Source organism: Sorex araneus, chromosome 1 (assembly GCF_027595985.1).
Source record: "Sorex araneus isolate mSorAra2 chromosome 1, mSorAra2.pri, whole genome shotgun sequence".
In the NCBI taxonomy this organism is placed as follows: domain Eukaryota; kingdom Metazoa; phylum Chordata; class Mammalia; order Eulipotyphla; family Soricidae; genus Sorex; species Sorex araneus.
In genome coordinates, this window is record NC_073302.1 from 328,600,326 (window position 1) to 328,737,688 (window position 137,363).

The 137,363-nt window shown below is 44.5% G+C and overlaps 1 protein-coding gene and 1 non-coding gene across 10 annotated transcripts; one reads left to right on the plus strand and one right to left on the minus strand.

Moving 5' to 3' along the window:
- Positions 1-23,993: 23,993 nt before the first annotated feature.
- Positions 23,994-24,101, plus strand: LOC129401295 (U6 spliceosomal RNA). Its single transcript, XR_008628226.1, has one exon. It is a non-coding gene; the product is annotated as a U6 spliceosomal RNA (small nuclear RNA).
- Positions 24,102-48,459: 24,358 nt separating this feature from the next.
- TRMT9B (tRNA methyltransferase 9B (putative)) lies at positions 48,460-120,765 on the minus strand. 9 transcript variants are annotated; one of them, XM_055132108.1, is made up of 6 exons: positions 120,675-120,752; positions 120,142-120,282; positions 77,709-77,909; positions 70,546-70,700; positions 63,047-63,220; positions 48,460-58,745 (listed from the first exon to the last, which is right to left on the minus strand). In XM_055132108.1, the coding sequence occupies exons 4-6, from the start codon at positions 70,697-70,699 to the stop codon at positions 57,748-57,750; spliced, it is 1,326 nt and encodes a 441-aa protein (XP_054988083.1). In that variant the 5' UTR covers position 70,700; positions 77,709-77,909; positions 120,142-120,282; positions 120,675-120,752; the 3' UTR covers positions 48,460-57,747. The 9 variants fall into 9 exon arrangements, with proteins under 9 accessions (XP_054988083.1, XP_054988096.1, XP_054988086.1 ...); XM_055132121.1 differs by lacking the exon at positions 120,675-120,752 and adding an exon at positions 119,724-119,837 and having other exon boundaries at positions 77,709-77,808; positions 120,142-120,477; XM_055132111.1 differs by lacking the exon at positions 120,675-120,752 and adding an exon at positions 119,724-119,837 and having other exon boundaries at positions 120,142-120,477.
- Between the last annotated feature and the right edge of the window lie 16,598 nt (positions 120,766-137,363).

Sequence of the window (137,363 nt, forward strand, 5' to 3'; positions counted from 1 at the left end):
AGCACAGAGCCATGAGTGAGTCCAGAGCACCAAACACTGACATTTAAAAACTCGAAACAAATGAACAGTCGTCATTACTAGATTACCTGGCTTCCTCCCGCCTCCTGTTCTGCTGTAACAGTCATACCCGGGGGGTATGGCACTGGGCTCGCACACTGCCAACCCTGAAGCTTTGGTGCAGCCCTTGAAGCTTCTGAGCAGCACTGAGTGACCCAGGCAATCCCTGACGCCACAGCAGCACCACATCCTTGGACTTCCTGAGCACTGCTTGGGAGCACCTGCCTCTGCCACTCCACACACTCCACACACACACACACACACATACACACACACACGGGATAGTGTCTCCTCCAAATTAAAACAAAACCCTAATTTAAGCCAACTTCCCAAGAGAGAAAAGCAACGTAGGAGGAAGCAAAGAGAAGGGGTTTGGCAGGGCTTCTGTTACTGAAAGATTCTCAGAAAGTCCTGCAGTCTAGACAGGCCTCCCACAGAGAACTCCGAGTTTGGCTGCACACCGAGATTCTTATTCCCTGTGGAACAAGTCGTTGGGTGACACTTTCAGTTTCACACTGATATCCTGACCTCTTCCTTTCCTCCTCCTGGCCTTTGAGTGTGTCTCATTTTGCCCACTATCCCCTCACACCAGCACCTCTGGCTCTATGACTGTTCACTCCTGATCCTTCAAACCACCTCTACTCCCGAGCCCTCCCAGGCTTCCTGTCCTGCCCCTTCCTCTGTCCCTTCAGCATCTCTTTCATCTCTCTTCCAGCCTCCCCTCCAAACAGGAACCCACTCTCAAAACAAAAGATTTTCAGACTGCTGCTTAGGCTTCCTTTAATTGCTGAATATCCGCTCACTCTGCAAGCTGGGCCTCGGAATTCACCCTTGCTGCCTGCTTCGGGCAAGGAGAGCTGTGCCAAATGGATACTGAGGTGGAAACGCACGGGAGCCGGCTAAGGATCTCTCTGTATGTTAGACCAGGAGGCAGGAGGGCCAAAGAGAGGCTGGAGTGATGAGAGGAAGCAGATGTGCAGATGTGTGTGAGATAGCCTTCTTTTGATTTAGCTGTTGAACCACAACTGGTAGTGCTCAGGACTTTCTCCTGGCAGAGTGTGGAGGATTGTAAGTGGTGCTTAGGATTGAACCCAGGTTGGGTGCATGCAAGAAAAGGGCCCCATCCACTTTATCCTCTCTCTGGCTCTGAGATGGAGTCTGGGATATTGTTTGGGGGCCACACTCAGCAGTGCTCAAGGCTTGCTCCTGGCTCTGTGCTCAGGAATCACTCCTGGCAGGTTTTGGGGAATCATGTGGGGGTGCCAAGGATCGAAATTGTGTCAGCTGCATGCAAGGCAATTCCCTTATTATTGCACTTTCTAGCCCCATGAGAGATGGTCTTAAATTCAGGCCACACGCCATGAGTCTCCGTAAGTAAGGGTTGAAGAGAAAGGAAAATGGCCAATGAGAAGGAAAAAGGGGCACAGAGCTTCAAACCCTACTGTAAGGAGAAAAGGCAGGGAACGGACTGGAGAGGCAGAGCAGCAGAGACTGGCTTCCTTGCACACAGCTCACTTTGACAGAAACCCTAGCAGCACATCTGCCCCAGGAGTGGTACCTGAACGCAGAGCCAGGAGTAAGCCCTGAGCAGAGCCACTTGTGACCACAAAACAGAGCAGAAAGAAACGATGGAGGAAGGGGGGCTTCAGACAAAGGGGTCCACATGGGCAATCGGCTCAGACATCTCCTGTGGCAGTCATGGACCAGTGAGGTCAAGAACACTGATCTGGACAGAACTTTGGAGACATCTAAATCCATGAAGCTCATTTTCCCCAAATGGATGCAGAAACGGGACTGAAAGAATGGCTCCAAGGACTCCCAGCAGGATGAAGCTTGGCTTTGGGTCAAACCTTCAAGAGCGTGTGTCTCTGAGCTGGCATTCCTGCAGGGGCCAGGGTCTCTCGGACACCCCCTGGGCACTGCCAGCCAAGCCCCTGCTCGCCTCACCTGGGCACCCTCAGCCAAGTTGCCACTGGGCGTCTGGAAGAATTGTCCAATTATGGTTTTTTCGTGGATGGTTGGATTGACTCCTCAGCCCTCACCTCCAGCCACCGAGGTCGGGAAGCATTATCGTGCCCTTTCAGAGGGGAACAACGCACTGCTGGAGGACATGGCCCAGATTCGCATCAGGTCTGGCACATTCTGGACAGAATCCCAGGTGGCTCTGTTCCAGCTGTTCTTTGTAGACTGAGTGATCACACTGCAGGGCCAGCAGGAGCTCGGACCTCAGTCTTGAAAACGCGCAGACACTAGTTCACGGACTCCGCGATCTCAGGGAAACTGTTGCTTAACCCCCTTTCCAGATGAGCAAAATTAGAGATAATAATAGCCAAGGAATGCCAGGCACAGAGTCAGGCCTGTGGATCCTTACTGTAAGAAAAAAAAAATTTTTTTTAATTTATTTTGAGTTTGCATGCAGCTCTCACTCCAGGAAACTGTGTGTGCGCAGTGTGGGAGATGAAACTGGGATTGAATAGACACAAAACAAGTCCTTTTTTCCCTGTACTATCTCTCCAGGCCCTGTGCTTACTTTTGAATTCTTATTCCTTTCTGGCTTAAGCGTAGGCCTAAAATAACTGCAGACTCAGGTTATATTCATAACCATACTGCTGTTGGGAGAGAAGGGTGAGAGCTCACCTTGCTCTCCACCACTGAACTACATCTCTGGCCCCAGCTTGATACTAATCAGGCAAAAACCATCCAAACTGAGGTTATCAGATGCCGCAAGGAAAGGGGCCAAGGCCTGGAAGCTTCATTTCCAGGGGTCTGATAGTAGTGGCTCTTGACTTTCATTTTAAAGTGAGGGCCACTTCCAAGCAGTGCTCAGGAGGTCTGGGGACCCCACCAACAATTCTCAGCCAGGATGGCAGTTCAGTGGGAGGATCCAAAGATGCAATGCTGCCAAGGATTACTGGACCATCATGGCGGTGCTTGGGGGTCTCCGGATGCTCCTGGGAGTGCTTTGGGTACTGTGGGGTGGTGTGGTTTATATCCTTGAGTCAGGCGCATACCAGCCATGTGCCTTAACTGCCATACTATCTGTCTCCCTGCCCCTAGCTCTCAACTTTTATCACCTCTCAGCAAACATCTGATGAGAGCATTTGATACACCAACAGAGAAACGAGCAAGAGAAGCAATTTCTGTTGATGAGGAGACGCCGTGCTCTTCTCAGGGACAGACAGGAAATCCCTCCCATTGCACACAGCCCAGGAGTAAGGACCCCTGAGGAGATGACATCAGAGCTGGGTGTTGAAAGACGAAGGGGGAAGGGAAGGGCCAGAAGCGGTCAGGAAGAGACAACCTTGGGTGGCTAAGAGGGGTCAGACTTGATGGCAAGCAGGGAGGACCCTGCTGGGCTGGAGAAAGATATTGGAGACGGGGGTGGGGAAGGGCAGCAAAGGTGGTCCAGAGAAGGGTCTGGATAAACAGGCCCCTATGAGATCAAGAAGGGTGGTGTGAGGGGCTGGAGTGATAGCACAGTGGGTTAGAGCATTTGCCTTGCATGCAGCCGACCCAGGTTCGATTCCCAGCATCCTATATGGTCCCCCGAGCACCGCCAGGAGTGATTCCTGAGTGCATGAGCCAGGAGTAACCCCTGTGCATCACCAGGTATGACCCAAAAAGAAAAACAAAAGGGTGGTGTGAATGTCTCTAAAGAATTTGAGATTCATCTTATAGGCAAGAGACAATTTGGTAACATTTTAAGGAGAGCAATAGATTGGAATCCATGTTATTGGGTCTTTTTGGTTTGTTTTTTTGTTTTGTTTTTGGAGGGGGGGCACACCCAGCTGTGCTCAGGGCTTACTCCTGGCTCTGTGCTCAGATACTATACTTAGAGGAGCTCAGGGAACCACACGCATTACCAGGGATAAAATGGGGGTTGGCTGCATGCAAGACAAGTCCTTACCCCTTCACGTCTCTCTGGCCCCTAGGTCAGATGTTTTAGGAAAACAAGCGTCTGCAGGTGGTGCGGCAGGGCTGCTTTGGATGGCTGAGCGAGCCGAACTGATCCAAGCGGAGAGACAGGAGGCCCGGAAACCAGAGACTCAGGACTCAGGGCAGTCCTTTGGGAAGGAGGGAGAGGCTGGAGATAAGGCTGAACTCGGCATCCTTCACCAGCCCTGCCTGCCTTGGTGGGGCTGGAATTAGAGATAAATCCCTCCCAGCAGAGAGTCTCAGAGATAGAGCTGGGAATGCAAGCACTGTGGGTTAGACTGAGGGGTCCTAAGGCAGCCTGCGAGTGGCAAGGGAATGTGGAAATTCAGAACCGAAGCTCCTGAGACTGACCTGGCCTAAGGCCTGGGCGTGGGAAGGAAGAGAGAAATAGGACATCCTGGAGAATGGAGGAGAAAGCAGGGGGAGACTGCACTGGCAGCCAGGAGCCCAGAGGTCACCTTAGAAACAGTCCCCGGGAGATTGGAGAGCCTGACCTAGAACGTCCTTATCAGGAACCTAAGGGGAGGTTTTCTCTTCCTCCCCAGAGCTGATGTTTAGGTTTCTGAATTCCCTAGCTTACTACCAGCAATGAATGTTATGGACCTCTTCTAAAGGCTGGGGGCTTGGGCGGCCCAGGGGGTTCCTATGGACCAGGGTAGAATGAACCAGAATTGTGTTTCATAGAATAAGTATACACATCAGGGTTTTTTTTGTTTTTTTTTTCTTTTTAAGGCAGAAATTACTCTAAATTCTAAGAGTCAAACACAATAGAGGATTGACAAAGTCCTGTTTTCCAGAGTCCAGAATGGTTCAGAGAGATAGTACAGTGGATAAGACACTTGCTTTCCAAGTTGATCTGGGTTTGATCCCTGCCCCTATTTCTTGCCAGGAGTGATCCTTGAGCACAGACAGAGCCACAACCCTAAAAACACCCTTGGTATGGCCCCAAAAACAAATGAACAAAAAGTAAGCCTGCAATTTCAGCGCCATTCCTGCAGCAAATTGCATCTTAGCACAATATGTGCCAACTAACGAAGTCCTTGGCTGACTTTATAAGGAATTAGGCCCTTGTCAGGGCCTTGCCATTTGCTATCCTGTGATCACCAGAAGTGTCAGCGGTCAGTTATATGGTGTGGGTTTTTTTTTTGTCAATTATAATTTAAAAAGTAACCAAGTTTGCTTAATAAAATACACCGTGTTTGACTGTGCAGTCTCTAAGGAGCATAAAGCAAATAAAACAAAATGAGGTGACTCCAGGGTGCTCCCTCCCAGGCCTGGCTAGGGGTTGGATGCTGAGATGAAGGCCAGAGGGGTCCTGGCCCCTCCCGTTTCCACACACTGTGTGAGAGATGATGGAAGTTTGTGTTGTGGTGTGCTGCTACGATGTAACGTGGGACTCTCTTGCCCACAGTGCTCTGTGCTGAGCTGCCTCCCTGCTCCCCACGTGGGAGCATTTCCAGTCCTGCCCACCTAAGTGCCACGAGGCTGTCCACACTCAGAGAGGCGCTGAGAGCTGGCCAAGCACCTTTGTGGTTCTAACTGGCCATGTTCCTTGTTCACTGTTTGGGTTCATCTGTTGTTGTTCTGATTTGTTCTGGTTTGGATCTGAGTTTGCGATTGGTAGGCAGTTTGCAGTGTGGAGACAAACAGGGCCTTAATCTTCTGTGTTCGCCACACAGAACGCAACTCTGCGTGCCGAAAAAGTATAGAGCAGTGGCAGACAACCTGAGTCACAGGGAGCCTAGTGGTCGAAAAACAGGGACCAGAATGTGACTCTCCCACTGGGAAATCTCCAGATCAGCTGCAGCTCCAGGCCGGGGGTTATGTGGGGGACAGAGCCATCTCCTGAGCACCTTTTCTGCTCAACCATGCCCACAGCACCCTGGGAATATTTGCAGACCCACTGTAGGCAAGTTCTGGGTGACACAGCGGACACTCGTGGGGTTCACAGGCCGGGCGTGGAGCTGGGGAAGCAGAAACAGAAGCATCCTGAGGCGGGGCTGAGCCTGGTAAAGGTCCCTTCAACAGATGCCTCGGGGCCAGTGGAGGAGTTCCTGCCTGGTATATATGCAAGGCCCTGCGGCCCCTTTAGGCACCGCACTGACCCATTACCCGTGGCTGGTCCCTATAGCCAGGGAAAACACACAGCATTTGGGGAAGTGAAAGGGAACTGGATTAAACTGGATTACTCTTGCACTGTTCCTCTTCTGTGATCCATTTGGACTCTGAACCAATTGATCCAGTAAGCATTTATCCTCATGTGAGGACTAGTGGAGCCTGGGGGGATTTTAATCAGGGATTATATGGACAGAAGGACTTGCAGTGACCACTTGTTCTTCCTTTCCTTCCAGGCAAACAGCAAGAGTAAGATTCAATTCCAAAAGATCATGAGGTATGTTTTTCCCATTGTAGTTAAGACCTCGGTTGTCTATGGCTTCACTGGGAGGTGTTGGTAATTGCATTCCAAGTCTCAAATGTTCATCGGGACAGTTTTATCTGCATCCTAGCAGCTGTGATTATATCTGAGCTGACTTCTCCAAGTGCATCTGACCAGATTTTCCTTGTTCACTTACCCAAGACACCTCCTTTAAATAATACAACCTATTTGTGGGAGTTTCTTCTAGATCTCCTTCAAGATAAAAATACTTGTCCCTGGTAGATTAAGTGGACTCAGAGAGAAAAGGGTATATTCAAGCTTGTGGACTTGAAGGCTGCCTCGAAGCTTTGGGGAAAGCATAAGAACAAGCCTAACAGGAACTATGAAACAACGGTATTGGCTTTGAGATACCAAAGGGGCATTCTGGCAAAGGTAGAGGGACACCGGCTTGTATATCAGTTCAAGGACATACCCAGAAACATCGTGGTCATCAAGGACAACAAGAGTGAAGCCTGCAGTGAAGAGTTGGCAGCGGCTCCTGACAAGTCCCTTTAAATAATAACAAGCAATAAAACCTTGAGGTATTTATTACTCTCAACACAAAACTGCTCACAAGTAGAAAATCTAAACTTAAAAAAAAAAAAAAAGCATTCAGGGGGCCGGAGCAATAGCACAGCGGGTAGGGCGTTTGCCTTGCACGCAGCCGACCTAGGTTCAATCCCCGGCATCCCATATGGTCCCCCAAGCACTGCCAGGAGTAACCCCTGAGCATTGCTGGGTGTGACCCAAAAACAAAACAAAACAAAACAAAAAGCATTCAGGGTGAGGGCAGGGGAAGAAGCTTTAATATCTTTGAATTATCTGAATTATCGGGCATCATCTTTGTTGGAAGGAAACTTACTGTATGCGATTTAATTACTACCTGCTGTTTTCCATCCACCCTACCTCTCCTCCAAGATAAAGGACCTCTCCTCATCTCTGAGAGAAGGAACTGGAAGCCATGGAAAAAGTTCATTGCATTACCATGGGGGAGGGGACATAAAGGGAGAGAGATGTAAATGAGGTTGAAAGGCAGAGGGATTTAATAATTCTTTTGTTTTTTTAAAACAACATCTGGTGGTGCTTGGGGGCTGCTAAACTCAGTTGGGGGTGGGAATATTTCTTCCTGGCTGTGCTCCAGGGACCTTGTAGGTGCCTGGGATCCAGGGCTTTTGCATACAAAGAAAGCCAATTGCTTATCCAACTATCTCTCTGGCTAGAGGCAGAGGTTTTTAATTCTGACTAGTTATTACTCAGGCCTCAGTACTTGGGGCTGGCGGTAAAGAGGGAGGTGCTTTGGGCCACAACAGGAGCTGCTAGAGGAATTTGTCTTGTGCTTGGAGTCCACATGGTTCTGAACCCCCCAGTCCCTCCCCACACCTTTTACATACTGCCAAATGTCAGCAGCGGGGATATTTTCAGCATCCAGGCTCCTGGGTGATTGAGCCCAGTGCACAAGGGCCTTTGGAATTCCACCAATCCCAAACAAGACCTGGCACTGGCCTGCAAATGCCACCTGCTAAGGCTGGCAGTCTCCTACCAGCCTGCTAAGTTGCATCTGGGCTCCTGCATAGGGGCGTGGACTCAGCTGCTTGGAAGAGTGTAAGGGACTTCCATCCCGAGGAGTAGGGAAGAGGGGAGGAAGAGAGGAGGAAGGACTTCAGCCATCCTGTAAAATCCACAAGCTCAGGGCAAAGTAGGTGGCCCACTGGCACCTCTGGTCCCGGAAGGATGCATGATGAGCATTTGGGAAGGCTGTCCAGCCTTCTCTCTGCTGCTTGAGAATCGCATCAGTTACAGTTCAAGCTGAACAGCGAGTTCTGCAAGCACGTGTCTGTAGGGTGGAACACGAGAAGATTGTGCCATGGCACTCAGCCTGTGGCTGTGTATCTCTCACGTGGCTGCGCCTCTGGTATCACTAAGCTCCGAGAGTCGAAACGGGAGGAAGAGAACACGTGTAATGGAAACATGAAAGTGGGTCAGTCTTCCAGGATTCTAGCTCTTTGTCTAGTTCCTTGTCTCTAAGTGAATAAAGGGGAGAAAGAAATAGGCTGCCGCCCCAAGGGCCAAGGTTAGCAGAAAAAGACTTCAGGTATAGCAGTCTCAAGAGACGTAGGAGAAGTGTGGTTTTTCTGTCTGTACAAATAGGAGCATTGCTGGGATTTTTGCACAGGGTGTTGCACTTGAAAAATCTTCGAGGATGAAATCACCTCTAGGCTTCTGTGTAAAATAAAGCTGTGACTTGTTCCTAACTAGGGAGGACCCTGAACCGTGTCCTGAAAAGAATGCTTGTCTTTGCCAGTTAGTCTTTCATCTCTTCACCATCGAATATTTCTAAATTTCCCTCAATGATGGCAACGTTCCTCATTAACCACCCAAAAAATGGAAGCTCTCAGCCCTTGTGCCGACGCCTCTCAATTCTTTACCAAAGGCTTCCTGAGAAGAGTTCTCTGTGTCAAAATTCTTCTGTCAATCACTCTTGGCATTCTGGACCTTCTTTAGGAGATACAATCAGACATAAGGAAACTAAATGGGGTGGGTCACTTACTGGCTAGGTTCCAGAGGAAATGCAGGGCTGCCCCTGGCCTGAAGGGTGCCCGAGAGCCAAGGTAGGAAGCAGGGACTCAGTTGATCTGCACCTACTGAGATGGTGGAGTTTGGTTTCCTCCACCAATGGCGTGAGTTCAGAGTGTGGGCACTCAGGACGCAAGTGTTCAGTGGCCAAGAACCATTCCACTAACCAGCCCATGGCGATGATTAGAGGAAGGACGGAGGAATGGGGGAATAGAGGAACAGGGCCCCAGGCTGGTTGGTAGTCAGGGACCATTTATGTCATTCTCATCCTCATCCTCTCAGCCTCATTATCCTACAGCATAGTCATTTCTTCCCCCTTTACAGTGTAGTAATTTCCCTTCCCCTGTGTGGTTACTTTCTCCCCCCCCCCTTCACTCTTACAGCATAGTTATATAGAAATTGTTAAGGGTTGGGGTACACACTGTTGAGGCTGAACATAGTCCTAACAACAAACAGATGTAGAGCCCCTCCTTCAGGGGAAGTTCTCTGAGGAGATTAACTGAAGGACAAAAATCTCATCTGGGGGTTCAACACTCCAGATTACTACGAGATCCACTCAAGGGCAGGATTCCATATAGGGTATATTGCTTTTTCCTTTCCTCAGCTAGTAATCTATTTAACAATCATCACTGTATCACTGTCATTGTCATCCCGTTGCTCATCAATTTGCTCGAGCAGGCACTAGTAACGTCTTCATTGTGAGATTGGTTGTTACTGTTTTTGGCATATCAAATACGCCATGGGTAGCTTGCCAGGCTCTCCAAGAGGGATGGAGGAATCGAACCCTGGTCAGCCACGTGCAAGGTAAATGCCCTACCTGCCGTGCTATTCTCACTAATATTTCTTGTCATTTTGTATAAAAGCAGTAAGAGCTATATTAAGCTTTAAGAGTGACTCTTTCTGGAAACATCTCACTACATATCCCAGACTATAGTCTTCAGGCCAGGTTAGTCTTTCCTAACCCCAGCAAGGTCCTTATTCAGTTACTTCTCTTTGGGTCATAACAGAGTTTGTCCATGATCGTGTTTTTAGCTTATTATACTTCTTATGGAATTTAGCTTGTCCTTTATCAATGCCAACGTAGCTTACAGCTTGCCTTGGGTGCATCTTTGTCCTATGTTGGGACCCTCCTTTTTGGGGGTGTTAGGAAGTAAGGGCAACTGAGACTTAAGTCAGGTAAATATGATGGATGCTCAGGAGTAAATATTATTTGGAGTCAATTAACTCCCAGGTTACAAAAGCATAGCATCAACTGTCTTCCTGTGTCTATACAAAAAGGCCATTACTAAACCATGCACAGAACATCAAGGAAAGAGAAATAGCAATATAGGATGATTAGTGTCTGATGGGATTGGGTGTGCCTCAGGGGCACTGTTGTAGAAGTAACACAATGACCCTAAGATCCCTGGGGGAGGAGCAAAGACAAACCAATGTCACACAACAAGTGGGGGATGCTCTAGACCTTACTCAGAGATTCATCATTCCTAAGGGATGCAGAGAGCTTTCTCCTCAGAACTTGTTCTAAAAACCTTCTCTGTCTCTTTTTCCCCTGCCCTCATACTTGGAATTTTCAGTATGAATCTCCGTGTCCCAATTCCCGGTGGCTGCCTGCTAGCGTGGCTTTGCTGCTCAGACACTCCATCTCTCCACTCTTCTCCCTTGTCCTGATGTGACCTGGCTACATCCCCAGTACTATTTGGGGTCCCACAAGCACTGCCAGGACTGACCCTGAGCACAGAATGAGGAGTAAGCCCTGAGCACTGTTGGGTGTGGCCCCTAAACCCAAACAAACCAGTGGAATCTGAGGTGCTGCCTGTGTTCCTGTGTGAAAAAAGGCTGGGTGTGATTTACTAGGGGAAAATTCATGTGCTAGATAAGTTTGGCTCACTCTTGACTTATAGTGCAGTTACCTAGGAGTTCAACGTTTATGTGAAAACAAGGCATCTAGGGCCTATGCATATGCCTCGGCCCCCAAACACCTTAGGGACAACACCTATAAAGAATAAAAAGTGAATAAACAAATAGGAACATAGGAAATAAGCTCCCGTGTGGACCAAAGTCATTCTGGTCAGAGAGTGCGGGCGCTGAGCCTGTGTCTCCTTAGGATTGGTAGCTACTAAGAATTCCCAGTGGCTTTCTGGTTGGAATCACCGCATAGTAGCAGCGGAGTTCAAACTGCTGTGATGGAAAAGATGCCATACAGAATATGTAAACAATGAGCACAGCTGTGTCCCATAAAGCACTTATTTATGGATGTGAAAACATGAAATTCACATAATTTTTATATGTCACAAAAGTCTCGATTTCCTCATAATTATTTAGAAACAAAACCCAGCCTGAGCTGGAGAGATCATGGAGATGTGAAGGATCTGGCCTCGCCTGCGGCTGACCCTTATTTAATCCCTAGCACCACATATGGTACCTGAGCACTGCCAGGAGTAAGCCCTGAGCACTGCCAGGTATGGCCTCAACCCCCGCCCCCCCCAAAAAAAAGGAACCAAAGCAAACAAAACCCAGTCTTACTGGCCACACAAAAAAAATAGGTGATGGGCTAGATTTGGATTTAGTTCACCAACTTTTGCAGTAGAGCCTGCGGTTTTCAGTGAATCCCATTGCTTTGGAACCAGATTATGGTGGATTAGAGAGATCCACAATCTCTTTCCCTCTAAAGCCCCCTCCATCCCACTCTGATAGGGTTGGAGAACATTCCTGCTTCCTGTGTTTATGGAACAAGACTCGGTCCTGAAATCTAAATTCAAATAGCTGCTTTAAAAAAAAATTTTTTTTTTTAAATAGAATCACCTTGAAATACACAGTTACAAAGCTGTTCAGGGTTGGGTTTTAGTCATACAATGTTCCAATACCCATCCCTTCGACAGTGTACATTTCCCACTACCAATGTGTCCAGTTTCCCTTCAGCAACACTCTCTCCCCAACCCCCAACCCGCCCCAGTCTCTCTCTCTCTCTCTCTCTCTCTCTCTCTCTCACACACACACACACACACACACACACACACATTCTGCCTGTCTCTAGGGCTTTAAAAGTCTGTTGTATGGCTTCTTAGCTGTTTTACTGGCAACCACTTTTCAGAGCCTCACACATGAGACAGAGAGAACTCTACATCAGACAGACAGAATCATGCCAATATCAACTCTTGGGGTCCCTCGGATGTCATCAGGTCTCACACAAAGGACAAGCACAGTCACTCCCTCTCAGCCACTGGATGATACATTTCAGCATTTCTAGCGGAGGCCCAAAACCCAAAATCTTACCAATCCCATGTTTACGATGTTTTTCCCCTTTACCTGCATGCCTACAATAGTGTTTGTTTTTTAAAAGAGGCCCAGGAAAAGGTTAACAATAATAAAACAGAAGTTATGACAATAGACTGTAAAAAAGGCTATGTTGTGAATTCTCCCAATACCTTATTGGTGGTAAGATGTTTAGAACCCCAGCTAAGCTCAGATAAGAAGATGGTTGTGGACAGGGGGGTGGTTATTACAGATGGGACCAATTTCATTTTTTGCTGTTTCCTCTTCATTTTCAGGGGCCTGGGAGGCCAGGCAACAACCAAATGGTTAAGAAGTTATTTTCTTGAGAGCTGTCTGCACACATTATTCCAGTTAGAGAGGCAGGGAAGGTGCCCCCAGTGCCCCCGCCCTCCAGTTCGGCATTTTCTGGCTCCAACAGAAACCTGCTGATGAGAAACTGCTCAAATGTCAGTGCTTGCAGAAGAGGGAGGGAGGAAAAAAACCCATCTCTGTTTATTTTCCTGACCGGAAAGATAACAAGGCTTTGCCCTTTCCTTTTGTTGAAGCTCTGATCAGAACATTCCTTGAAAGTGGCTCCAGAGGAAGGTTTCACTCACAACTTTTTAAAAGCATTTTGTTTTTCCTTCAAAATAGAGTACTAAGAAAAAAAAACATGGAACACTTTTTTGGTATTATTGACCACACCCATTAGTACTCAGAGACTGCTCCAGGTTTAGTGCTCAGGGAAAGGGTGAGGTGCTGGGAGTGGCCCCCAGCTGTGCTCTAGCTCTTTGAGCTACCTCTAGGGCCCTGATTTTCAATATCAATGACAATACAAGAGATGAGACTAATTTCCTTATTTAGAAAACTGAAGCAATAATAAACCCAAACTGATGTTTAAAGTGGACAACTAGCTTTTTGGCTTTTGAGGTGGGGTGGGGGAGTCAGACTCGGCCATGCTCAGGGGTTCCTTCTGGCTCTGCACTTAGGAATCACTCCTGGAAGTGCTCAGGGGAGCTTATTGGTGCCGAGCCAGGGAGCCTGGGTGGCAAGGCAAAAACCCTCCCTGCTATACCCTCCTTCCGCGGCCCTCCTAAAGTGATCAGCTGGAACGTGATGGTGGTTGTTGTTATTAAAATGTTGGGGCGATAGTCCAGTGGGTAGGGTGCTTGCCTTGCATGAGGCCCACTGCGCTGGGATCTGGAGCACCCAACATATTCCTTCTGGCCAGCCGCCCGGCCCGTGATCCTTAAGTACAGAGTTTACTGTGTGCCCCGCCGCAGGGTGTGGTCCCCAAATTCCCAAAAGTGTCACTAGAAACGGGTTTCTAAAGCCCTGCACGGGAGTGATGGAAGTAGCCCAGCAAGTGGGGCGCGGGGAGCACCAGCCTGCAGCCTGGGCCCCTGGCCTCAGAGCTAGGCGCCGGCGTCCGAGCACGCCAGGCACGGGGAAAGGGGGGCAGTGCGGGCGGCGGCTGGGAGGGGGGTGGGGGCAGCCCTGTCGCCGGCCGTCGGGGGCGCGGGAGGGCGCGGCGAGCCGGCAGTCACGTAGCCCCAGCCCTGCGCTCCGGCCCGCTGGGGCAGAGATTTGGTAGCGGCTTTGCAGAAAGGGACAGAAAAGGGCAAGCCGGCACACTTGCTCCCCCCCACCACCCCCCCCCGCCCCGGGGTCTCCTGGAAAAAAAACGTGCAGCAGAATACGCAGGAGGAGGGGGCGCGGGCCTCTCCCCTGGAGCACGTTTCTCTTGCAGATGAAGGAACGCTTTTGGCCAAGATCAAACGGGCCGGGGTGCCAGAGCCCGCAGCCTTCCCAGACCGGCCGCGCGCCTCCCCCCTCGCCCGCCCTTCACCTGCTTCTCTGCCCTTGTCTAACACAATCCTGCAGCTCCACTATTTTTATCTGCTGGTTAGGACTTTAAAGAATGCATTGAAAAGGCCAGAATCGCGAGCGCTAAGCCCTCCTCTGCCACGGCCGAGCCTGTCTTTGGCGGGTCGCGCTATCTTGCGGGGAAACAGGAGCTGCGACGGGACTAACCCCAGGTGTGCTGGGGACGCGTGGCAGCTTCTCAGCTGGAGGCAGGCGGCTGGCTCGGCCTGCACGTCCGCGGGAGGTGGGGCCCAGCCCCGAGCCTGGCTTCTGTCTCCCACTGCAGCTCACGCTGCTTCCAGAAGCCCCGCGGGGCGCCTCCGGGCCTGGCCCGCGCCCCTGGGAGGTACCGGCTGCCCCTGCCTGCGCTCGGAGGGGCGACTTCCGTGGACGGAGACGGTTTGCAAATCTCCAGCCATCGGGCTCAGTCTTCAAAAGAAGGATCAAGCCCGGCGCACCGTCAGTGCCGGCTTTGCTTGCGGGGGTCCGGGTTCTCTACCCGCTTCCACGGGATCCACAGGGAGGAGGGGGGAGCCCAGCACGACGCGGGTAGGAGGGTTGAGGTGGGGCAGTGTCCTGAGCACCCCTGGGTGTGGCCCCCAAACAAGCAAGTCAGACGCAGAACGGAGGAAACATTGCCTAGCGGCTGTGAGCCGGTAGGGCCAGGATGGTGATGAGACTCCTGACCCCGCCGGCTCACTGGAGGACCCCGCTCCCTGCCCGGCCACCGTGAAGCGACCGGGGCGCCAGGAAGCCTTGGGAAAGCCTTGTCCTCTCCAGGGGACAGTTTGCAAATCATCCCTATGGGTTAAGGTTAAGGTTTTTCAGCATGCGGTGGAAAGGGCAGTGGTAAGAGGAGAGTGGGCCCCTCCAAGGACTCTGGAGTTACCTAAGGGCTCCGAGGGAGATAAAGTCTAGAAGTTACTTCTACTAAGGACACAGTGACTTCCCAGCCGGTGCTTGCCTTGAGGTACAGCTGGCCCTGGATTTAATTCCTAGCACATCATATGACCCCCCCTGAGCCCCTCCAGAAGGGGTCGCTGAGCACAGAGCCAGGAGTAAGTCCTGAACACCACTGGATGTGGCCTCCAAATTACTGTATCATTGTCATCCTGTTGCTCATAGATTTGCTCGAGCAGGCATCAGTAAAGTCTCCATGTAAGATTTGTTGTTACTGTTTTTTGCATATAGAATACGCCACAGGTAGAGGCGCGTGGGTGACATAATCTCTGTAGCTTGCCGGTCTCTCCGAGGGGGGGTGGAGGAATCGAACCCCGGTCGGCTGCTTGCAAGGCAAACGCCCTACCCTACCAGCTGTGCTATCTCCAGTCCTTGGCCCCCAAATAGTTAAAGAAAAAAAATCAAAGAAACCACGCAGTAGTATCGGTCACCAGACCTACACCAAGCTCAGAGAAACATGCAATGCAAGGGATCAAATTCAGGGTCTCACACAAGGTTAATTTAATTTAATTTAATTTAATTTAATTTAATTTTTGTTTGTTTATATGTATATATTTTTGCTTTTAGGGTAACACCTGGCAATGCACAGGGGTTACTCCTGGCTCTGCACTCAGGAATTACTCCTGGAGATACCCAGGGGACCATGTAGGATGCTGGGAATCGAACCCCGGTCGGCTGCTTGCAAGGCAAACGCCCTACCCTACCAGCTGTGCTATCTCCAGTCCTTGGCCCCCAAATAGTTAAAGAAAAAAAATCAAAGAAACCACGCAGTAGTATTTGGGTGGGGGGACACTAGAATCTCAGTGATGTTTGATCCAGTGATTTGAGCCTAGTGGCTTGGTTCTGGGTGAGTGTGTGTGTGTGTGTGTGTGTGTGTGTGTGTGTGTGTGTGTGTGTGTGTGTGTGGCGGGGGGGGGGGGGTGGAGGGGGGTGTGTGGAGAGGTGAAGAGTGGGAGGCATCGGTCACCAGACCTACACCAAGCTCAGAGAAACATGCAATGCAAGGGATCAAATTCAGGGTCTCACACAAGGTTAATTTAATTTAATTTAATTTAATTTAATTTTTGTTTGTTTATATGTATATATTTTTGCTTTTAGGGTAACACCCGGCAATGCACAGGGGTTACTCCTGGCTCTGCACTCAGGAATTACTCCTGGAGATGCCCAGGGGACCATGTAGGATGCTGGGAATCGAACCCAGGTCGGCTGCGTGCAAGGCAAACGCCCTACCCGCTGTGCTATCACTCCAGCCCTGGTTTATTTTATTTTTTATTATTTTTGAATTTGTTTGTTTGGGGGCTACATACGGTGATGCTCAGGGGTTACTCTTGACTTGTGGCGGTGCTCAGGGGACCATATGGGATGGCGAGAATTGAAGCCAGGTTGCCCGCAAGCAAGACAAGCGCCCGCCCTGCCTGCTGTACTATCTCTCCAGCCCTGATTTTAAATTGTTCTTATTGTCCCTTTCCCTTTGTTGCCACAATTGGGAGTTGAGTATACGCTTGGTTGTGCTCCATATTGCCCTCCGCGCTTGTTCTGGAGCTTGCCTCTGTGCTCAGTTCACAGGGGCAGGGGGTGGTGTTCATTTAGTTGTGGTGTTCAAGAACATTCTGGCTGGAGCACTTGCAGGGAGTCACAGGGGTGTTTACACATGTGCTCACGTGGCTGGAGTGTGGGGGAGTCACACTCCTGACCTCGGTGCCGACCTGGGGTGTCTGCTTTAGTTGCAGTCCTTGCACACATCTAACTGTGGGCTGGAGATCACACAGCCTCATGTTGCCAGAGTCCCAAGCACTAGAGCCACGGAACTGTGGCTGGTTCATGTGGGTGGTGACAAGGATCAAACTCTCCGCTTCACGCTACTAGCAGGTACAGTTTTGCTGCTGAACTATCTCCCTGGCCACTTTCCTCTTTGTTTGGAAATGCTTTCCTTAACTTCCGTTACTCCATATTCTCCTTTTCTTTCCCATGTCAGTATCATTCTTTTTTTAAAAAATTAATTTATTCTTTTATTGAATCACCATGTGGAAAGTTACAAAGCTTTCAGGTTTAAGTCTCAGTTATACAATGCTCGATCATTCTTTCTTGTCTATGATTTTCTGGTTACTCCCAAATAATTTCTTATGCCTTGGGCCAAACCCTCTCCGCTGTCAGTACCCCCAGTCCCTGAGTGTTGCCAGGCATAGCCCCTAACTACAGGCAATACATATTTGTGCTGGGACTTGCATCCATTTGGAATGGAGGACCCACTTCGAAGGTAGCATTTCACATTTCTGGTCAATAAGATTTTACCTGGCTGGAGGCCTCAGCTACTCTTCACGTGGAATGCTCCTCATGAAACAATTGGGATGCCTGTGGTTTGGGGGCCACACTGGGAGGTGCTCAGGGGCCACTCTGCATGACTTGACCACTGGCTTCCTCCTGAACAAGCAATGCAAGAGGGCAAGAAGGAATGTGTAATGTGTTTTATAACTTGGCTTTGGTTTCCCCACATGTTCTCTCCACCCTGGTTCTGAGTGAGAGGAGTTTAGCTCACCCATGCAGGAGTTCCAGGAGTTGAGGATCTTCGGGGGGTGTCTTGGAGGTTGGCTCCCCTGTGCAGAGATTCACCTTCTTAGTTTAAGTATCTTGTCCTGAAAACTCAGCTCCCAGGCTGGAGATAATGCAGCAGGGTAGGTCTCTTGCCTTGCACATGGCCAACCCGATTCAATCCCCAACACTCCAGTCCCTTGAGCCCTGCCAGGAGTGAGTCAGGAGTAAGTTTGAGTAAGTACCTCTGGGTGTGACCCCCAAACAAACCAAAATAACCCCTGCAAAATTCAGGACAGAGTCCAGGGTCCCCTAATTTGAGAACTTCTTCTGCTGTCATATCTTGTTCATATCTTGTCCCTTGGACCTTGGGCATATCTTGTTCCTTCTCACTGCACAGAAATTGTTCCAGTCTTTTTTAATTCCATGGGGGATGAGAGAACATTTGACATCTTAGAATATTTGACATCCATGTCTAGATCTGCAGCGAGCAGCGGAGTCTTATTAATAAGAGTGTAGGTTACTAAAGGGGAAAAGCGAATACTAAATAACATTTCCTTTCTGCAACTAGAAATATTTTGTACAGCCAGCCTCTAATTTCTATTGCTCCTTACCTTCCTTGCTGATAAGTTTCTGAATTTCCTACCCTGCCCCTCCCTGGTCAGCCACACTCTCCTTTGACCCAACATTTCCATTCTGGGAAGTTTTTCTAAGGAAATAATTGCATGTTTGACAAATATGTAGCTACGGTGAAGTTCATTGTAGTTCTTTCACAATATTTAACTTGTAGAAAACCCAAAATTTCCAAAAATAGCAATTTGATTAAATAAATAGGGCAACAATAATATAATAGACTATTGTGTAGTCACTAAAATAATTTGGAATCATGTTCATTGATATAAAAAAAGTCCACTTGGTATTGTAGAATAAAGCAAAACAAATAAATGAAATATTAATTTTTATTTTTAATTTTGGTAAAATGCATACAACAATACCTACCATATTAACTATTTTTAAACGTAAGTTTGACAATGTTGGGTACATTTGCACTATTGTACAACCCACCTCCAGAGCATTTTTAATCTATCACAAGCTAAAAACTCTCTACTAACCAATGTTCCTCACTCTTCTTGCAATAGCTATTTTGTCTCTCAATTTGACTATCCTAAGTTCTTCATGTAAGAGGAATCATAGCAGTATTTAATTTTTGGTGGTGGTTTTATTTCACTTCTTAATGATGGCCCTAAGGCTCATGTATGAGGTGGCATGTATCAGAATGGTATTCCTTTTAAATCTGAATACTATTTCATTGTAATGCAGCAATCACATTTTGTTATCTGTTTACCCATCCGCTGACACTTGAATTGCTTTTGTCTTTTGGCTATTGTGATTATTGCTGCAATGAACATGTCTGTAAGAATAACTTTTGAGAGTTTGCTTCCTATTCTTTAGGATATATATTGAGAAGTAGAATTGCTGGATCATATGATGATTGTTTTCTGTTTTTTTTTTCTTTTTTTAACAATTACCATCCTGTTTCCCATAGAATATATAGTATGCCATTTTGCATTTCTACCAACTGTGCTCTAGAGTTCTAATTTCTCCACGTGCTCATCAACACTTGCTTTTATTTTATTTATTTTTTATCTTTTATTTTTTTTGCTTTTTGGGTCACACCCAGCGATGCTCAGGGATTACTCCTGGCTTTGCACTCAGGAATTACTCCTGGCGGTGCTTGGAGGACCATATGGGATGCCGAGGATGGAACCCGGGTCGGCCGCGTGCAAGGCAAACGTGCTATCGCTCCGGCCCCATCAACACTTGCTTTTATCTTTATGTAAAAAACTTTATTTAGGGGCTGGAGCGATAGCACAGCGGGTAGGGCGTTTGCCTTGCACGCAGCCGACCTGAGTTCTAATCCCAGCATCCCATATGGTCCCCTGAGTACCGCCAGGGGTAATTCTTGAGTGAAGAGCCAGGAGTAACCCCTGTGCATCGCTGGGTGTGACCCAAAAACCAAAAAAAACCCAAAAAAACAAAAAACAAAAAAACAACTTTATTTAGACACTATAATTTACAGTTGTTCTAATACATTTGTTTCAGGCATTCAGTGTTTCAGCACCAATCACCAATTCCACTACCCATCTGACCTTTGCCCCACCAATATTTGTGATTTTATGAGGGTGTTGTGTGTGTATGTTCGTTCGTGTGTGTGTGTGTGTGTGTGTGTGTGTGTGTGTGTGTGTGTGTGGTGAGTAGAAGAAGCTGAACTACACCAGTGGTGCTCAGAGCTTATTCCTAGCTCTGTGCTCAATTATAACTCCTGGTAATGCTCTGGGGATTATGGTCTTCTGGGGATCTCAACCTGCAAGGCAGCTTGGCTTACCCCTGTGCTAGCTCTCTGACCCTTGTTTGTTTTTGGTTTGGGGCTTTTCTCCCAGCCTGCTTTGTTTGCTTGTTTGTTTGTTTGGGAGCCACCACCCAGTGGTGCTCAGGGCTGAATCCTGTGCTCAGGGCTTATTTCTGGTTCAGTGCTCAGGAATCACACCTTGCAGAGTTTGCTGGACCATATAGGGCTGTGGGGATTGAACCCAGGTTGGCTGCGTACAAGGCAGGCAAGTACCTTAGTTGCTGTACTATTTTTTTCATCTTACCAGCTCCCCCCCTTTAATTTTTTAACATAGTAACCATTCTGTAGTGTATGGTGTAGTGTTTTTTTCTTTTTTTTTTTTTTTGCATTTCCCTATTGATTAGTGATGATGAGCAACTTTTCAAGTGCTTATTGGTGCTTTGCATATCATCTTTGAAGAAATGACCATTCAAGTCCTTTGTTCATTTTTTTTTTTATTTGCTTGGGAGATACTTGTGACTCTGTGATGAGGGATTGTTTCCATGGGTGCCAGGGGACTGTGAGGTGCTGGTAATTGAACCCATGCTTCCCTTATGTCAAGCGTGTGCCTCAGACCTTTGAGCCTTTCTCCCAGCCTGCTTTGTTTGCTTGTTTGTTTGGGGGCCACCACGCAGTGGTGCTCAGGGTTGAATCCTGTGCTCAGGGAACACTCTTGGTGAACTCAGGGGACCACATGAGATGCTGGGGAATCTACCCAGATCAGTTTCACGAAAGCAAACACCCTACCTGCTGTACTCTTACTCTGGCCCCAGCCTGCTCATTAATAATCGGGCTGTTTAACCAGGCCTGAGCGCTGGTCTACAGAATGGAGCTTGGCAGGGTCAGGACTGGGGGAGGTTGCAATGGAGGGCACTCTGGCACTCTGGTGGAGGTTGTACTGTTGGAACATTGCAAGCATGAATCCATGTCACGAATGGTTTTGTCACTGTGCCTATAACTAAAAATAAATAAATTTTAGCTTTATCCTCTGAAGCCTACTCCAAAAGGGCAGTAATCAAGAGAGAATCCAGATCACTAATGTGATTCTTTGGACAAGTCAGGGAGTTCCAAGTTATTTCATTTTTCTAAATTTCGTTTTCTTGTCTTTAAGATGGAAGGCTTCCTGGCAGTCCTAAGTCTTTTATTCTAAGATGATAGAACTGATTGTTCTTTGGAAACCTTGTCCCATACCTTTTGTGTTTGCGGAGGACTCTCATTTCTATTAGGGTCCCAGCAGCCGCTCCCAGCATGGTGGCTGCTTCCCCATCCTGACTGGGATCCCCTCGAACCCTCAGGGCTTACTCATCTCTGCATGACGCTGGGTGGAGTTGGTTGTCAAATGAAAAAGCCACATTCGTCTTAATCAGCTTCTCAGGAGCATTTGGCCCAAGAGAATCAACTCCCCAGTCTTCCCACTGAATCCTCCTGCTGTGTGTCTGTAGTAATGAATTGTCTTGTTCATTTCTCCTAGGTCTCTAGCTCTCTAGCTACTCAAACTTTTTGGGGGATCTGGGGGAGGACATGGAGGAGTCCTCAGGGCTTACACATGGCTCTGTGCTCAGGGTTCATTCTTGCAGGCTCAAGGACCATATGTGGTACTGGGGATTGAACCCAGGTCAGCTGCATGCAAGGCAAGCACCCTACCTGCTCTATTACTGCTTTGGTCCCAGCTACTCCTTTTTTTTTTTTTTCTTTTTCTTTTTTGGTCACACCTGGCGATGCACAGGGGTTACTCCTGGCTTAAGCACTCAGGAATTACTACCAGCGGTGCTCAGGGGACCATATGGGATGCTGGGAATCGAACCCAGGTCAGCCGCATGCAAGGCAAACGCCCTACCTGCTGTGCTATTGCTCCAGCCCTAGCTACTCCTTTTTGATCTCTGAAAAGTTTTCTTCTTCCTCTACCTAAATAGCACCATTGGCGTTCTTCAGGACTCAGTTCTTCCCTTCCTTCCCATCCCTTTCCTGACCTCATCTAATTTTTTTCCCCCTGGGCTACACCCAGCAGTGCTCAGGAATGACTCCTGGTGGGCTCAGGGGACCATATGGAATGCCAGGGATCAAACCCACATTGGTCACATGCCAAACAAACACCTTACCTGCTATATTATCTCTCTGGCCCAGACCTCATCTACTTTAAACACTTTAAATTCCACAATATGCCAAGTGTGTGTATGGGGTGAGGGCTGTCATACTAATTTCTAGCTAGTCCCTATGTGTCATGAGAGCTTTAGACTTGTAAGCCAATGGTCCTGTCCTGTGTACGCTGAGGTTGCCTCCCAGAGCAACTGTCTGTCATAGTACTTTGATATTTTTCCTGTGATTTTTCAGTCCACACCTGGTGGTGCTCAGGTTTGACTCCTAAATGTATGCTCAGGAATCACTCCTGAGTGCTTGGGAGACCATATATGGTACTGGTAATTGAACTGGGGCTGGCAGCCTGCAGGGTCAGTGCAGAAATAGAACCCCTAGTTCTATTTATTCAGCCTCTGTCTGGTACTTTGACCTTTATGAATCATCGCAGCAGATTCTCTAACTTCCACCTATGTTTTGCAGATAGAATTTTTCAGCAGAAGCGTTTTTTTGTTTGTTTTGTTTTTGTTGGGGGGAGGGCACACCTGGCTGTGCTTAGGGCTTGCTTCTGTCTGTGCCTGGAAGACAATATTTGATGCTGGGGACTGACCTGGAGTCAGCTTGGAGCCAGGTAAGAGCAGGGGGAAAGGCAGAAGAAGGTCAGTAGAGGTGTGACACGCCATGCTCCCTCTCCCTGCCACGCATTCTCTGTCTCTCAGTTTCTCTTCTGTCTCCTTTTCTGCCGCCGTCCTTTCCTTTGCTCCTTCAGGCCTAGACATGGCACCGGTTCCCGCAGTCACTAGCTGCAGGGTACTGCACCCTCTCGCTTTGATTTCCCTGAACTCTGTTCACACCTCTGTAAATAGTCCCCTTATTAAACACTCCTCACATTCCCCTGGTTCCCTGCCAGGACCCTGATTCATGCATATCTGTATCTTCTTGACATCTCCCCTTGGAATTCTCACAGTCATCACAAACACCCCCGTCGCCCCACGATCTATGTCTGCTCTTCCTGTGACTATAGCCACCATTGAACTGGGTGGACATGGCAGACCCCTGGGCGTACGCATGCTTTTCCAGTTCCCTCAGCCCACTCATTTCATCCATCACTAAGTCTGTAAATGCATCTTCACACTGCTGGCTCCACTCTCTTTAGATTTCAGCTGGAATGTTACTTTCTTCTTTTTGGTTTTTGGACCACACTCAGCTGTACTCAGTGCTTAGCCCTGGCTCTGTGCTCAGGAGTGACTTCTATGGGTGCTCAGGGAACAGTATCAGGCACTAAGCTGTGTGCAGGGCAAGTATCTTACCCACTGTCCTATCTCTCTGGTCCAAATGTGACATTTGCAGGGGAGGGGCAGAGAGATAGTATAGCAACCCCAGGTGTGATCCCTGGCACTCCAAATAGCCCCTGAACCCCTCCAGGAATGACTTTTGGGTGCAGATGGTCTTCCTTCCTTCCTTCCTTCCTTCCTTCCTTCCTTCCTTCCTTCCTTCCTTCCTTCCTTCCTTCCTTCCTTCCTTCCTTCCTTCCTTCCTTCCTTCCTTCCTTCCTTCCATTTTTTTTTTGGGGGGGGGCATACTCAGAGATGCTCAGGGGTTTCACCTGGCTCTACACTCAGGATTTACTCCTGGCAGTACTCAGGGGACCATATAGGATGCTGAGGCTCAAACCAGGTCAGCTGCATGCAAGGCAAATGTCCTGCTTGCTATACACTATTGCTCTGACCCTAAAAGTTACTTACTTTAAGGAAAATCTATGCATATGTGTGTGGGGGAAGGAGGGAGGGTGCTGAGGGGATAGGCGGGGACTGCTTTATCTCTAGCAGCGCCAAGTAGTTCCCTGAGCACTGCCAGGGATGATTTTTAACACTCTGCCTGAGAGTTAATTCTCTTTGATAGAAAAGGATAACTTTGAGATATTAAAGATCATTTAACTTCATGCTCGCTTCTGCAGCACATATACTAAAAATTGGAATGATACAGAGAAGATTAGCATGGCCCCTGCGCAAGGATGACATGCAAATTCGTGAAGTGTTCCATATTTTTGAGTGAAATGCAAATACAAAAGTTCATGAGTTTGTAACAGTACATCACAGTGATTCTCTAATAAAAAATTTAAAAAAAAAGATCATTTAACTTCAACTTTAACTTGGTTTTAAAGTGTGGGGGCTGGATATATCCAGCAGTGTTTGAGGGCTACTTTGGCTCATTGTTTGAAGAACCATGTGGTTCGAGGGATCAAACCTGGGCCTCCTGCATGTAAGGCACGTGTGCCAGTCCTCTGAGCTATCTGCAGAGGGCTTGAATATAACGATTAAGGTCACCCAACTTGAGACCAAAGTTTTTCCTGGGTTTTATCCAACATGACAGAATTAATCATGCAAGTTCCAGACTTGTATCCATGCTAAACTCTTCAAGCTATAATATCCTTTAAATCCTCATGGAAAATAAGTCACTGGCTTTATCCATATCTTTTATACGGGTAGAAATAAATTACACAAGGTCTAGGATTTCATAAGAACTCACTTTCATTGGCTACAAGTTCAAGGATTTTTCCCTTGACTTTACATTTGTTTCAAATAAACTCCACGTATAAAATCAACTTTAAGAAGATGCCAAAAATACCAGGTTGATGATTTAATTATTTGGCTTAGTCCATGAGCTACATGCTCAGAAAACAAAACAAACAAACTGAAACACAAATGAAAAGAAGTATTTCTAAAATTAATTGACTTCTTTGTGTTGAAAGATTCCTCATATACATGGAGTCAGACAGAAAACATAAATAGATGTGTGTTATAAAAAAATAAAATAGTATACTTTTTTCCCCCTGTACAGCACTGCCGATTTACCTATTACCTTTGATGTGTGAATTTAGAGCGGAGGGACTGCCAGGCTGTTGAGAGTTTTCTATGTATTGGTTTTATATGCTTGAAGCCTTGGGGTTGACTAAGCAAAGGGAATCAATACTTTGGATACTACCTTTGGAGAGGAGCTGAGGAAAATATAAACTACTGAGGAATGTATAAAATGTGAGAATAATTTGTTCATCCCATGAAGATTTATGGAGTGCTATGGTCAAGACACTATCTTAGGGTAATAAGTTTGGTTCTTTCTCTCTGGGGGCTTGTCATCTGGATGTGAAACAGCCTTAAGAAGCATAAGAGCTCTAGAAGTGCCAGATCCTTGTGATGTTGAAGCTACAGTGAAGCGAAATGGGTGGCCATATGTGGAGAACAAATGCTTGTCATGGGTTGAATTGTGTTTCCTTAAATTGACGTTAAACCTCAGTAACTCAGAACATGTTTGTATTTGAAAATGGGATCTTGACCAAGGTGATCCAGTTAAGGGGAGGTCCTTAGGAGAAGCTGCTAATTTGACTGGTGTCCTGAGAAGGGGAAATTTGGAAACAATAAGCACAGAGTGAAGACCAGGAGAACATACAGCCAAGGAGAGAGTGGACAGGACCCTTTCCTCACTGTCCTCAAAAGGAAACAGCCCTGCTAATCTCTTTGCTCTCAGATGTCCTTACATTTTCTGCCACTCTGTGGTAGTTTGTTATAAACTACCAAATAAATGAACACAGCCAACTAGGGTAAAAAGAATTTAATAGCAGCATGCTGGGACATCATATGGAGAAAAAAAAAATGTATGACTGTGGTTTGACTCTCATGCCTCCCCAGTGACCCTTTTCAGCTAATCTTCCAGAGACACTGCCTGTTCTTTCCTTCCTGGGCTGGTTAAAACAACAACAACAAAAATGGAGGAGTAAAGGATGGAACGATGGCCTATTTTTCTGGAAGCCTCTCAGCTTGTTCCTGGCTATTTCAGAGGCGTTTCCCTCTTTGTTTCTGGATTCTAAATTCCTCTGGAGATAGAGCAGGAGCCCTTCTGAGGAGGGCTGTGCTTTGAACACCACAAGCAGTTTGAGTCCTGCCCTGTTCTGTGTGATGAGAAGAGAGATAATCAGACATCAGGAAGACCCTCTGTTGGATGGAGAAACTTTATTTGGTATTGATTCTGTTGCTACTGGCATTGGTAACTGCAGCTACAAAGGGGATAGCATCTGATGTAAAACTCTTCAACTTATCTGAGAAGACCAGAGCAGTCCCTCACCCATCTCTATATTCTCAAGACTAATTTTTGGGGGTCCCATGAACAACTAGAATTGGCAGAATGGAGTATTGTCCCTACTTTGTTTAGCTATAGAAATAGTGATTCTGAGATGTTCTATCTAATGTATACACACATCTATATACATGTATATATTTATATATAATATTGAGCGATAGCACAGTGGGTAGGGCATTTGCCTTGCACATGGCCGACCCAGGTTTATTTCCTCCATCCCTCTCGGGGAGCCTGGCAAGCTACTGAGAGTATTCCTCCTGCATGGCAGAGCCTGGCAAGCTACCCAAGGTGTATTTGATATGCCATAAACAGTAACAACAAGTCTTAAAATGGAGATGTTAATGGTGCCTGCTCAAGCAAATTGATTATATACAAACACACACATCATATATACATTTTATATGATTTTTATATATTATATATAATATATACAGGCACATGTATATATTATATATATGATAAAATCAATCTGTTAACCATTATTGTGTGTGATGGTTAATTTTATGTGTTAGCTTGGATAACTTATGGTACCCAGTTGATTGACCAGTATCAGTCTCTATACTGCTGTAAAGAATTTTGCTTTTGCCTTTGGACCATTCCTGTCAATGCTCAGGGGACCATATGTAATTCTAAGGATTGAACTAGAGTCAGCAACATAAGTGGTTTAACCTCTGTGCTATCTCTCTGTCCCCTAAAGATTATGCTCCCTGACATGATTGGGCCTCATCCAATCAATGGAAGGTTTAAGGAGGAATAAAAGACCAAGTTCCCCAAAGAGGAAGGGATTCTACATTAGCAATATCAACCTAATGAAAATTCCCAGCAGGTCTACAGAGTTTGAACTTACTCGTTTCCACCGCTCTATATGCAAATTCCTCAGAATATGAAGGAGGGAGAGGCAGATTACCAGCCCTTGCCTTTCAGGTATCTTGCTTGATACCTTGATTCCGATTTGGAGACCTCTTTACTAGTGGACAAGAACAGTTATTTTTATGACTGTGAAATTCATACCACTTGGCGGGTGGGGGGGGCATAGCAAGTAAATGTTTTCCCTTAAACATTTAATTCTTGCAATGGGACTTTTCAAATGCCAAAACCAAAGTGAAATCCATCAATAGCTATGCCACCTTGTTTTCAGCTGAAAACACCCCTGCCAGAAGTAGGCAGTTTATTGCTGAGGCCGCGTATCTGTGCCTCACAGTGTGACTGCCATGTGTTTGTCAAGTCCACTTGGTCCCTCCCACTCAAACCCTCTGTTCTGGGAATGAAGCTGAGGGAAGTTTCCTTTTCCTTAACAGCAACTTCTGGCTTCAGTAAACAGAAATGCAAACTGGGTGTTCTCAAGGAAGCTCTTTCAACGCTTTATTCTTTGTGCAGAGCCAAAGGAAAAAAAAATAAACCAAAATGTAGAAGATGATTATTTTTTTGCTTTTTAAAATTGGGGCCAGAGAGATAGTACAGTGGTGAAAGCAACCTGGGTTTAATCCCCGAGACTTCATATGGTCCTGGGGCACCACCAGCAGTGATCCTTGAGCACAAGAATCCAGGAGTAAGTTCTAAGTACTGCTGGCATGGCCTTAAAACAAACAAACAAACAAAAAATCTCAAGCAAACCATAAGAAGAAAAGAACTGATATGACCTGGTGGAAATGATACACTGGTTAGTATTTCAGCTCCTTTATTTCTCTTTCTTATCAGCTTCATTATATTAAAAAAGTTCACTGTATCACTGTCACTGTTATCCAGTTGCTCATCAATTTGCTCAAGTGGGCACCAGTAATATCTCTATCATGAAATTTGTTACTGATTTTGGCATATTGAATACACCACCGGCAGCTTGCCAGGCTCTGCTGTATGGGCGAGATACTCTCGGTAGCTTGCCGGGCTCTCCCAGAGGGGTGAGAAGGGTAGAGGAATCAGGAATCCAACCCGGGTTGGTTTGTCTGCAAGGCAAACGCCTTACCTGCTGTGCTATCACTCCTGGAAAAATTAAAGGGAAACTACTTCAGTAATTAAGATTGGGGCCACAAATCCACTTTTCACCGAGTTCGCTGAATCCCAAGCCTTCTCATCCCGACTTTAGCCTTCTTTTCCTCTTTCCTGCTTTCTCTCCCCTTCAAATCAGAGCTGGGGGTAGGGAGGGTCTCATGGCCACTGTTCTCAAAGGATCAAAGGAGACACTGTAAGGGATTGAGGAAATTCAATGAGGATAGAAAGCTCCACCCACAAGCTAAGATGTTGGCAGAGACCAGGGTGCTGGATGTGAGGATTGAAGCTGGATATAAAGCTAAGAGTCTGGAATGAAAAGGGATAAAGTAAGCGACTGGAATGCACCTCAGCTTTCCTAGCTTGGCTTTCAGATTGTTCACATAAATGGGCATGTCTTGCATGGGGGATGTGGCCCTGTGGTAAAGCAACTGCCTTGCATGCGAAGACCCTGGGTTCAATCCTTGGCACCACCAAACCAAAGTGAGGAGCCAAACAAACCAGCAAAGCAAAATGCTTTCGGGAGAATACTCTAAGGAAAACTAAGCAAGCCTTATGCCTCCCTTCAGATCCCCATGATTTCTGGCTAGCTCACCCCACCTTGGCGACCACCCATCACAACCTCAGCCAGTCCACCCACCAGTGGGCAGGGCAATGGCTCAGGCAGGATGCAGGATGCATCAGGCAGTGCTGGGTGGGCAGCTGTGAAAGTCCAGGGGTTTCCCGGAGACTCGGATGTGCCTTTTCCTCCTAATAAGTGTCATTCCCTTGCAATAGTCCAGAGGGAAAGGTTTGCTTTGATTCATGTGACATTTAAATGTGAAGAGTGTCCCAGTGCTAAGAACTCAAGACCAACTTGTCAGATTGATTTGAGATCTATTTGAGGAGACAATAAAGAGCCAAGACTACATGTCAAAGTTTAAAAAAGAAGATGGGACATACCTGACAGTGATGTGGGAGTTGGGACAAAAGGACAATGAAGTGGGAAGCATAAGGTGCAGCCTTTCATGTGGTCCCTTCTGAAGAGGACGGTGAGAAGATCCCAGAGACTTGCTAAAAGGGGAGCAAACATTTGTCTCAGCCATTTGAGACATGGGAAAGGGGACCCTGGAATCACTTCCCTGATTGGGGTAGGGATGTTGACAGTAGGAATACTGGGGCTCTTGGGATAGAGATTAGAGAAAATCCCACGTTCTGGACACCCTGAGCCAGGCCACCCCAACCAGACACCTTGGGGACATCTGGGTGGTAGGATGAATCCCATTTTCTAACATTCCCATTGTCAAGAATCTCCAGGGCTATGGGGCGATACTAACACGTAGTCCATCCTTCCAGCTTTAAGTTTAGGGCCCGGGAAGTAACTCAAAGGCTAGTGCTCTGCGTGAAGGTCCAAGCTTGTTCCCCAGCACTGCTGGGAGCAACCTTTTGAGTATTGCCCCAGGAGTAGCTCCTGAGCACTGCTGGGTGTAGCCCCCCAAAAGCAAAACTTTTATAATTTATTAAGATAATTTTTTTTCTCTTTTACTGGGTAGAAGTGATTGAATGAATAGTCTCTGATGAATATTTTTATTTTTATTTATTTAGTGGTGCTCAGGGCTTGCTTCTAGCTCTATACTGCAGGATCACTTCTAGTGGGCTCGGTGGGACCATATGGGATGCTTGGGATCAGACTTGGGCTAGCCAAAAGCAAGGCAAGCACCCAATCTGGTGTGCTATCACTCTGGCCCCAGATGAGTGTTTTTCTTTCTTTCTTTAGTTTTTTTTTTAATTGAATCACTGTGAGATACAGTCACAAAGCTGCTCATTGTTGGGTTTCAGTCATACAATGTTCACACACCCATCCCTCCAACAGTGTACATTTCCCACTACCAGTGTCCTCAGTTTCCCTCCTCTAGCCCATCACCTCCGCCCTCAGCCTGCCTTTATGGCAGGCACTTTTCTTCTTCCTCTCCCAGATGAGTACTTTCAAAGTAGGGGAATTTTCACCTTTCAAGTGGAGTGAGTCTGTGAGTCTACATGGGGCTAAGGGATGGTTCGGTGGTCCAAGTCACAACTCAAAATGTGATGCTTTGAGTTTCCCATTCTTGCAAACGTGATGCTGGAGCTGCCCACATGTGCTAGGTGTGGGCCCAGTAGAGCTTCTGCCGTGTGTGTGATCTCTGGCACACAGAGCCGGCTCTGTGCCTGTGCCCTGACCCAGTGTGTGCAAATCCTCCGTCATTGCAGCACCAGTGGCAAGAGAAGGGGAAAATGCAAAATGGAGCATACAAGATTGGACCGTGTGCCACAGGCAGGAGACCTGGGGTCACCCCTGTTTTCCCTTCTGAAATCATGAATGCCTCATGACAGAGCACATAAACCGAGGTGAGGGTGACAGTCATTCACCCTGATGGGAAAGTGTGAAATCCACAGAACAGATTGGTGGCACTTCGGCGGGGTATGTCAGAGAGAGCATTGACTCAAAGGAATCAGATGACAGGGGCAGGAGTGAAAGTGGAACCCGGGGACCTGACCCCTCTGCAGGCCCCAGCAAGCTGCTTCGTCATAGAAGAAGATACAAGCACAGTCCCCTTGACAGACCACACATCCCCTCCACGGGAACTGCAGTACAAGGGAGAGGAAGCCAGGGCCAGCTGAACTGCAAGGGGCTGGAGCCTGGCTGCCAGGCCCCTGTGAGCTCCTGTTAGAAGCTTTATCCGTGGCTGCTGTTTCCTCTGCGGCAAGGCCCTCTTTCAGTTGACCTCCAACCCACTCTTTCCAGTTAACAGGGATTTCTTTGCTATATATATATATATATATATATATATATATATATATATATATATATATATATATTTGCTTTTCAGGTCATTCCCAGCGATGCACAGGGGTTACTCCTGGCTCTACACTCAGAATTACTCCTGGCGGTGCTGGGGGACCATATGGGATGCTGGGAATCGGACTCCGGTTGGCCTCATGCAAGGCAAACGCCCTACCCACTGTGCTATTGCTCCAGCCCCCATTTTTGTTTGTTTTGTTTATTTGTTTTAGATTTGGGTCACAGCCGGTGAGGCTCAGGCATTACTCCTGGCTCTGCACTCTACTCCTGGAGGTGCTCTGGATATCAAAAGGGATGAGAGAGATGGAACCTGGCATCCTGCATAGCTTCACATGGAACATACCGTGTTAAGTGCTTTCTTGCAATCAGATTGAACCCGGTTTGGTCACTGATATACCATATGTGGTCCCCGCCCCCCTTCCCCCTCACCCCCGCACAGCCAGAAGTGACTCCAGAGCATAGAGCCAGGAGAAGCCCCTGAATACTGCAGATGGGACTTCAAAACTAAATGTAAAGATAAATTGGAGTGGGAGAGATCATGCAGAGGATAAGGCATTTGCCTAGCACGCAGTGACCTAGCTTTGATCCCAGCATGGCACATTGTCCCCTGAACCTGCCAGCAGTGATCCACGAGCACAGCTAGGAGTAACCCCCAAGCAATACTGGTGTGGTCCCAAACTAAAAACCAGACAACAATTATTCACTATTAACTGTTGACAGCAGTTCTATTTAATAGTCTATTACAGTGGGCCTGAGTGATAGCACAGCGGGTAGGGCATTCGCCTTGCATGCGGCCGACCTGGATTCCATCCCCGGCATCCCATATGGTCCCCCAAGCACTGCCAGGAGTAATTCCTGAGTGCAAAGCCAGGAGTAACCCCTGAGCATCGCTGGGTGTGACCCAAAAAGCAAAATAAAAAAAAAATAATAATAGTCTATTACAGTGAGAAAGCCAGAAAGCTCCTGATTTGTGAACAGGTAAGCTGCACTATGCCTTTCCCCGCCACTCTCTCTTTGTATTTTTGCACACCCAGTAGTGCTCAGGGCTACATGCCAGGCAAGCGCCTACCGGCTGTGCCACCTCTCCTGCCTTCCCCACCTTGCCTTTCTAAAGACAGTGGGGACCGGAGTGGTGGTACACAGGTAAGGCACTGGCCTTGCAGGCTGCCCACCCGGGGTCCATCCCAGGCCCCACCATGGCTCCCCAGGATGGCCGAGAGTGATTCCTGAATGCAGAGCTTGGAGTAACCCCTGAGCATTGCTGGTTGTGGCCCCAGGCCCCCTGTAAAATAGAAAAAGACATTATGGCCCGTAGTTGCTCAGGGGAAAGAAATCCAAAGAGTTTACCACCGAAGCACAGGATCGTTGGTGGCAGCGGCCCAGGACTGCGGCCATGTTTCTGGAAGGCCTCTCTCCAGCTCAACCTGTGCCCGAGTGTGCTGGCGAGCATCTGTATGCTACGGTGTCAGAAAAGTATGATTTTTTTTTTCCGGTTTTGAGGCTGCCCCTGGTGATGCTCAGGGGTTATGCCTGACTCTGCACTCAGGAATTTTTCTGGTGTTGCACAGGGGGACAGTATGTATGAGAAGCTGGCAATGGAGCCTGGTTTGGCCGCATGCAAGGCAGTTTGTCTGGCTCCCCCGAAACGTGTTTTATTTTAGGAGGGGGACCTCCCCAGCTTTGACCGGGGACCCTGTGTGGTGTTGGGTCTGACCCCGCTGGGCAGGGGGTGGGCATTGGGAATGTGTGTTGTGGGGGATGAAGCCATCTGTGGGTGCTTGGAGCACTTCGAACCCTGCAAAGTAGACCTCCGATTTTGTTTCTTGGGACATCCTTGGTGGAGCTCAGGGGGCTACCCCTGACTTAGGTGGTGGGCTATGTGCTGTAGATGTTCCAACCAGGGTCTCCTACAAGCAAAGCCAGTGCCCTACCACTCTACGATTCTGACCCTGCATTTATTTTTAAAATTAAAAACAGCAACAACTCCTTTTGTGAAGGGGGTAGGGGGGTACACCCATCGGTGCTCGGGGCTTATTCCTGTCTCTGCTTTCAGGGAGCTCTGGCCTGTGGAAGGGGCAGATCGTTTAAGTGCTGCTGGGCAGGACACTGTCAGTGGCCATGAGGATCCTATGGCGGGAGAAGGTGTGAGGCTCAGCCATCAGGCATGACCCCAAATCACCCTCCTCATGGCGGCAGCAGGGGATGCCCTTGACTTAGTGACCTGCCTGTCCTGTGGATTCCGAAGATGACCTTTGATGCAATGACCTTCTTTCTCCTTCCTCCACCAGGGTCTCCTACACGGCGCCTCATTTCCTGGATCTGGTAAGTGTGACTCCCCCTGGCTGCAACACGGTTTCTCCGATGTCCTGGCATTCTCCTGGCCCTGTGGCATTTCCTGCCAGCGCCAAAGACATCTGAGGCTTATTTTACGTTTGACGTGTTACTTGGTGTCTTTGGGTGGGTAATTCTGGGGCTTGGGCATATCAGTAAATCTGCAGTGATTGTGTCTGCGCTGCATGCCGTGTCAGTCACAGGATTTCATAGGTTTGAGATAGGGTAACTTTGGGGAGCAGGGAAACATTTATGCTGGGCAGTGAAGTATTTTGCTTTTCTTTAGGAAAAACACTTGGCAGATGAGTTGTGAGCTAAACTAGCCTTAGCATACAACAAAGCCCCCTTTTTATTTCAAAGAAGGAAAGACAGGCCTGAGAGACAGCCCAGTGGGTAGGGCCCTTGACTTGTCTGCAGCCTGCCCAGGTTCCATCCCAGCATCCTTTATGGTCCCTAGAGCAGGCCAGGAGTGATTTCTGAGTGCAGAGCTAGGAGAAAACACTGAGGGTGCTCCCTCCCCACAAACACAAACAAAAACAAAGAAGGAAAGACAGATTCATTATTTTGACAGTTTTTGAAAATATTTTCTCCAGAATGAGTTAATGAGCTTGTCATCTCAAGCAAAACAACTGACACTGTCATTTGCCCACGCTGAAATTCTAACTTTGAGCTCACAGAGATAGTGCGACTGGTAAGGAAACTTACCTTGCATGCTGCTGACCTGGGCTCTATCCCTGGTACCCCGTATGATCCCTAAGGTAGTGAACCCAGAGAACAGAGCCAGGAGTGAATGTCAAGCACCACAGTGCCCCACCACCACCAAAAAAAGAGAAAGACATTCTTTCACAATAAAATTAGAGTTATAGGAAATATGTCCATCTTAACGATCTTGACAGCTTCTTCTTTTTTATTTCTTTTCGGGTCGCACCCAGCATTGCACAGGGGTTACTCCTGGCAGTGCTCAGGGGACCGTATGGGATGCTGGGAATAGAACCGTGGTCGGCCGCGTGCAAGGCAAATGCCCTACCTGCTGTGCTATTGCTCCTGCTCCTGATCTTGACAGCTTCTCTAGATGATTCTGATAAACTTGATGCTGATTTATTTTTAATGAGGTTTTTTTGGTATTGTTTTATAAAATAGGCCAGAATTTAGAAGATCTATATATGATCCAGTGAACTGTTATTTTCCAAAGGGGAACAATGCATGGGTGAGTTTTGTTCAAATTGTAAATAAATAAAGTTGATATAGAGAGTTCTAAAAAATTCATTGATAAAGTTTCAGATTACTTGTTGAGACAAACTTTTTTTTTTTTACTTATTATTATTATTATTTTTTGCTTCTTTGGGTCACACTCGGTGATGCACATGGATTACTCCTGGTTCTGCACTCAGGAATTACTCCTGGCGGTGCTCAGGGGACCATACGGGATGCCGGGAATTGAACCCGGGTTGGCTGCATGCTAGGCAAATGCCCTACCTGCTGTGCTATTGCTCCAGCCCCAAGACAGACTTAAAAAAATTTTTTTTTAATTTATTTAATTTATTTTTTTAAATTTTATTTTATTGAATCACTGTGACAAAAGTTACAAAGCTTTAAGGTTTAAGTCTCAGTCTTATAATGATCAAACCCCCATCCCTTCAACAGTGCCCCTGTTCCCCCACCAAGAACCACAATATACCCCCCTCCCACTCATTCCTCGCACCTGAGTAGCCAATGATCTTCACTTTATTCCTCTATAATTTGGATACATTCAACATTTCAACAGAAAACTGACTATTATTATTTGGAATTTTACCCAACAATAAAACCTGCTGAAAAGGCATCATTTGATAGTTTGTTTTCCATTGCTGAGAATGAAGATTATAGGAGCTTGCGCGGCTGCAATAGCGGCCGTGCGGTTTTGGATTTCTGTTTTTTTAGCTCAGTTTACAGTCTAGATGCATTTCTATAAGTCTGTGAGTGCCAAAATGTGTTAGTAGGCCTCCCGGATCATAGTCTTTAAGGAGCAGAGGGGTCGTGTCATGCGCGGCTGCTCCGAATCTCATCTGTGCCGAGGGCGTGCCGGTAACACCCCCATCCCATGATCTCTTGTGCACCACGTCACAAGCAGGTACCTCTGGGTTGTGAGTCCTAGAAAATGGCAGACACCACATGGGCGCTGGTGCTGCTGCTGCTACCATCTTTCCCGTAGAAAGAAAGCGCTGGGAGAGAGAATCCTTCCCCCTCCCCAGGCGGCATGGGGTCATAGCTCAGCTCACAGTCTAGATATATTCCTATAAGTCTCTGGGTGCCAAAATGGGTTAGTAGCCCTCCTGGGTCATAGTCTTTAAGGAGCAGAGGGGCCGTGTTGTGTGCGGCCTCTCCGGATCTCATGTGGGCCCCCAAGACAGACTTTTTAAGAAACAAAAGACTATTGAGTTTGGATGAAGAATCAAAATAGATGCACACTTATTTTGAAAGATTATTAAAATGCTCTTCACATACACAGAGATTGAGTTTTCTTCATAAACTTCAGTCAAAACAGGATTGTATAACAAACTGAATGCAGAAGCAGATATGAAAATCCAGCTGCTTTCTATTAAGCCAGGCATTAAAGAGATTTATAAAATGTAAATTATGTTACTCTACTGATGAAACATTTTTTCTTTGAAAATCATTATCTGCCATCATTTTTACATTTAAAGCAATATGATTTATTTTAAATACATAAAAATATTTTTTAAAATCTCCTAATTTCTACTATGGTGGTAAGCTTTGATAACCAACATTTTAAAAAGAATATTTGGAAGCCTGATTTTTAATTCTTTCTTGGAGGGGGGAAGTTTGGACCCCACCCCATGTGCTTAGGTACCACTTTTTGGCTGTCCTTAAGGGACTATATGTATTCTCAGGGATTGAACCTGGACAAGTGCCTTAATCCTGGTTGGGTCCACACTCACTTTTAAAGGGTATGTGTTCTGACACCAAAATGTTTAGAAAACTTTTGCCCTAGGTCAGGCTTGAGAGAACTCAGTGGTGGTTCCAAAGAAAATAAAGCATTTTTTTCTTTCATGTTTGTCCTTACCTGAGGCTACACTGATAAAGTGAATTAAAACACTTAATCGAAGAAAGGAAGCTGAGAATTGTGGATGCTTCTTGGTGCCAGGGGCCCCTGGCTTTTGCTTCTTACTGTCCTACAGGGAAACGGTTAATCTCATTTTGACAAAAGGCTAAAAAAAAAAAGGCACAGAAGAGTTAGATTTCTCGTTCAAAATCACACAGCCACTACTTGGGTGGTCGGAACTATGGCCAGACCGGTAGATCAAAATGTGTTCAATAGTTCGACATGGCAAGATGACTGTCACTTAATATCCAATTTCTGCACTTTTGCCTTTGATGATAAAAGAATGTGTAACATCTAAGTAATTCCTATGATTATAACAAAATCAGAATTCCCAGAGTGAACTTCCGCCGAGAAATTCTGGCTGATGTTGAAGCAGGCAGCTGTGATATGAGACTTCCCAGTCATGCCCTGCGAATTCTTTGTTCTCCAGTTATTTAGAATAATGATGAGTGGTTTTAGTCATTTGACGCTGCATCTGTATACAAATTGCTTACAGTTCATAAAAAGGACCTCTAACCCCCCCACCCTCTCAAATTGCATTCAATAATTGTCAGCAATGTTTAGGCCCCAAATACTCTTACCTGCAATATAGGCACAATTGAGGTAAACTAAGACTTTGAAGTAATTGAATGATGTTGGTAATTGCCTTGGCTGAGCAAAGACAATAGTGTCTGAAGAGTTATCCATTTCCTTCAAAACTTCCTAAAAACAGTTGGGCCTCTCCTTAAATTTCTAGGAATGACTCTTCTTCCTAAGGAAAACGGGTGTGTGGGGGTTGTGGGGGTGGGGGGGTGTCTGTGTGTGCATGTGTGTTCCTTCTGTTCTCGTCTGGCATTCTTTGGGAGCATGGAACTGATTACTAAGTAGGCTCAAACAGCTGGCGTCGGGCTTCCTGTGCGAACGTGAGTGGCGCTGCTCTCCAGGCTGGCGGTGGAAACTGTCTGTGGCCACCGAGCCTGCTGGTGGCGTTTCAGATGGCTTCCTTCGTTTCCTGGATGACTGCGGTGGTGGCTGTGCTGCGCGCGGGGGGGATGCTCAGAGACAGAGCGGCTGGCACAGAGCTCCTGCTCTCCACGTGCGTTTCCCTGGGGTGCGTGAAAGAATTTAATGAGAAGTGAAGGGGGCCACGTGGCTCGCGGAAGAGGCTCTGCTGAACACCACCAATGCGGGCCCAAGGATTGTCTGTCAGTAATTATCTGTGTCATTTCCCAGCAAATTATTTATTTCTCAGGCCCAAATCCTGCTTCCTTAAAAGGCTCCTTCCAGCGCTGGAAGGATGGAGTGCGGCTTCCCAGCAGAACCCCTCTTTCCAGCAACTCACACTTGGTGCCTCCAAACATTTGTTTTTCCTCTTTCTGAGTTTTTGTTCCATGTGTTTTTGGTTCTCTTGCAGCTCCCTTTATTAGAGTTGCTAATCTAAACCCACATTAGAGTTTCTTATATTTAAGTTCTTTTCCCAATCCCCAAAATTGCCCTCCCCCACCAGGTCTTACTATTCAGCTCCTAGTGTCTGTAAAATATTGTTACAAGGGGTTAACTTTATCTTAGGAGGCACTGAAAGGGTATCTGTGTTGGACAATGGGTTCAATCAAAAGACGCATTTAGTCCATGATATAGCTGGGGGTGGGGGAGAGGAAAAGAGGGAGAGAGGGGGCGAGGGGGCAATCACTATTCCAGCGCTGTTCTATTTTTATTAAATTCAATTAGACTTAAGTATGTTGGATAATGGCATATTTAATTCATCGGTTTTCTTATCGAGAACGAATATGGGAACCAGGACATTCAGTCCTTTCGTGAGCTTTTGGGGCTCTACCCCCTCCACTGGCTCCCCCGGACCTTCAGGAGTGGGTGTAGTGCCATCTAGTGGTGGGGTGGGGTACCGCTTTTCTGACAATGGGGAGGAAACCCTGTTGAAATACGGACGAACAGGGATTTAACAAAGTGCAGAAAACATTTGCAGCAGATTACTTACTAGATCCAAAGTTCAAATTTGTTATTAACCAAGAGAATTTGTGTTAAGTTGCAGAATCCCTGGGATAATACAAAGTGGAGATTTATGGATTTATGAGTCACTTTAGATATGAGTCACGTCCAGTTTTACACTTTTCAGAGTGGTTTTTGTGTTCTTGGTGGAGGAACAAATGTCGGGTCTTGGTGATTTATGTTCCCATAGGAAACATAGTTGCTTAATTTTTCCTAGGTCAGCTTCTTCTTTTCCCGGGTATGAATGATCATTTATTTCTGGGTCAGAGAGATACCCTGATGGGCTGAGAACATACTTTGTACGTGAGAGACCTGTGTTTGATCTCCCACACTATATGGTCCCTGATTATTTCTGGAAGTGACCCCCAAGCACCAGAGTATCTTGTCCACTAGGATTGCCAGATGTGGTCCCTCCCTCAGAAAAGTAACTTTTTTTTTCCTGTTATTTGTTTTTTTGCTTTTTGGGTCACACCTGGCGATGCTCAGGGGTTACTCCTGGCTCTGTACTCAGGATACTCCTAGTGGTGACTGGGGTACCATATGAGATGCAGGTTACCGGCTATGTGCAAGGCAAACATTCTGTGTGCTGTACTATTGTTTCAGCTCCCAGAAAAGTAACTTTTAAGAAACCTTCAATTCTTCATAATTTTCAACCAACTGCAAGCAAACACTGCCACCGTGTGATTTACTTTAGTGATTGTGCGTTTGGATCTTTGATTTTTCCCAGTCTCCGAGGGTGGAATGCTCAAGGCTACGTAGAGTAGTACCGTCATTGGAAAGTACAGGTACTGATCTGTAATACTGGTGTTTCGGAAACATATCACACACACACACACACAAACACACACACACACACATTTTTGGGGGAGGGTTTCGGCCACCCTAGGCGTGCTCAGGGCTTACTCTTGGCACTGTGCTGGGGGATCACTGCTGGCAGGGTTGGAGAAGCCAAATGTGGTGCCCAGGACAGAGCCCGGGTGCAGGGAGAGTGCTGTACCCACTCTACTATTGCTCTGTCCACACATTTTTGTAAAAGAAAAAGAGATCTTAAAAAATTCTAATGTAACTGCATGGGGAATATTACATTCATTTTAGAGATAAAGTGTAAGGTGACTACCCTATTTTCCATATTTACACAATAGTAAGAAGAGAAACATCCTGTCATTATAATATATACCGTCATTAAATGTATAGTGTCATGAAACATCCTGTCATTATAATTCACTCCATTTACAGAAGCGTGCACAGTGCCCTCTGCCATCTCCCCACAATCCCAGATGGAAAGACTGAGGCCACGTCGCAGGAGAGATGGAGCTTTCAGAGCTGCCATTCCCCCAGGGATTTGGGACACTCACCGCACTTGGCTCCATCCAGGTGTGTGGACCAGGCTGGATGTTCCCAGACCTCTTCCCTCGGAGCTGAGCAGAGAGGGCAGCCACCGAGGCAGACCTTGGGCATGATAGCCGCGTGCCAGAGGCGGGTACAGAGGGGCAGCTGGAGAGGTCCCTGGGCATGTTGCAAGAACACCAGCACCACTCGGGTGCCCTGGGCATGCGTGATGGCAGAGTTCCGGGGTTGTTGGTTGCTTTATTTGGAGCTTCCTTGGGAAGCCGAGTAGCCTTGTCCCAAGTGTGCTAAGTGTATTTCCATGGAAAACAAAGCTCCCACACCTCACAGCAGTTTGGGAATCACTGTGATAAATGGAGCGACATGCATTCCCAAGCTCAAGTGCAGGTTTCTTTAAATGTTTTATATGTCAATGTATACCTTTTGGGGGGCTGTCTTTTTGGGGGCCACACCGGCAGTGATCGGGGCTTGCGCCTGGCTTGGTGCTCAGTGGTCACTCCCGGTGTGCTCGGGGGACCATATGTGGTGCTGGGGACTGACCTCAGGTCGACTACTTGCAAGTCAAGTGCTCTATCTACTATACTGTTTCTCTGGTCCTGTGAATATATACTTTTAATTTACAAATTAAACCTTTTAATATATAAACCAAATAGCAGCCAACAGTTGGGAATAAGCACAGTTCTAATTCCCTGTTATTCTAATTCTAATAACCTGTGGTGATTGAGTTGAGTGTATGTAAGTTTTCAGAACATTATCCTAGTAACATTACTTAAGAATATGGGATCATTTGTTAATAATGACAAATGTTGAAAATATCTGCTGGCACGCCACTGCAGTCACAGTAAGCCAGTGGCGGCTGCCCTCTAGAGGTATGATCCAGAACTACAGGTTACGTGCCTCTCCCAGGATCCCAAACTCATGTCATTCACCAGATTCCTGGGTTTTTGTTTAGGGTTTTGTAATGGTTTAGATTAGCTACACGCTGATGGTGCTTACGACCAGGGGCTCACATTTGGATGTGACTTAATGAACACACAAATTGCTGTATTGGTGTCAACACATTGATGATCGGCCCCGCATTGCCCCAATGTCCAGATGAACTTTCCTATATTACAGAAATTGGTCATGACTTTTTTTTTTCCTTTTTGGGTCACATCTGGCAATGCACAGGGGTTACTCCTGGCTCATGCACTCAGGAATTACTCCTGGCGGTGCTCAGGGGACCATATGGGATGCTGGGAATCGAACCTGGGTCGGCTGCATGCAAGGTCAACACCCTACTCGCTGTGCTATCGCTCCAGCCCCTGGTCGTGACGTTTTAAAGCATAATTTTAACTACTTTTTTTGTTTGTTTGTTTTTGGGTCACTTCCAGAGATGCACAGGGGTTAGTCCTGGCTCATGCACTCAGGAATTACCCCTGGCGGTGCTCGGGGGACCATATGGGATGATGGGACTCTAACCCGGGTCGGCCGCAAGCAAGGTAAACGCCCTACCCGCTGTGCTATCACTCCAGCCCCTTACCTAAGTATTTTTATAAACTAAAATGTCTAAAACACTATTTAAAATTCTGTTAGGAGCTGGAGGAATAGGACACGGATTAAGGTGCTTGCCTTGTATGTGGCTGATGCTGATTTGCTCTCCAGCACCACCAGAAACACCACAGCCCATCTCCACCGTCAAAGAAAAAAGAAAAGAAGAAAAGAAAATGGAAAAGTGTGTTAAAGAATTCTCAGGTTACCAAAACTAATATACACACACACACATGCACACATACACACACACACACACACACATATATGTAAAGGGCTGGAGTAATAGCACAGCAGGTAGGGCATTTGCCTTGCACGAGACTGACCCAGGTTCAATTCCTCCGTCCCTATGGGAGAGCCCAGCAAGATATCAAGAGTATCCCACCCACACGGCAGAGCCTGGCAAGCTACCCATGGCATATTCAATATGCCAAAAACAATAACAACAAGTCTCACAATGGACATGTTACTGGTGCCCACTTGAGCAAAATTGATAAACAACGGGACGACAGTGCAGTGCAACATTTTAGTAAAAAAAAGCCCTAGATTATGTGTATAATAATAATGTATTAGTATTATATAATTTATTATTGTTATTATTATTAGGGGAGGGGGTTGGGGGCTATATCTGGCTACATTCAGGGATCACTGACTGTGTGCTCAGAGATCGAGGGATCGCTCCTGGCAGTGGTAAGGGGACCATATGTAGTGCTGGAGATTGAACCTGGGTCAGCTGTGTGCAAGGCAAGAACCTTACCCACTGTATAACCTCTCCAGCTCACAGTCCCCAGAAATTGTGTTACTATGCTGAGATCAGGTCATAGGAAGCAAGGCAGAAATATACAGGAGTCTGGCCTCCGGCAGTGCTCCTGAGTCTAGTTTTGGGTGAGGATTGATGGGAGGTGAGCGGGTGGACAGACCTCCAGGGACACAGCTAGGAGTCTGGCCACATTTTCATGGGATGCCCAGTCAGGCCCACTCAGCCTAATCACATCTCAATTCCTGACTCACAGAAACAGAGAAGATCGTTGGTTTCTGCCATTCCTTGGGGGCTAACTTGTCAGGCACGGGGCTGTGCAATGGCTGGAAGACCTTCCATACAGCATCTTTAGTTCAGACAACTTCAGTGTGCAAGTGGCTGTCTGTGGACAGAGGGGCAGCAGAAACAGGAGATAAGAACCCAGGAAGGCATGGCAGGGATGGACACTGGGATGAATGCAGCGGGTGTGCATATACCCCTGTGCATCATACATGTCTTTGCAATGGAGTACAGTGAATGCATCTCTCAGACTGTGCAGAAGATAGAAGCGTTTTTAGTTTTGTGTTTAAGTCATAGAGACCATCCCTAAAATTCACTGGGCCATTGGCTGTGAAATTAGTTCCTCCACTTTATCTGGCTGCCTCAGCTCTTGGGGATCTGGTGTGGGGAGGAGGAGGTGGAGCAGGAGCAAGAGGCTGGGTGGGGGTACAGGGGGCAGTGGGGGATGTGGGTTAGGGTTGCTGCTTTCCTGTTGGGAAACTTCCCTTTGGTACTTTCTTCCTTCCAACCCGCTCCCCTGGCTCTTCCTTCTTTTCTTTTTTCTTCCTTTCTTTCTTGCCTTCACCTTAGGGTTTTGGATGCTTTTTTTTTTTCCTCTGGACTTGATGTTCCATGTACATCTCTATTGTCATTGATTGTAGGTCCGTGTGTGGACCCAGGCAGATGGTTGAGAGGGAAGTGGCTTGTACCACTCTTCTAAATCATTCCAATACTTTGTGCCACCTGTGTCATCTGTTGTGGATCAGAAAGGCCACTTGAAGGACGCGTTGGTCCTGTGAAGCTATAGAGCACACAGTAACGGTGTCTCCTTGGAGTCTTAGCAGTTTCTCCAGGAAGGAAAATGGGGGCATGGGGAGCAGGGAGGGATAGCTCGAAGGGCTTTTCATGTGGAGGCCTGAGGTTGAGCCCAGTGCCACATACTGGTGGGAGATTCCCCCAAGCACTGCAGCTCTGCGCCCAGAGCAAGCCTTGAGCACCACTAGGTCGTCCAACTGGAATAAAGGAATAAATCAGCAGGGTTTCTATTCGTATGTCTTGGGCAGGGACCGGTGATTTGGGGACAGTTCTTGCATCGGGAGTCTCACTTTCATTCTGTTGCCAGGACCACCATGCACAGTGGAGCTGGGGGTGGGCATGTTATGCTGGGGATCACTCAGGGCCACACACGTCACAAACACACACACATACACACACACACACACACACACACACACACACACGTGCCCTATCCGGGAGCTACCCACTGAGCCTTGGAAGTCTCTCTCTTTGTGGTGTGGGGAGCCACACCGAGCAGTGCTCCGGGGTAACTCCTGGCAGTGCCCAGGTGGCCAGGAAGTGCTGAGTCAGCCCAGGCCTTAGCCCTGTGCTGTCTTGCTGGCCCTGAGGCTCCACTTCCTGGCCACACCGGGAGTCCTGGGAAGGCTGGTCGTGGTTGCTGGCCTTCCTGCCGGGAGCTCGTGTTTCCCGGAGCGAGCAGCTGCGTGAGTTTGTTGCCTACGCTCTGGGTACCGTGAAGAGAGGGAGCATGAGCAGGATGAGCGGGTCCCTCCTGGGAGAGGGCGAGCTGGGCAGGACAGCGTGGGGGTGGCCAGGAGAGAATTCAGTCTTGGGACAGGTCAGCCGGCTAGGGCTCTATTTTTTGGCCTTTTTGGATCACACCCAGCGATGCTTAGAGGCTACTCCTGGCTCTACACTCAGGAATTACTCCTGGCGGTGCTTGGGGGACCATATGAGATGCCGGGAATTGAACCTGGGTTTGGCCACATGCAAGGCAAACGCCCTACCCACTGTGCTATCACTCTGGTCCCCGGCTAGGGCTCTTATCTGTGGGTTCTGAGTCTCCGCTTCCAGGCTCGCAGGTACTACTGACACTGTGGGTCTGTGGCCCACACTCTGAGGTGCTCAGTCCTATGCCCTGAGCTCATGCGCCCTGGACGGAAATGCCTGAGTGTGTCCCGGCAACAGTGGACAAGAGAGTGACAGGGCAAGAGGTGGGAAGAAGGCCCCCTGCCTGGGAGAACTGGGACTCTGAGGCCAGGGGCCCCAACCACGACCTGAGGCCAGAGGTCCCTGGGAAGTGGAAGGCCTGAATCTATAGGTCACAAGTGCGCCCCATGGCTTCAGACTTGGGAGGACCATCTGCTCGGCAGTGAGGCTGAGAGCTGTTTCTATGAGCTGAGGGGAGCATGGGGAGGCCGCTGGGCAGCCACAAGGAGGCACAATGCATGCTGTGCTGTCAGAGATGCCAGTTCAGCTAGGGGGACGCAGAGGGTCTGCTTTGGCTGTGGGACGAACGTGGATTAGGGAGCAGGGCCTCAGGCGTCGAGAATGTCCGGGCCGAGGGCCCCATTCACTCACGGCACTTCTGAGAACTGCAGGGGAACACTCATGTCTGACACGGACACAGGGAAGCCAGCGTGAGGGCGAGGGAACTTGAGGGAGACCGTCTGCGTTTGTCTCGGCACGGCCCTGACCAGGCCGACACCAACCTCCACACCACCTGATGGATGGAGCATTTGTGAAACATCTTTGAAAATCAGAAATTTGGAATTTGATCCATTGATGCTAAGAATACTTCCTTAGTATATTTCTTTCAAATGCATGTGTGTGTGTGTGTGTGTGTGTGTGTGTGTGTGTGTGTGTTTCCTTACCATCATAGAATTCTAATTATTTTACAAATATGTTGTGTTGGTTTGTTCATTTTGGTTATTGGGGCGACACCCAGAAGTTCTCAGGTGGCTATTCCTGGCTCTATACTTGGGGAACCTTGGGGTGACAGAGATCAAGCCTGGGCCCCCTGTATGCAAAGCACAGGCCTCAGCTCTTCGACCCATATTCACAAGCTCTGTTTTCCATTTGACAGCTGGAAAGAGGAAAAGCTCCTGGTTTGCCAGCTGCCACCTGGTTGTCCTGTGTCTCTCTGGGCTGTTGTGCCCTCTGGGGAGGCTATTTTGCCTTGCCCTGGGACAGACCTTTCCCTACCCACCAATTCTCTTCTTTCCTGGTGCTTTGAACCTCAAATGAGCTTCCAGTTTACTAGGTTTGCCTGGGACTTTTGTGGGGGCCTCCTGGCTCTGTGCTTGGGAGAACATGAAGTGCAGGGGATCTAACCTGGTCCTCCTGCACGCAGAGCCTGCTTTCACCTGAGGCCTCATGATTTTCTTCTGAGAAGGCAGTGAGGGGACTTGCCACCAGCTGTGCAGGTCCCTGAAATCTGCAGCAGGGATGTTGCTTGCAATAGGATTCCTGCTTTACATGTGTGAGGTCCCAGGTTTGGTATCTGGTACCACCCAGGTATTTCTCCATGTGGAATAAAAAGAAAACCCCTGGATTCTTAGTTTTCCTGAGTCACAGAGCCGGGAGTAAGGACTGAGCACCACCAGGCTCCAAAACCAAAATCAAAAATAAGAAAAAAGCAGTACAACAAAAATCCCAAACCAAACAAAGAACATATCAGTAGTTTCTGCCCCCCCTGCCCACACACACACCTTGGTATTTGGAGCCACATCTGGTGGTGCTTAGGGCTTACTCCCGGCACTATGCTTAGGGTTCACTCATGACAGGGCTCAGGGGATTGTACGGATGTCAGGGATTGAACCCTGGTCTGCCACATGCAAGACAAGTGTCCTGCCCGAGTCACTGTATATTGTCTCTCTGGGCTCCAGAACAAATATACAGTTGATAGTCACTCCAGGGCAGCCTCCGCCAGCAAAACATTAAAGACTCGGTCCTTTATCCGTTCTGAACCTATATAATATCCCCCAATGACCTGATCTTCCCCCCAACACGGATTGCATTCTTTTTTCCTCTGCTTCATTTATTTTTCTTTTAACATTTTTTTAAAAAAATTATAGTTGTTCATAACTGGGCTTCAGCCATATAATGTTCCAACATTTGTCCCTTCACCGGTGTACATATCCCACCACCGATGTCCCCAGTTTCCACCCCCTGCCTCTACGGCAGGCACTTTTTTCCTTCTTTCTCTCTTTCTCTCCTCTCTCCCTGCCCCCTCTCACCACCCACTTTATTTAAACACTGTGGTTTAAAAAGTTGTTTACGACGAGTTGTTACAGGTATTTAATATCCCAACAACAATACCACCATCACTGTCACCTTCCCTCCACTGCTGTCCCCCAGCCATCCCTCAAGCCTCGGTCAGCCCTCATAGCAGACTCCAAATAGCTTATTTTATATTGCTTGTTACCACTAAGTGGAATTATCAAAATATACTTTAGGAAAAGAAAATTTATAAAAATTTGACCATGGGCCATTAAGTCCTTGTCTGGGTTCAGTAGGCATTGCTGCCAGTGGAGCCTTCTGTGTTAATGTTTTTGTTAACTGAACTTAGTGGCTTCTAAGTTGCCACCCAAACTGGTCTAGATTGCATTATTATCTCAGCATTCTCTTTCATTATTACAGAATGTCCTCTGCATCGGAAAGGGTTTGCGTTAGATCACAGAGCCATGGCTCTCTTCTTATCTCTCGGCTTGGGGACGGAGACTCTTGGTAGGTGAAGCAAAAGGTGTATTTGTTTGCATTATTACCTGGTTCCCACTTGTTGGCTACCAGGTGTTTGAAAGACCAGTTGAGCTGGAGTCTGGCACACAGTTATGTAAAGCGGTTTGGAAGGTGCTTCCGGCAGAGGGCGCCCTAGTTTCATCACTGTGCTGACTGCTCTGGGTCCGGTTCCTCTGGGCCCCCCTCGTGTTTTTTTTTACTGTTGACATTGAAGTCTCCTAAAGTGTCATGTTTTTTTGTTTTTCTCCTTGGTTTTCTAAGTAGATTTTTGTTCATTTCTCCTTGCACTGCATGCACTAAATTTTCATTTAAAAAATCAGTATATTTGGACCTTTTCCAATATTGTAACATTTTTATTTTGAAACCTACCACACCCTCTGTCTCCTCTAACCCTGCTGATGACCTTCCCCTCCTTTTCCCCCTTTGTTTTGGCAGTCGGGGAGGACACACTCAGCGGTGCTCAGGATTTACTTACTCCTGGCTATATGCTCAGGGCTCACTCCAGGCAGTGTTCACAGGAACTATATACTGTGTCGGGGATCAAACCTAGGTCGACTCTGCAAGGATAGTGCCCTACCTGCTGTACTGTCTCCTGAAGACTCCTCTTTCCCTCAGAACCTGAATAAATTTGTCAAACTATCTGCTCCCAGATGCTCAAGACCTTCTTGCTTCTCATTGTGCATATATTTTTATGTTCACAATAAATTATTACATTCACTATTCCAACACCAATCCCACCACCATTACTTACACCTTCTTACCACAATTATTTCAAATTTTCTCAACACCATCCGAGCCTGTCCCCAGGCATATTCTAAATAATTTACTTTGTATTGCTTATTATCAATAATGGACTGGAGCGATAGCACAGCATTAGGGCGTTCGCCTTTCATGTGGGCGACCCATGTTTGATTCCTCCGCCCCTCTTGGAGAGCCTGGCAAGCTACTGAGAGTATTGAGCCTGCACGGCAGAGGCTGGCAAGCTACCCGTGCTTATTGTATATGCCAAAAACAGTAACAATAAGTCTCACAATGAGAGATGTTACTGGTGCCCTCTCAAATAAATCGATGAGCAACGGGATGACAGTGACAGTGACAGTGACTGATTATGAATAATCTGCTAAAAATGAACCAAAAATGTTTCCTTAGAGGAAAGTTTGTGAAAATTGTTGTATCTCACCTTGAAAGCATTAAGCCCTTGTATAAGAGATTACTAACATGTTACAGGTTAAGCTTTGTGTGCTAATGTCTTTTTCTTTTTTTTAAATCAAGATCAGTTACCTTCTACTTTACACCCAATCCAATGTGGTGTACTACTCCAGGTACATTAGTGGTGTGGAATATGAGATGCTGTGGCCACGCACCCCAGGAATTCTAAAATTTTAAATAGGGTGATAGAGGTGGAAGTTAAGTTTTTAACTGGTTGGTGACTCTGGGGTCTGGAGGCATCTCTGCAGGGTATTGCTTTCTTCCGAGATTTGTGAGTCTTTGGATCATGACAATTAATGGGCTTATATAGTGTCAGAGGGAGTTTGTGGGTGTGACTGCCAGAAGAACGGGGAGAAGGGGGGAAAATGTCCATTTCCAACTCCATGAGAACCTGGAGATTTCAGTACAAAACCCTCATACCTGTTTTTTTCAGCAGATTCATTCTCAGCATCCCAGATCTCGGGAGCTCAAGTTCAAAGTGCTCAAGGCTACAAGAATCCAAGGGCAGCATCATCCCCAATTTGCTCCGCCTTTCACTTACCTCACAAAAGACTCCTTCCCTGATGAGGTGGTGCAGGGCCATGGGAGGTCACCATGAGGAGGGCACACTTCCACTAAGAACATCCTCAGACAGAACGAAGCATATCTTTTTTAGTTTGCTTTTGTTTTGGGTCCGCATCAGCATGCTCAGTGGTTGCTCCCAACTCTGCACTCCTGGTGGTGCCCAGGGGACCATATGGGACTGTATGGGATGGAGGGTTAGGCGTGTGCAAGGCAAGTGCCTCACCTGTTGTACTATCTCTGTGTGTCTCAGCTACATTCCTTTTGGGGAGACACTCCACTGCATCCCTCTTAGACCAGGCACAGAAGTCTGGCACAGGGCAATGATGCACTCAGTGGGAGAGAAGGGAAGGGGCTTTACAGCGCCCCCTGGAGGGTGGGAATGCTCACTTCCTTCATGCCCAGGTTCCTAGACCTGGGGCCAGTGTTCAAGATCTGGTGGATATGGGCCCTAACCCAGGGGAGCCTTAACTCCTGGGGTGTGTGGGGGGACCCATCTCACTACCCCAATTGTATCCAGCTACTGGGCCTGTTCCACCCCTCCAGTACAGCCTCTCCATGAATGAGGACTCTGAAAGGCAGGAATGGGTTCATGTGAGGGTCCTGCACTTCTCTGCAGCAAGCAGTGCTGAGTGGCTGAGTTTTCAGGAGTAACAATGGGAACAAAGCCTTTTCCACCAGGTTGCCCGCACTCATAACTTTCAATTTATACTTAGCCCAATAACAGTTTAACAGTAACCCACATCCTTTGAATCAACTATTTAGCCCCCAAATAGTGGCCTTTTTATTCCCAGAGGGAAAAGAATGCTAGTACATACTGGTCAGTATGAAGCACTGGGCCTGGAGAACAAGTATGAGGAAGGTGATTACTTTGCTTCTGGCTGACCCTGGTTTGGATCTGGTACCATATACAGTCTCCTGAGCACTGCCAAGAGCAACTCCTCAGCACAGGGTAGGGAATGACACTGCCAGTTTTGGCCCAAACTCTCTTCACCAGAAAAAAAACTCAATAAATGAAAGGCATCATTGATAATTTTCACTTTTACCTAAACTTCAAGGACACATTATTAATTTTCATCATTAGTCAAATAAAAATCTCAACGGGAGTGTGTTGATGAGATTTTTATAGAGGTGTAAGGCTACATATGTAGAGGTGTAAAGCTATACCCCAGAAGTTCTGTAGGATTGTAAACCAATTGGAAATCAGTAAATCTGGTATCACCAATGAATGAAATGAATGAACTTCCTCTTCCCACCTGGAAATTGTAGATGAGGGAGGGGCTGGGCCTGTGGATCTGAGAGAGGCTGCGGGGCGGGAGTGAAGTGGAGGTGGGGACTGACCAGTCCTAGTGCCTCTCCCATCCTCTCAGAGGAGCTAGGCTAGGGCCAGGTGACTACGGCCCATTTATCATAGGTCCTTTATGATGGTCAGCATGGGCCAGAGTTAGTATAAAGCTAAGGCACTGGCTTTGCATGCAGCTGACCGCTGTTCCATGCCCTGCACTGCAGATGGTCCCTGGAGCCCCGCCAGAAGTAACCTCAGAGCACAGAGCCAAAAGTATTCCCTGAGTACAGCTGTGTGTGGCCCTAACTACCTGCCTGAAAAATAAAGCAGGGGGCTGTGTGAACTCCTGGAGGTCACAACAGGGCTGACATGCAGGAGACATAGTATGTGATGGCTGCAGGCGGCCGTGGTGAGCCATGATGCCAATGTTCCCTGCACTGGGTGCTGGAGTGTTGCTGTTCCTGGGTGGTGGGTGGTCACCAACCCATCCACAGTGATCCGAAGGTCCCCTTGATGTGTCTGGGGCTAGTCACCATCACCCCAGCAGGCCGACAGTGATGGGCGAACTAAGGAGGGAACGGGGGCCACCAGGCTGACTGGTAATCAGTGGCCATTTATTCAAGTTTATTCAAGTCTCACAGCATTATAGAGAAATTGTGAAGGGTTGGGGGTAGCACTTACACACAGGTATGGTAAGTGTAAGTACAATGGAAATGCAACACCCTTCCTTCAGGGGAAGTTCTTCTAGGAGATATTCAACATCTCATCCTGCTAGATCTGCCCAAAGGCAGAATTCTATCTCAGGGTGTATTGCTTCCCCCTTTCCTTAGCCAGTATCGGTTTAAACAGTAATCTTAAATTTACTTCTTAATAGTATTTCTGGTCATTTTGTATAGACACAGTAAGAGATATATTAAGCTTAAAGGGTGGCTCTTCCTAGGGACATCTCGCTATGTATCCCAGACTAGTCCTCAGGTCAGGTTGGTCTTTCCTAACCCCAGCACAGTCCTTATTCAGCTATTTCTTTTTGGGTCATGACAGTTTGTTCCATGACTGTGCTCTTAACTCTCTTAACTTTTTATGCTTCTTACGGCGCTTAGCCTGTCCCTTTATAATGCCAGGATAGCTTGCCCTGGGTCCACCCTTGTCCCTCGAAGGGACCTGAGTTTGGGGGTGTTAGGAACTAAAAGCAACTGAGGCTTAATTCAAGTAAATATGATGAATGCCCAGGAGTAAATATTATTCGGTGTCAATTAACTTCCAAATTACAAAAGCAGCACATATCTGCCCAAGCCCATGTGCTGTTTGTGCCCACATGGCTGAGCACACGTGTCGCCTGCATCTCCCCTCTTGAGATGTGTGCTTTCATGCTTCCTTGTCTAATGCTGGGATGTATGTAGGGGCTCTCTCTGCCCTTGGAGGAGCCCGCATTCTCCCTTGAGTTTCTCTCTTTCTCTCTCTCTCTCTCTCTCTCTCTCTCTCTCTCTCTCTCTCTCTCTCTCTCTCTCTCTCTCTCCCTATCCCTCCGTGCCTTCAAGAGCCCTCAAAATAAAATGTTTTACTCCAAAAAAATTACAAAACCATAGCATTAACTCTCTTCCTGTGTCTACACAAAGAGGACATTGCTCTAACTATGTGATGGACATAAGGGAAAGAGAAAAGCAATATTTCACTTACATACACAAAATTCAAAATCCTCAGAAGAATTTGACTTTACAGTCACAGGGTATGATTTGGGGATATAGGTGATTAACAGATAGGGGAAGCAGAGCACAGAGAAGAGGTTAAAGATAAACACAGAAGATCGGGAGTGTCTGATGAAATTGGGTGTGCCTTGGGAGCACTGTAGTGGGTGTAACTCCATAACCCTAAGTTCCCTGTGCGGGGAGAAAGGACAAACCAATGCTATCCAACACTGTAGCACCATGACAAAGCAGAGATTCCTTTGAACTGGAGGCCTAAGCCAGGGAGGTTCTGTGACAAAGACCCCGATGCAGGCAGGGGCCCCCACAACATACAGGAAGGTGCATTCAGTGGGAGTGGGCAATGCATGCCTGCTTCATGGCCTGGCAAGCCCCCCCAGTCCCTCTGCTGGGAATGGTGACAGCAGAGCCCAAACTCAGTGTCTGGAGGGTCCACTTTTCCTGCAGAATGGCCAACGTGGTCAACTGGAATATACAAAAGCTGCTGCGGACTGCTGCAGAAGGGAGCCTCGAAGCAGAATCTATGCTTAGATTCTTCGAGAATGCAGGGCGTGCCCAGCCCTGGAAGGTGTAGTCGTTCTGAAAGTAAGAACGAGCTGAGTCTGGGGGACGATGGGGTGGGAGAGCTCTCCTTGCCCCAGATGATGGCTTGAAGAGCCTTCCCAAGACTCCAGCAGCTCTGCCTGGGAGGCCGGCCCCATTCAGAAAAGAAAGACAATAACAGGAGTTTTTGTTTGTTTTGTGTTGTTATCTTTTATTTTTGCCACACTGTTGGTGGTGCTCAGGGCTTACTCCTGTGGGGCTCAGGGATCATACATGTGTGGTGCTGGGAGATTGAACCAGGGCCAGCCACATTCAAGGCAAGCACCCTACCTGCTGTACTTTTTAAAAAAAAATTAAATCACCACGAGATACACATCACAAAGCTGTTCATGACTGGGTTTAAGTCATACGATGATCCAACACCCATCCTTCCACCAGTGTGTATTTTATTTTCCACCACTAATGTCCACAGTTTCCCTCTTTCCATCCCCTGCCCCAAGTCTGCCTCTGTGACAGGGACTTTTTTTTTTCTCTATCTCTTTTCTTTTGGGCATTATGGTTTGTACCTGCTATGCTACCTGTCCCTTCAGCTACTGTTTTGTTTTTGGTCTTGTTGTTTTTGCAGGATGAAGGTTTGGGCCACATCCAATGTACTCAGGGGACCTTATGTAGTGCCATGGATTTGAACTGGGCAGGATTGGCAAGTGCCTTAACCCCTCATGTACTATCTCTCTGGCTACAGAGATTTTTTTGGAGAGGGGCGGGTTATACCTGGCTGAGCTCAGGGCTTACTCCTGGTCCATGTGCAATGCCATGGGTTCAACCAGGGGCATGCAAGGTGAGCACCTTACCACCTGTATTCTCTTTCTAGCCCTAGAGACATTTTTATACAGAAATTCTGCCAAAGAGAGCAAAGGACATGGCAGAGGTTTGATCTATTCTTGCCTAGAGATTAGCAGAGCACTTTTCACTGTTATCAATCCTTTCATTTTTGTTGTCTGAGTAGCCACTGCAAGGCACAAATCAACGTTCTTAGAGATGATGGAGCTTCTTCCTCCACAGGGAGCAGCTGGGAGGAGATAAGGTGGAGGCATGGAGACAGGACACCAGCTGCTGGCAGAGCCACTACCCTGCTCCTTCCAACTGCTCCCACCCCTTCAGGGATTGCCGACCTGCTCAGAAAACAGTCCTGCAGGGGAACAACAGACTGGTGTTCCTCGGTCCATGCCCTTCCAATCTTGGTACCATGTTTCCACATCCCCCACTTTCAGAGCATCTGACTTATCTTTAAAGATCCCTTTACTAGCCCATTAAGGATGGCTAATGGCCAGTGGCAAGTTGGTTTCCTGTAGCCAGATAGCAGAATGCCACTACCATTTCCTGTTCAGAAGCAGGAGGAGAGTTGGCTGGCTGCATGGCTGAGTAAGAGCAGTGTCTGGTCAGGCAAAGTTTTGTTCATCTGCTAACATTTTAAAAATATGTTGGGGCTTGGGGCAAGCACAGCAGGTAGGGTGCTTGCCTTGCACGCAGCCAACCCGGGTTCAATTCCCAGCATCCCATATGGTCCCCCGAGCACCGCCAGGAGTAATTCCTGAGTGCAAAGCCAGGAGTAACCCCTGAGCATCTCCAGGTGTGACCCAAAAAGCCAAAAACAAAATAAGACAAAAATATCTTGAGGGTCAAGAGCCATAGTACAGCTGGTGGGGTGCTTGCCTTGAACATGGCTGGCCCTGGTTCAATCCCCAGCACTCCACAAGGTCCCTGGAGCACTGCCAGGAGTGATCCTTGAGTGCGGAGCCAGGAATGAGCTCTAAACACTGCCAGAAGTGGCTCCCACTCAAAAAACCAAATGAACAAAAAAAGTGTTAATATTTAACTTAAAAAGTTGAATACACAGCAGAGTCCGTAATACACTTCCTCTACACTTGGAAATATTCAAGGAGCATTTTTCAACTATGACAAGAAATGAAAATCAAGTACTGAACGTGAAGCATAACTCCTAATTGCTCCATTGAAAGGTTTAAAAAGTATAAAAACTAATAAAGCATATTAAGCTCATTCTTCATATCAAAATGGCAATAATAATTAAAAAATAAAGTGTTTTGTAACTATAGACACATAAAACCAAATATCCTATTAAGAAAAAATGTTGAATATATTTAGCATAAAAATACTCTTGTAATATTTATTATAAAAATCTTAAACACCCTTGTTACTTAATGCAAACACAATTTTCAAATATTACAGCAGTCACAATACTTTACTTCAGTTTGTGCTTTTGCAACTATTTCTAGCTGCTCAAAGGAAAGCTAAAGTCATTGTGTATTATTGGGCTGGAGTGATAACACAGCGGGTAGGACATTTGCCTTGCAGGTTCAATTCCTCCGCCCTTCTCAGAGAGCCCGGCAAGCTACCGCGAGTATCTCGCCCCCACAGCAGAGGCTGGCAAGCTACTCGTGGCATATTCGGTATGCTAAAAAATAGTAACAACAAGTCTCAGGATGGAGACGTTACTGGTGCCCACTCGAGCAAATCGATGAGTAACAGGATGACAGTGACAGTGACAGTATTGTAGAAAAAAGTTTTTGCATATATACAAATATATATGTTAACAGCAGAAGGGACACAACTACATTTAACGATTCTTTGAAATTTCTCGAAAACAGTAAGATCTGTTCCATTAAATATGTTTTTCTGGTAACTGTTAACTGAATGTTTTCATAAGCGCAGAAGTGGAACTGCTTTCTCCTGGTCAATGATGACAGCAGACACTAGACATCAAATAATATATATATATGTCTATGTATATATACATATGTGTGTATATGTTTACATAATACATATCTTAGAGATTGTCTACAGAAAAGTTGAATTCACCTACATATTCAAAGTGTTAGAAATTCCACTGGGGTTCACATGAATGAACATTAACCAGTATCCAGTATAAATCAGTCATGGGAAGACAGACTTTTATAATGCAGTCTCCCTACCCCCAAACATATGTAGAAAATTGAGAGGCCAAAAGATACTGAAGTTTAAGGTAGTCTTGTATGTGGGTAATCCCAATTTGATGAGGCCCCATATATGGTCCTCTGAGTACTGCCAGAGGTTACCCCTGAGCACAGAGCCAGAAATAGCCCCCGAACAAAAGGCTAGCTCCTGAATACAGAGATATGGAGGGGAGAAAGAGAGAGAGAGTCTAATGGAAGTATCTGTTCATTAGAGGAACTCCCGTCATTCAACTGAATTCCCCACAGATGAGCATAAATATAGATGCAACCTTGTCAGAAGTCCACACTGGCTACTGAGTTGAACGCTGCATTTAGCTGCCATCTTTTCTTTGTACAGCCAATGTCCAGAGAACAAGAAATGTTCCATACAGAGAAAATTCATGTGAATTAATTAATAGTTGGATTGAGGGTGAACTTTATTTTTCTCAGCTCTAACTGAAGAATCAATTAAAAAAAAGTATGTGTTTGCCAAGTAGGTTTCTTTGCTAAGAAAGATTAAAAATATATTTATTTGCCAGTTTGTTAATAACCTCTCCCAGGTGATAGAGAAAAGATTGGTTATCTTGATTATATAAGAGTTATAATCCTACCAGAGACAGTCAATTTTCTGACTCCTTTGGAGAAAAGCTGCATGTAGAGAGGACAGGATGTATGTTCTGTCTGCAATGATTCATGCTCCCCTGAGTACATCACATACTGCGGGAACTGTGGCGAATCCAAAATAGGGCAGTTCACAGTTAGCACTTTCCACTTTGATGAACTCAAGTTTCTGGATTCCTGGCATACCAGTTTTCTATTTGCATTGCATTAATTAATTTTCTATTTGCACTACATCTAATCCTAGGTTAGTCCTTCTCATATATTCTTGCTCCAGTTTTGTAGGTTTTTTTTGGGGGGTGGCTGTTGTGTGTGTGTGGGTTACAGTTAGAGCTACACCAAACAGTGCTCAGGGGTCATTCCTATCAGTGCTGGGGGACCATATGTGGTACAAGGGATAAAAAAGTGGTCAACATATGCAAGGCTTACACTTCAATTCCTGTACTTTCTCTCCAGCTCGTTTTGGTAACAACCAAGATACCAAATATGGAATTGTTAATTTCTGATATCAAATTGATAATTACCATGATGAGTTAAGGTTGGGATGAGTTGGAGCTGAACATTCTGTTTTGGGGGTCTGCCTAAGCTCCTGCAATTCCCTTGATCTCCCATGGTTTTCCCATCTGTTGCATGGGTTTGTGATAACACTTATCTCACTGACCTTCTGCATTAATGGACTGAAACTTGGTATTATGCATTTTTCTTCATAGCAGGATTAAAATAGCGGCATTTGAAATTCAAGTTTAGATCCAGGAGATGTGATACATCCTTGCCAAGATGTAATTTCTCATGGAGAATATTTTTTGAAATAGCATATTTCAAAAAAAAGGGATGCAATTGATTGGTGGCCAGTTAAATTATAGAGGACTTCTTGTCAACTAGAATTGGAAAGGGCAGAGAAAAGCGAACTAGAGACAAGCATCACATACTATTGTGTAAAAGAATGCGTGGTAAGAAAGGAGGACATCTCTGTGATAGTCCAAGATATCTGTTAGATGATGTGGTAGTCACTATAATGTGTGTTCTCATTTCATTACTATAGAAAAACTTTACAAGACAATGCAAGGAGGTCACTTGCATAGCGGTCACCATAACACTATTTGATTGTTCCCTTTGTCCCCGCTAAAGCACATTGCCTGAAACCACTTGACTGTGAGCCCGGAATTCTTTGCATGAGCTCGTGAGGCATCCACCTATCAACAGGGGTACTGAGAGGGCTTTCCAGCAATTTCCCAACGGCTCCTCTGCTTCAGACTACAATAATACCTGTCTCCAGGAGAAGGAGCAGGAGAGTGTGCTGGCTCCAGTATTAATACGGAGTCTGTTTTCAAACTAGATAGCTCAGTAAAATCCATAATTGATCAAGTTAAGGCACACTACGCACTGACAAATTGCCTGTGTCTGTTTCAGCTCACTTATGACTTGTTCCTCATCATAGTTCTAAAGATGAGCCAGATTTTTACACGACTGAGAAATTTTTACAATAGTTCTTCAAGATGACTTTCACCTGTTGACCCCAGAGAGATGATTACAAAACAATATCTGGATGCATAGAATTCTTGTGCTCAGCCGATGGAAAGCAAAATATTGCTATTATAAGTATTCTTATTTTTTTTTCTAATTGGGTCACACCTGGCGATGCAAAGGGGTTACTCCTGGCTTTGCACTCAGGAATTACTTCTGCTAGTGCACAGGGGACCATACGGGATGCTGGGAATCGGGAATCGAACCCGGGTCAACAGCGTGCAAGGCAAATGCCCTATCCGCTGTAATATTGCTCCAGCCCTCCAATTTTTTCTTTTTTATTTAGTTCTGCCGACATGATGTGAAAACATTTCCCTCTTTTCAGGACCATCCAGAATGTTATACAAAGGACACGTGTGTTTTGAGTGTCTGCGGCTGCTCACAGATCAGCTCAAGAGTTTTCTTGGCACATTGGAATGTCCCGAGTTCGGTCTGTGCGGCCGGCTGCACCCTGAATGTCTAAAGCGACCCTGTCACTCACAGTGCCGTTTGGCAATTTTCTCGGCGACCAGACACCAGTTGCCGTGGTCGTTTCCCGAGCTGAGAATGCGGAGCTCTGACACGTGCTGGGTGAGCAGCTCACAGAGCTCGCCCTCGCAGAACACGTGGTAGTAGCGCATGAAGGCCGCGGCCTCCCCGCTCTCGGGCCGCTGCTGCTCCCCGATGGGGTCCCCTGGGTTGGAGCCCGTGGAGGGGGCCGCGGAGACCCTTGGCAGTCTCTGGCTGGTGGGAGGGTCCCCTTCAGCATCACCTGCCTTTGCACGGGCCCCGTGCAGGCCGCTGTCCTCCAGAAAACGCCCGTCGCCGTTTCTCCTGAGGTCTGCCTGCCCATCTGCACTGAGTGGCTGCGCTGCGGCCGGGGCGCTCAGCCACTCCAAGGGTTTCCCGGCCGCTTCCACAAACACATCCTCGTCCAGGGTCGGCTCTAGCGGCTCCGGGTGCGCCAGGTCTAGGCTGGCCTGCCGGCAGGGCTGCGTGCACACGGCGCAGCCTCTGGCTCTGTCCACAGACTGCTTCCTCAGCGTGGACTCATCGAAAGAGCGGGAGGAAAACCAGGAGCGAAAAGACCTCCCCAGTGTGTTGTAGAATCCATTCTCTCCCTCGCCTGCCTTCGAGAGGGTCGTACAACAGTTCGTGGCCGCGACAGGCCCACCATCCACGCTGTGGCACCGTTTGGAATCCGGACGCTCCTGAAGGCCGGTGGCTCGGGTCCGGTGAGCGCAGGGCCGAGGGCACGGCTGCCTCCTCTCCGGCTGTGCCCGCTGCTCTCTCACTGACCGACCGGGCTCCAGGAGGAGCTGCGAGCACAAGGCCCTGTCCCACGGCACCAGCACGTCCTGCTTCTCGAAGTGCCGGTTCTTTTGCTCCATGGCCCACACGTAGATCATCAGCCGGCCTCCAGGAACTAAGACGCGGGCCATTTCTTTGATTGCTCGGATTCGCCTTTGTTTGGTAGAAAAATGATGTATGACTGGAAAAGAAGGAACTAGATTGCGATGTGTGTCTAGATACATACATCAACATGCACTTATTTAGACATTTGTATTCGATGAGGACTGCTATGTATTACAACATAATGACACAGTTTGGACAGGTAGAAAAAGCCTTATTTCCTAAGGAACAAAGCAGGTAGGAGAAACTGTACAAACTTTAAGAGTGTTATGAATTTTAGCTCACCCCCCCTTTGTTTTTGGTTTTGGGGCCACACTTGGTAATGCTCAGGGGATGCTCCTGGCTCTGAGCTCAGGAAACACAACTGGCAGTGCTTAGGAAACCATATGGGATCCTAGGGATCAGACCCAGGTCAGCAGGTGCAAGACAAGCGCCTGACCTACTGTACTGTCTCTCTGGCCCCTGAAATTGAGCTTCGATCACTGTTCTTTGTTGTTGTTGTTGTTTTGCAGGAGGGGATGGGGAGGGCTCCTAAGCAGTGTTATGAGGTCTTAAGGGAGTACTTGAGGATGCTTATCTGGGAGCCTTGTGGTACCCAGATTTGAACTAGTGGACCTGGCACTTTTCCTGAGCCCCAGACCCCTGAGCTATCTCCCTGGCCCCTGGCTTCGGGACTTCTCAGAGAAATGATCTTTGGCAATTATTTGGCTTCCATAGATTTAAAGATTTAAGGTTTATTTGTCTATTAAAAAAAAAAGACACCTAGAAAAAAAAAAACACCTGGGATGAATAACATGTAAGGGCTCATCCAGGACCCCACTCCTTTGAATTTTGCTAAGCAGGAGGATGACCAGTAAGAATCAACTCAATTTACACAGAAGCACTAACTCAGTAAATGTTCCCAAGTGGAATTCTATGAAATAATCAATCACTTTAATGGTTAGTACTTCTTTTTTGGGGGGATTTTGGGATCACTCTGGAGGTGGTTGGGGCACTGTGGGGTGCAGGGGACTGAATCAAGGTTGGCTACCTACAAGGCTTTAAACTCTGTACTGTCTTTCTGGCCCCTGTGGTTTGGTTGGTACTTCTAAAGTATGAAAAGATTAATAGTGGTAATGAGTATTAATAAATTAATAAACAAACAGAACTATAGAGACAATGTTATTTTCTATTCAGATAATAATCTTGCCCAAGCACAAGTCCAAATGATTGCTTATAATTGTAGGGGTGTTAATGTTACAAATAAAGTATTTATGTACTCCTATTACTCCTATTACTTCCAGTCCTGCTCAGTGTAAGTGAATTATGCAAAACTGTCTTTGTCTAGACTTAAGTGTGATGTTAGGCATATTTTTATAGACTTGTAGGCTCTTATTACAATAGTCTATTTTAATTTTATTTCATTTTGTCGGTTTTGGGCCAAATCTGGGGGTGGTTAGGACATATTCTTGACTGTGCTCAGGGATCACTCTTGGCTGGCTCAAGGGAACATATGGGGTGGCAGGGATCGAACCAGATTGGCTGCATATAAGGCAAGTATCCTACCTGCTGTATTATTGATCTAACCATTACAATCTATCTTTAGAAGTCCCAAAGGTCTTCAATGTTTCAGAATTCTGGGTTTCAAATAAAGTTAAGTTTTTATATTCATTTATTACATTTTTTTTAGTTTTGGGGCCATACCCAGCAATGCTCAAGGGTCACTCCTGGCTCTGTGCTCAGGAGTCACTCCTGGTGGTGCTTGGGGGACCATATGGGATGCTGGGGATCAAACCAGGTCAGCTGCATGCAAGGCAAATGCTCTCCCACTGTGTTATTGCTCTGGTCCTTATGTATTTATTATATATAATTCATTAAAAATATTTAAAATATTTTGCAGAGGGTTTTGGGTGTTTGAGGGAGCTATTCCAAACTTGGTGCTCTATGGGATGGGGGGATAATTCTCTGAAATGTTCAGGGGACTATGTGGTACCAGAGCTTGAATCCAGGGCTCCTGCATGCAAAGCATCTGTTCCAGCCCTTGGACTTGCCCTAGCACCCACTGATCATTTGTTTATTAGTTAATTTGGAGGTGAGTCCTAGTTTTACTCAGGGCAGGGGAGGGTTCTGTTTCCTCTTTGGGCAGTCATGAGACACATTAAAAGTATAGAAGGACCTAACCCTTAGTCCCCAAATATTTCCCATGGGGCATTTCACCATAATAGCAAAGCTGGTTTTCCACCCCCCATGACCACAACATGGCACAACTCCAGAAAGCCACAACTTTAGGGCCCTAAAACTAAGACAAACAGACAAAAAGCAAAATCTACACTTGCCTGACATTATTCTGATTTCTAAGAAGTTCAGTGGATAGAATGAACAACCAGAGATGACTGAAGGTACAAAGCATTGCAGAGAGTTGCTAAGCTTAGCCAGAATTTGTCCTCTTAATACTTAAAATCAAAAAATGCACTTAGGTTCCACAGCAAAAATAGTGGGACTGCCACAGAACAGGTTTCTATGACAATTGTGTCCTGCCAGTCTCACCTCGCTCTGTATTATGACATCCAAACCTGTGTTACCTCCCAATTTAAAGGTACAGTCTCTAAAAAATGTTGAAAAGATTCCATTTTCCAGCTATTCTAAATTTCTACCTGCTTACTCACTTTTGCGTAGGATCAGTTTGCTTTGACAATGTTTATAATATTCAAATAGATTAATTTGGGGAGCACATGGGGTAGTGTTCAGGGGTTCTCCAGGTTCTGTGATTGGGCGTTGCTCTTGGCAGTGCTCAGGGAATCAGTAGTGCCAGGGACAGAACCCAGACCTCCTGTGTGCAAAGCATGTGCTCCAGCCTGTTAAGCTGTTTCTGACCCAGATTAAGTCTGGGGAGGTGGGGGTAGCTCCTGTGGTGCTCTGGGTATCTGCAGACTGCAGTTAGTCAGTCTCTGCCAAATGGGCCAGATGGTCGAAGGCTCGGGCCCAAGATGCAGTGTAGCTTGGGCCTTGTGGTACCTGGGAAAGCCGGGGCCATCAGGTAGTAGTTTGAGGCCTCCAGGGTTGCTCCCAGTAACTCTATAAGCAGGCTGCATGTGGTGCTAAGGGTAGAACAAGGGTCTATGCCACATGGCATATGCCTAATGCTTATGCTAGCTACCCAACCTGACCCCTCAAATAGATCAATTTTTATATTTCTGTGCTCAGGGCTTCCTCCTGGATCTGCACTAAGGGATCACTCCTGGTAGGGCTTGGGGGCATCATATGTGGTGCCTAGGATTGAACCTGGGTTGGCTACATGCAAGGCAAGCACCTCACCAGCTGTACTACTTCTCTGGTGCAACCAAGAATTTTTGAATAGCACTGTATGTGTTTTTCATCTGGTTGGGGAACTATGAGGGATGTGCTCCCTAACTGTTAGGAGCAATCTCAGCAGTTAGAGCAGAGGGAAGTATGCAGTGCAGGAGCAGGGCCAGGGAAACTGTATTCCTAGTGACTTGTCACACGGCACATCCTTCTAGGTAGCATGCAGAATATTAAGTACCACAGTATCTTGTAAATTAAAGGTGCCCTGTGGCCAGGAGGACTGGTCAGTACTTGGAAGCTTGCTACAAGTGTATAGGAGTTGAAGGGCACTTAGAGAAGGGACCAGCATGACAGTAATAACTGGAAATGATCACTTTGGCAGGAACTAAGTGTTGAAAGTCGGTAAAGGGACATACATGATAACCTTTCAGTATTTGTATTGCAAATATAATATGAGAGAGAGAGATAAGAAAAGAGAAGAAAACTACCTGCCATAGAGGCGGGGGTGAGGGTGGGAGGGGAACTGGGGACATTGGTGGTGGGAACTGTATACTGGTGAAGGGATGGGTGTTAGAACATTATAGGACTGAAACCCAATCATTAACAACTTTGTAACTGAGTATCTCACTGTGATCCAATTAAAAAATTAAATATATTTAAATTTAAAAAAAGTTATGCATAACTATCTCACCACAAAGTTAAAAAAAAAAGGTCCCCTGTGGTCTCATAAAGGTAATAAGCACCAATATTCTAATTCACATTGGAAGAATATGACTTCATTCTAATATGATAAAGAACTATTTTCAATGCATAAAATCTTCTAATAACTTTCTCCTAAGTAAAAAAAAAATTGGAATGAGACATCAAATGAACTCAATAGCACTCTGAAGGTTTAACTAATTGGAGCAATCATATATACCATTGTAAGTATATTTGATATTAGTCAGATAACCCAACAGACTGAAATGCTTTAAGAAATAGGTAAACTGAATCAAGTAGCACTTTCCATGAAGAATGGATGTTGAGTTGTGAGAGTGGCTGCAATCATGTATCATTATTCTCATGGGGATGAGGAAATGTGTGGCCAGGCTGCCTTACCTCCTATGGAGATGATGGCATCGAAGCCCTGATCCCTAAAGGGGAGATTAAGGTTGTCACATACCATGACTTCACATCCTCTACTCCGAGCAATCTCTACCAATGGCCCACAGTAGTCACAGCCCAGACTGTGGACCTGGCTGTTCACTTTAAGATACTTTCCAGTCCCACAACCTACAAGAGAGGGAAAAAAAAGTTACATGCAATGCTGAAGGGAGAGTGGACACTAGGTAGAGTGTATGTGAAATACCAAGTCAGACTACAGCATGGCATGATATGCACAAAAGGAAAAGAAGTGTGCAGAGATCACTCACATATTTTCCTATAGAGAAGGGAAAAGGATTGGGGTTAAAACAATATTTATTGAATATTTACCAATGTTTACAATCTAACATAGAATTTAATACTGCTTATTAAATACCAAATATTGAATGTCCATAGATCTGGGCATGCTATCCCAGTCAGAATGTGCTACCTGGTCTCCTGCAGGTCACTGAGCTCCTTGTCTGTCAGGAACAGTGCAGTCTCTTATGAAAGTTACCTTCACCCACATATCCCCTGGTTTGTCTCTAAGCTGCAGCATAATTGTGAACACTGTAAGCATTTTTCTTCTCTAAGTTGCAAATATACTTTTATCTCTGTCTTGTTTTTATTTGGGGGTGTTGGGGGCCACACCCAGCAATGCTTAGGAGCTACTCTCATGATTTGCTTCTGGTTGTGCTCAGGGGACCATGTGATGACAGGGATGGAATCAGGGTCAGCTGCATGCAAACAAAATGCCTCAATGCCTATGCTATCTCTCCAGCTCAGTACCTGGTATATTTTAGCATAGAACTCTGTCACAGTATTCTTTCATCACTTATTTGGTGCTGCTCAGAAGTTGTATCATCTAATGTTGTATCATCTCTTCTAACAGAACTATTTAAAAATATTTTTAGAGCTGGTATTTTTCTTATGGGCATTAGCTATCCGTTTTCTTGCCTGATACTTGTCTGAAAACCATATCTACTGCTATTCAAAAATTAATTGGGACCAAAGCTAGTGAGGCTCTTGCCCGGCACATAGCCAACCAAGATGTGACCTGGCACCAGATGTGACCAGTTCCCCAAGCCCTGCCAGGAGTGATCCCAGAGAGCAGAGTAACCCCTGAGCAGGGCTGAGTGTGGCCCCACACAGATAGACAAAAATGATCAATTTCCCACATCTGAGCTATGTCACAGTACTCTTTCATAACTCTTTCTTGTTAGGTATTGTTAAAAAATCATATGATACACTAAAAACAGAATTAATGTTAGTTTTTATAATGTAGCAGTACTACTATTTATTCAGCCACTGATTAAGCTGACTGAAGCAGACATTAATTCCACATTACTTTTTTTAAAACATTTTTTAATTTGAATATCCATGAGATAGACCATTACAAAGCTGTTCATAATTGGGTTTCAGTCATACAATAATCCAGCACCCATCCTTCCACCACTGTACATTTCCCACCACTAATGCCCCCATTCCCAGAACAACCCACCCCCTACCCCAGCCTATCCTATGGGAGGCATTTTCCTTCTCTCTCTCTCTCTCTCTCTCTCTCTCTCTCCTTTTCCTTTTGTGCATTATGGTTTGCAGTATAGGTACTAAGAGGTCATGGTGTTTGTTTGGGGCATTCAGTATTTTTATCGGGTCAGTAAGACTGGAGTAGCTTTTTAACTGGGTGACAGCTTTGGAGTGTGGATGTGATTGCTGAGGCTTCTGGAAGTACATGGAGGTGCGGGGGAGTTAGCTCTCCCAACCCTGAGAAAGCCTGGAGATTTCAGTCACAAAACCCGCATGTCAGAATTTTGTCTCAGTGGGGTCTATCCTGAGACAGTGGAGTCAGGCCAGGGGTACGGCAGTGATTTTGGATTGTGAAAGCAAGCGGCTGCCAGGGACTCTGCTTGGGTGGGCTCTAGGCTGACCTGCCCCTCCCCCCCATTTACCCTGTCTGTTCCCTCTCACATGGGTCTGGAATTAACTGTGGCTTTTGATCTCTTTCAAGATTTATCTATGGGTCTCTGAAATAAGGCCAAAAAATGAGCCAATAAATAAGGCCAAAAAGAGCTCAGCTAGAGGTGGTTTATGGGCGTGGCTCCCGCATATCTAACCTTTGGCCATTCAATTTCTTGGTAAACTTGGTCCCAAGTTTTTGGGGTCCGGCCAAAGGCACAGCGGCAATTTTGGGGGTATCAGGAAGCTTGAAGGCACCATCAGACTGCTGATGCACTCTCCCTGCAGGTACAGGTTGACCTGCTGGCGGCATCATACCTCCAAATTAATGTTCTTTAATGCCAGGTGAGACCGTGGAAGATATGTAAGTAGAAAATGTTTTCGATATCACGATTTCAGTATGTATGATGGAGGCCTTAGAAATATTTTAGATTTCAGAACCACTGTGACTAAGATTGCTGAGTGAAAGTATCCAATATTTATGAACAATCAAGGGAAAAACATACTTTACAAAAGTATTCTAAAATTGAAATCCTGAGCATTTTATTTTTAAATTTTATTTATTAACTTTTTTGGTTTTGGGGCCACACCCAGCAATGCTCAGGGATTACTTTTGGCTCTGCACTCAGGAGTCACTTCTGGTAGTGCCCAGAGGATCCCATAGGATGCCAGGAATCAAAACTAGGTCAACAGCGTGCAAGGTGAGCACCCTATCCTCTGATTATCCCTCTGTCTCCAAGAAATCTTGAGCATTTTAAAGATAAAGCCATATTTTAAGAAAAGTAGGCTTGAAAACTAATTTGGCCTTTTAAAAAAATGGCTTGGGGAATGCACTTAGAGAAATGAAAATGGAGATAACTCAAAAATATTAACAAAACAAGCTCATGAGCAATTGGAGCTAGAAGGACCTGTTTAGTGAGCATCCTGTAGCAATGAGAAAACTGAAGACATTTCAAATCTCCTGTAACATTTCCAGTGCCCAGGAACCCTAGATTTATTTTGTATTCATTTCTAATGGCATCAGGATAGTAGTGGAACTCCTAACTAGGATGCAATTACCCATTTCTAAGTGCATACCCAGAGATACTGCAGAGGAAAAGATTTTATCCTAATGAGGAAATCAGGGATAGTGCCAAGCCTAGTCACCCATTATCTTAAATGTACAAGAAATAAATCAGGATATCTTTGATGTTATGGCAAGCTCTGTACACAGCAATTCTGCTCCTTGAAGAATCTCATTAAATGATAACCTTCATGGCACCGGAGCAAGAACACCGAGTGTCTGGAGTGGCTGCATGCTTCCATCTCTGTCCAGTTTATAATGCACACCACTCCACGGACAAGGAGAAAACAGAATTGCCTTAACTCAAAGAGATATTTTGCCTCAAAACAAGCTCATGAGCAATTAGAGCTAGAAGGTAGGCAAGTGTTTGCTACAAATCATGAATCTGAATGTTCCTTCTGAAGTTTGCTGCAGCAACAACAACATTTTCTAAAATGAAAAGTTCTTTGCCAAGAACCTTATCTGAAAAGATAATTATCTTTTTTCTCAGGGGAACAAAGAAGAAAAAAAAGCTTATTTATTTCCTATTTTACATTGATTCCTAGAGGCTGGATATGAGAGAATATGTCTTATTCTGTAAGCTCCATGCCCACTAAGATTAGAAAAACTACAATTTTATGAACCCAGTGAAGGAATGATAATTAGATAGTGATTTAGCAAAGAAAATCTGACCAGAGACTGGGAACAAATACATAGAGAGCTAAAGGCAAAGGGGATACCAATGAGAGATGTTTTATTATAGTCACCGAGTGCTCAGTCCTGTGAGGACTGTCGTGTCTGACATCTGGTCAAAGGTAGCCTTACTCACAAGAGAAATTAGCTACACTCTTCCTCCTTATTATTTTATTTGATTTTTAGGCACCAAGATTTATAACACCATGAATGACAGTGTCAGGCATACAGTATGTTTCAGTACTGGCCTGCCTTCAGGGTATCCCTCCACCACTGTCCAGGGCTCCCTCGCATGCCTACCACCAGCACTGCCTTTGTAAGACTAAGTTCTGTAGGCTGACTCTCAGGGTCATTTGTTGCCACTGGCCATTTGTTATCCTCTTACTAGGTTTCTTTATACTCCACATATGAGAGCAAGAACTTTCTGGTCCTGTCCCCCCTCCTTCTGACTAACTTCACTTAGCAAGATACCATACTTGCATGTAATCCAAATAATAAGGTGAAACCAGAGAATATTCTGCATACATCGTTTAATGGCCTTAGTTGATCAGCTCAGTTCAGCTAAAGATTCTGCTATAATTGCAGAGATCACAGTGTTTCCTAAAAATATTCTCCTTTTCTGCTACCTTTGAATCACCAAAGTTATTTTCTTAGCTTATAGCTTATAGTTCCTGCCCACTTAATTCTTGCTACTGAATTGGGGAATGGATGGTATAGTTAATTCAATTTTAGTCACGAAGAGTTGCACCACTGAAACAGTGAAACATCCTAGAGAAATCCTTTATGGGTAGCTGAAGATTGATTGCCTCTATGTATTTATTACCTGTGTGATTTTTGTTTTTGTGTAACATCCGGAAATGCTCAGGGCTTACTCCTAGCTCTGTGCTTCAGGATTACTCGTGGCAGTGCTCAGGGGACCAAATGTGTGCTGGGATTGTTCTCAGGCTGACTACTTGCAAGACAAATGTCCTACTCACTGTACTATTACTCTAGTCCAGAATGTGTCTATTTATTTGTATAGCATATTACATTGTGTGATAAATAATGGAACTCAACACCTCCACTTTGTTATTAAACCCGGAAGTGGATTACCTATTGAAAAACTTTAAGTAATTAGAATTTATCCTCTAGAAGTATTTGATCATATCCTTTCATCTTTTTTCTTTTGAGTTGTTGGGCTTTTCCTTACTGGCTTTGAAAAATGTTTTGTAGATTAAGAAAACAGAAACAGAGAGATATTACAAGGGTTAAGGTACTTGCTTTATGTGCAGCCAACCTAGGTTCAATCCCTGGCACAGCATATGACCCCTCCTAAGAGTTTCCAGGAGTGATCCTGAACACAGAGTCAGGGAAAGCCCTGACCACCAAGTGGTATGTCCAAATCTTTCTCGACATTCCCCTGAACCTGAAGTCAGGTTTTTTCCTTTCTTCTCTTTTTAAAGGCCGTATCCAGCTGTGCTTGAGGTTACTCCTGGCTCTGAGCTCAGGGATCACTGCTGATGTGTTCAGGAGAACTGTGGTACTGGAGATCGAATCCAGGTTGGCCATATGTATGACAAGCACCTTATCCACTGTATAGTCTCTCTTTTTCCCCTTTTTAAAATTTTTGTTTTGGGGCTTCACTCTAGTCCTCAGGTGACCATGTGTGGTGCTGGGGTTTGAAAAAGGATCAGAGAATGCAAAGACAGCTATATAAGCCCCTCTTACTATCTCTCTGACCCAAAAGCCAAGTTCTCTATTAGACAGGTTATATGTATTTTACTTAGCGTTTGGCATTTTTGACTCTGTATACAAATTTGCTTAAATTTTTTTCTTGTAGGAATTGAATTTTTTTTTCTGGGTCAAACCCGGCAATGTTCAGGGGTTACTCCTGGCTCTGTACTCAGGAATTACTCCTGGTGGTGCTCAGGGGACCATATAGGATGCTGGGAATCGAACCCGGGTTGACCGCGTGCAAAGCAAATGCCCTACTCGCTGTGCTATCGCTCCAGCCCCGGAAATTTAAAGTTTTTATGATTAAAAATATCACCACACTGGGCCAGAGAGAGAAAGAGTACAGGAAGTAAGGCTCTAGCTTTGCATGAGGCTGACTCTAGTTTGAATCCGCAGCACCCCGCATGGTTCCTGGAGCACCACCAGGGATCACTCCTGAGCACAGAGACAGGTATAACCCTGAGAATTGCTGGGTGGTCCACTCTCTTCCTTCCCAATTGTAGATGATCCAAAAAATAAATCAACACAGTTGATCCTAATTGCTGGCTGATTCCATATTGGTATGCTCACCTCCTTGCTAAGCCTGACACCCACGGTCAGTCCTGGCACCAGGCACTGGTTCATCCACTGCCAGAGCACCTATGCAGCAGTGACAGCTCCGAGTGACCTGAGGCACACGTGCCATCCTCCCTCCTTCTGCTCTCAAGCTGTCGACACATGTTCTGCAGGTAGTCTATTTAATGCTGGGTTGGTTTTTCATTTGCATTTTTGTGCTTCTGGTTGTTTCACTGATGTCCCCAAGCATGGGGGAGAGTACTGTCTACGTCCCTAGGCACAATTAAGCTGCAGCTTGTCTTATGGACAAAAGGTGCATTAATGAGGTTTGGTCAGGCCCAAGTTGCAGTGAATGGGCCAACAGGTCAGTGTTAATGAGTGAACAGTATGTAACAAGGAGCCTTGAGATAGACACATGCACATAACTTGTTAGGTACTGTTCAGTTGTTAAGAATGTTATACTCAGAAGTACACTGGAAACTGATGCTACATTTTCCCTTGAGGAAGTGACTCAATGTTCACAGAAACTTTATAGGATGTATATATTTTTGCATAGTAACAAGCAACTGTACTTCATGATTCCTGACTTTTGCTGGTCTCGTATTTAGAGTAGTCTTTTCCCTCTAAGAATATTAAAAAAAAATCTAGTTGTCATGTACTCTTTTAATAGTTTTATTGCCTTACTCTTTGCTCTATTTTGAATCTGTGGTATAAAGCATATGACAATCTGCTGCTTATGTGTCCCCCTGCTTACCCGTCACCACCTTCCCACACATACACAGGAAGCTCAGATCTAAGTAAAGGCAGGCACTAGTAATAAACCCCTACACAATAGTTAAGGGAAAGGGTGCATGAGATTAAAAAGTTATAGAACTTTTGTTTGTTGGGGGGCCATACCCTGCAGCACCTAGAGCTAACTCCTGGGCCTGTGCTCAGAAACTACTCCTGGAAGTGCTTGGGGAAACAGAGATGCCAGGGATCAAACTCAGACTGGCCACATGCAAGGCAACTGCCTCACCTGCTGTACATCTCTCCAGCCTGAAGAAATTTTTTTTTTGTAATACTAGAGATTGAACCCAGGGTATCACAGATGTTCAGCAAGTGCTCTACTGATGAGATGTAGCCCTAAAACCTTTTTTTAAAAAAATAATTCCACAGCTAGATTTTCTGTAGAAGGCAAGAGAGCTACTCAATGACCCACTAAAACGTGGTATTTTTACATGTGAATGTCTCCAAGCCTAAACAGCTAATTTCAGAAGCACTTATTGCATTTCTGTTACCTTACTCTGTCGTCACCAGGTCAGTTCAGTGGAGGGTACGTACAAAGGTTGCTATTATCTCACATGCATCTGAGAAAGTTTTGAAAATTCTTATTTGACTGTCTGCTCTAATGTGCAATCTAGGTGCTGGCGTAGAAAGGACACAATTTTGGATTTCTGGTTAGGAGGAAAACAAATCTACAAGGGAAAGACAAGGCGGGATGTATTTCTGCCTGTGTGGCACGGTGGTGGGTTACCTATGTCAGCTACAAGGCTGCCAGGCTTCTGCTCCTGGAGGAATTGGCGGACGCGAGGCCAGGCTTTGCTCGGCAGGTCACTGAAGTAAGGAGCGGTGCTCTCATACACAGCATGCACGTGCTGCCGCTCCAGCTGGGCAGCTTCATGATCCATCCTGGGAGAAGAACTCTGGTCAGAGTGTGCCCTGCAGACAGTGGAACTCAGGGGCAGAATCCCCACGTCGGGAATCTGCAATCTGCAGCTGCGAAGAAGTGCTGTTTCCATGCTTCTTCTTCTTTTTTTTTTTTCTTTTTTGGTCACACCCGGCGATGCACAGGGATTACTCCTGGCTCAGCACTCAGGAATTACTCCTGGCGGTGCTCGGAGGACCATGTGGGATGCTGGGAATCGAACCCGGGTGGGCCGCATGCAAGGCAAATGCCCTCCCCACTGTGCTATCGCTCCAGCCCCTCCATGCTTCTTATAAGATGCAAAGAACAAACCCTTCACCAAGAACCTCACTGTAGTTGTGAAGAGACAGTCAAAGAAAGCAGTTGTATCTTCTCTCTCCTTTCTCTCTCTCTCTCTCTCTCTCTCTCTCTCTCTCTTTTCTTTTTGGGTCACACCTAGCGATGCTCAGGAGATACTCCTGGCTTTGTACTAAGGAATTACTCCTGGCAGTGCTCGGGGGACCATATGGGTTGCCAGGAATCGAACCCAGATTGGCCGCGTGCAAAGCAAACACCCTACCCGCTGTGCTATCGCTTCAGCCCTGGCAGTAGTTTTTAACCCGCAAACTTTTTAGGAAATACTGGCTTGGGGACAGATGAGTTAATCATCGTACATTTGTGGAAGATGCCTTAATTTTAGAGTCAGATAAAAAAATCTTACTGATGGATCACTTTGCATAAAATCCTTCTTTCTCATACTAGATATTTAAAAATTTTATAACAGGTAGCTCATCACCAATTCAATTACAAAGCCCTATTGATTCAATCTTTTACTATATTTGAATTTCAGCAGTTCCTCTATATCCTGGCTAAATCTATATTAGGAATGCTGCTAAGTTCCTTATTTTGGTTAAAAAAATCTCAGCATACTGATATAGTTATGTTAACTTTAATGTTTCTGAAATAAACTACCACTACCCTATCTAGCCCCTCCACTTAGGCTCCTTCCTTCCACTCCCTACTCAACCTGGCAGACTCAGATCTATGGGCATAGTATTTTCAAGGGTTTGTTATCATTGGCTAGAATTTACTCCCTTACTGTCTTCATTTATATTCTGCATGTTTGGTATTTGTCCTCCTCTCTTTCACTCATTTTTCTCATCACAACACTTTCAACTCCATCTAAGTTTTAGTGAACTGGAGGATTTTATCCTTTCTTATAATTGAATAGTACTCCATTGTGTGTGTGTGTGTGTGTGTGTGTGTGTGTGTGTGTGTGTGTGTAGTTCCCAGATTTTGGCTACTGTGAATAGTGTTGCATGAACACAGGAGTGTAAATGTCTTTTCTAATTGGTTTTTGGGGTTCTTGGTGATAGATCCCAAGAAGAGGAATCACTGGGTCTGATGGAAGCTCAATTCAATTCGGTTCAATTTATTCATTGAATCACCATGTGGAAAGTTACAAAGCTTTCAGGCTTAAGTCTCAGTTACATAATGCTTGAACACCCATCCTTTCACCAGTGCACATATTCCACCACCAAGAACCACAGTAAACCTCCCCCCACCAGCTCCCCAACCCCCCACCCCACTTGTGTAGCTGATAAATTTCACTTTACTTTCTCTTTACTTTCATTACATTCAAACAAAAAACTCACCATTATTGTTTGGAGTTTCCACCCTCCCCCCCCCAGAGTCGGTCCTGATGGAAAGGAAGCATTTAATGATTTGTTTTCCATTGCTGAGAATGAAGAGATATGAGGTCGTGTGGCCACAGTAGCAGCCACGAGGTTCTGGGCAATTCAATTTTCTTTTTGAGAAATCAGCATACTGTTTTATTTGGTTGGTTGGTGTGTTTTGTTTTGGGGCCTCACCTGGCAATGCTCAGGGCTTACTCCTGGTTCTACACTCAAGGATTACTCCTGGCGAGGCTTGGGAGACCATATGTGGTGCTGGAGTTAGAACCAGGTCAGCTGCATGCGAGGCAAGTGCCCTATCCACTGTCCTATCCCTCTAGCCCCCCATACTGTTTTCCATGGAGGTTGAGCCAGACAACATACCCACCAACAGAGTGAGAGGGTTCCTTCTCCATCAGATTCCCACCAAGAGGTGCTTTACTCTTTTTTAGTTGGGGGGCCACCTTAGTGGTGCTGAGAGCTTGCTCCTCACTCTGCACTCATGGATTACTCCTGGTGACCTCAGGGGGTGGGGAGAAACCTTACTGGATGCTGGGGATCAAACCCAGCTTCTACAAGGCAAACGCCCTACCAGCTATACTATCAGTCTGGCCCCAAAGGTGCACAAGTCTTGCCTGAATTGTGCAACAATATTTTTGTGAAGTATTTTTTTGGGTGTGCATGTGTGTGTGTGCGTGTGTCTGTGTGTGTGTGTGTGTGTGTGAGAGAGAGAGAGAGAGAGAGAGAGAGAGAGAGAGAGAAAGAGAAAGAAAGAGAGAGAGAAAGAGTTTGAAATACCTTCCCTTCAATTAAATTATGTCACATTAAAAAGATGACTATTGGGGCTGGAGCGATAGCACAGCAGGTAGGGAGTTTGCCTTGCACCGGGCCAACCCAGGTTTGATTCCCAACATCCCATATGGTCTCCTGAGCACTGCCAGGAGTAATTCCTGAGTGTGTAAGCAAGGAGAAACTCCTATGCAACACCAGGTGTGACCAAAAAGCAAAAACAAAAACAAAAACAAAAACTGTTGCTTCGTATCTTAGACTTCTTCAAAGGAGTTTATAGCTTATATGATCAGTTTCTGGCATCTTGGGAAAGAACAGTGCTGTTTCTAATCTGTCCTAACCTACATCTCACCATCATTTCCCAATAATTAGTACAGAGCAGACCCTCAGAAAACACACACAAGAGGGAGTATAGCAACTAAAGCCTTGTTTTGCATCTGTCTGACCTGGGTTCAATCCCCAGCACCACATATGTTACTCTGAGCCCCACTGAGCACAGAGCCAGAGCATAGCTGAGTGTTGACCCCCAAATAAAACAAAAAGAAAATGCACACACAAATCAGAAAAGGAGCTCAGCATCAGTATAGAGGGTAGCACTTATAAGAAGGAACTCTTTTTGTATGTGGTCAGGGAGAGGACTGTATATGAAGAAGCTTGCAGATGAGAGTGTGGCAAGAGAAGGTATTTCACTAGATAGCCTTCAGTCCTTCCTGGCTAACCCAAAAGTGCTAGAAATATTCTGGGAAGGAGGAAGCACTTGGGTAAAATGGTATCGCATGAGTTATTCCATTAACAAGTATTTGATCCTCCCTCTTCGTACTTATATTTGTCGAGAGATACTATAATCTCCTGTTTCTCCCACTCTTAGCCACCAATTCTAGCATCCAATTCATATATGACTCTTGCAGCTAATAAGTATTACTATAATTTATGCCAAATAATAACATTCTAATCCATCCTTCCTTCTCCTGCCAGGAAGAGCTTCTCCGGATTTATTCTTAAGAACACAAATGATCAGTAGGCTGCCCTTAATTACCCTGGACCTTCCCACAGACTAAAAAAAAAAATCAATCAAAAACATGGCAAACATGAGGTCTGACAAAATTTCCACCCAAACTGAAACAGCTTATATTGCACCCTCCACTAATATTTAAAAAAGGAGCATATGGCTGGCTATCACTGCCTACACACAAGAAGAACCAGCTAAGTGCTTCTATTTTTAATAAAAATCTCAGTAGACTTAAGTCTATTAAAATTTTTCCCCTTAAGGAATCAACTGGGCAATATAATTAAGTGAATGCCAGAATGAGCAAATGTTACTTTATCGAATGGCTGATGTTAAGTGGTAACAGATATAAACTCAGTTCCCTCCATTTTGCTTCCACAGTAAGTTCAGAACTTGTAGTATCTGAAAAGCAAACATTGGAGATCTTTAGTCAAGCCCTCTCAAATTGCTGGACCTTTATTATTACCAGGTCACTTATTATTTTTTAGTGTTGTGGTGCCAGGGACTGAATCCAGGGCTTCACACAGGCAAAGTGGTGCACACAGGGCCAAGCTACATCCCAACTCAATGAAGTAACTTTAAAGTGATATTTCTAACAGTGTTTGTGACTAGTCCATTTGTGACTATTGTCACAACAGTGATATAATATTGTGAATACTTCTAATAATATCTATTATATTTTACAGTTAAGGTGATTTATTGAGTTCAGAGTTGGAGATGTCTAAATATGATATTTTTTAAACTCTATGGATCTAAATTTCAGCAACATTTTCCAAAGAAATTATATATAAATATATGTATATATAAATTAAGGTCTTGTGAAGTTGGTTATATGGTTAGTTATTAAGATAAGTACAAATGAAGGGCTCAGGGGAAGCAAATGTGATTTGGTTTATTTTAGTCAGAATTCCTAATCTGTGCACTGTCAAATTTTTAGGTACATAAATCCTCCAAATTAAACAGGTGAGTAGTCAAAGGCTTGTAATCTCAGAGATAATGTATACCAGAATTATACAGGTATGGGAAATACTGAAGTGTCTTAACTAATCTTGTTTTCATTTATGTTGTTGTTGCTGTTATTGTTGGATCCTACCTGACCATTTCAGGGGCTATTCTCATTCAGATCAGGGACTATGTACTAGGGGTTGAAGTCACATGCAAAGCATGAACTCCATCTGTTTGACTATCCTTCTGACTCCCTAATGATCTGTTAAACCTATTTTATTTCAAATTACTGAGCCTATTATACCCTTTCCTTTCTTTAACTACCTCTTTCTTTTCAGGAAATAATAATTTTAAGAATAAACTTTGGGAAACAGGAATTTAGTTTCCGATCCAGTGAAGTCCTAAAAACATAAGAATTATTTTCTCTGAATATCCTTTATTCATGTAGTTTTTTTTTTTTAAAGGGGGCCTAGTTCTGTGCTCCAGAGTGATTCCTAGAGGTACTCAGTGAATCTTATGTGGTGCTAGAAATTGAACCAGAGTTGGCTGCATACAAGGCAAGTGCCTTACACTTTGTACTATCTCTCTGGCTGACTCATGTCATTTTAAGAAAGCATGTTTATTATCTCAGAAGCATGATTTATGTACTCAATTTGTAAGAAGACTGAAAAAATTCCTTAAAGTATGAGACTATATATATTAGCTCCACATCCAAAAGGAATCTCAGAGAATGGTTACTGCTGATCTCAGAGAATCCACTTCTTACTCTAGATCCTTCTTTCCATGAGTTCCAAATACTGGGTTTCAAGTCCATATTAAAACCAGATCTACAGGGAACTGGCCCATGAATATGGCTGATTTCCTCTCGAGAATCTGATCTGAAGATCTGTCTGACCACATGAATGACTGCAGACTGTGGTCATTTGGGGTCTATTTTAGGAATCCTTTTTTTAATCCATGAACATATGAATGAATTGAGAGAGATAATGATAATATATAAAACAAATGTTACTCTAGTTGGGAAAGTGGGTTAAAACACTGTGATGTTTCATAAAGCCAGTGGAGGAGAGAGACTGGAAGTACAGTTTGTGGCCTTCTAGTTCTCATTTCTGTGTGGGGTCTAGGCAGACACTGTGCCACTCAGCTCCAACAAGCCCATTCATTTTACAGTGCTAGCTTTGAGCCTGGTGTACTTCTCTCATGACCTTAAATCTCAATGACATTCCCTGTTTTCTGTTATTAAAGAACACTTTGAAATGATCCTTTCACATCGTAAACAACTACTCTTCAAGTTAAATAGTCGTGCTATTTAGTGTTGTTATACTTCACTCATCACTAAAAAAAATCAGATAACAGACAGTAAGATGAAATAAAGAACAAAAGTTTAAAAGCCATCGGAAAACAATAAATAAAGTGGCAATAGTCACACTTAATTGTCGATAGATAAGATCATTGTAAATAGCTTCCTGAAAGGATAAAAATACAAGATCTGCTGAAATAGTGCACAGAACAAACTCACTACACAGGCAGAAAGTAAAGGCCTGAAAAGACATTTCAAGCAAATGGCAAACAAAATAAGGCAAGGATAGCTATATGTATGTTAGATAAAATAGACTTTAAACTGAAAATAGTTAAAAGAGTCAAAGAAGGACATTATATAATGGTAAAAGGGTCACTTCCTATAATATTTGTTATATATGTATCCAATGGATTGCACAGTGGGTAGGGAGTTTGCCTTGCATGTGACTGACCCGGGTTCAATTCCTCTGTCCCTCTTAGGGAGCCTGGCAAGCTACCCGTGGCATATTCCATATGCCAAAAACAGTAACAACAAATCTCACAGTGGAGAGACATTACTGGTGCCCACTTGAGCAAATCCATGAACAACAGGATGACAGTGCTACAGTGCTATGTATCCAACATCAGAATAGTAAAACATATATATTAAGCATAAAACGAGATATGAACAATAATACAGTGAAATAAATAGAAGATGTAAAAACCTCATTCTCAACAATGGATTATTCAAATGAAAAAAATCAATCAATGTGTTTAAACAACATTATAGGAAAAATGTAACCTTGGCACTGAAGAGATAGCACAGAGGGTAGAGTGGTTGCCTTGCATGTGGCGAAGATAGAAAAGTAGATGAACTTAGGGAAAATCAAGATTCCTGGAAAAGCACTATGCTCTCCAAAAAATTACTAACTATATTCTTGTTATTTTATTTATTTATTTTTGCTTTTTGGGTCACACCCGGCGGTGCACAGGGGTTACTCCTGGCTCTGTACTCAGGAATTACTCCTGGTGGTGCTTGTGGGACCATATGGGATGCTGGGAATCGAACCCGGGTCAGCTATATGCAAGGCAAACGCCCTACCCTCTGTGCTATTCCACAGGCTGCTACTCCAGCCCTATTATTGTTATTTTAACTTAGGACTATTTTCAAATTCCTTTTTTTTGTAATACAAAAATAAATTTCTATTGCACTGCTATAGTTTCAGAAAAATTGAAAGAGGAACTAATTATATGTGCTGAATATGCATAGTGCTCCAAAGCTCATATTATTTGACTTGCAGTAATAGCTAAAAGCAACTAACCTGAGTCATCTTGTGATTACAGGCAAATCACTTCTATTCTTTGTGAATCACGCCTGTTGCCACTCACAATCCAAGAGTAACTGTTGTTTTTGACATCTTCCTGTATGAAATGTAAATGAAAGGTAGTAGAAGAGAAATCAAACAGCAAGCTCCTTCACACGATGAACCACTTGGCATGAGTCACTGAAAGGAGCACAGGCCCTATTAGGAAATAAAAGCAAATACAAAATGTCATTTCACATTAAAAAAATTGACTTGGTTATAGCCCAGGTTGATGTGTATAAAGTACCCAGAGAAGCAGAAACTAAAAGGACATGTTAATATATGGAGTGTGCCATGATCATAAGCACAGTTGTTGTTTTTTTCTTAAGCACAGTTTTAAAAATCAATTCCTATGATTTCTGTGAAATAACACTTCCCCCAGGATTAAAATGAATGATTTCATCATATTTCTGAAAGAATTATAAGCACAGAAGGTCAATTTTTTTTTGAGTCAATCTGGCACCTTAATTACAGTTATAGTCACCATTTAAGGCAGAATTACTATATTTTTAAAGAAAGTATTCTAGTACAATTCAGCTGCTTGATATTTGTTCATACTATCATCTACTTTTTAAATTTTATTTTTATAAAATTCTTCACAATAATTTATTACATTCAACATTCCAACACCAACCCCACCACCATTGTTTCGAATTTTCCCACCACCACCCAAGTCTGCCCCAAGACAGATCCTAAATAATATTTTTTGTATTGTTGTTATGAATACTCCACTAAAAAATGATCCAAAAAGGTTTCCTTAGGGGAAGTGTGTGAAAGTTGTTTCATCTCACCTTGAAGCCATTAAACCCCCATGTAAGAGATCACTAACATGTTGTTACAAGTTGAGCCTTATGTGCTAATATCCATCTATATCTATATATGTAGATATAGATAGATACTATATCTGTCTACTTATATGTATTATCTATCTACATTTACATATATCTACATATATGCATATATGTATATATACATAGATATATACATAGATATGTATACATATGTACATGTTTTGTATATATGTATATATATTTGAAGAAGCACTGTAGCACTGCACTGTAGAACTGTCTTCCCGTTGTTCATCTATTTGCTTGAGCGGGCACCAGTTATGTCTCCATTGTGAGACTTGTTACTGTTTTTGGCATATCGAATATGCCACGGGTAGCTTGCCAGGCTCTGCAGATTTATTACCAGTGATCCATCATGGGAAAATATGTCAACAACACAAATTATCAAGGCATATGTTACATGTTATAAGTATTTTGATCAGAAGCAATGGGAAGGAAAGCATTTCAGTTCAAACTGATATTGTAAACTCTGAGGTAAGATAATCATTGATTTATAGACTGGGGTAAAATTTTATTTGATAATCATTTTTATATCCTCTTTAATAATTTCCTCTTTAATGTCTTTAACAAGTGTTTAAATGATTGACTTTCTCATCAACTTTCAAGATTTTGAGATAACATCAAAAATTAAGCAATTATTTTAAACTTAATAACAAAGCTAGTACCAAAATTTTTTTTGGCCCATCTGATTTTCGACACCTTGGCAAACGAGACAGCATCCCTGATTCTTGACCATCGATGGAGGTCCGAACTCGGGTTCCTTCTTTCACTTGAGTGAAACATGATACTCCTAGCATAGCTCTTTCGATTCCTCTTTGGGATACCCGAATATCGTTCTCATCCTGTTTGCATAGGGTCCAGGTCTCTGAGGCGTATGTTATTGCAAAAAGAATGGTGGAGTCGAAAAGATGTGCCCACAGCTGGAGGTTCTACATCCTCTTAACCACGTCTTCAACGCTCTGGAAGGCCTTTCACGCTGCTCTCTTCCTCCTGCGCAGTTCTGGCGCCAACTCATTCCTCATGTTGAGTTCTCAACCGAGGTACACATAGCGGCTGCATTAGGAGATGTTTGTTCCATTGAGAGCAAATGGAATGTCAGGGACTAGTTCATTTTTCATGAACATTGTCTTCGTGAGATTCAGCTGCAGTCCAACCTTTCCACACTTGCAGTCGAAGTCGGCCAGCATTTGTGCTGCTTGTCTAATGCTTGGTGTTATGAGAACAATGTCATCAGCGAAGCAGGGGTGGTGTAGTTGCCAACCATCTATCTTCACTCCCATTCCTTCCCATTCCAGTCATCGCATGACTTTCTCAAGGGTGGCACTGAAGAGTTTCGGTAAAGTGGTATCACCCTGCCGAACCCCTCTTTTTACGTCAATGATCACTTCCTTGTAAAATGGTAAGATCCTCGTGGTGAATCTGTAATACAGCTCATGGGGGATCTTGATGTACTGCGTTTGAATGCCCTGTTTAGCTAGGGCTTCGATGACTGTTTTAATCTCAACAGAATCGAAGGCCTTCTTTAAATCAATGAATGTTAGACAGAGTGGCATCTTGAACTCTCGAGTATCTTTGATGAGTTTGGTTGGTCGATCGTGCTGAATCCTTTTCAGAACCCGCTTGCTTGCATGTTTGTCCTTCATCTAGTGTTCGGCCTATTCTATTCAGGATGACTCGAGTGAACAACTTGTAGACGACAGGTAACAGGCAGATTGGGCAATGTCGTGGATGTCTCCCTTCTTATACAAGAGAACGATCCTGCTGGTTTTCCATTGGGACGGAACCTTGCATTCAGGCAGGTAGCATGTGAAAAGCCGAGCCAGTGTATTGATGAGTACTGGAGGCAGATTCATCAGGTGTTTGGGGTCTGACCTTGTCTGAACTGGGTACTGTATGCATCTTTACTGATGAAATGGCGTGTCAGATTTTGGAAGGGAGGACATTGGGAACAACATATTCATCCTGCAGAATTTGGTATGTGGGCATTTGGACACGGCTATCAAAGAGATCTGAGTAGAAGTTGTGAATAATCCTCTCCACTGCCTTTCTGGAAGATGTGATAGATCCATCAGGACGTCGGAGGGTAGTCATCTTGTTCTTGTGGTTGGTGAATAACACAGGTGAGCGTTGCAAATACTTTTCCTTGCTTCTGTTGCATCAGCCAACACTGCTGCTCTTCTCTCCTTGAGGTCTTCCTTTATCGCTTCTCTGCACAGCTTTGCGAGCTCAGACGTTAGCTTGTGGTTTCCTGAGGCTCGTGCCAAACCACGTCGGGTAATGAGCTCAAGAGTTTCCGAAGACAAGTGTCTGCATGTGGTTTTCCCACTCTTGGCATTTTTCGCGCCTTCATGAAGGTGCTGAACCAGTCGATCGTATTCCTCGTCGATGTTCTCAATGATGGCATCTTCCTACGTTGCCACAATAGTGCCAAAGAGCCCCCAGTTGGTGGTCATTCTGGGAGTTCTCTTCTTAAACTTAAACTCTGTAGTCCTTTCTCCCTGCTCTGTGAAGTAGAATTTTGCATGAAGGAGATGGTGGCCAAGGCCTTGAAAATCAGATGGGCTGAACACGTAATGGGATTCAGAGATGACCGCTGGACTAGATCTGTTACTGACTGGATTCCATTCATTTTAATCATCTCCCTGTCAGACTGTCCCTCATAGACAGTGCTTCTTCGGATGACGGGGTGCATGCTCCAGCTTCCTCCTTCCCTTCTCCACACCTCGTCACAATCTCAGCCCTGAACTAAGCATCTTTGCTCCAGGTGTGTTCTACACCGTGTCTCTCGAATACTGGATGATACTTCAGATACGGTTATAGTTCTTGAAGCCACAGAAATGATCCCTTTTTGGGCAGCATTTAACAAGGGGTTTGAAACAGCTGTGACTCAGAGGATCTCAAGTTCCCTCTTGCAGTTTGAAGGTATTTGTAATCACTGGGTGATGCTGTTATCGTACCAAGCTCTCCTGACACTCCACATTCACAGTACTCCCCTTTAGCTTAACTTCAGGCACCCCGCCATCTCTGTATCTTCCCTCAAAATGCAGTGGCCTTTACATTGAAGGATCACTGAACTGAAAGTATACACAGATTCATATCATATTAATGAAATGGCTTATATATCTAAAACACCAGGAATGAAGAGAAAACAGGTCCCCTAAAGGACTCATATTATACTTTGGAGAATATACAGGGAGAAAACTGAAATATGGAAACACCTGTACTTTTTCAGTTTATACATCCTGAGAGCTTCTGAATATCAAACTGACCTTATTTAATTCTAAAAATAATGTCTATCTCTAGCTGACAACTCACCTGCTAGTATGTATATATCTAATTTCACCCCAAACCAAATTACTAAATGTGGCCTTCAGATCCACAGATGCCAAGAGTTCACAAGGCGGGGCAGAGGTGGGGGAGGATGCAAATTATGATCCAAGTACGCAGGTGTTATGGTTTTAAAATTTTTATTGAGGTGTGTTTGGGGCCACACCCAGTAGTGCTCAAAGCTTATGCTTGGGTCTGTGATCAGAGGTCACTCCTGATGGTGCTTGCGGCACCACATGTGGTGCCAGGGATGAAATGGGGTTGGTTGCTAGGGCAAAGCATTTGCTTTGCCACTGAGCTCTATCCCCAACTTTTAATATTATATATCTACTTCTTGTTGCCCGAGTTTTCTATAACTCCAGTTATTACTTTTTTAAATAGGGGAAAGGCATTCTAAGATATTATTTCTATGGATCTTCTTTGAGAAAAACTTTCTGCTGACAAGTTAACATCACCACATAGGTAACTTTTAACAAATTCTCTTATTAGAACATATACTCGTGAAAATCACTTATTCCTCCAAAGGTCGCTCTTCTAATAAAATCTGCCTATAACCACCTACAACTCACTTATCCTTGCTAGCTGACACCGAATGTTATGCTAATCTGATATTCTGGCAAATGTTGTGAAATGAATTCTAAAGCCCTCTTACCCCCCAGCATACCTCCCCCCAAAGAAAATGGAGTTGGTGGCATAGACCCTGTTATACACAAGGTTACAGGGGCTCATCAAAGAGTAGCTCATCCTGTCTGAAGTAGGGAGTGCTGGTGAAGGCACCTCTGTGAGGTTTGTCTAGGGGAAGCCTGGTACAGGAGTGTGGGTGCACCAAGATAGGAAAAAGCATATGCAAAAAAGAAGAAATTATGTCAAGTATGGTGTTTCAGATGTACTTGAGTAAATTAGCAACAGCCACAATAACATTAAGACAGGTCAATCCATAGGTACACAAAGATATAGATTATTTATTATCATCCAGGTCCTGTTGTGTTTATATTACTCTGGCCAGAGAGCTAGTACAGGAGATAGGTGCGTACCTTGAATGTAACTGTCCTGCTTGATTTGGTACCACAGGGTTCCTCTGAAAGACCCCCTCTGGCTGAGGCACCCCCCACTGCCGTAGGGTCAGAGCAGTGACGCTTCATTCATAGAACCTCTCAGTGGGGCCCTCAGAAATACTAACTCATTGAGTCATCACAACTTGAAATAGAAAGTACAGTTTTCTCCATTTTCAAGCCCTAAACCTGAGACCAGAAAGAAGGTTCCATAACTAGTAAGTGACAAAGGCAGGATCTGAGAACAGAGTGAGATTCCAGCATGCCCGTGGTTAACCATATAGCTGGCGAGGAGAGGGGAGGGAAGAGAAAATATAGAAGAACAAGTGGCTCAAATATGACCCTAGATCCCTTCTCCCTGCCCCGAGGAGGCCCCAAGTTGCTGCCCACAAACTGCTTCTCCGGCTTCTTAACGGCCATGATCCCAGAGGCACACAAACCAATCTTGGAACCCAGCGGCTTTTGGCAGAAATCCCTCCAGACTTATTATTAAAATATCAGAAATCCCAAATCATCATATGCTCTTCAGAATCAGCAATAAAAAACAAATTATCTAATGATGCCTTTTCGGCAGATATGATTGTTGGGGAAAATTCCAAATAATAATGGTGGATCTTTTGTTGAAATATTGAATGTGATCAAAGTGGAGAGAGAGTAAAGTGGAAATCATCTGCCACAAGGGGAGGGGTGTGTTGGGAAGTATACTGGGGTTATTTATTTTCTCTTCTTTTCTCTTCTCTTCTCTTCTCTTCTCTTCTCTTCTCTTCTCTTCTCTTCTCTTCTCTTCTCTTCTCTTCTCTTCTCTTCTCTTCTCTTCTCTTCTCTTCTCTTCTCTTCTCTTCTCTTCTCCTCTCTTCTCTTCTCTTTTTAGTTATTGAATCACCATGTGGAAAGTTACAGAGCTTTCAGTCCTAAGTTTCCGTTATATAATGTTCAACACCTATCCCATCACTAGTGCACATTTTCCACCACCAGGAGCCCCAGTATACCTCCCCCCACCCCACCCCCGCCTCCCCACTCCCCGCCTGTGTAGCTGATAGATTTCAATTTACTTTGATTACCTTCAATATTTCAACAAAAAACTCACTATTATTGTTTGCAGTTCCCCCACCCCGCAAAGTAGAACCTGTTGAAAAGGAACCATTTGATAATGTTTTACATTGCTGACAATTAAGAGGTATGAGGTAACGCGGTTTTGGATTTCTGTATGTTAGTACCAAAGTCCGGGGAAATTTCTGCCAGAAATTGCATCACTGCAAGCTTTTACTTCTCTTTTGTGGTCCTCATAAAATGGAAAAGCCGAGAGAGAAAAAACCCTTCCCTCCTGGCGCCGCATTGGGGCAGTGGCTCAGTTCACAGTTTAGAGACATTTCTGTGAGCTGCTGGTGCCCAATGTAGTTTAGTTGGCTTCTGGGATCATGCTCGTGCAGCAGTGGAAAGTCTACACACGTGTGGCCGCTGCACTCAAATCTCGGCGGAGAGCCTATACTGGGGTTCTTGGTGGTGGAAAATGTGTACTGGTGAAGGGATAGGTGTTTAGTCATGACCAAGACTTTAAATGGAAAGCTTTGTAATGTTCTCAGGTGATTCAATAATAATAATAATAATAATAATAATAATAATAGTAATAATAAAAAGACCCTAGATCACATTATCATCTGGAAAAGTTTGAGAAGTTTCTTAATTGACTTCCTTTAGAAATAGGCAATTATCATCATAGGACATTATCACATTATTATAATCCTCCTTGAGGATAAGCGGGGAATTATCAGCAAATTCTGTATCACTCACTGTCACTGTCATCCGGTTGATCATCAATTTTCTCGAGCAGGCGCCAGTAATGTGTCCATTCGTCCTAGCCCTGAGATTTTAGCAGCCTCTCTTTACGCGTTCTTTTCAGTGGTGTCGCATTGGAGGCTCTTTCAGGGTAAGGGGAATGAGACCCATCATTGTTACCGTATTTGGCATATCAAATACGCAACGGAGAGCTTGCCAGTCTCTGCTGTGCGGGCAGGATGCTCTTGATACCTTGCCAGTTTCTCTGAGAGGGAAAACTAGGCAACTAGGTTATAAGAGGTCTTCCGGGAGCATTGTTTTATAGTCTCTGGATCTTGGCTGCTGATGAGATTACACAGTGCTAGTAGCAGTTTGTGGGTGATGGCTGCCAAGCTATTGGAAAATGAGGGATCTGGGTGGAGGAGGCCCAGTCCTGATCTGAGCAGACTTGGAGATCTCAGCCTAGGGTACCACACACCTGGGTTCTTCTGCCCATTCCTTCATGCGTGAGGCTCCTCTGAACATGTGGAGAGGGGCCTTGAGTATGGCTGTGGCTGGGTTCCGGAGGTCTTTGGCTGCAGGGGCTCTGCTCGGGGTGGGGAGGGAAATTCAGCCCGCCCTGCTCCGAGGGGCCCTGGTGAAGACAGCCAAGCACAGTAGCAAGAGACGTCTCAAGGCCCCTCTCCACACGTTCAGACGAACTTCACACATGAAGAAACTGGCAGAGGAACCCAGATGTGCAGGACCCCAGGCTAAGATCTCCAAGACTGCTAGAACTGGGCCCCCTCCACCCAGACCCCTGGTTTTCCAGTCGTTTGGCAGCCACACCCACAAACTGCCCCCGGTGCTATGTAATCCCATCAATAGCCAAGACCCAGCAAATTCTAGATAAAGGAAATAGAGGTCATCTAAAACCTGGTGAGGAATGTGACCCTGTTGAGTCTGGGCAAGCCCTTAGGTTTATAGGAGCAGCTGTGAGGTTGGAAAATACAAAAGAAGGAAAAAAAAGTAGGAGAAAGGCTGGCAGCACCACACTGATGGTTGGTTATCAGAGGTCGTTCCTCCACAGGCAGTAACGGGACTGTATTCATTGCTGTTGGAATTAATTTTGATTTTGTATATTAGAGACTGTCTTAAAAGAACAAGGAAATTGAATATGGGTTTTCAGAAAAATGAAAATAGAATACCCAGCTTTTCCTCAATATTTGCTGCTGGTATCAGTTTGACAAAGCCTGCTCTCTGTATTGATATAAGAGTAATAAGATCCCTGTGATAACAATTTATTCAGAAGGTAGTTCTGATATCAGAAAAGGCAATACCAAAGGAGAAGGAGAACTCTACCCATTCTTCCTTCTAAGAAAGAGCATTTGCAAGTTAAAGAATGAGGAGTCCCCAGTCATTTTACTTTTCAGTGATTGTTCAGGAGGAAGCTTTTATAGGAACATGAATTTTTTTTAGGTCCAGATTTAAATTCTGTTATGTTAGACTAAAAATGTTGATAAATTTTTTAAATAGTGTTGATCATTACCATAGTCCAGGCCATCTGGAGAAAGATAAAGATTCTAGTCTGGCAGGCAGTGGTATCCAGAGGCAGAAAGCAAATTCAGTTAGTTGCCTGTGATCGTGGTGTAGCACAGCTGCAGGGGTTCAGAACAGGTCTTGCCCCAGAGTAGAAGGAAGGACACAAGGAGTTTAGGAGTTTAGAGCCATCTGCAGAGTTTAAGGGTGAAAACCCAAATTCCATTACTTCATTCTTTTTTTTTTTTAATTTTATTGAATCACAGTGAGATAGTTACAAGCTTTCACGTTTGGATTACAATCACACAATGATCACAGTGATCAAACACCCATCCCTCCACCAGGGCACATTCCCTACCACCAATATCCTTGGTATTACCCCCCCCCCCCCTTTCCCACCCTCCCCCTGCCTCCATGGCAGACAATATTCCCCATACTCTCTCTCTACTTTTGGGCATTATGGCTTGCAACACATTCTTAACTCAAGACCCAGGGCTGATTTTCTCACCTGTTGAAACTGTAAATGTAAGGCAGTGGAAAAATCAGTTTCCAAATCTGAACCTATAAATTGCCAAATTTCTGGAATTCCAAGTTCAGCAAGCATCTTTTGTCAAAGCTGGGTCCTGTCTTGCCTTCCCTGCCTGATGAGGAAAATTGTTTCCTTGCAGGCCCTACAAGTTTCCCACTGAATAGGAGTTTCCGGTAAGAGGGACACAACCGGGGTTTCTGGTAAATTCAGCCCGCTCTGACCATCGTATTCCTGACCCTTCTCACTGAGTCTCCGTCAAATAAAGATGGGTTACATGCTGGTCAAATTACGGTTTGTGGAATCTAGATCCGAGGAAACATGAGAATTCTGGAAAAGACAGCCAGGCCAGAGGAGGCCAGAGGAGTGCTGAGTTGAGTGCATGCCGAGTCTATACACACGGTGCACCTCCGGGAATCACAGTTCCAACCCCGGCAGACAGAGGGGATTGAATGGCGTTCCTGTCTGGCACAGGCAAGTCTACATACTGCTAGACCTCTGCTAATCACGTTGCTTTGCAGCCTGTCTCACTTACCCAGCAACAAAACAAACGCAAAGCAAGAAGAGTAACAACAAAACTTGAAGGAAATCCCTGGAGCTCACTGTATTTAAGTTGATTTCCTCTCCCCACTCTCAGCCATTGTGGATAATGATACATCTGCCTCCTCCCCTCTCCATCCACAGTGCCTCTATTATATGCAACAGATAGGGAAACCTTAGATAATTATCACCCCGAATGTTATGCACCACCAAAGACAGCAGCATCACTTAAAAAAACATTTTGAGTGAGTTGTGGTTTTTAGAAGTGCTAAATTGTCATTTGTTTGGGGCCACACCCACCCAGCCATGCTGAGGGCTTTCTCTGGCTCTGTGCTTTGAACACTCCTCATAGTCCCAATCTGCTATAAAACCAGTTGAAGGGCTGGAGCGCTAGCACTGAGGGTAGGGCGTTTGCCTTGCACATGGCCAACCCAGGTTCGATTCCCAGCATCCCATATGGTCTCCTGAGTACTACCAGAAGTAATTCCTGAGTGCAGAGCCAGGGGAAACCCCTGTGCATCGCTGGGTGTGACCCAAAAAGCAAAAAAAAAAAACAAAAAACAAAAAACAAAAAACCAAAAACAAACAAAACAAAAAAACAGTTGAAAGTTAAAAGTAATGCTCCCAAAGGAATTCAATGCCCATCTCTCACCCTTCACTCTGGCCTGCTCCAGGGGGAGGAGGTGGGCAGGAAATGGGTGTGGGGGGGCTTTTCCCCCTACTTGTCCCTCTCTCTCCTCACACACTGGCTACTTCGAGTGGGGAGCTGTGGGTGGGGGGAGTGCTAGCAGAAAGAGGCAGGAGCCAAAGGAGTCTGGGTTGTTCACGATATGCCATGAAGTCTGAGCCTGGATCCAACTGCGGCCTCTTCCCATTTCTTTTCTGCTCGGGATGACGGGCCACCATCACTCACCCACTGCATCTTGGCAGACCCTCACTGCTGCTCACCTCTCGCCTGTGGCTTCCTGTGACGTGGTGGGGAGGATGGCCCTGTCCCACACCTTTTCCTGACAGTCCTCCCAGCAGCTGGCCACCCTGCTTCTGCTTGCACTGTGCCTCACTCGCCAGCTCCTCACCTCTCCAGCTCCCGCTGTCTCTTCACCACATCAGGTCCCAGGAACATCCTTCCCACTGTCCCAGCCCCGGCGAGGTGCTGGCAGCTCCCAGTCAGCCATAGGCTCCAGTGTTTTCAGGCTTAACCCCACACTGCATCTTCAACATGGTGGTGGCACACACGGAACTTATCTGTGTTGTTCCCTTGAAGCCATGAGGTTAGACTTGAGAATGGGAGAAAGATCTCCCTCTCTTCTCACAAGGAGTGTGTGTGTGTGTGTGTGTGTGTGTGTGTGAGAGAGAGAGAGAGAGAGAGAGAGAGAGAGACAGACAGACAGACAGACAGACAGACAGACAGACAGACACAGACAGACAGACAGACAGACAGGGACAGAGAGAGACAGAGGAAAGTGAGACAGAGAACACCACAAGCATCTCTCTAAAGAAATCTTCCTGACCTTTGGGGAGGAAGTGGGTGGGAGGTTTAATTAATCACCAGAGACCAATGATTTAATCAGCTGCTCCTTCGTACTGAAGCCTTTCTAGAATCTTCAAAGCTTCCACACAGGTGAACACCTGGAGATCTGAGGAAAGTGCCATGGGACAGAGACCTAGTAGCCCTGCCCCCTCCTAAATCCAGTCTCAGGCATCTCTTCCTGGCCTGGCTCCTCTGATCTCTTTCTCTGTAACAATCAGCTGATTTAAGTGCTTCTCTGAGGCTTGGAACTGCTCTATCAAGTACACTGAACCTGAACCTAAATCCTGGAACCTGCCGTTCTAACAGCTCATCAGGAGCACAGCTTCTACAAGAGGAATGTGAGGTGGGCTTCGGGGTCATAGCCCACCTTTGTCAGACTCTGCCCTCCACCTGTGTGTGGAGAGAGGAAGACAGGGGTGTAATCAGCAGACATCTGCTGGTGCTGGCCTACTGCTTCGGGTGGGGTATGGACCCCTGGGCCTGGGAAACAGGCCTAGAGCATTTGTATATTTTAAATACAATTTTTGGAGGGGGACTTAGGAGGGGTCACACCCAGTGATACTCAGGGGTTACTCTTGGCTCTGTACTCAGAAATAAGTCCTGGCGGTGCTTAGGGGACCATAAAGGATGCTGGGGATAGAACCTGGGTCAAACGGGCATGCAAGGCAAGCATTTTATCCACTGCTCCATTGCAGCCTTAATCCAATATTTTTAAATAACAGGTGTTAATCTCTGCCCCTGCAGAACCTGCACAGGAAGCCACAGTTCAGAACACGGGAGTGCTTTGCTGTCAAGTATTTGGGACTGTCTGTGCCTGTGGTAGAGATAGGGTCCCTTCTTGCCACTGCTCTGTTTTGAGGGTGGTGCGGGTCAGGGGACAGGGAGCACAAGAGGGTATCTAGAGGGCCCGCAGAGGCCCAGGACACATGCCCCTTTCCGATTGCTTCCTGTTCATGCAGAGTTGCTGGGCAATCATGGGTCCCCCGCAGCTGGCCTGTGGCCAGTGGTTTCTGATTGGCTGTGAGGTATTTTTCACTCTGGCACACCCCTAACAGATACCCGCTCCAGCCAAAGAGCTAATCCAGCTCTGCAGGGCCTGGCTCTGAGCTTCTCAGGTATCTGCACTAGCCCATTCTCAATTCTCTGATAATCTGCTGAACCAGCTCCTCATGTGAAGTTCTCTGCTGACATGACCAGTACAATTTCTACTTTTTATTCCCTGAGCTTGGTTAATAGAACTAGACAACTCTGATGAACACCACTGTGGATTTTTTTTTCAATCCTACTGTGTAAGAGAAATGAAAAGAAAAGAGAAAGGAAAAAGAGAGATAGTGATACAAAAAGAGAAAGGAAGCATTTTAATCCATTTCAAAGTCCTGCAAGAGTTTAATCATTGCTAATGGGTGTGTAAATACCATTAAACTAGACAATATTCCCCATATTCTCTCTCTACTTTTGGGCATTATGGCTTGCAACACTAAAATATAAAATACTTTCTGATGGGATATACCCAACTCCTTGAACACAGCCCAGCACAGAACAAGACAATGGATTGCCTTTGCTGTGTAAATGCATAGAACATGTTTCTTTTAAACACAAAAGCACCAATTATGATCATGAAATAGGCTCACAAAAGTTACAATATCATGCAAATATATCCAGGGGGAAGTAAATGTTTTTTAGAAGTAACCTTTTAAGTTTTGTAAAACCCTACTGCAATTTTTGGAGAGCAAGTTCCATTTTCTACTCTCTCCCTTTTTGTTTTATTATTTACTAATTTTTGCCAGTGAGGATTTCTCCATACTTTTTTTTTTAATTTTATTGAATCACCGTGAGATAGTTACAAGCTTTCATATTTGGATTACAATCTCACAATGATCAAACACCCATCCCTCCACCAGTGCACATTCTCCACCACCAATATCCCGGGTATATCCCCCCTTTCCCACCCTCCCCCTGCCTCTATGGCAGACAATATTCCCCATATTCTCTCTCTACTTTTGGGCATTATGGTTTGCAACACAGACACTGAGAGGTCATCATGTTTGGTCCATTATCTACTTTCAGAATGCATCTCCCATCCCGACTGGTTCCTCTAGCCATCATTTTCTTAGTGATCCCTTCTCTATTCCATCTGCCTGCTCCCCTCTGCTCATGAAGCAGTCTTCTAGCTATGGGGCAATACCCCTGGCCTTTGTATCTACTCTCCTTGGGTGTCAGCCTCATGTGATGCTACCCTACACTCCACAAATGAGTGCAATCCCTCTATGTCTGTCCCTCTCTTTCTGACTCATTTCACTTAGCATGATACTTTCCATGCTTATTCATTTATAAGCAAATTTCAGTACTTCATCTCTCCTAACAGCTGCATAGTAAGATTTCTCCATATTTTCATTATCACTGTCGTCCCGTTGCTCATACATTTGCTTGAGCAGGCACCTGTAACATCTCCATTAGTCTCTGTCACGTTCAGAGTCAGGGGAATGAGGCCCATTATTCTTATTATTTTTGACAAATCAAATACACCATGGGTAGCTCGCCAGGCTCTGTCGTGCGAGATTCTACATCACTCTCTTTGGGGAGCTTTTTTTTATAGTCTCTGGATCTTGGTTGTTGATGAGATTACATGGCGCCGGGGGCAGTTTGTGGGTGTGACTGCCAAGCTACTGGAAAACTGGGGATCTGGGTGGAGGAGGCTCAGTCCCCATCATTATACACTATACATTACTCTTGAGTTAACTATTCAGTTTGGTTTTGTAAATTTTGGGGGGCTGGTGGGGCTGAAGAGAGTGGTGCTGAGGGGAGCTAGGGCCTCTCCAGATGATTTTGAGCCAGCTGGGCTGGTGATGTGCCATGTTTCTTGGCCCTCAAGTTACCCAGGCTGCCTGTGGATGCTCTAGCCCCCTCCAGTGTAATACCCAGTGATGCCTTAACCCTTGTACTACCATGCCACCTTGCCATTTCCTGGTACTGTGTTTTATAGTAAGAAGTATACTGGCTAATGCTTTGCATGCAGGAGGCCCAATTTCCATCCCTAACACCATAGGGTCCCCTGTGCAGAGTCAGGAATGATCCTCTACACTGAGTAAGGCACAGTCCAGAGCATGGTTGGGTGTGGCCCCCAAACAAAGCAAATTTTTAAAAATTACATAATTTTGTCTTTGTTCCTAGAACAGGGTACCTAAACCCCTTCTAATTTTCTCTTATGAGAATGATGGCCCTTTCTTGGGTTTGGTTTTGTTCTTAGCTCCTGAAATAGCTCTGGAGCAATAAGGTGAAGTGGGTTTAAAAGAATAATAATAAGCATTTTTCAAACAATCCTGACTACATAGAGAGGTTTACTTTGTTTTTAAGGTTTATCTTTTTTGCTGCAGGATCATAGTCTACAGTAGTACTGAAGTCACTTTTTAAAAAAATTCAGTTTAATTTTCATAAAGTTCTTCACATTAATTTATTACATTCAATATTCCAACACCAATCCCACCACCATTACACTTTCCCACTACCACTATTTCCATCCTGAACCCCAAACTCTCTCCCCAAGCAGCACTGAAAAAATTTATTTTGTATTTATTATTAAGAATAATCCGGTGAAAATGAGACAAAAAAGGTTTCTTAGAGAAAAGTGGGTGGAGATTGTTGTATTTCACCCAGGAGTGATTAAGCCCTTCTATAAGAGATTAGTAACATGTTGTTAAAGGTTGAGCCTTATGTGAACATATACATATATATACACACATATATACATATATATTTCTGTATAAATACTCTTGGTATATTGGTAAAGTATGAGATGTCCAGGAATATAGATTGACTCATGGGTGAGGCTTGTCCGAGTGTGTGGAGAGTGGCCGGGAGTTCTGGAGGTTTTCGGCTGCTAGGGCTGGGTCCCTTAAGGCAGGGAGGGACCTCACCCACCCCCTCAAGGGTGCCCTGAATGAAACAGCCTGCCATGGGGTCTGGCAGCATGGTTATGGCGTATCTTGGTCTACCTATTCTGACCGTGCCAATGACTGGTCTGTCCCAGAGGGGCAACTGAACATGGGTGAACATGTCCATCAGAAATGTCTTGGAGAACCTGCTGCACTTGATTACCTACCATAGCAACTCAGATGGGAGAGCATGAGGGAATTTCAGTAATGAATCAGCAGCTCTGATTGCTCTTTTTGTTTTGTTTTGTTTTTGTTTCTGGGTCACACCCGGCGATGCACAGGGGTTACTCCTGGCTCTTCACTCAGGAATTACCCCTGGCGGTGCTCAAGGGACCATATGGGATGCTGGGATTAGAACCCGGGTTGGCCGCGTGCAAGGCAAACGCCCTACCCGCTGTGCTATCGCTCCAGCCCCTCTGATTGCTCTTGATGACCAATCAGTAAAAACTGCTAATGTGTCCGTCACTGGATCAGTGTTCGCTTATGCAAGGAAAATGTTCCTCTTACCGCCATCAAAAAGCTAAATGGGTGAAAGGAAATCAGGAAGGTCTATACACACTGTTCCCATCTGACCTTAAACTCATCAAACAGGTCACTGTCACTGTATCACTGTCATTGTGTTGATCATAGATTTGCTCAAGCAGGCCCAGTAACATCTCCATTTATCCTAGCCCTGAGATTTTAGCAACCTCTCTTTATTCGTTCTTCCCAATGGTGCCGCATTAGAGGCTCTTCAGGGTATGGGGAATGAAACCCATCATTTTTACTGTATTTGGCATATGAATATGCCAGTCTCTCCCCCAGCTTCCAGGCTCTCCCCACATCCCAGAAAAGTATCATGTTTCTGCAAACATTTATAGTCCCTTACAGGAATTTTGTGTGCATGTGAAGTAGGGCTGTGTCATTTAAAATAAAAATTAGTCTATATTGTTTTCCTTTTTTAGAGATGGGCTGGAGCGATAACACAGCAGATAGGTTGTTTGCCTTGCACGCAGCAGACCCAGGTTCGATTACTCCATCCCTCTCGGAGAGCCCAGCAAGATACAGAGAGTATCTCTCCCTCATGGCAGAGCCTGGCAAGCTATCTGTGGTGTATTCGATATGCCAAAAACAGTAACAAGTCTCACAATGGAGACATTACTAGTGCCAGCTCGACCAAATCGATGAACAATGGGATGACAGTGCTACAATGCTACAGAGATGGGTTACAAACCCTTCAGCCTCTGTTTTATAATAATGGCAAAAATTTGGGCTGGAGAATAGCAGGTAAAGCACTTGTTTTGCATGAGGCTGACCTTTGATCTCTGGCACCCCCCCAACACATACACATATACCAGACCCTGAGCACAGAGCCAGAAGTAAGCTCTGAGCACTTTCAGGTGTGGCCCCAAAACAAAACAAACAATAAACAATGGCAAAACATTGATTTGTAACAATGCTGCAAAACAAATTCAAAGTTTGTTCACAGCTTAGCTTCAATTATTACTTTCACTGTGACAAAATTTAATATAAATACAACGTTCTAAAAATGTATTTACTCCTCTTTGGGCATAGTAATGATCACTGGTTATAGCTTCTATACTTAACAAGGAAAAAAGAATATACCAAGGCTCTACTTCCCTACTTGAATGAGAAGAGACTTTGGTTGTAGCAAATGAACAGAAGAGTTGAAGACAATCTTTTTTGTTTATTTTGTTTTGGGGCCACAGTGGGGAATGACTATGACTCCCAGCTCTGAACTCAGGAATTACTCCTGGAAGTGCTCACGGGACCATACAGGAAGACAAGGACCAAACCTGGGTTTCAGCTATAGGAAAGGCCATGTGCCTGCCTACTGGACTATTGCTCTGCTCCCCTTCGGATGATTTTTGATTTGTACTTTTGGATCAATGCACTTGAACTTAAAATAGTCAATCAAAGACTTCAGGGTATTGTACATATCTCTTTAGATGATCATTTCCAAGAGAAAATAAACATGGGAATGTTTTACTTTAATAATCAGTGTTTGAAGATAAAATGCATAAAACATTTCTGTTTCTCAGTTCATTTTTTGATGAGTTGTATGAAGTTTATTTTCATGCTACCTGGAGTCTTATTACATAGACTTCCTATCCTATACTGCAGGGGTATTAATCACTGGTGTTTTCATTGACAATGAACATTTATTGATCCTAAAATGTTCTAGGACTACAACTACACAATGTAAGAATGGAAATGGACACATAAGATATTTAAAGTATTGTGAACTCTAATTTGCTTTTTAAATTTGGGGACATGGGACCTTCTGCCCTTGGTGATGCATTGTTCTGAGTGGCTCTTCCCCCTCCCCACACCTTTAAAGACTTTTTTTTAAAATTTTAAATTTTATTGAACCTCTGTGAGATAGTTATTACAAGCTTCCATGTTTGGGTTACAATCACACAATGATCAAACACCCATCCAGTGCACATTCCCCACCACCAATATCCCCTGTATATCCCCCCTTTCCCACCCTCCCCCTGCCTCCCTGGCAGACAATATTCCCCATATTCTCTCTTTACTTTGGGGCATTATGGCTTGCAACACAGACACTGAGAGGTCATCATGTTTGGTCCATTATCTACTTTCGGCACGCATCTCCCATCCCAACTGGTTCCTCCAGCCATCATTTTCTTAGTGATCCCTTCTCTATTCCAACTGCCTCTCTCCTCCGCTCATGAAGCAGTCTTCCAGCTATGGGGCATTCCTCCTGGCCTTGGGTGTCAGCCTCATGTGATGTTATTCTATACTCCACAAACAGTGCAATCTTTCTATGTCTGTCCCTCTTTTCTAACTCATTTCACTTAGCATGATACTCTCCATGTCTATCCATTTATAAGCAAATTTCATGGCTTCATCTCTCCTAACAGCTGCATAGTATTCCATTGTGTAGATGTACCAAAGTTTCTTTAACCAGTAATCTGTTTTAGGGTACTCAGATTGTTTCCAGATTTTGGCTATTGTGAATAGTGCTGCAATGAACATATAGGTACAGATGTCATTTCTACTGTGCTTTTTGCATTCTTGGGATATATTCCCAGAAGTAGTATTGCAGGGTCATATGGAAGCTCAATTTCTAATTTTTGAAGGACTGTCCATATTGTTTTCCAGAAAGGCTGGGCCAGTCAGCATTCCCACCAACAGTGAAAGAAGGTCCCTTTTCCCCCACATCCATACCAGCACTGGTTGCTTTTGTTCTTTTAAATGTGTACCAGTCTCTGTGGTGTGAGATGATCAAAGTGGATTAAAGACCTCTATATAAGACATGAATCTAAAGGCTAAGAAAATGTAGGCAGAACTCTCCATGACATTGAATCTAAAAGCATCTTTAAGGATGAAACAGCACTGACAAGGCAAGTGGAAGCAAACATAAACAAATGGGACTACATCAAACTAAGAAGCATCTGCACTTCAAAAGAAACAGTGACCAAAATACAGAAAGAGCCCACAGAATGGGAAAGAATATTTACCCAATACCCATCTGATAAGGATTAATATCCAGGATATACAAGACACTAGTAGAATTGTATAAGAAAAAAACCTCCAACCCCATCAAAAAAATGGGGAGAAGAAATGAACAGAAGTTTCTTCAAAAAAGAAATACAAATGGCCAAAAGGCACATGTAAAAATGCTCCACATTGGGGGGGGGGGGGTTATACTGTGATTCTTGGTGGTGGAATATGTGCACTGGTGAAGGGATGGGTGTTCGAGCATTGTATGACTGAGACTTAGACCTGAAAGCTTTGTAACTTTCCACACAGTTATTCAATAAAAGAATAAATTAATTAAAAAGAAATGCTCCACATCGTTAGTCATCAGGGAGATGCAAATCAAAATAACAATGAGATATCTTTTCACACCACTGACTGACTCTGGAACAATTAGAGTCTGGTGGGTGAGGGGGGACTATTGGAATTCTGACCATGTGGTGTAGGAGTCAGGGAGCCCTTTTTGTTTCTGTCACATGGGTCCCTACTCATGGCTGGTGGATACAACCATAAGCCATCCATCTTTCATATAACTCTGCGAAGTGAAGTTCAATGCTAATCAAATGGGTCTTCAACTCAAAATTATACCAGATTTTAACAAAAAAACATATATTTTAACATAAGTAGCTGTGGTTCATACTTTTCAACATATTTTTTGTTATTTACATGAAAATCTTTCCAGTACAAACCACATACATTTTGTCTTTGTAAATAAATGGTAAATAAAATAATACTTTATTGAGAACACAGAGATCCCTATAGTCAACAGTATGGAGGGTTCTCAGCAAACTTAAAATTGCACTGCTACATGACCCAGCAATTCCACTTTTGAGTATTTACCCCCAGGACAGAAAATTCAAAAGGATGTATATACATCATTATTCATTGCAGCACTCAGTACAATAGCTTAGATTTGAAATCAACCTAGATATCCAACAACTGATGAGTGGGTCATGTAGACAAGGTATATATAGCACTGTCATCCCGTTGTTCATCAGGCACCAGTAACATCTCCATTGTGAGACTTGTTGTTACTGTTTTTGGCATATCGAATACACCATGGGTAGCTTTCCAGGCTCTGCTATGCGGCCGGGATACTCTCGGTAGCTTGCCAGGCTCTCCGAGAGGAATGGAGGAATCAAACCAGGATATATATATTATATATAGTGTATATATGGTATATACACATATATACCATATGTATATGTATGTATCTACATATGTGTATACCACATATATGGTATATACAATATATATGGTATATACTGGTATATATGGTATACATACCACCGGTATATATCCACAATGGAATATTGTGTTTAGATACACTGTATATGTACACTGTATATATACACAGTGCAGCAGAGAGGAATGATGAAATCATACGATTTGCTGAAACATGCATGGAACTGGAAGACAACACGTTAAACAAAGTAAGCCAGAAGAAAGATAAACACAGATGATATAATTTATATGTGGTATTTAGAGTAACTGGATGAGGAAACACCATGGTTTAGAGAGGAGGGGCGCCAAGATCACTCTTGGTCCCAAAGCATAGGGAGAAAGGACACTAATTAGAGGTGGGGATGTGGGTAGGTGTTGAGGAATGATAATGTTAAATATCCAGACCACACAGTCAACAACACTAAAATCCTAAGACCCAAACTTTAATTGACAAACTTAAAATGGTACCTGTTGAGATGGCAGGCTGGAGTGGGGGTGAGCGGCAGAGGGCACCTGGGAACACAGGTGGTAGAAGACGAGCCATGTGGGATGAGTAATAGAACATTGTATATTTAAAAAGCCAACTATGCATAACTGTAAATTGCATGTTTTCATAAAAGAAAATTGGGAGAGGGGAGAAAAGGAGAGAACACAGGGATAGCGCAGTCAAGAATTCTAGCAAAGATTCAGGGAGGGCTTCCAGGGGTGACGGTGTCCTTAGCTACACTCAGTGGCAGGAGCGAGTTTCTGGGTTTTTTTTGTTTGTTTTGGGGCCACACCTGGTGATGCTCATGGGATCTGGCTCTGATACAGGGGATCAAACCTGTGTCAGCTGCGTGCAAGGAAAACACTGTAACCACTGTTCTATTGCTTGAACCCTGGTAGTTTCCATCCCTTCCTTCCTCTTTTTGGACTACACCCCAGCAATGTTCAGAGACTCCTGGCTTGGTGCTTGGAGACCACACACAGCTGGGACATTGAATCTGAGGCTCCAGCCTGCACAACCTGTGCCTGGGCCCTTTGGGAGAGCTTCTTAGTCAGTTTTCTGCCCAACCCAATTCCCTCTTTAAAAAAAAAATAGCCTGCTTTATTCAGCTGTAAAGCAACCAAACACTAAATTCGTTAGAATCCTGACCAAAACATGTGAAGAAAAACACACCTCTGGATCTCCAAAGGGGTTGGTTCTGGAGAAACTCGTTTGGTGACATCTGCACTTAACTTTCTTGGGTTTTGAAACATGACCTGGATGCCAGAGAGGTTGGGCAGCAGTTGTGGCCTCCGGCTAAGTCCTTGGGGACTGGCCTCTGGTTGCTTTTTAACTTGAGTCACACCCCTTGGCCCCACCACCCCTGAAACTATCTCCTGTTCTGACATCAGTGAGACATTTATTTCACGGACACTGAGCTTCTTTCTAACAGTTAGGATCTGAGAGTTCTCTCCAGTCTGCAGCAGCCCACACCTGCTGAGAGCTATGGAAACCAATGCAGTGGTAGGTTGGAATGTTTACTTCAGGCAAGAGGCTTTCTGTTCTAAGTGCCACAATTATGAAAGCTTCAGAGAAGTCGGAAATACACCAGCTGAAAGAATGGCCCTATTCGCAGACAGCTTGCATTGTATTTTGTAAGAATATGTTTGACATTTTAAGCTTTTTCTTTGCGGTGGTAAATTGTGCTTCCCCTAGCAGTGGGAGTTATTAAGTCTGTACCCAGAATAATCCAGACTGTTCTAGAAGGTTTTTAATTTTTTTCTTTTAGTTTTGGTGCTCTATGTGATCACTGTGCTTATATCTTCAAAGATAAGTCTAGAAGGATACATAGGCTATTATTTCTAATTAAAAACTACAAACACTGGGGCTGGAGTAATAGCACAGTGAGTACAGCACTTGATTTACATGTGGCCAACCTAGTTTTAATCCCTGGCATCACATATGGTTCCCCCAAGCACTGCCAGGAGTAATTTCCTTTTTTTTTTTTTTTAAAAAAAAAGAAATTTTATTGAATCACCATGAGATAGTTACAAGCTTTCATGTCGGGTTACAATCACACAATGTTCAAACACCCATCCCTCCACCAGTACACATTCCCACCACCAATATCCCCAGTATATCCCCTGTTTCCCAACTCCCCCTGCCTCCATGGCAGACAATATTCCCATACTCTCTCTCTACTTCTGGACATCATGGCTTGCAACACAGACACTTAGAGATCATCATGTTTGGTCCATTATCTACTTTCAGCACACATCTCCCATTCCGACTGATTCCTCCAGCCATCATTTTCTTAGTGATCCCTTCTCTATTCCATCTGCATTCTCCTCTCTGCTGCTTCCAACTATGGGGTAATCCTCCTGGCCCTTGAATCTACCGTCCTTGGGTGTCAGCCTCTTGTTATTTTATTCTATACTCCACAAATGAGTGCAGTCCTTCTGTGTCTGTCCCTCTCTTTCTGACTCATTTCAGGAATAATTTCTGAGTGCAAAGTCAGGAGTAACCCCTGAGTGCAGAGCAAGGAGTAACCCCAAATACCTCCAGGGTGGCCCAAAAAGAAAACAAAAAACAACTATACATGTCATTTACTCAAATAATTCCATTATAATCTACTTAAAAGTTAAACTGAGGGTAGGGAATATGATAGAGGCTAAGATGCTTATCTTGCATGTAGCTAATCCTCATTCAATCCCCAGAACCACATATGGTACCCCAAGCACAGCCAGGAGTAATTCTTGAGCACAGAGCCAGGAGTAAGCTCTAGGCATCACTAAGTATAACCTAAGTTTACACACACACACACACACACACACACACACACACACACACATACTGCAAAGCTCTAGTTCTAACTTAAAAATTTAAAAGTATGTCTGGAGAGATAGCCAAGCACACTGGAGCACATGCTATGCATGTAGAAGGCCCAAGTTTGATCCCCAGCACATGGTCCTACAGGCACTGCCAGGAGTGACTCTGTGAGCACAGAGCTAGGAGTGATCCTTCAACACCATAGTGACCCTTAAACACCAAAACATAAATAAAAGCAAGTAAGAGGGGCTAGAGAGAGAGTACAGTGTAAAGAGGGCTCCTGTCTTGCACATGACTGGCCTGGGTTTAATCCCTACCGCCCCATATGGTTCCCTGAACCTCAGGAATGATCCTTGAGCTGAGAGAGAGGAATAAGCCATGACCACCACCAAGTGTGGCCCCCAAACAACAAGATCAGCAGCAACAACAAAGACAAAAGACTGAAACTGAAGTTCTTAAGGCAAGAGAGTAATAATTTTTATAACGACTGCCCAAGGCTTATAGGATCAGCACGCCATCTGCCTGGATGAATGTTTGTGTTTCCTGAAAGTCCCATGTCAAAGTTCTAACTCCCAGTGTAATGGTATCTAAAGAAAGAGCCTCTAAAGAGGTAATTCCTGTTAGATGAGATAGAAGGAGAAAGCCCTGGACCCAGGACTGTGTGCATTGCTAGAAGAAGCTCGAGAGAACTCTCTCCAGAGGCAGAGAGGAAAGGCAGTGTGAGAGCAATGATAGCAGCCAGGAAAAGGGTCCTCAGATCAGCTGCAACCTCAGCCTCCAGCATAGTTATCCACCCAGTACTGGTGTCTTGTCATGCCACTCCTTTCTAATACACCATCTACTCTGTAACATGCAAATTATTCTCCCAAGAGAGCTGATGATATGCAAGTCAATTTCTACTACAAGCACTGTCAGGTGTGGCCCCAAATCCCATCCCATCTGTTCCCCGAGTAGTGAGACAGATATAGGGAGAGGAGCTCTGAGGGCTGAGGAACTGCTTTACCGGTGGGGATATGACATGACACCCCTGCATCCAGAGACACATGGACAGAGGGGCAGTGTCCCTGACCATCTCAAGTTTGTATCAAAAAGGGCAAAACCAACAACAACACAACAACAGCAAACCAGCAAACCAGTCATGATAACTCCAACCTACCAAAAAAAAAGTTCAAAGAATTCTCAGATGCCAAGATAAATTCTGAAATCCTGGAGTGAGTGAGAATTTTTTTTTTTTTTTGCGGTGTGTGGGGAGGGTATGAGTGTGTATGATTGGGCCACATGTGCTCAGAGCTATCTATAAAATTTGATGCAGTGTTCTGATTTCTGTGCCCTATGGGGTGCAGGAACAAACCCAGTTCTGCCAAATGGAAAACAAATGCCGTACCTGCTATACTATCACTCCAGCCCTTTATTTGTTTACTTTTTTTTTTTTTATTTAAAGGACACAGATGGAGATGATGGCTCAGAGGGCATTATGGGCTGGCAGGGATCCAAACCAGTCAGCCAAGAGCAAGACAAATATCCTCCTGGCTGTACCACTACACAGACTCCTAGGGTGAGACATTTAAAACCTATGGTAGCGGGTCCCTGGAAACCCCCTTTCTGCAAGTACTCACCAGAACAACATGGGGCGCACCTGGCCTGGGACAGTTTGATAGTGGGGTGCTCAAAAACTCAAAAACTTGGCAGGTGAAACAGAATTTTTTTTTTCTGGGGTAAAATAAAATCATAGAAGTTTAGCAGAAATAGGACAGTTGTTAGGGTACTTTTCTTTCTTTCCTTTTTTTTTTTTTTTTTTTTTTTTTGCTTTTTGGGTCATACCTGGCAATACACAGGGGTTACTGCTGACTCTGAACTCCTGCCTGTGCTCAGAAGACCACAATGGATGCTGAGAATTGAACATGGGTCCGCCATGTGCAAGGGAAACGCGCTACCCGCTGTGCTATCGCTCCAGCCCCAATAGGGTACTTTTCATTCAAACAGCTAAGTCGGGTTCAATTTCCAAAAGCCCAAAAGTTTTCCACCAGCACTTCCAGGAACAATGCCTGAGCTCAGATCCAAGAGTAAGCCCTGAGCACGGTGTGCCATGGCTGTGGTTCCAAAATTGTAATTAAAAAATAATAATAAATCCAAAATTCCCTTTACAAAGGGACCGAAGGTACAGTAAAGTGGGTGAGCTGATTGTCTTACAAGGTTTGACTCAGGTTTCATTACCAGCATCCCAAAAGGTTCCTGAGCACTGCATGAAGTGATGTCTGAGTGCAGAGGCAGGAGGAGTAAACCCACCCTGATGCATCCCCCCACCTCTACTCTGTGTTCTCTAAAAGCTCTGCGTCTTCCTGGACCCCCCCGGAATCCATTGAATGTGTTAAAACATATGAAAATCAAAATGCTCCACCAAATGCTTTTCAGCCCCAAGCATGTTAAAAATGGGCCTCCGTCCCCCACCATCCAAGGGCAGTAGGCTCATACATTGGGATGGTGTTTGCATTGCACGCACATGTCCCGATTGTACCCCAGTAACCCATAGGATTCTGACAACAGGAGAGGTCCCTGTCAGAGTCAGGAGTGACCCCAGAACAGTACTGGCTGTGCTTCAAAAAGAGATTTCTTTTTAAGAAAACAAAGTGCCCCCAGGTCCCTTTGATGAGAAAAAATTGACACTTTAGCCCTGACTGTAATCTGTGCTCAGGCTACCAGTGGACAGTGGGTACCAGGGAAGGCCTCATTACTTCCAGCTGGCCACCATCCATTCCAGCCTGGTGTGCTCTCTTGTTCCTCCCTTCACTGGAAGCTTTTAGATGTAAACATTCTGGAATATACTCAACAAGAATCTGTCAAGAGGGAAAGGAGTTGGAAACTCTGAGCAAAATTCTGTGCTATCACCATGAAGCTTTTACACCAAGTGTAATTTTCCTCTCCTTTTTTTTTTTTCTTTTTGGGTCACATCCAGCGATGCTCAGGGGTTCCTCTTAGCTCTGCACTCAGGAATTACTCCTGGTGTTGCTTGGAGGACCATATGAGATTCCAGGGATCAAACCCGGGTCGGCCACATGCAAGGCAAACTCTCTACCTGCTGTACTATCACTCTGATCTCTCTCCTTTTTCTTATCCAAAGTCACATACCAAAAATTGAGTAAAATCTATAGTCTGTGAGAAGATGGCCTATAAATACAGAGCTCTGCTGAGTGTGGCCGCAAAACAAAATCAAACCGTTGAACTTAACCTTGAAACTCTATCACTGGATTTCACCTCTCTGCTGTTGTCAGGGACTGGAGCGATAGCACAGCGAGTAGGGCGTTTGCCTTGCATGCGGCCGCCCTAGGTTTGATTCCTCCATCCCTTTCAGAGAGCCCTGCAAGCTACTGAGAGTATCCCACCTGCACAGCAGAGCCTGGCAAGCTACCTGTGGCCTATGCCAAAAACAGTAACAAGTCTCACAATGGAGACGTTACTGGTGCCTGCTCGAGCAAACTGATGAACATGACGAGTGTGACTGTGCAACAGTATACTACAATCCAGTTCCAGTAAAATATAGAATGTGAAAAATGTATATATTCTTGAAAACTAGTTTTATTTACTGTCTTTTTGAGAAATTTTGCCACATTCAGGGGATACTCCTGGATGTGCACTCAGGAATTATTCCTGGAGAGACTTGAGAGACCAAATGGGATGCTGGGGATTGAACCCAGGTTGGTCATGGGCAAGGCAAGCACTGTACCTCTTATTATATCTCTCCTGCCCCCAGAGCTAGTTTTCATTTTCAAACTAGTTTTATTATTAAATAATAATAATAATAATTGTTATTATTATTATTATATTATTATTTGGGGTGAGAGGACTGGGGCCAGCCCATTAGTACTCAAGGGATACTCCAGACTCTCTGCTTGGGGATTATATCCGGGTGACGCTCAGTGATTGGGGGGGCAGCGGATACTGGGCCCAAACCTGGGTCTCCTACATGCTTGGAGCTATCTCTTTGACCCCTGGAAACTAGTTTTAAGTAAACAAAAATAGTGAATAGAACAATAATGACTTGCATTTCATTAAGCAGATTCTTCATTAGAATAAGGATTCTTCTTCATCATAGATCTTTTTCTTTTTCTTTTTTTTATAGATCTTTTTCTTAATGACTTCCAAATATACTAGAAAATGAGAAATCACCAGCTCATTCATGGGAAGACAAAACTTCAAATAGGCAGATAGGTATAAAACCAAAGCTAAAGTATTTTCCCTTAGGGATTTCATTTCCTCAGAAAGCCTGACATATTGAGGAAACTGCAGCATCAGGCTAACCCTGAATCACATCACTAAAAACAATGACAATTTTGGGGCTGGAGTGATAGCACAGCGGGTAGGGTGTTTGTCTTGCACGTGGCTGACCCGGGTTTGATGTTTGATTCCCAGCATCCCATAATGTCCCCTGAGCACTGCCAGAGTAAATCCTGAGTGCAGAGCCAGGAATAACCCCTGTGCATTATTTGGTCACTGGGTGTGACCCAAAAAGCTAAAAAAAAATGACAATTTCTTCAGTGACTTTCTTTTCACCCCAGTTTTGCCCTGACACTTGTCCAGAATTTCAGGCTCCTTTCAAAGGCAAATGTGTTTCCCCTGCTGGATTTGGCCTGTCTTGTTTTTCTTCCTACCTTTCTTTCTGTCCTAATTGCCCACACACACACATAACACACACACACACACACACACACACACACACACACTCACGTCCCCCAGGCCACTTTTGCCCTCAAGAGGGGTTCACAAATCTCACCTACTTCCACGTGTACTCTGAAACCTCTGCAGCTCACTATCTTAAAAAGCTCCTGGGTTTTCCTGCTCAGGCTTCTCTCACCAGGCAAAAGAGCAATGCTACACTTGAGAAAGACTGTTGGGGAATTCCAGGGGCTGGTTCACTTGGCTGGCACCTCTGGGAATGACCATCTGAGCTCTCAGGCCAGAATGTATGCTTCCGGAGACCATTCATCATTGAGGGCCCAGCTCTCCATCAAAAAGGCCTACACAGCTAATGTGTAGCTCAAGGGAAGGAGTCCTAAAACTGAGGAAGGGCACAAAGAAAGGAGGCCAGAGGAGAAGGAGGAGGAAGAGGAGGAGGAGGAGGAGGAGGAGGAGGAAGAGGAGGAGGAGGAGGAGGAGGAGGAGGAGGAGGAGGAGGAGACTACAACAACTTACCTTTTTTGCTCAGTCCATCTTGTCTTCCAAGGGAAACTATAATTGTAACTCTTTGGTATTTGCACTATTAAGTTTTTTTTTTCTTTGTCAGTTAACTGTTACCCTAATTCAACAATAAGAGCAATGCAGTAACTATTTCTTGTTCCTATTAAATCCAAAGGCACAATCTATATTTCCTGGGGGCAGATAGGCAGTCATGGCAAGAGGTGAGGTGGTAGAGCTTTTCATGCAGTGAGCTTTAAGCTCCATCTCACAGAAAGAGAAAGATGGAGCCAGAAAGATAGTAGCAGGGCTAAAGCTAGACCTGGACTGTAGTTGAAACAGGTCTGACCCTGGAGTCTTGCCAGGTATAGCTATGGTGGATCCTAAGCAATACTGGGGTGGCCTACCTTATCCGCAGCACCCCAGGGCCTATGTGGCACTAAATCCCCAGGTCCTCTCATTGACCCACCATCCTCTTTGGCCAATAATCACTAAGAGAAACCCTAGCATCCCATTGGCTCAAAGGAAGGGAAATTTGGTGTTACTGTGGTCATTTATAATACTGCAAAGAAAACTAACTTCTTGTGGAAAAAGGAGTCCATGAGTACAAAAGTCCACCTTTTCATATTGCAGTCTAATTTAAAGAAAGATCCTGAAAAGCAGGAGTCAGTTACCATCCAATAACCAATGGAAGCGCTTGAGTGACTAATATTTATCTAGAATAAACATTTTCATGTCAAAGGACAATATAAACTCCCCCATCTTTAACTACTCCTCAATTTTCTGCTTTAAGTAGATGAATTGTAAAATACAGAGCACAGGGAATCACTCAAATCACTAAACTGTGTGGTTGAAAGTGTATAACCTGACAACAGCAGACAGTGTACCTTGTCCTTAGAGGAGCTGCTTAAGCTTTTTTGTTTGTTGTATGTTCAGAAACCTTTTATAGTTGCCAAACTTTTTGGAACTGACCTCCACAATCAGTTCAGGCAGCCCCACTGTCTCCCCGTATGGTAGAGCAACCCAGAACTGAGTGCATCCAGAGCAGTAAACCAGTTGTCAGTGACCTTCGTTTAGCCGTGGGTATCTGGTAGCATCTGCTTTCCAAAGCTTCACTATCATTTTAACGCAATGCTCTGTGTGCACAAAACCATCATCTCTGTGCCAGAATGTATTATCTTAATGAGGATGAAAAGCATTTGTATGCAGAGTGTCAGTACATTTCAAAAGGCCCAAAGTTCAACAAGTAGAACAAAGGATCCTACAAAAGACCACACACTGCTTTTAGTAGGATAAACATGAAATCAGCATGCCTCCTCTGTCCCCTTACAGGATTCTTCATACGCTGCATACATGTGTGCGTATGGATGTGATGCAGCTCTGTAAGGTTCAACATAAGGTTCAACCCGCTTTTTCTTGGGTGTGTAGGAACCACAGTAGCCTTTGCTTGCAAAACAGGATGAGCTAGATCTGCAGTTTTGTCAACTCTATGCAAAGGCTCAAGCATTTCCTGCATGAATAATCCAGTTTGTTGGTGTCTGTTAAAAATACAAATGCATGCGGGGGAGAGGTGATGTGATGTGTGTTGTTTGCGGGCTCCAGGCTCTCTCTCTTTTCTCTCTCTCTTTTTCTTTCTCTCTCTCTCTCTCTCTCTCTCTCTCTCTCTCTCTCTCTCTCTCTCTCGCTCGCTCGCAGCTCTTGCTGCTCGCGTGCAGTGCTCTCGAGCCACTACATATGGACCAGATCAGGATGCCTCTTCCTTGTGCTCTGCTTCTGTGTGTGCCACTGTGCTCTCTTCTGTCTGTCTCTCTATCTCTGAAGACTCTCCTCTGGTCTCTTCCGACCTCTCTCTGTCTCTGTCGTCTCTCCTCTGGTCTCTTCTCATCTCTCTTCTTCTGATCTCTCTCTCTCTGGAGCCCTTCTGCTTCAGTCTCTGAAGCCCCACTCACTCTCACTTCTGACTCTGACTCTGATTCTGATTCTCACTCGCTTTGTGCTCTTTCCCCAGCTTCTGGCCCAGATGATTCCCTGATTATCTTTTGCTCTGTGATCTGCTTCTGTGTCTTCTTCCCCGACTTCTGTGTTCTGCTTCTGTTTCTTCCCCCTTGCTTCTGTGTCTTTCCTCCACTTCTCTGACAGTCTTAGTTTATATAGCAATCACACAGGGTGTGACACAAAGGTAGTCTGAACATTAACAAATCAACAAAGACGGGTAAAACCACTCCTCCAGGAGATTAACAAAATCTCATCTAAGGAGATTACCCCAGATTACTAGGAGATTTGCTTAAGGGGGGGATCTCATCCAGGGTGTGTCACTTTCTTCTTTCCTCAGCTAGTTTATTATAACTTAAATAGTTATAGTAAATTTATTTCTAATATTTCTAGCAATGTCATTCTATATGAGCACAGTAAGAGATATATCAAACTTAAAGTTTGATTCTTCCTGAGAACATCTCACTATATATTCCAGACCACAGTCCTCAAGTCAGGTTAGTCTTCCTAACCCCAGCAGGGTTCTAGTCTCGTCGTTACTTTTGGATCATGACAGCATTTGTCTATGACCATGCTCTCAACTTATAGTTGAGTATTGAGACTCTTTGGCCTGGCCCATTTCGATGTCAGGGTAGCTCACAGCTTGCCCTGGGTCCATTCCATCCCTCATCAGGACCCTGCTTTTGGGGTGCTAGGAACTAAGGGAAACTGAGTAGAGAAAAGCAGATGCCCAGGAGTAAATATTATTGGAATCAACGAACTCCCAAGTTACAAAGCTTAATATTAACTGTCTTCCTATGTCCATACAGAAAGGACACTGCTTTAAGGTAAACTAAGTTCCCTGTGGCAAGGCTAAAAGGACAAACCCAATGTTATTCTACAGGTGTCTGAAGCAGGAAAAAAATTGATGGGAGACCATTGGAGCTATTTGATGAAGAATGGCTTTGCAGTTTCAGGATCTGGCATCATCTCTTTTTTTTTTTTGGCTTTTTTAGGTCACACCCAGCAATGCATAGGGGTTACTTCTGGCTCATGCACTCGGGAATTAACTCCTGGCGGTGCTCAGGGGACCATATGGGATGCTGGGAATCAAACCTGGGTCAGCCGCGTGCCAGGCAAACGCCCTACCCGCTGTGCTATCGCTCCAGCCCCCTGGCATCATCTCTGATTTCAGGCCTGTCCATAGATTCTGTGGGCGCTGACCCAAATCTTTAACCAATGCAGCACTGGACAGCAAGCAGTTTGCTCAGAAGTTCAATTGAGCACTTCTTCTTCACCTTTTAAGAACTTGGAGGAAAATTCCGCATTGACAGTGCACGTGTAGCTGATTTGAAGTTTCAGCTGGAATCAGAATGACAAAACTGTTCTTATTCATTTTCTTGATTCGGAGTTACATTCATTCCCTACTTGACATGCCTTTACCTAACCCCCTGAAGTTTCTGTCTCTTCTAAATTAACCAGGTAAAGTTAATTTAAAAAAAAACATTTAGAGGGAAAATTCATTCATATCTGCATTGACATGGAAACCAAACGTGATGAACCAACATTGATACATTATTAGAGCTACCAAGTGCCCATAGTTTGTTAGCATCCACACTTTGTATTGGGTCATTCTATGGATTTTTGTTAAATGCACAATGTTAGGCATTCACAATTTTATCACATAGAATAATTTCATGGCTCTAAACATTTAGAGATTTATTTATATATACACTGTAAGCATTGTAGCACTGTCATCCCATTGTTCATCAATTTGCTTGAGTGAGCACCAGTAACGTCTCAATTGTGAGACTTATTATTACTGTTTTTGACATATCAAATATGTCACGGGTAGCTTGCCAGGCTCTGCCATGTGGGCGAGATACTCTCGGTAACTTGCCGGGGTCTCTGAGAAGGATGGAGGAATCGAACCTGGATTGGCCACATGCAAGGCAAATGCCGTACTCTCTGTGCTATACAAATACACAAAACCTGTCAGTTACTGTTGTGTTTGTTGTTGTGATGGTGGTACTGTTGCAGCTGGGGATGGAACCTGCAGTATGTGCTGCTACTGAGCCACACCCCCAGCCCAATCAACGATTTTTTCATTATTTCTATAGTATTTTCTTTGTGGAATGTTGCACAGTTGGGCACACACAGTAGTCTTTTCAGACTGTGCCCTTTTTTTTTTTTTTGCTTTTTGGGTCACACCCAGTGATTCATGGGGGTTACTCCTGGCTCTGCACTCAGGAATTACCCCTGGCGGTGCTCAGGGGACCATATGGGATGCTGGGATTCAAACCAGGGTTGGCCGAGTGCAAAGCAAACACCCTACCCGCTGTGCTATGGTTCCAGCCCCTGGACTGCATCCTTTCACTGAGCAATGACACATTTTGGTTCCTCTGAATCTTTTTTTATGGCTCGATAGTCATTTTCATCACCAACTTGATATTTATTATATTGCTGTATTATAGTTGATTCATTGATGACTGGGAATTTTGTATTCAATATAAGGACTCCTTGATTATTTTCATTTTCAAAAAATAATTATAAAGAAAATTGCTATAAAAAAAAAAGAAAATTGCTATAAAATCCATTGGCAGGTTCTTGTGTTGATTTGTCTGTTAAGTTTTCAGCTCTCACTAACAATACAAGTTTGATGAGTGCAAACTTAAGGACACTGTTTATTCTGGACAGCTGTAAGGAATTCATTTTATGTTCATTTTTCTCAAAGACTTTTAATTTTTGGCTCTCAGCTCCTATTCATAACTTCCGTAGATGTCTTTTCTCAAGTTTAGCTCTTGCTCCTGACTGAAAGTTACCAAGTTCCTTCAAGCTGCTGTTAAAGGGGAACCTATTTCCTCTGTTGATCACACAGAGGTCTAATAGCTGCCACAGAAAATTAAAGAGAGGATGCAGTTCCCAGCCAATAAATGTGATACTTCTGTATTTTCTCCAGACAAGTCAGTCTTACTTTCTATAAATCTCTGGTGAAATTAAAATAACTTAATGTTTAAGATGAAAAGTTATATTTTGATGCTTCTATTTCCATAAAGGGATTGTCTGAGTTGAGATATTCTTGAAATGCAAGGCAGGTCTTTTTGTTTGTTTGTTTGTTTGTTTGTTTGTCTTGTTTTGTTTTGGGGTCACAGCACCTAGCAAGGGTCAAGTCTTACTTACTCCTAGTTCTGCATTCTGAGATCACTCCTGGAAGGCTTAGAGGACCATATAGCGTGCCTGATATTGAACCTGGGTTGGCCACATGCAAGGCAAGTGCCCTACACACTGTATTCTCATTGTGGCCTAAGATGCAAGGATGCTCTTGACTTTTGACATTCAGGTATCAGAGGAAGATCTTTATACCTGGAAGGTCCAGGTTTTCCTATAGCTTGTCTCTTTTTATCTCTGTGTTCACTTTGTGAAATGGTTGTTGATTCTTTTTTCCCTGTGTTACAAAGATACTCCTGATCCCAAATACTCCAGAGTGTATTCTCATGCTGCTGGTCTGATTCTTTGTCCTGAAGAAGCTATTTATTCGTCACAGACTCTGGCATTTTTCAGCCATTCTCACTCAGAAACATCTTTGGCCAGTGCATCGTGGTAGCAGTGACAAGAAACCAGCTTGATTTCTTCTGTGGGGAGGGAATTTAAGACCATATGCCCTTTCTCTGAGGCAGTTTCTTTAGATTATGCTCAAACACTGCTTTTCCTAATAAATTCTGCTGAGGCACAACTGAACCCTAAGTCTGACTGTACTGAAAAAGTATGGCCAGGGCAGTCCTGTACAGAGAAAGAATAGTTGTTTTCTCCTTCATTTAAAAATTCCCTTTTTGAGTTTTGCCTGGGCAGTCTCTGGTTGGGTCTTCTACACCCTCCTACCCCACTGAGCAATCAAGGATTGTGCACCTTTATTCTCACATATGTCCCGTAGCAAACAAGTCACATGAACATCCTAGATTTATTTTCTATTTCATAACTGCATCAATTCGTGCTTTGCCATCTTCAATTGCTGCCATGTAGAACATGCTTACATTTTTTAGAATTTCCCCAACTAGAAACTCAATGTGTTATAGAACTATAGGTTGTGATCTCTTCCACTCTCCCTCCTTCCTTTCCTTCCTCCAGTAGTGCTCTAAGATTACTCCTGGAGGTGCTGGGGAACCATATATAGGGATTGACCTGGATTAACGAGTAAAAAGCACACACCCTACCTGCTGTACTATTGTTCTGGTGCCTTCAAATTTTTTTAAAGCACAAAACTTTGAACTTTCATTAAGCTCACTTCAATTTGCATGGATTAAAGAAAGCAAATGAGGGGCTGGAGCGATAGCACAGTGGGTAGGGCTTTTGCCTTGCACACGGCCAACCTGGGTTCTAATCCCAGCATCCCATATGGTCCCCTGAGCACCGCCAGGGGTAATTCCTGAGTGAAGAGCCAGGAGTAACCCCTGTGCATCTCCGGGTGTGACCCAAAAAACCAAAAAAAAAAAAAAAAAGAAAGAAAGCAAATGAAAGAAAGACGTGTTCTTAGTTGTCATTTTCTCTTGGCTGTTTTTTGTTGTTTAAATTAACAGACATTGTTGAAGTAAGGAGTCCATCTCAGGCTGGAGAGAGAATCACAGGGACTTAAGGCACTTATTTGCATGTAGCTGTCTCTGGTTTGATTCCCAGCGTAAGGTAGAGCTCCCCAAACATTACCAGGAGTGATCCCTGAGCACAAAGCCAGGAGAAGCCCTGAGCACTGCTTCCAGGTGTGATTTCCCCTGTCCCCTAACCAAAATACATCTATGTGTGAATCAACTCCACCTTTGACTACACCACAAGGAGAGTAAGAACAGATTGCTTATTCTTTGTGAAAGCCGCAGTTCTTAGTCACAAAAACTACCAAATCGCCACAGCCATTAGTTTCTCTCTCTCTGAATCACTTCTTCAATCAGCAAATAAGTAAGTCATCAATTATTTTCAAATACAGTCTTACTTGTTTCTTAAATTTTGCTTAAAATAATACATACAAAATATCCATGTGGTTTCTACCTTCCCTTTATCACTCCTTGAAGCTGGGACATCAGTGGTTTAACTAGTGAAATATTTCTCCATTTGAATATATAGTAAACACACACACATAAACACACACACACGCACACACGCATGCAGGCACACACGTGCACGCATGTGCGTGCACATGCACACGCACACACTATGGGCCATGAGTGATGGCTGGTGGTTCTCAGGGAACCATATATGGTGTCAGGAATTCAAACCAGGGTCAGTTGGAATTTGCCACACTCAAGGCCAGTGCCTCATATTTGGATGTTCTTATACTTTACATAACACTTGGCAAATCAAAAGACTTTTGATTTTCTGGTTATAAAAGGAGTTGTATCCTACAATATTCAATTAAGTGCCAAAGATAGGAACTCAGAATCCTTTTAAGCTAGAGAGAAAGAAGTTAGGGTATGTTTTTTAAATATATGAGTAATACACATAAAATTTAAATATATGAATCAATTCACATGTGAATAAGAGATAAAAATTGGGATTAGCAAAAGGAGAGAGAGGAAAAAAGGTAATGTGCTGGCGGGCGGGGGGGAGGGACACTGGGATCATTGATGGTGGAGAATGGGCACAGGTGGAGGGATGGGTACTCGATCATTGTATGACTGAAACATAATCATGAAAGTTTGTAAGTCTGTAATTATATCTCACAGTGATTCATTAAAAAAAATAAAAATATATTGGGGGTAGGGAGAAGCTGGAATTAGAGAGGTAATTGATTTGTTACTATTAGTTACATGAAAAAATTAATGAATATTCCCTTACAATTAATCAAATAATAGTAAGATTCAAATAGTGCCCTCCTGAGAATTTACGGTAAGTAGATATTTATTTATTTTGGTTTTGGGCCATACTCAGTGGTGCTTACGATTTATTCCTGGCTCTGCCCTCAGGGGTCACTTCTGACAGGACTCAGGAGACTATGAGAGGTGCCAGGGACTGAACCCCGGTCTGATGCATATAAGGCAAGCACCTTATTTGGTGTACTATCTCTCCAGCCCCATGGACTCCTATCTTCTGAGACATAAAAGAACTAATTAAAATGATATGTAATGAACTGACGAGTTCACTCGGTGACTCCATCTCTTCAGCCATTCTTTTCTCATTTCCTAGCTCCAAACATCACAGGCAAATATAAAATGATTTTATTCAATAACCAAGACTCATTCCTGATTTTTGAGTACTGATAATGTATTACTTAGACAGAGTAGAGATCCAATCATATCTGCATTAATAGTTTGCAGAAAAAAGAATCTTAACAAGCACCACGGTATGAAGTAAATGATTTGAGTGAATTCAAGTTAAGTGTTACTTTAATCTCCAATTAACAGGGCATTTCTATCTGTGTAATCCTTTCTGAAGAAAAAAGGGACACCATTAAGGTTACAGAGCCAGAAAAAAAATAATAATTCAGTAGAAACACACATAATTCATCTAAGAAAAGACCTGCCTGCCAGGGCTATTATTGCTCTAAAAGGACACTATGTTCTTCCTTTGTATTGCAATTCGTTGAATAGGTGGACTATCTGGGACTTCAGTGGGGAGGACCTTTCTAAAAATCCACTTCCCGGTATTTTTACTTTGGCCACTAAACTGAGACAAAGGAATATCATTTTGCATTCAGATGGGATGACATGCAGAGAGGGGCGCTTGGTAATTTTTAGTTATTTATTTGCTTGATGCTTTTTCCAGCAATTTCAGCTATAATAACTATAATACCCATCTATTTGAAATGGAAATTGGTTAGCAACTAGATTTTGTTTTTGATTCTTGGAATATAGTCTCTACCTGCTTTGAATAAAGTATTCTAGCAAGTTTCTGATGAAATAGGTTTTAGTTTAACAGGATAGAGTGTCACTCCGCATTCATTCCAGACTCCATCAAGGATTCATTCTGTCTCTCTCTCTGAGACTGGAAAGCTATAAAACCAGCATTTCCCAGAGTCCCTTGAAGCTCAGGCTCCTGGCAGAACTGATGCTCTTCCAAGGAAATGAGCTGGATGAGAAGTGAGGTGGAAGAGATATAAGGGTGCCTTGTGCTGGTTTATCTTTATTGCAGGGTACCGTTTTCAGTCCCTAGCTTTCTGGGGTGACTGGGGCACTTTTCAGCAGCTTCTCTGATGACTAGCACATAGCTCAGCATTCTCTTGATGTCAACAGCTCCAGGGACAGCTTATTCTCAGTCCCCAGCCCCCAGCCTGTGGCAATAATGGCAGCAAGCCTGGAGGGCTGGCACAGTCCTGCTCCTGGGGAGTCACCCCTGCAGCTCAGGCTCCACCGACCCCAGTCCTCTAATTCCATTTCTCCCTCCAACCTTTCCACGAGAGCCTGATTCCCTTATCTACTCCTCCCTGTTTCAAGTAACTGGGTTATTTTATTCCCAACATGACCACTGTAAGAAAGAGAAGGGAGAGATGAGGATATTCACCGCACCAAGAATGCAGGTAATGCTAGGGGAGAACCATGCAAGAACCATGATCATCAGAAGTTACACTGTGTAACAGTAACTTCCTCTAACAGTAAACAGGAAGTTACACTCTGTAACAGGTCACAGAAATCACACACCTTCTCATACAGACTTTCCAAATCAGGGCCAACTAGGGCCACACACATGATGATAAAGCCTGAGAAATAATCATGAGGACTGCTAGAATGAGGGAGAAAGTAGCGATCGTAGAGATAATACAGCGAAAAGACACACATCTTGCACGCTGCTGACCTGGTTCTATCCCCAGTGTCACAAAGGGTCTCCTGAGCACCGCCAGGGGTCCCTCCTGAGCACCGAACCAGGGAAAGGTTACGTATAGGAACAAAGGGGATAAAAGAGAGAAAAAGGAGGGATGAGAGAGAATGAAATAGCTAGTCTCCGAGAAGGAAAGCAGATCCGTCATTGATCACTTCCCTCCACATCCCTACACGCGCTTGCCTCCTACAGCCAACCACACTGATGGCTGCTTCCTGCCACTGCTCTGCAGAAATGGGTTCTGGCTTCTATGGTACAGACTCAAAACGCTTCTCTACCCCAAAGTACAAATGAATCCCTCCCAACAGTTCTTGAAAAAAGACATGGATTCAAATGTGGTCATACATATTTCTTTAATTTCCAGCTCTACATGGTAGGAAGACAGCAGCTGGAAACACATCAAATATGTATTTTATTTTATTTCTTTGTTTTAGAGCCACATCTGAAAATTTTTTAAACAAACATTTTTAGATTCAGCACAGAAAATTGATCTCCATGATCTTCTTTCTCTTTGTCTTTTTGGGTCACCAGAAATCAAAAGCAGATCAGCCACATGCAAGGCAAGCACCCTACATGATGTATTATCTCTTTGACCCCAAGCTACATAGTTTTATTTTTAATTTTGTTGTTGTTGTTGTTCTGGGGGCAATACCTCGCAATGCTCAGGGTGTTGGTTACTCCTGGCTCTCTGTTCAGAACTAATTCCTGGCAGGGCTCAAGATATCCTATGGGATGCTGGGGATCAAACCAGGGTCGGCCGCGTGCAAGGCAAGTGCCCTACCTGCTATACTGTCTCTTTAGCCCAAGTTCTATAGTTAGACAATACTCTATAAATCATTGGAATAAACTGAGTATACATTTCCTTTCAATTCCAGGACCATATAATTCTAGAACAGAACAGCTCTGATATATATTTTTAAGGGAAAAAAATTAATGCAAAGAATTGAGAAGCTAATGAATTGTGGCATACATTAGCTTAGTTTCTGATCAGCTAAAAAGAAATGATAAGTATAATTTTTCTTATAATCTAGCAGAGTATAGGCTGGAGAGCTAGTACAGGAGGAAGGCACTTGCCTTGCACTTGGCGGACCTGAGTTCAATCCCAACACCCTGTATATTCCCTGGTCCCTCTCAGGAGTGATCCCTGCACAGAACCAGGAGTGAGCCTTTAGCACATCAGGTGCTGATCCCCAAACAAAAATAAAAACAATGGTAATTTAACAGAGAGTATTTTTTAAAAGGGACTAAGGTAAGATGTTAATATATAACAAGTAAAGAGTTCTACCAAAACTATAACCCTAAACATATGGTAAAAGAGAAGAGAGGAGGTCTCACAACCTGAGCCTTAAATACAGTCTGGCCTCTACACATAGTGCTGCCCCTTCCTCCAAAGGTACCTGTACTCTTGCTGCCCTTCTCTGTTGTGGACAGCACAGTGCCCAGTGTGCTGTTCACAAGGGCACCTGCCTTCCCACCCAGCACCCCTTCCTTCCACAGGCTTTCCTGACCTTCCCTTCACAGGCCAGACTCCTTGTTTCTGTCCTGCACAGACTTTGGCGCACATCTAGAGAGAACGTCACCTATTTATTACCAGGTAGCAGAAGATCTGTATTGTATTCCCTGAGGGCGAGGCCTATTCTCCAGGGGCAGACCTGACATGGTGCTCTGTGTATAACTGAAGCACTGAAGAAACAAAGTTCAAATACTTCGTTGCTGAATGTCTGAGGAAAAAAAACTAGAAACTATTTATTTATTTATTTATTTATTTGCTGAGCGGGTGAGTGGGGGTTATTTCTGGCTCTGTGCTCAGGGACCACACCATATGGGGTGCCAGGAATCGAACCTGGGTTAGCTGGATGCGAAGTCAGCTTCTTACCTCTGTACAATATAGCTCTAGCCCCTAAACCATTCTCTTTTATGAGTTACTTCTGTTTTGTTTGGGGGCAACCCCCGGTGCTACTCAAGGGTTACTGTTGGCTCTGCACTCAGGAATTACTCATGGAAGTGTTCAGGGGATCATATAGGATGCCGGGGATCAAATCTGATTGACCACAAGCAAGATAAGTGCCCTAACCACTATATTATTCTCCAGTCCCTTATGAGGGCCACTTCTATGATATTAATGCTAATGTCATTAACAAGAACTACTCAATTGTCTAAATTCTACCCTGAAATTCCAACTGGCCTTCTCTCTCCAGATTAATTATCTCCCAAACCAACACTGGTGACCTCTATAACGTGGGTAGTCAAAAAGCTGAAGATGCAATTTTGATGGTGTGAGCCTCTAGCTCCCAGAGGATACTATCTTCTCAGAGTCTCATGTATTGAGTATCATATACTCTCGGGGTACTTATTATAGACTATCGGGATACCAAGTATATCGGGATCATACACTATCGTGATCATATACTATCAAGATACCAAGACTAAGGATAAGTCAGATACCTTCCTATTCAACTCTGTCAACTTCAGCACCCTCTTCTGTAACATCCAGAGGGTGATATTTATGCCAATGTCTTTCTGTTTCCAGTAAAATTTCCCATCGTGCACCAGTGCTGGACATGGCATTCACACCAATGACCCCATTTGCTCTGTGAAGGGCACTCCAGGAAGTATCATTATGCCCATTTCTCACCTGGGAAAATGGCTGAGCAGCGTGAAATGGCTCAGAGTGGAGATTCACTGCCAGCCATCTGATTCAAACTTAAAATCCCTTCTCCTGAGTGGTGAGATACTTCTCTGGATGGGCAGGAAGGACCCAAAGTGAATGATGTCAGCTCCTTTTGGACACTGCTTAGCTGGGGATTCTGTGCAATGTATTCACTTAAGAGCCTCCAGGAAGAGAATCACAAAAGCTGAAGGACAGTCAGCTGGCCTTTTAACACCATTAAACCATCAGCGCTGCCGGGGACCAAACTATGCCCAGAGTCAGGCTCAATGTTTAGTTCCTTCAGTCTGTCCTTAAATCAATCCCTGGTATCTTACCATTTTCACATCTCTCCTCTCAGAACACTTGCTAATTTATCTTCCAGTGAAAACCGGAGCTTGCAGAGACAGTGCTGACAGCCTCATCTCAACAATGCATTCGTGCTATTGAGAGCTAAATTACAGGGAAGACTTGATTCAGTTCCTCTTTTAAAAAAATAAGAATGGTTGGAGCTGGATAGAGGGCACAGTAAGGAGAGTGTTTGTCTTGCAGGCCGCCAACTCAGGTTTGGTCTCCAGCATCACATAGTCTGAGCATCACCAGAAGTGAGTGATCCCCAAATGCAGAACCAGGCTGGGTGTGGCCCCAAAACAAATCAGATCATCAATATGCAGTAAACACAAGGACTGAGTTGTGGTTTTTTCCTACACATTAAAATCTTGTATATCTAGTCCTCTTCAAAGCAGTGAGAGAGTCTTCATCATGACTTGTTACAAATCTTAGAAACAAATGCTCTAGAGATGCAAATGAATTCTTTAGAAGAGAGAATCTAAATACTCATACACCAGCCTTCATGCTGGACATGTTTTTGCTTCCTTCAGGGTCCTAATCTTCGTAAAGATTTGGCTTTAAAAATACATGTGAATATCTTTCATATTGGCTGGAAAGGTACCCCCCTCCGTTTTAAGGCAGAGTTAAAATGCAGAAATAGCATTTTTGATTTTACATCTCTTCCAAAAGTAGGAGGAAAATATCTTGGAAACCCTCTAAATTACCAGATAGATAGGAAGACATGCACATAAAGGACCCAATTCTTTCCAAAGAAAAACATTAGGAAAAAAAAAAGAACAACATTAGAGCAATTGACTCTTTCTAGAAATAGGATTTCTTTTGAATGATGAGTCCACAGAGGGCTCCTTTGGGAAATCTGACCCGTGGAGGAAAAAAGCAGCAGTTCTCTGGGGTGGCTTCCTGAGTAAGCAGGTCCTCTCCAGTGTGGCCAGTGTACTAAACAAGTTTAGGGCGATTTCTGGCTACCTGGGAGTGATTTTCCTCTCCTGTGAGCCTCCCTCTGAGCTGCTCTCGAGCATCCTCACCAGTTCCACAGAGTCCTTCCCACTGCCATTCAGTCAAGTAGCAATGCAAGGAGAGAAAAACCTACAGTTTTTCCTCTGCTGAACTTCAAAACAAATTAACCATTCATTGGCCAGTAACATCAAGGATTCCACAGCCTCCTGAGCCATATGAGTGACTACTTCGAGCACTAAAAAAAGAGTTGATCACAGACAATCATTACCTGTAACAGTGCCAATAAGCTTAACTGCAAAAAACAACATAGGTGTATTGCAGCAATGTTCCTATGGAAATGTTCAATGCGCATTTAAATTCTCGCATACCAATCTATAGCCTGGCGTTTAGATATTTTCTGCCTTACCATTTTTCTACATAAAGCATATGTGCTAATAACATGGATCCAAAAGAACCGGGAAATAGAAAAAGACATGCAAAATAATACACCATCACACTCCAATTACCTTGGGTATTCCTTCTTAAACTAGGTGTTTCTTTCTTTCTTTTTTTTTTTTTGGTTTGTTGATGCTATTTTTTCTCATCAGCTTTGACTACTACAGGAAATTCTTCCCAATCAACTGAAAAAAAAAAGAATTCTGACAAACTTTCTGGCTTCAAGTCACCTTAGTCCACCGCTTCCTGCAGGTTAAAGGTTCACCCATGCCTAAGAGATCATCGCTAACGGGAAAGCTAAGAGATCAATTCCAGTTCACCTTTCAAGATGCCGAAGCCCCAGAAGCTCTGACCTCGATGGAGCGGCAGGTTCACCAACAGCAGCGCAACCCGCAATCCTGTGCAGGCTCGCTCGTCTGGATCACGTCTAAATTCCAAGGTAAACAGATCACCCACCCCGAAAGGCAGAAGACACACAGCACCACTCACCCGGACGACCTGCCCGCCTAGAGGCGCGGGAGGCTCCTCAGGGCTCCCCTCGGCAGAGCACGGTCAGCCACCGCGGTCACCGGCGCTGCCTGCACGCAGCGGGGGGCGGGAAGCTCGACCCAAACGTGCAGAGTTGCAACGCTGCCCAGGATCCCCGGAGGAAAAGAAAAGCAAAAGAAAAGCTGCTTTTTGGCTCGGGGTTTGCATCCGCGCCAGGGGCTGTACCCGGTGTAACTTGCACCCCTTGACCTATTTTGGGGCGTGAGAAGGAAAACAATAGCAAAAAATAGACGGAGGGCGCGCGTGCGCGCGTGCCCGAGGAGGAGCACCCGCCCCCTTCCCCCCCATCCCCGGGTGCGTGTCCCGCCTTCCAAAGAGAAGTTGCAGCGAGGCCCGAGGAGGCCTCCCGCGCCGCAGTTCCGCGACCCGCAGAGCTTGGGCCTGGGGGGGGGGGACCCTCCGCACACTCCTCCACCCGGCGCGGGGGCGCGCTCCCCCCCCCCCCCACCCGCACCTCCCCGGCCCACCCGTACCTCTCCGGAGGTGGCGCTCCGGCTCCCACCCTCTGGCGACGGCGGCCTGGGGTGCGGCTAGGGTGTCGCCTCTGCCCAGCCCCCGGGGAGTGCCCCGCCCGCTCGCTCTGGGGCAGTGTGGCTCGGCCCCGCCCGGGTTTGGGGTGACCTTCCTTCCTGCCGGGGCTCTGCCGCTCTGTCCTTCCCCAGCCCTACCTGGGGAAGGAGGCCGAGGGGGAGTACACCTGGCGGCCACAAGTGCAGCAGCAGGGTACCTGGGGTGGCTGCAATATGACACTTCCGTGTGTGTGTGTGTGTGTGTGTGTGTGTGTGTGTGTGTGAGAGAGAGAGAGAGAGAGAGAGAGAGAGAGAGAGAAAGAGAGAGAGAGGAAAGAGTGTGTGTGTGTGTGTGTGTGTGTGTGAGAGAGAGAGAGAGAGAGAGAGAGAGGAAAGAGTGTGTGTGTGAGAGAGAGAGAGAGGAAAGAGTGTGTGTGTGTGTGTCTGTGTGTGTGTGTGTGTGTGTGTGTGTGTGTGTTCCCTCTCCTCTCCTTTGATCCTGGCAACCACCTACTTTATGGTGCTGTCTCTGTTGACTACAAGGGATTAACCTCAGTTCGAACGGGATAAACCCAAATTTCCACTGCCCAGGCATGCCAAATCTTTGCCCTGAAAACGGCAAGCTGAATCAGCATCTTCGGAGGTTTTGCAAAATCAACCTCGTCAAAGTAGGATCTCTCAGGAGGAATGAACTTTAGGAAAGGAGTTTCGGTCCAGAATGGATATAACATCGCCTGCAACGCGACTTCCTGTATCATTCAAGTCAACTACTTAGCCCCCTTCCCCTAGAATGATAATCCTCCACCGCTATTATTAAACTTCTATTATTAAGTCAGCAGGCATTATTAAAAATGCACTCGAGGGGTTGTCGGAGAGAAAGCTTAGTGGGCTGGAGCACAAGCTTTGCACTCAGGAGACCCAGCCCCCAACCCAGCTCTGAATGGTGCGCGGGGGCTTGGGGAGAGGGCACAGGGGGGGCGGGGAGGAAAGCTCTGATAAGTTCTCTGCTGTCCTTAGGTATGAGGTTGGGCAGAACTGAGAAGAGAGGGGAGAGAGAAGGGTCCCTGTTCTTTCCTCACCCAGTGTTTCGTGCCCACGGTGGCGCAGCTCCGGCTGAACAGGGTTGAAGCTGGGAGGATTATGAATAAGGGGGGGAAAAAGAGGGGCTCGGGGTCTGACTGTCTCGGGGACTGAGAGCCTCTACTGTCCTTCAAGTGCAATATTTATTGCTCTGATTCCACAAACATTACTGGGAGAATAGCATTCTTGGATCGCGTGCCTAGATTAATCTCAGAGCTAAAAACTTTAAATTTTTCAGAGGGTCTCAATGTATTGGGATAAACGTCTTTGCTATGTGCTTGTCTAAAGGGATTATTTCTTGGGTGGAAACAGAGATAAGCCCTCCCCGGACCCTTGCCTCAGTGGTTTACCACAGCAACGCTTGTTTTCTGAGTTGTTGGGTCCTGTTTTCTACCAGTCCTGCCTTTTCCCTCATTCTATTATAGCCCTTAGTCCCCAAGATGCCGAGACCTATCTAATGCCTGATAAAGACGCCACTAGATTTAAGGAACCTAGAGATGGAGAGATAATGCAGTAGGTAAGTCACTTGCTTTGCATGTGCAGGAACTGGCTTCTAACTCCAATATCCCATATGGTTCCAACAAGCACCTCTAGGAGTCATTCCTGACTGTTGAGCCAAGCATAATCCCTAAGCATCACCAGTTGTGGCCCCAAAACAAAAAACTAAAACAAAACAAAGGATGTAAGGAAAGAGCAGGTGGAAATCAGCTCTGTCATTGGTAGTTCTGGATTTTTTCTTTCTTTTTGGGTCTCACCCAGCGATGCTCAGGGATTACTCCTGGGTTTGCACTCAGAAATTACTCCTGGCAGTACTCAGGGGATCATATGGGATGCTGGGGATCAAACCGGGTCGGTAGTGTGCAAGGCAAACACCCTACCCGCTGTACTATCACTCCAGTTCTCTGGATCATTTCTGATGCCACCGTTATATTAGGTGGGAATTTCTTAGGCCTCTTATTCTAGTACGATCAAATGGATGTTTCCCATTTTAAAAAAAAAGAACAAAATTTAGTAAAAATGAGGAGAATTAAGAAAAAATTTAGGGGAAATCTGAAAAAGCCAATGAAGGTACAAATGTATTTTATTCTAAGTAAGGGACTTTGACTTTTTGTTAGAAAACATTATAATATAGATATTTCTTAAGTATCTGCATTAATAAGAGATTGTAATAAAAATCTCCATGGATTAAAAAAACCCACCTGATCATACACAGAGCATTTAATATTTTAATATAGATGAAATGTTAACATTTAATATTGTAATATAGATGAAATGTTAATTCTTTTTTTTTTTTTTTTTTGCTTTTTGGGTCACACCTGGCGATGCACAGACGTCACTCCTGGCTTTGCACTCAGGAATTACTCTTGGCAGTGTTCAGGGGACCATATGGGATGCTGGGAATTGAACACTGGTCAGCTGCGTGCAAGGCAATCGCCCTATCTGCCATGCTATCGCTCCAGCCCCTGAAATGTTAATTCTTTATTGAAAATGTAGAAAATCTCTTAAACCAGTTAGGAGTAAATGAACCTTTCTCAATGTATGGTGCAACTCTAAACTCAAGGGGTATGTAGTCTTTATTTAAATTGTTGTTAATGAAATTCAATTATCACAGTTCTTTTAGATCTCTAAATATAATTTATTTTTTATTTTAAGAAAAAGGAAAAAAGAATGAGGTTGACTTTATATGTGGTTCTAGAGCTGAGTGCCAGCCCACTGGAGTGGCATTGCTCATTTGTGTTTCCATTCAGTACTCACTGAGTCAGCAGCGCTCAGCTGCACGAGACACCCTGCAAGGGGCCTTGTGCTCTTCTCTTAAATAGGAAAACCACACCCCAGGAAGAATAATAGCATCCCTGGCACACAGTAGGTGCCAATGAATGTCAAGTAATTCTGTTGAGACAGAATTTACTATCCCTCTAGCCTCCCTCCCCTGGGGGTGGGGGAGAGAGAGAAACATATAGGTGAGATGATCAGGAAGAGCAACCCAGACGGGATGCTAGGGCAAGCTTTGGTACAAAGAACTGACTAAGGAATGGAAGTGAGAAAGGAATTTAAGAGGATATCAAGATAAGGTAACAGCTGAGGAACTTAACCCTAGATAGGTATAGTCCCCCGTGAGAATCTGAGCGCAGCCACCAAGCATTCCTTGATAATAAACACGTGCAAAAAGCCATGTGTTTTCTGGACTTTCACAGACCAGTTGGAGCATATCTGTGGATTCCCTATAGGTCTGCGGGCTTGATTATTTCCTTGTTAGGAAGCAGGGGGAAAAAATAGATTATTCTATTTGAGGACATCAAAGGAGGCATCTCCATGGCCACCAGTTTGGGTAATGACTGAGGCAATGAAAAGGAGAGTGCTGTAAGAAAATGCATGCCTGGGAGGAGAAAAGAACCATTCTCCTTTGAACCCAGACCTTTGACCATCTCTCTTCATTATTTTGCACATGAGAAATTCATTTTCATTTCTCAATAAGGAAAAGGAAGACACAGATACAACATGACTGTCAAACACTGGCTGTACTGATGCTGGGGTTACAGTATTCGTATGGGGTTATGTGTATTCGTATCTATAATCTATTCATTTGCTTCTGTTTGGGGGCCATAAAGGGAATCCACAGATCTGCTCTACATGGGTCTTGCTTAAGGCTTACTCCTGCTCTATGCTCAGGACTTGCTGCTGGTGGTGCTCAAGGGACCTTATGTGATGGTAGGGATCGAATCAACTCTGGGTGTGTCTCATGCAAGACAAATATCCTACCCACTATAGGGTATTTATTATTCTGGCCCTATAATCTCCTAATATGTGAGCTTTGGCTCTTTTCCTTAAAATAATACATTAGTGAATTTTCACTCTCAGGTAGACATAAGCTATGAGAGCCCCTAACTTGGCTAGTTAAAATGGGATTTCTGTATAAAACATGGTGAACTATAAGTATGCCAATGATGCTATATATCAGGTTGTTATTTATAAGTAGAAGCTATCTAGAAATTAATAGATTCTTGATGATGGTGTCAGCAGAGATGTTCTCCCATTTCTTTCTTTTTTGGAAGATGATATAGGGATTTGGGCCATATCTAGTGGTGCTCATGGGGCTACTCCTGACTCTGTGCCCACGAGTGACCCCTAACCACGACCAGGAACCATATGCAGGCAGTGCTGGGGACAGGGTTGGCAAGTGCCTAAAGTCCTGTATTATTTTGCTGGCTTTCCTGTTTCTTCCTAAACTTACATTTTATTTTATTTTATTCTATTTTATTTATTTTAAAAAAAATTTTTATTTTATTGAATCACCATGTGGAAAATTACAATGTTTTCAGGTTTAAGTCTCAGTTATACAATGCTGAAACAACCATCCCTTCACCAGTGCCCATATTCCACCACCAAAAAACCAAAAACATAAACAAAAACAAGCAAAATAAACCCCACCCAAAACCCAGCATACCTCTTATCCCACCCCCCCGCCCCCGAACTGATAAATTTCACTTTACTTTCTCTTTACTTTGGTTACATTCAATATTTCAACAAGAACCTCACTATTATTGTTAGGAGTTCCCCACTAGAGTCAGACCTGTTGTGAAGAGATATGAGGTCGCGCAGCCGCAATAGTGGCCATGTGTTTTGGATTTCTGTATTTTAGCAACTAAGTCCAGGGAGATTTCTTCCTGATATTGGATCATTGCAAGCTTGTAACTCTCATCTGCAGTCCTCATAATATGGCGGTCACCATGCCCTTCCCCCCGGCCGGCAAGGAAAAGGTGAGAGAGAGAAACCTTTCCCCTCCTGAGCAGGCATGGGGCTGCGGCTTAGTTCTCAGTCTGGAGACATTCTGCAAGGAGCTGCCCATACTAAAAGTAGTTTAGCTGGCCTCTGGAGTCATGCTCGTGCAGCTGCGGAGAGGCCGCACATGTACGGCCCCCAGGATCACATCTTGGCGGTGAGCGGGGCCGGTGCTGCTAAACTTACATTTTAAAATAAAGTTTCTAAGACTTCATTTCATATGGTTTAGTTAACTAAATGTTTTTATTATAATCATTATAGAATTTCTTTTAATAACAAATTGCATTATATCATTGCATTATATTATATAATAACAATTATATAATAATATATAGCATCATTTAATAATAATATGTTACATTAAAGATACTACCATATAATATATGCACTACTTTACAAAATCTACCAGTCTTTTAACCACCAGTTCAAGGACTAATGCTGGTTTATGGGTGTAGAAAGAGAAACTACTGGGTCTCTCACCTTGGCTGTAATCGCTGCTTCATGGAGGGTCTGCATGACAGGTGTCAGTCTGCAGGCATGAAAAGGTTAAAGAATGCTGCTCTGTCATATTAATTCACAATCATACTGTTTCATAGTTAAGCAGTTCTTTTTTTTTTGGGGGGGGGTTTGGGTCACACCTGGCAATGTACAGGGGTTACTCCTGGCTCATGCATTCAAAAATTACTCCTGGCCCTGCTCAGGGGACTATATGGGATGCTGGGAATTGAACCCGGGTAGGCCGCATGCAAGGCAAACGCCCTACCTGCTGTGCTATCACTCCAGCTCCCAAGCAGTTCTTTTATTATTTAACTTTGAGTCTGCATCTCTTGGAGAGAAGAGGGCAAGCGATGGTAGGAGGTGCTGTATTGGCTAGAGATGACGGATACAATTAGATCTTGACCCAAGGGGCTTACAGTCAGGGCCTGGGTCTTACCCACACTGTGGATGCTGCAGAGCCCCTGTGCTTACTCAGTCTATTCACTGCCTCAGAAGAAGCAGAAGGAGCCTCATGCACAATTAATCTACACTGCCGAAACAGTGGCTACTTCGGCTACTGTGGAGCTTGCTGCCCCCCTGGGCTCTGGGTTGCTTCTTTTTTCAATGACCTTCCAAGACCTTCTGAGGGTTGTGGAGGGAGACTCCTGAGCATTCTTTCTTACTTCGTCATGTAGCTTCACAATACTTTAATATTACTGCAGATAACCTGCTTATCGTCTTTATAACCTGAATGAACCCACTCTCTGTAATAACATACTGATTGCCCATAATACCTTCATGAAAGAAAGTGGAACCAGAACTCTTGTTCTCCATGATTCTATTCATTCACTTGTCTTGTTTCTACCTAATAAAAATAAATACCTTTTTGGAGATATTATTTGAAACCACCTACTACAAATCAAGCCATGTTTTCCAATTGGCAAAAGGTAAATTTGTTCTAATCCATCGTAACCAAACCCATGTTCGGGTGCTCACTGCTTAAAGGCCAGTATTCACAAGAGACAGAAGTGAATGTGCAAAAACACAGGTGACTTGAGGAAAACCTCCTCAAGGATGTGGGTGTGCTAGTGACCCGAGAAGATGGAGATGTAAATAGCTTTGCACAACTGCATCTGTTGTTAAAAAAAAAAAAACAGGATATCTCAACTAGTTGAAAGGCAAACCAAGATGAGGTTAGCTACAGATTCACTGTATCACTGCCATCCTGTTGTTCATCGATTTGCTTGTGCGGGCACCAGTAATGTCTCCATTCATCCCAGCCATGAGATTTTAGTAGCCTCTCCTTATTCATCCTTCCAAACAGTGCTGTATTGGAGGCTCTTTCAGGGTCAGGGGAATGAGACCCATTATTGTTACTGTATTTGGCATATCAAATATACCATGGAGAGCTTGCCAGACTCTGCCGTGCAAGATTCTGCATTGCTCTCTTCTGGGAGCTTCATTTTATAGTCTCTGGATCTTGGCTGTTGGTGAGAGTACCTGGCTCTGAGGGTAGTTTGTGCAGGCAGGTTACTCTCGGTAGCTTGCCTAGCTCTCTGAGAGGGACAGAGAATGTATATAATAAAATACAAGCAAGTATGTTAAAACTAAACACATGTGTGCTGCTTTAGGTATATCAGTGGCTAGCCTATAAGAGGTCATGCGGTCACAAATGTGGCTGCTCGCTTCTGAGAGCTTTGTTTTATAATCTCTGGATCTTGGCTGTTGATTGGATTACATGGCACAGGAGGCAGTGTGTGGGTGTGACTGCAAAGCTACTGGGGGATCTGAGTGGAGGAGGCCCAGTCCTGGTCCGAGCAGGCTTAGATATGTCAGCCCCAGGTCCTGCATAACTGGGTTTCTCTGCCAGCTCCTTCATGTGTGGGGCTGGTCCGAGCGTGTGGAGAGTGACCCTGAGCATGGCTGTGTCTGGGTTCTGGAGGTTTTCGGCTGCCAGGGCTCTGCTTGGGGTGGGGAGGGAAACTCAACCCACCCCCCTTCGAGGGGCCCTGGTGAGGACAGCCTGGCATGAGGGCAGGAGACTGTGCTTCGCTATTTTCCAAGAGCTTTGTTTTATAGTCTCTGGATCTTGCTTGTTGATGGGATTTCATGGTGTTGGGGGCAGTTTGTGGGTGTGACTGAGAAGCTACTGGAAAGTGGGGGATCTGGGTGGAGGAGACCCAGTCCCGGTTCAAGCAGGCTTGGAGATCTCAGCTCAGCCCAGGTTCTGCTACAGATTACAGATTAGATTAGCTACAGATTGCAGATTAGCTACAGATTATAGGAAGAAATTGTGAAGTGTTCTAGTCTCCCTGGAGAATCACTGTAGGCAACAAGACAAAAAGCGATTTCATAACAAGGACGACAAGGCTCAAGGTCAAGACCTCCTTGGTTTCAAAGGATATCGTACAACAGATTCAGGATGGCCTGGGCATCAAAGAACTCACAACTGTCGATAACATAACTCAGCCTTCCTCAGACATAGGAGACTAACCAGAGGCTGTCTTTGGCAAAGCCTGGTGTGGAATTTGCACGCTATCCACTTAAGTCCTAAATCCTTTGCTTTATAAGCCACTTTGGTGCCTGACAATCTGGATCTGTTGTCTTTATCCTAGGAATTGATTTTCTCCAGACCTCTAAGACATGGAAGGCCTCTTGGGGCAACTGGTGGATTTCCAGCATGGAAGAAAGAATGGTTTCTTTCCAAAAATCACTTATATGATTTATATTGATTTATTAGGTGTACACACTTATCTGAAAGTGTTTTATGGCCTCTCTACCTTCCATGACTATGTAGAAAATAATCCTGCTCCAAATATCAACATTTCTCTAGAACTTGTTTTTGGGCCTCTGCTTTTCTCTCTCTGTATCTTTCCCTGGATCGATTCTTTGCCCTATTCACTAACTGCTAGCAGAATCTCTGTGTTAATGCCTCCAAAATGTGTTTCTCAGTAGATCTTCTCATAAGCCTTCAATTCCACATTGCTGACAAATTGACTTACATTTCCTTGGGGGTGACCTCAATACATTTCCTGAGAGGTCCTATGGCCCTCTATGAGCTTAATCCTCTTGTTCTTTGCTTTTTCCTTCAGCCCCTCTCCTCTTGGTCATCTGGAATATCCTTAAACTCTTTGCTTCTTTTCGCCATTCATAACCATTGGCACTCACCATCTGCCAATTTTATAATTTAAAATTGGAATTAATTGGAATTAGTAATCTGGAATTAATATTTATTGAGAACTTAGAAGTCTTTACACATTGATAATAATCTTTATAAAAAGAGGGGCTGGAGTGATAGCACAGTGGGTAGGGCATTTACCTTGCACGCGGCAGACCCAAGTTCAAATCCCAGCATCCCATATGGTCCCCTGAGCACCGCCAGGGGTGATTCCTGAGTGCATGAGCCAGGAGTGACCCCTGTGCATTGCTGGGTGTGACCCAAAAAGAAAAAAAAAGAACCTTTATAAAAAGAGTCATTCATTTATTCATTAAGAGCTCCTGGAGGGCCTGGACTGATACTACAGGGGGTAGTATAGTGGCATTGCATGCAACCAACCCTGGTTTGATCCCACCACAAGGAGTGGTAGGAACCAGAAGTTACCCCTGGGCATCACTGTGTGTCCCAAAAAAGAAAACGAAAAAAATTCATTGAACATTTGTTATGTACCAGGAACCACATGCAGAAAGCAGTGGTAAACAAAATAAAAAATATCTCTCCTCACTAAAGTTAGAGTCTAGAGGACTAAGAGGCTGTCAAATAATCACAGGTAAAATTGTTTGACAGTCTGATTATAATGGAAGCAAGTATCAGGAAGGGATGTTACAGGATGAGAATTCATATAACCATGCCTATCCTAGAAGGAAAGAATCCTGATAGGGTTAATCCTTGTATCTTCAACATATAGCCCAGAGCCAGGCACAAAGAGGTCTTCATTAAGGTTTTGTGGAAGGAACCAACGCTTCTTCTGACATAGACACTCATCCATTCCCCTAAATTGCACAATATTGAATAAAACACACAGCAGGTATTCCATCAGATGCTGATTCTAACACACTGCCACTTAAGCTGTTTGCTTTTATATCCATTACCACCAACCCAGGGTCATCTATCACCAAATGCATCCTGTTTTATTTACCAGTACGACAACTTGTAAATTCTTAATATTCTAAAAACATTATGGAAAACAGTCTTTACTATAGAACAAAAGTTCTAATCATACTAGTATTTGACTGTTATTACCCATACAATCCTACCACTCCTCTTCCTTACCACTGACAATGTTGGCTGAACATGTAAAACAATACAGTTCCTCTGTGTGATGGGAAATGATATCACCCGGTCTATCCACTGTGTCATTTCCTTACTTCTTCCCCGTCTGTGAAGTTATTCAAGTTTTTCCTCTGCATTCCTCTTTCTCTAATTGTCTATCATGTTGCTCTTTTGTCATATGCAATTGGTGGTGAATTTGTAATTGGGAGAGTCAGCCTTTTGCTGGGACTGTGAGCGACACCTGTCACCTGTATTGTTTTAACTTAACCTTTTATGGTGATGCCGTTATCTCTCTCTCTCTCAAAAAACACTCCCAGAGGCAAAAAATCATGTATCGATTTTTTTTATATGTATTGGTTGTTTTTAGCTTGTAAATCACAGGGAATGAAAAAGATTCCCTTATTTGTCATAATAGTGAAAGAAAGCCATAAAAAAGTAAATTTGAACTACAGTGTATGTGTTAGACAAAAAAAAATGTAGAAAAATTATAGTTATGGTTTCTCATGTTTAAATATTTTTCAGGCTTTATTGAAATATGATTGATATATGATATTAGATAAGTTTAAGGTATACAGTGTGTTGATTTGACACCTGTATATATTGAGAAATGATTGCCACAATGTAGTTAGATAACAAATTTATTTCCCCACAAAATTGTACTTTGTGCAATTGAGAACGTATCAAGTCTATTTTCTTAGCAAATTTTATATGAATCATGGACTACTGTTCACTGTAGCCCACATGCTTTACTTTGAATTCCCAGAACTTATTTATTTATTTATTTATTTATTTTATTTTTTATTTATTTATTTTTTTTTCAGAACTTATTTATTTTAAATTAGACTTATTTGTATTTTTTCAACATCTTTCCCTCCCCTCTCCCAAGCCCCGGGAAACACCATTGTATTATTTATTTCTGTGCTTATGGTATTCTTTTCAATTCCATATCTGGGTAAGGAGTATAAGCATTGGCATCTTGAGCTCTCTCCCTGACCCCTGAGACGGGGTTTTGTAGAGAAAAAAACAGGGGAGCATGTTTTGAGGAAGGATGAATTCCAGACTAGTGAGTGTCAGAATGTGAAAAGCTATAATATTGAAGACAGTTTTAATAACATAGAAATTATAATATAGTTCAGGGAAAAAGAATTTTGATTACTATTTTGTAAACATTACATTTTTACACAGGACATATACTGAAAATATTAATAGTGTTTTTTCAGAGTTATAAAACTTATATTTTCGTATTCGATGACATGTGCTTTCAGAGCCAAGAATATGCCCATTTTTAGTTATAGCTCTTTATTGTTGTATTCCCGCTGTTAACCAACCTTGTGTGTGAGAAGCAGTTTCTACATGTGGAAAGTCCTTTTTGTTCTTTATTATTTTATTATTTTCATTATTATGTTGGTTTTGGGGCCACACGCAGTGGTGCTCAGGGCTGTACTCTTGGCTCTGAGCTCAGGGATCACTTCTGGTGAACTTGGGGAACCACACAGGGTGCTGGAACTCAAACCCTGGTTGACTGTGTGCAAGGCAAACACCCTATACACTATACTACATCTTCAGCCCCAATTCTTTATTATTTTAGGTTATTAAGGACAGCAGTACAAGTAAGCTCAATTATTTTAAATATAAAAACCACAACAATTTCAGCATTCACCAACTAAAATAGTCTTTCATGATTATACATTGGTACTATATCTAGATTCTAGTTCTATTTTCTTTTCTTTTTCTTTTTTGGTTTTGGGCCTCAGCCAGTAGGATTCAGTCACTCTTCCTGGCTCTGATTATGAGTGACCTCCCGTTAGATTGAACAGGGGTCAGCCATATTCAAGGCAAGAACCCAGCCTCCTGAACTATTTCTTTGGTCCCATTTGTTGTATTTTCATCTTGTTGGCTAAGTCAAGTCAAATTTCAGCTCCTTGGATAAGAATATTGACTTCATTTATTTATTGGCTAGGATACTCTTGAACTTATGAAAGTGAGCTCTAGGAAAAATAGAGATGTTGACTCATTGTGTGGATGGCTCATAGATGTTATGTGTGGTCTAGAAAGCGGTAAATGAAAGAAATTTAATACCCTCTTTATTTGATTGTTTATGATCTAGAGGTTGAGTGGGAGGATCCTATTTCTCAAACTCAATTGCAAAGTATTGAATGTGGAACTAATGGTTCCTAATACTTTCTTATGCATCTGAATAACTTCGGAAGAATTTGTGATTTGGAAGAGGAAAGAGACTTATTCTGAGAGGCTCCAGAGGGCAGAGTTGGACTAGCTAAAGCAAGGTACAGAGCAGAACATTTAGGCTCAACAAGAGAAGGGATTTCTAACTTCAGTGTGAGTTGCCTGAAGGCAGGGCTCCTTCAAGTGGAGGCACAGTCCTTTGTCTCTGGAAGGGCTGACAAAGAGGCCAGCTCACTTACTGGTGATGTTTGTAGAGAGAATCCCTATCAGATAGGTCACAAAGATACCTCAAAGCCTTTTCCGGGGCTGGTGTTCTTTGATGTGATATTGACAAAGAGTGTGTGAAATAACAAAACACAAAGTCTCTGCAGGTGTTTGAACAAAGAAGAAGCTGGTATTTTTACAGCACAGCCTTTGCAGTGCTTGTCTTCCTTTCTGTCCACAGATGCTTGTTTACATCTCTGTGTCATGAGGAAGAACCTGGTGATGTTAGAAACAGACAGATGTAAGTGTGAGAACAAATGGAAAGTTCTCACTGTTGGGTTGGATCCCAGTATTTTGGGACTTTGGCTGAGATCAGAGAGGGATTATGCTGACAACCATGAATCAAAGAGGCACTGACAGTAAAACACGCTCCTTGGTTTGGCATTAGACTGTGCTTTATCCACTCACCTAGACTTTGTTTTTCTTATTTAACATGAAAGAAGAAAATGAGATAAAATAATTAAATATGGTGAGAGAGTGATTAAAAGCATAAACCAGCCCATTGAGCGATCAGAATGCTAGGGAAGGATGTTTATTCTAGGTTTGTTAATTTATTTCATTTTAAGATTTTTTAGGCCACACTGGGGGTGTTCAGGGTTTATTTCTACCTCTGTGCTCCGGAGTGATCCCAGACCATGCTTATGTGGTATTTGAATGGCAAGGCAAATGCCTTTAATACCGGTACAGTTTCACTGGCCTGTTCTGTTTTGTGTTTAGTTAAATGCAAAACAAAACAAAACAAAACAAAACAAAACAAAAACCCAAACAAAAATACCTCAAAAAAACACAATCATTCCTCAAAAATAATAACGAAATGAGAAAATGCCTCCCTAAGGGGAAGAGAGCAGATGAAAGAGGAAGAGATGCTAGAGGCAGCAGCCCCTGCTAAGGGGAAGACAGCTGGCAAAGTCCTTTGCCTGTATTTCTCTTATTGAAGACACAAGCTCTGCATCATTTATTTCAACCTTGGTTCTTTTCATTCCCCAGGCAAATCTTTCTATACTTGCTATTCCGGCCACCACAGGCAAGTGTGATGTCATATAGGTGGCCTTCCCCTTTGAGCTCAGTTCTGGCTATCAGAAATGAAATCAGTGTAACTTAAAGAGAACATTTGACGAATGTCAAGAACACTTTTCTGATATTCAACTCTAATTATTTGTCAAAAATAATTTTCTTTACATAATGGTTTACAAGACAAGAACTGCTCCAGCAAAAGAGAAAACCATCTTACATGATAAAAAAAAAAAGGTAAACAGGGGCTGGAGTGATAGCACAGCGGTAGGGCGTTTGCCTTGCACGCGGCTGACCCAGGTTCGATTCCCAGCATCCCACAGGGTCCCCTGAGCACCGCCAGGGGTAATTCCTGAGTGCAGAGCCAGGAATGACCCCTGTGCATCGCCAGGTGTGACCCAAAAAGAAAAAAAAAAGGTAAACAGTATCTTTCAATTTTAAATTTAAACAAAAAACTCATAAAAGACAGGACATATTATTTATTTCTTTATCGTTTTGGGAGGGTCACACCTGGCAGTGTTCCGAAGCTACACCTGACTCTGCACTTAGGAATCACTCCTGGTGGTGCTTGGGGGACCATATGGATGCCGGGGAACAAACCTGGGTTGCACATGCAAAGCAAGTGATTCACCTGCTGGACTATCACTCCAGCCCCAGGATAGGACATATTTAATTCTAGTATATTTGAACTCTAGCTTTAAAGAAAACCTGACATAGCTCGGAGTTCTAACTTTTCATGTGTCTGATTGTCATCTTCAACTGTTTATGAAATTTTCCACTAGAAATTACTTGAAATTATTTCAACATTTATTGATTCATGATTCAGGTGCATGTTAGAGAAATAAGGGGAAATATTAAAAAGATCTTTTTGCTGTTGACTGAAAGAAAAATACAACTAAGAGAAAGAAAGAATTTTGCATCTCAGTAGATTAATTTTTAATGTTGCCAGCCAATTATTCTAAGACAAAAGTAAAGAGTTTCCTCAGATAAGTATAGCCATAAAAAATCATCTGATGCTGATAAATCAATAATACGTTCACATAAAGTTTAAGAGCAGTAGGGGGCTTTTGAGATTAAAGAGCACATAATTTTAGAGTGCGTCGTCGACCACCCTTCAAGGACAGAGAACAAAGCCGATAAAGCAAATCACAGAGCGAGGTTTATGGCTTCCAGCTAGCTGGGGTCCAAGTGTCTGCCGATGCAGCGGGCTTCAACAAGGACCTCGAGCACTAGGTTCAGTAAATTCTTATACTTTCATTTTGGCAAGTCAGTGTTACTAGCAAATTTCTATTTCTTACAGAGTACACATACATTTTTGTTGTTGTTTTGGCCCACAACATCCAGCCCACCTCCTGACAGTTATATTCCAGAGATGACCTAATCTTATTCCAGGGGTGTAATCTTTGACAAAAGCATCTGTTTTTTCTGCTTTTCTTGTTCCTGGAAGAAGCCTAGGTCACTCAGAAGGCCACAAAACCTGTCATGGTAGTACTTAGGCTGAACTGGCCCTAACATTATGAAAGAAACAGTCTACAAAAGTCTGAAAATTCAGAAATATGTGAAAATAAATCCATAATACTACCACTTAAAGACATCATTACTAATGTTTTGATATCCTTCTGTTTGTCTGTATCAATTTAATCTTTGTAATGTGAAAACTGGGATGACGTTCTGCCCATTTGACTTTAGTTGGAAAAGAAGGGTTGCCTAAGAAAAACCTTCTGTCATATATTGGCCAGTAGGCTGGGAGGTTTAACACTCGTACCCTGAGGAGTGGCCCTGATAAGATCCAGCACATTTGGAGGCCTCCAGGGCTATCTGGTGGTGTAGGAGGAAGGGGCAGGGAGGAGCCTTCAAGAATATACCTGGTGGTGCTTGGGGCCCTTATGATGTCAGGGATTGAACTGTGATCCTTGTGCATGCTGGAGCTGAGCCAGCTCTCCAGCCCCTTCATTTCCCTCTAACTTGTATCTTTGTGTGCCATTTCATGGGTTAAGCAATTCCCTCAAACACTGGCTTTGAAGTCATGGTAATATTTCACTAAAAAAAATGCACCAGGTGGTGGCTTATTTGAATATAATACTTATACTCACTTGAATATAATCCTCAGGAAAACTGAGGCAGCATTATTATTATCATTGTTATTATTCTTTTCTTCCTCATATTTTAAAGTACAAACAAGAAACAGAGGTTAAGGAAGTTGAGAAACTTGCCTAAAATCAGTAAAATGATAGAGCTAGGACCTGAAACAGTTTCGGTGTTATTCTACTGCTAATATTCTTAGCAATCATAATGTACCATGTCTGCATGAGAAATAAATAAAATGTCAACATTTTTTCACTTGTTGGGTCAAGTACCTTCCCTCAGAAACCTTGAATGAAGGACCTGACAGCTGTTTGAATGAATGCCTCTTTCCTCAGAGCAAATGCCCTTCTCTGCTCATGGCTTTCTCAGTTTCCTTTTTCATAGCTCTGAGTTTTTCAAGGGAAATCATTAGTCTCTGTGCTTGAGGAACACTGTAAGCCTAGTTTCGAACATGTAAGAAATTCCAGGGAACATTATATCTGCTGCTCTTTTTTTAAATATTGATATTGCAAGAAACCATAAACAAAGGCGTATGAAGTGTTGGTCTTTATTTTGGCATTCGCCATGTTCTGTTTGGCTATCTGCTCTCATTCTAAGTCAGTCCTGCTCCTCAAATAAATATAAGCTCCTTTCAGATTACAGTGGATCTTAACTTAATGACATCAAATATTTTTTTTGAAATTTAAGTTAATGAAGTTGATTTTACTATGAGTCAATGGATGAAGCTAAGAAGTAAGCTCCTATGGCAGATTTTTGGTCATTAAAAATATCATGAGGATTTAGGTAGATAGTACAGGAGATAAGGTACTTGCCTTGCGTGTGGCTAACCCTGGCTTGATCCCCAGTACTGCATATGTTTCACTGAGCATGACAGGGCTCACTCCTGAGCATAGAGCCAGGAATAGGCCCTGAGCACCTCCAGATGTGCTCCCAACCCCTGTGCTCCCGGCATAATCACTAAACATTGTAATAGAGTCCCAAATACTTCTAATATGAAGCTACCTTTTGTGGTCATTCTTTTATTTCTAATAGGTGTTCTGTCTTAAGGTTGTAGATGTTCAGAGCTAAATCCAACTGTGGGCAGGAGACCCATCCAGCACACCCCTTGTACTCATATCCAGTCAGACTGGTATGATCGAGAGATCCAGTGCACCTCAACAGAATACCAGTATGATCGAGTGATCCAGTGCACCTCAACAGAATACCCACAAAGACTCCACCAGAGGTGAGGGAACTGTGCACTCTCCACAAGGACACTGCTCCAGATGGGAATCACTGTTCTACTTTATGTGTGTGTGTGTCTGTATGTGTGTCTGTGTGTATCAATATAGTTTTAATTGAAACTTAGATCAATGTGAGGGGAGAGAAGAAAAGAGAAGTATGTGTTCAAGAGAGGAACACATGCTTCTCCAGCATGCAAATAAGCAAGCAAAGAAACAGAAGAGCAAGTGAAAAATGTGCTCAAGGGAGAAACACGGCCTTAAGTGCGAGACCCCTTCCAT

Excerpts from the sequence above, each read along its gene's own strand:
- TRMT9B (XM_055132116.1), bottom strand. The coding sequence starts at position 70,699 with ATGGATCATGAAGCTGCCCAGCTGGAGCGGCAGCACGTGCATGCTGTG. Across the intron at positions 63,221-70,545 it reads CAGCCTTGTAGCTGACATAG|GTTGTGGGACTGGAAAGTAT; the intron begins GTAACCCACCAC and ends CCTCTCTTGTAG. Across the intron at positions 58,746-63,046 it reads TGCCATCATCTCCATAGGAG|TCATACATCATTTTTCTACC; the intron begins GTAAGGCAGCCT and ends CTTCTTTTCCAG.